At 33.0% G+C, this 144,179-nt stretch overlaps 10 protein-coding genes across 12 annotated transcripts; all 10 read right to left on the bottom strand.

Moving 5' to 3' along the window:
* Positions 1–33,006: 33,006 nt before the first annotated feature.
* On the bottom strand, positions 33,007–40,050 carry LOC134701312 (uncharacterized). Of its 2 annotated transcripts, none has more exons than XM_063562447.1 (2): positions 39,959–40,050; positions 33,007–34,545 (listed from the first exon to the last, which is right to left on the bottom strand). In XM_063562447.1, the coding sequence occupies exon 2, from the start codon at positions 33,843–33,845 to the stop codon at positions 33,153–33,155; it is 693 nt and encodes a 230-aa protein (XP_063418517.1). In that variant the 5' UTR covers positions 33,846–34,545; positions 39,959–40,050; the 3' UTR covers positions 33,007–33,152. The 2 variants fall into 2 exon arrangements, with proteins under 2 accessions (XP_063418517.1, XP_063418518.1); XM_063562448.1 differs by lacking the exon at positions 39,959–40,050 and adding an exon at positions 39,697–39,768.
* A 2,760-nt stretch (positions 40,051–42,810) lies between these two features.
* Positions 42,811–44,538, bottom strand: LOC134701263 (uncharacterized). Its single transcript, XM_063562390.1, has one exon. It carries the CDS (start codon positions 44,536–44,538, stop codon positions 42,811–42,813), a length of 1,728 nt encoding a protein of 575 aa, XP_063418460.1.
* Positions 44,539–53,457: 8,919 nt separating this feature from the next.
* LOC134701262 (E3 ubiquitin-protein ligase TRIM71-like) lies at positions 53,458–55,254 on the bottom strand. Its single transcript, XM_063562389.1, has one exon. The coding sequence runs from the start codon at positions 55,180–55,182 to the stop codon at positions 53,458–53,460; it is 1,725 nt and encodes a 574-aa protein (XP_063418459.1). The 5' UTR covers positions 55,183–55,254.
* Positions 55,255–59,843: 4,589 nt separating this feature from the next.
* On the bottom strand, positions 59,844–61,583 carry LOC134701261 (tripartite motif-containing protein 2-like). The gene has a single exon (XM_063562388.1). The coding sequence runs from the start codon at positions 61,581–61,583 to the stop codon at positions 59,844–59,846; it is 1,740 nt and encodes a 579-aa protein (XP_063418458.1).
* A 9,463-nt stretch (positions 61,584–71,046) lies between these two features.
* On the bottom strand, positions 71,047–73,683 carry LOC134701260 (uncharacterized). Its single transcript, XM_063562387.1, has one exon. The coding sequence runs from the start codon at positions 73,681–73,683 to the stop codon at positions 71,047–71,049; it is 2,637 nt and encodes an 878-aa protein (XP_063418457.1).
* Positions 73,684–73,837: 154 nt separating this feature from the next.
* On the bottom strand, positions 73,838–75,157 carry LOC134701259 (uncharacterized). The gene has a single exon (XM_063562386.1). It carries the CDS (start codon positions 75,155–75,157, stop codon positions 73,838–73,840), a length of 1,320 nt encoding a protein of 439 aa, XP_063418456.1.
* A 70-nt stretch (positions 75,158–75,227) lies between these two features.
* LOC134701300 (uncharacterized) lies at positions 75,228–78,241 on the bottom strand. 2 transcript variants are annotated; one of them, XM_063562435.1, is made up of 3 exons: positions 78,181–78,241; positions 76,841–77,107; positions 75,228–75,343 (listed from the first exon to the last, which is right to left on the bottom strand). In XM_063562435.1, the coding sequence occupies exons 1-3, from the start codon at positions 78,227–78,229 to the stop codon at positions 75,297–75,299; spliced, it is 363 nt and encodes a 120-aa protein (XP_063418505.1). In that variant the 5' UTR covers positions 78,230–78,241; the 3' UTR covers positions 75,228–75,296. The 2 variants fall into 2 exon arrangements, with proteins under 2 accessions (XP_063418505.1, XP_063418504.1); XM_063562434.1 differs by lacking the exon at positions 75,228–75,343 and having other exon boundaries at positions 76,682–77,107.
* A 5,068-nt stretch (positions 78,242–83,309) lies between these two features.
* Positions 83,310–85,023, bottom strand: LOC134701257 (uncharacterized). Its single transcript, XM_063562385.1, has 2 exons — positions 84,795–85,023; positions 83,310–84,139 (listed from the first exon to the last, which is right to left on the bottom strand). The coding sequence occupies exons 1-2, from the start codon at positions 85,021–85,023 to the stop codon at positions 83,310–83,312; spliced, it is 1,059 nt and encodes a 352-aa protein (XP_063418455.1).
* Positions 85,024–107,438: 22,415 nt separating this feature from the next.
* LOC134701256 (uncharacterized) lies at positions 107,439–123,320 on the bottom strand. Its single transcript, XM_063562384.1, has 3 exons — positions 123,277–123,320; positions 122,223–122,417; positions 107,439–109,204 (listed from the first exon to the last, which is right to left on the bottom strand). Exons 1-3 carry the CDS (start codon positions 123,318–123,320, stop codon positions 107,470–107,472), a joined length of 1,974 nt encoding a protein of 657 aa, XP_063418454.1. The 3' UTR covers positions 107,439–107,469.
* Positions 123,321–128,334: 5,014 nt separating this feature from the next.
* On the bottom strand, positions 128,335–132,038 carry LOC134701255 (uncharacterized). Its single transcript, XM_063562383.1, has 2 exons — positions 131,986–132,038; positions 128,335–130,137 (listed from the first exon to the last, which is right to left on the bottom strand). Exon 2 carries the CDS (start codon positions 130,048–130,050, stop codon positions 128,335–128,337), a length of 1,716 nt encoding a protein of 571 aa, XP_063418453.1. The 5' UTR covers positions 130,051–130,137; positions 131,986–132,038.
* Positions 132,039–144,179: the final 12,141 nt, after the last annotated feature.

Here is a 144,179-nt window from a genome sequence, read left to right as displayed (position 1 = left end):
TTAATATAAGATCATGTCATCATAACTACTGTGCCGATTGGAATTGTCATTAACATATATATATATATATATATACAACTCGTCTAAACATCAACCCAACAATGTTAGATCTGTAAATTTGCTTTCGCAAATTTTGGTTCTTCCCTCGCCGGGATTCGAACCCATGCTACTGTGATATCGTGACACCAAATCGCCTGCACTGCAGCCGTCCCGCTAGACCACACGACCACCTGGGCTCTCAAAAAAAAAGAGCTTTCGGTGGCCATATGTTACCTTTCCACGTCAGTTTTAATCTAGCGGCGTACTACAGTACATGATATATAAGGCATGAAGATGTTATTGTTACAGATCAGCTAAATTATCTATAGTAAAGGATCCTACAAATTAATGTAAGATACAGTCACAGAAAATAATTATATTCATAAGTACGTCTGAGTCAGTGACAACCCTACAACAGATGTATCCATCGGATCGCCATCAATGATGGTGATACATGGCTGTGTACATAATGTATATACAACTCGTCTAAACATCAACCCAACAATGTTAGATCTGTAAATTTGCTTTCGCAAATTTTTGGTTCTTCCCTCGCCGGGATTCGAACCCATGCTACTGTGATATCGTGACACCAAATCGCCTGCACTGCAACCGTCCCGCTAGACCACACGACCACCTGGGCTCTAAAAAAAAGAGCTTTCGGTGGCCATATGTTACCTTTCCACGTCAGTTTTAATCTAGCGGCGTACTACAGTACATGATATATAAGGCATGAAGATGTTATTGTTACAGATCAGCTAAATTATCTATAGTAAAGGATTCTACAAATTAATGTAAGATACAGTCACAGAAAATAATTATATTCATAAGTACGTCTGAGTCAGTGACAACCCTACAACAGATGTATCCATCGGATCGCCATCAATGATGGTGATACATGGCTGTGTACATAATGTATATACAACTCGTCTAAACATCAACCCAACAATGTTAGATCTGTAAATTTGCTTTCGCAAATTTTTGGTTCTTCCCTCGCCGGGATTCGAACCCATGCTACTGTGATATCGTGACACCAAATCGCCTGCACTGCAGCCGTCCCGCTAGACCACACGACCACCTGGGCTCTAAAAAAAAAAGAGCTTTCGGTGGCCATATGTTACCTTTCCACGTCAATTTTAATCTAGCGGCGTACTACAGTACATGATATATAAGGCATGAAGATGTTATTGTTACAGATCAGCTAAATTATCTATAGTAAAGGATCCTACAAATTAATGTAAGATACAGTCACAGAAAATAATTATATTCATAAGTACGTCTGAGTCAGTGAAAACCCTACAACAGATGTATCCATCGGATCGCCATCAATGATGGTGATACATGGCTGTGTACATAATGTATATACAACTCGTCTAAACATCAACCCAACAATGTTAGATCTGTAAATTTGCTTTCGCAAATTTTTGGTTCTTCCCTCGCCGGGATTCGAACCCATGCTACTGTGATATCGTGACACCAAATCGCCTGCACTGCAGCCGTCCCGCTAGACCACACGACCACCTGGGCTCTAAAAAAAAGAGCTTTCGGTGGCCATATGTTACCTTTCCACGTCGGTTTTAATCTAGCGGCGTACTACAGTACATGATATATAAGGCATGAAGATGTTATTGTTACAGATCAGCTAAATTATCTATAGTAAAGGATCCTACAAATTAATGTAAGATACAGTCACAGAAAATAATTATATTCATAAGTACGTCTGAGTCAGTGACAACCCTACAACAGATGTATCCATCGGATCGCCATCAATGATGGTGATACATGGCTGTGTACATAATGTATATACAACTCGTCTAAACATCAACCCAACAATGTTGGATCTGTAAATTTGCTTTCGCAAATTTTTGGTTCTTCCCTCGCCGGGATTCAAACCCATGCTACTGTGATATCCTGACACCAAATCGCCTGCACTGCAGCCGTCCCGCTTGACCACACGACCACCTGGGCTCTCAAATATATATATAAAAAAATGAGGGTACTTTTTATATGGCCTTCCAAATACCGTTTCGATCCCTAACATCACTGAAGAGACATTTATTGTCGAAATCCGGATATGGTGTACTAAAGAAATATTGACACCGAATGTTTGTGGCACAACATCCTGTCCACAAGTTAACAAATTTTTTTTTCTGTGACGTATTAAATTTATATTAAGATCCAGTTTGTTACATCTTGTGATCAATTTTATTTGGCAATCGTCAATGGCAGTCAGCAGAGTTAAAGAACATCAGTTGTTCGACCTGTTAGTCAAATGCGTTTTGTTTAAATATACTTTTTCATTCTTTTGGTCTTTTGGAAAATGTTGTTTGTTCTGTTTTTAGACCCTTCTACAACGAAATTTGTTTGACATGCACACGTATAAAAATTGCGGTTTTTATCCAACGCAGTCATAGGTTTGAACGTAGTTTTCAATTTAGACTCGTTTATATTTTTTGTTTGGGCATGTATCTTATTTTCCCTCCGGTTTATATGATCCGTTCTTCCTATATATTGACTCTTAAAATTCAAGAGTTAATCTAAAAACTCTACGGAAACACATTATCAACTCCATTAACAAGGTGATATACGGTCAGTGACTGTATATGACTTATGAATATACGGTCAATGCAATTTGACAGCTCAAATAGCACAGCTGCAGTATATATACATATATAAGTACGTCTGAGTCAGTGAGAACTCTACAACAGATTTATCCATCGGATCACCAGCAATGATGGTGATACATGGCTGTGTACATTATGTATATACAGCTCGTCTAAACATCAACACAACAATGTTAGATCTGTAAATGTGCTTTTGCTATTTTTCTCTCTCGGGGATATCCCATGCTACTGAGATATCGTGACACCGAATCGCCTGCACTGTAGCCGTCCTGCTAGACCACAGGACCACCTGGGCTTCACAAAAATAAAGCTTTTGGTGGCTGTGTGTTACCTTTCCTCGTCAGTTTAAATCTAGGGTCGTATTACAGCACATGATTATAAGTCATGGAGATGTTATTGTTACAGATAAGCTCAATTATCTATAGTAAAGGATCCTATACATTGAAGCAAGACTGTCTTGCATTAATTTTAATGTTAAAAGTGTTATTAATAATTATTACATACACGATAAAATTATGTTCACAGCAAATTAGAAAATCCTTCACATATGCCAAACATATCAGGTTGGGTTTTTCAACTTACATATGTGTTGTCAACAAATACCTGCACTGGAAAATAACCTTAAGTCAGGGGTAATCCATACTATATGTGTAATTCAGGTCTCAGAAAGGGTATATACTGTGACATTACCAGCTTAGGTTTTATATCCCCTTAACCTTCGTTTCAGGGGATATAAACTCTAAGCCGGGAATGTCACAGTATATACCCTGTCTGAGACCTGAATAACATATAATATATATAATGAATATGTACATCTGCACATGTGAAACAATGGAAGGATGAAATCGATTGAATGGAACTGTTAACTTTTTAACTTATTTTACTATTTTATTTAATGAATATATATCATGTATATACATGTATTAAAGTGCGAGGTTTGGCATGCAACAAAACCAGGTTCAACCCGCCATTTTTTTCCTTTAAAAATGTCCTGTACCAAGTCAGGAAGATGGCCATTGTTATATTGTTGTTCGTTTCTGTGTGTGTTACATTTTAACGTTGCGTTGTTTGTTTTCTCTTATTTTTGGGTGTAAAGTCACATTGGGATAAGACGTGTCTCGGTACTTGTCTATCCCAAATTCATGTATTTTGTTTTGATGTTATATTTTTTATTCTCATGGGACTTTGTCTGATGCTTGGTCCTTTTCTGTGTGTGTTACGTTTCGGTGTTGTGTCGTTGTTCTCCTCTTATATTTAATGCGTTTCCCTCAGTTGTAGTTTGTTATCCTGATTATGTTTTTTGTCCATGGATTTATGAGTTTTGAACAGCGGCATACTACTGTTGCCTAAACGACACTAAATGGTGACCACATTTGCTTAGACATTTATGATCAGTTAGATCAAATAGAATTAAAGTTTGATGTATGGTTATGAAATTGCCCTTGCAAAACCGAATATGAATCTGTGTTCTCACCAATATTTGTTGGATTTATAGACATTTTGTCTTCATCTGCTAAAACATTACTTGTGATATGTCTTTAAGACTCACCTTTCGAAATGGGAAATTCTGTTTGGCTTTTCATTTAAGATAAATTGCCCATATGCCTAAACAGTTATTGCTATTTGCAGATACAAAGGGTATATTCAAAATCAAATGCAGTGATAAAATGACAATGCAATGGCAAAAAAAAAAAGTAAGACGAGAAAAAGACAAATTACATCCCAAAACACAACACGTAAATACTAAATTCCAAGCAGTCACTACCCTACCAAAAATTGTGGATAAACTCCACAGCTCAGGAAGTAGAAACAGATAGAGTCAACTAGTGTTGCCTGTGTTGTTACCCCGAGTAAGTAACAAATTAGGCGATGATTCCCATTTGGTATTTATATGTCATTATTGAGGTATGAAGATCAGGTTGTAGGTACGACTGATTAGTAATTTGTTTATGCTGTCTCAGGGCAAAAAGGCTAAATGGTCATTTTTATAAATTTCCTGTTAACAAAACTTTGAATTTTTCGAAAAATACCAAGGATTTTCTTATCCCAGGAATAGATTACCTAAGTCGTTTTTGGCACATTGTTTGGAATTTTTAGGTCCTCATTGCTCTTCAACTTTGTACCTGTTTGACTTTATAAATAATTTGATCTGAGCGTCACTGATGAGTTTTATGTAGACGAAACGCGCGTCTGGCGTATTAGATTTTTAATCCTGGTACCTTGCAATTGGAAAAATAGTGAAAATATTGTGTTCTCATTTTTATACAGAAAATGATAATTGAGGTATGATGAAACGGACTATACTAGTCTAGTGATCATAGTGTACAATCTCAGGAATGGGATAACTATAAAACATGGTTTAATCCAAAATTTTTGTCTGAATGCATGTACCAAGTCAGTTGTAGGTTGTTTTGTACTTGTTCAATGGATTGGCTACTTTTGATTTTGTCAGTTTTTATTGGATTCCCATTTTTGAAATTACTTTAAAGTTTGATAAGTTTTTGATTTTTTTGTCGAAAGTGAAATAAAAAATCGCAAAATATCCAGATTATTTTACCGGTAGTAAATGACAAGTTTTCTTTTCAAGCCACGATAACTTATTTAACACATTTTAAAGAAACATCAAATATTCCAAAAAAAAATTATTTTTATGTTACTTCATAACATAAAAAGATAAATTGTGATATGTTGAATGTAAGTTGACCCTTTCAGTTTATTCCTTAATTCTTTGAATATATAATTGATTTAGGACAACATAACTTCTACAGGTTAATTGTACATGCATGTATCAAATAGAAAATAGAAAAGCCACTCTATCATAGTTTGCTACTGAAAGTAAGTTTTTTGTTTTATCAAAGTAAATGGCACATGGTTTTAAAATGCCATCTTTAGCTCCAATAATCTCTGCCTTCTTTCCGTCCGTTGATATAACTACGATGCTGTATGATTCAGAACCAGCAACGTAAATGTTTGAATGTGAGTCTAAAGTTATTCCGTGCGGTCCTCTGAGCAAAGAACTGGAATATATCTATTTCAACTGCCCACAGAAATTGTAACATACGACTGAATGATCACGCAAGTTAGAATAAAAAATGCAATCCTCATTGGAGGCAACGTGTCCTTTATTTGTGTCTTTAGGTGCATTCGGCAGTGTTTGAAGGTATGTCAAGTTTTGTTTTAAAAGCTTAAATATTTGAATGCCTTTCTGAAATGTACAACAGATTAATGACTCATCGTAATAGCTTAAACCAAAACCGAAGTCATCTAAATTAAAACATTGTCGAGTTTCCGTACTATTAATATCAATTAAGAAAATCTTGTGTGGATAATTTCCACCAGTTGATACAGCTTCTGTATTTGAATCGACCACTGCAAGGCCATATCCAATGCTGGACGGCGCATAGTTTATATGCCATTTGGAATGGAATTCACCATTCGATGCATATTTTATTATGCTATTTTTGTGTTCTTGTAGAAATATCATGTTTCCATCATCTGCAATTACACATCCAGCAAGGTTGTTGCCATCTATGTACATCTTACGTAGCAGTCTGGCATTTATGTTTTCGATCAGTTTCGATTTTAAGATTTGTGCTGATTTGTTACCTTTCCAGGTGAAACCAACATGTTTTTCACGATTGTCAATATCTAGCTCCCCAAATGTCTGTATTTCTTTGATCAAACCGTCTAGTTTATCATTTAACGTACATGTCAGCGTAAAGTTGTTAAAGCTCCCGTTATCATTTAATACTTGGACATTAGTTTCATTAGTTGAACCATTTGCTTGGAGTGTCTTTGTTCCCATGAAGATTTGCAAATTGGATGCAAACATTTTTACAGAATCAACATCTTCTTTAATTTCTTCTACTTTCTTTTTTTCATCCTCTAATTTTGCAATCACTTTATTTATTTTCAGACAGTATTCATTCTCCATTGCAAATACCTTTTCTAGTAATTCATCTTATAAATTGTCTAAGCGTGTATTGATTTCATGACGTTTTTCCTTAATTTGCTCTGAAATCTTCTGCTTCTGTTCATGTAACTCGGTTAAATTTCGATTTCTGTCCTTTATAGCGGAACAAATATTAGTTTCCAGATCTTTGAGGTTTTGTTCAATGTTATCCAAAGCTACGGGTTGATATCCTGTAAAATATTGAAAACAACACGTTATTAATTTCTTGCGTCCGAAGCGCTTTTCTGGATTTACCTTCATCAGGAACGCTCAAAGCCAAACATTTGAAATCCGTAGAAGGTGTTAGAAAATCCTCAATGAAAATAGTTTCCTTACATTCCTTATGACTTGATATCAAACATCGTTTGCAGCAAAGTGAGTCATGTGATTTACAATAAACTTCGAGAAAGCAGTCATGCTCCTCACAGTTATGGCTAATATTCTTGATAAATGATGGTAATTTGTTATATTTGTCCATAGAGATTGTCTGATGTGATTTTGACGATTTCGATATTTTATGATGATGTCGACAGTCTCCACAAAGAGCCTCTTCATATTGCGGACAATATTCTGCCGCCAACTTATTTAGGTCCCTTGTTAGGCAAATGTTGCAGAATGATGCAATTTCATCTGTTGCCATATCTGAAAAGTGCGTGTCTTATATGAGTTCAAATACGGTGCCTTTAAATATACAGTTCTCCCAATCTACAATCCACACCTTGACCCTATGAAAAAAAAGGAATAAAGAAAATTCTGTTTGCTAAAACATGTAAAAAACTAAAATATATGTTTCGTGGTAAAGTAACGTAAACTGAAAAGCTCACTTTTATCTGAAATGCCAAAACAAGTCCCACTCATTCAAACTTATTTCAATTGATTGAGGAAAACCCCACCAAAAGTCCATACTATGAATTTAGGTTTTTAAAGATCAATTAGCCTAGCTAAGCGTAAATCAAACTGAGGAGTTCATGCAATGTTTTCAACTTTAACGCGATTTAAACATTAAAAAATGAAATAAAAGTAGTATGAAAGTTCGAAATTGAGCGAAATAGAATATTTTGGTTTCGAATGACAGGTCATTCATGCATAACAGGAACTTTTAACCCAATAACAAGCCTGGTCTTGCTCCTTTTATGGTATTTTCCTTTGGCATTTTTTTTATATAGAATTAATACGATCTGAACATGATGAAGACCTGTAAACTGATGTTGACTCAAATTGGACAGCTGATTTTGATTGGGTAATATTGAACAATAATTGAAAAGTGAGAAGATGAGACAATTGCAAACACTCTTTGAAATAATTTGATTTTTGTTGTTAAATGTAAAGTCTATTGCAGGTTAAAAAATAAATGAATAAAATGAATAAAGCTTTGTATATCTATCGAACGCATAGCCGTTACTATGAATATTTTATTATTCATTTCCTATGTTTGTACTTTGGGTATACACAAACTCATGAATAAGAAAGGGAAAAATTTGAATAATTGGTCTGAGAGAATTTTATTTTAACTTCTATCTAATTTGCTTTAAATGCTTTAATTTTTGAGACATCCCCTTGTACAGCCACATGATTATATAGGATTAAAAAGTTAGTTAAATACATTATGCAGGTGCAAACCTGAATGTCACGTCATCAAGTGAAATTGTCCACATTCAGTAAATTCTTCAAATGTTTTGCCTGCTGCATCGTGATCATATGAAAACTAAAATGATATTTTCTACTATACTGCCATTGCGTCAAACAATGAAAACTGTCAGTTGTAAGCTATTTCCTCCGAACATACACAATATATTTATCATTATGCGTAAAAAGAAAGCTGTCTGTGACGACACTTCAGTATAATTGTTTAGAACCAATATTTTTAAAAACTCGCTTACATGTATTTGTATACTTTATCTAAGTCATAAAACTGAACCTACTGTTCAGGAAATGAATTAAAAAGGGCAGTCCAATAACTTAAAATGTATTATGAAGTACATTACATTTTGTATGTGTATATAAGGACAGGAACAACGACCATATACCGTTCTGAATGTTTTGATATAATGATAAGGGATTATCAAGAAATGCCAGCTTTTATTATAGAACGTATCGCTATTAAGTTATATCTAAGAAAACTTTGTTAAACTTTGTATCAAGTTTAAAAAAAATATCTATGACCCGTGGTAGGAAAAGTATAGAAAATAAAAAAAAAGATTTTTGATAAAAAGTTCTAAAATGTCTGGTTTGAAGTGAGTAGAATATTTTGAAATACGTGTCTCTTAAATTTTTTTTATGCACAATACATTATTAAAATATGTTTATTCGATTACATTTGTTAACAATACTGTGACTTGAAAATACGTGAGAGAAATAATACAACAGATACTATTCAGTCTGCCTCATATCTTTACTAACATTTAGAAAGTGACAGGTAGGTTAAAAACAAAACCTTACGACGGAAGATTTCAGCTTCTCAATTGTGAACTTTCCTTTTCTATTTAGCAACTTTCCAGCAGTGCCTGTATACGAATTATATATCTCCCGGTAAATTTGATAATTAACGGCTTGCATTTCCTATCACGATTTCATTTGTTCCTGTGGACATTCTGATTCAGTGTCATAGAGATATACGCAATATCTTTGTATTGAATAGGTGTTGTTTATAAGGAGTCGTCCTATAAATTTGCATCCTTGACCGCATAAAAATATTAATAGTATTAGTATACTTTTGTTGTCCGTTAACTGTGTTAATCTACTGATAGTAACTGAAATATGAAATATTTGTGTAAATGTTTAAAGAACAAGTCCCTAATATTGAATTTAATCAATTATCAGGTTTATATTCTTATGTCATATAAGTCAAATACTGTTTTACGTTATTCGATGGATTAAGGTTAATATACGATATTTTCTTCATTTCTGGCAAGTATTTAAAATAGAAATATTTAGAATCTGACGTACTTAAAATTAAACAACACTGGTATGTAAAAATGTATTTTGAAAATGTCCTTTTCAATGTTTTTAAACTTAGTAATTCTTAATAAAGTTCTATTTTCAAAAAAGATCATTTGATTAAATGCGGATTGCAAGAAGTATACATTTTTCTAAAGTATTTTTTACTGAAAATTAAGTCCTAGGAAAGATATCCAATTAACATAAAGAGCAAACTTGGACATAAAACTGTTTTAATGACTGCCGACAAGTTTAGCGTTAATAAACAGGTCTGCTATACGGATTCAACCCGAAACCAGCTATGTACACAGAGTAAAGGGTAACCTGGAATGCTATGATTGAGTAACTATAAAAAAGAAGATGTGGTATGATTGCCAATAACACAACTCTCCACAAGAGACCAAATGACACAGAAAGTTAAAAACTATATGTCACCGTACGGTCTTCAACAATGAGCACAGCTCATACCGCAAAATCAGCTGTAAAGGGCACTGAAATGAAAAAATGCAAAATACTTCAAACGAGAAAACTAACGGCCTAATTTATGTACAAAAAAAAACACCGAAAAACTAACATGTGCCTAATCAACAAATGACAACCACTGAATTACAGGCTCCTGGGAACAGGCACATTTAAACAGAATGTGGCGAGGTTAAACATATTTTCGGGATCTCTACCCTCCTCCTGATCTTTGTCAGCCTTTTTTTTCTTCTAAAATTAGCCTTTGTTCTGGTATCCCAAACAGCTAATTTTGTAAAGGACCGCTTCGCATCAATGACTAACTAGTTTTTAATATCTTAAATTATAATTATAAGAAATACAGTGATTAATTCACTTGTATAGAAACACAAATATTTTGAGGTTTGCCCAAAAAAAATGGAAAATATACTGGTTTCACTGTTAACAGACAACAGCCTACGTAAATTGCCTAATACATAACAATATAAGTATGTTATGGAAATTGTAAATTCCTCTTTTTCTTCAACATCACGAGTCTTAAAAAAAAGACAAAATGATTAGTAACAAAAGTTGTTTTAGCCTGAATTTACCCTTGATTAACAATCATATAATTTGAAAATAAATATATGTTTTTGGAATCAGGAAACACATTTAGTTCATTATCGCACCAAGCTCTCTCATTATATTTTTACAGTGTCTTGAGTAGGGTGTTCTTGTACAAATCTTTAACATTTTTATAGAAATATCACGAGCTGTTACTCAAAATATGGGCAATTTTATGTTGAATGTGTCTTTGATTCTGTTTGGCAACTTCATATATACCAATTTTTTGTCCATGCTTTGACTGGTCCAAATTACAAGATTCATATAATTTGTTAAGTAAATTAAAATGTTGGGTTTTTTTTGAAAAAAATGATTTAAAAAAAACAGAATTGTATTGAATGATAATGAGACAACTCTCCACTAGAGACAAAATGACATGGGAGAATATTAACCAGTTAAGATATAAACTAAATTAAATTAAAAAATCATACTCTCCATATTCAGTACCCGTTTAGTTTTATACATTGACAATTTCGTTTAAGTTGAGTAATTTGTTTAAAAAACGTTTCCACTGGACGAAATGACTGTCTTATTGATGAAAACCCTCATATCTTATTATAATTAACAGAAAAAGAAAAACATTAACGTTTAATCATGAACTACGAAATGCAAAATCATCCCATGTCCCAATTCAACTTGATCGTTATCTGGAAATATCGAAGAAAGGGCCTTCTGAACAGAAGAAAATCATCGGTTTATTAAACATAATATTACGTCAGGGTCAAGTGCACACTATCTGACTGATATATGCCTTGTGATGAATCTTTGTTCGAACTTTATAATACCTTTGATTAAAATGGATTTATATGTGTGATAAAAACTACACAATTATCAAGTGGGCATTAAATACTCATATCTTCAAAATTGGGTAAATAGTTAATTTAGTTAAGGAATGACTGTAATAATTTTTCTGTTTATGACGAAATAACATTAGAAATGTGGTGCACACTGAACAACGCGCGTAGCGGGTTATTTATCATTGTGCACCACATTTTTTATGTTATTTCGAATAGACAGAAAAAATATTACAGTCATTTCTTATAATTTAATTCTAAATTCCATTTGAAACCGTAGAAAACCATGAACAAATGTTGATGACGTCACGGTCACATGACTAAATTAGGTATATGAGTTAATAAGAAAATAACGCCAGCCAATCAGAAGGCGCGTTTCATTCAAAATTAAATCATATATAACATTGATTTTATTTTACCGACAGACACTTTTACAAGATTATACAGGTTTACACATCACCTTTGAATAATTATGCAAGTAGACAAAATTAGTATCTCGTAAAAAAGGAGTAGGTCCGGTAAGAGCACTTTTTGGCCTCAAAATATAACAATTTTACAAAATTGTTAAAATGTTAACTTTTAGTTATTTATTGAACAGTAGAGTGCTTCTGCTTCATAAATATGGGCTATATTTGACTATACAATGAACATATATCGGGTACTGGCACCTTAAAGTCATGCTAAATTACTGAATTCTTCAAAATTCTAGCATTTTAGTTAAATTTTAGACAGTTTTCGTGTAAAACGAAAGTGGCCGCATTCATGTTCATCCTTAATATTGAAATGGAAGTTGTATTTTATGATAATACATAACATATATAAAGGTTGAGGATGAACACGGATGCGGCCACTTTTATTTTTGACAAAAACCATCCGAAAAGTGACATTTTTCGGCATATTTTATTCATTTTTCATATTTGAGCTTGAATCAGATCGTTTTTAATGACTAAATCAGTTCAAATCTTCCACATTAACTAATTGATTCAAATGAAATAGACACTTAAGTGTTTGAAAAGTGCTCGAAATCTTTTGTTAGATGAACCTGAAATTTTAGGCCACAATCGGTCCTTACCGGACCTACTCCTTTGTACAAACAAAGTGAGCTGTACAACAATTTCCCCTCTGTATATCGTATTGAAATGAACACTGAAAACATGAGGTCTTTAGTCTTAAGACTACAGCGTAAGTGTACTGTTATAATTAATATATATTTTCTATCCAATTTCCATTTAATAAAGCATGTTTAGTTATGACCTCCTAATTTGCACACGCTATATAATATTATATACCGAAGGAAGCTTTCTTGCTTACTTGTATCCGTATATGTAATTCAAGCTATACCATTGGACTAACTATCATTGGAAATTAAGGAATCTCATTGATAAAGTACCCTTCAATTTGCATATATGTAAATGAGGCAAAGAACAACGGTCATATGCAATTCTATAAGCAAACACATATCAAGTTGGATTATCAAGGAAATCTACCTTTCGAAATAGCACTTTTTAGTATTTAGTCAAATCCGGTAATAAATAGTCACTTTGACAACTTCTAGCCTGTGCTATGTGTATTTCTTTTGAATTTTCCTCTGAGTTAAGTATTTTTGATATTTTACTTTTAAAAATGGTTTAAAAATATTTCGCTCTGAAAATTATATTTATGCACATAACTTAATTCAATTTTTTCGTTCGACGACTTTTGTTAACAATATAGCATTAGCTTATCCGTATTTCTAATTGACTGTTTTTCAACAATAAAAAAATAAATAAAAAGGATTTATGCATATTCTTTAATTGATTTATGTAAAAACTGGACTTAAACTTAAGTTAACTTTGCATAAATTGAAAAAAATAACGTTGTCAGTTATATCAATGAACTCCAAAATAGCGTGTCATCGAATGCTAGTTATTTCGTTTCTATACTGTTTTCTGATAGTCAAACAAGTAACATATGTTTCGAGTAGAAGAATATCTATTGAACATGTTGTATCAATATGTGTTATATAACGTCAAATAGGGATGCAGTTCCCTTATAGTTTGTTACTAGAAGTATGTTTTTGGTTTTATGAAAATAAATGGCGCGAGGATTTGAAATTCCGTCACTAGCTCCAATTAGTTCTTTCGCCTGTTTACCATCTTTCGATATCACTACAATATTGTTTGATTCAGACCCAGCAACATAAATATTTGAATAAGAATCCATAGTGATGCCATATGGTTTTCTTAGCATCAAATCGGAATATTTCCATTGTACCTGCCCACTTAAGTCGTAGCTTACGACGGAATTATCATTACAGTTGGAATGTAAAACACTATTTTCATTTGAAGTAGCGTAGTGTTTTCTTAACATTATGGGTACATTTGGCAGTATCCGGATGTTCGGTGCATTTTGATACGATCTGTCAAATACTATAATACCATTGCTAGATGTGCAACAAACAAATGATTCATTGTGATAGCTTAAGGATGTCTGCTGCTCTAATTTAAAATAACAAGGATTTCATGTGGTTGCTTAAAATGAAAACAACTTTGATATTTAAACAAAATAAAGTAATAAAATCATTAGTCTCGTGTGTAGTTTTCAAAATACGAGACATTTAGAAAATGGCGGGAAAAGGGTTTTCTTCAGACTTTACTATTTGTTAACATTGGAATTGTTTTTTACCCTTTAAACCAAGAAAAAATAACAAGGATTTCATGCCGCTGGATCACTAAATCTGAAATGATCTATTGAACAGATTTATGAAGACAAAAGTGGGGTGTCGTGTAAAAAAAAATTAATACATTTGGATGGATAAAACCTGAGAAAATCGAAAATATGACAAGAATTCAAAAACATGACCAGCAGACATCCTTAAACCGTAAGAGAAGTCATTTATATCGAATAATTGACGGATTTCTGCTCGATAAGTATCAATAAGATAAATCTTGTATGGTTTATTTCCACTACTTGATACAGCTACCGTATTTGAATCGACCATTGCAAGGTCATATCCAATGTTTGTCGTCACAGGATTAATACGTATTTCGGAATGGAATTCGCCGTTTGGGCAATATTTAAGCAGCTGATTCGTGCATTCTTTAACAAATATCATTTCTCCAGATTCTAACATTGTGCATCCTGTTAAACCATTGCGATTTATGTTAATCGTACGTACAAGCCTGACGCTCATATTTTCACTCGATGTCGCTCTAGAGATGGATTTAAACAATTGGGCCGATTTATCACCTTTCCAAGAAAAGGAAACATGCTTCTCGCTGTTGTTCACCTTTGCATCACCAAATGTCTTAATTTCTTTCATAAACCCCTTCAACTTTTCATCGAAAACACAATCCATTGTCACATTGTTAAAGCTTCCATTATTGTTCAACATTTGAATGTTGATTGCGTTGTTTGATACTTTTTCTTGCAAGTCCTTTGTTCCCATGAAGATTTGTAAATTGGATCCAAAGAGTTTGACAGAATCAACATCTTCTTTAATTTCGTCTACTTTCTTTTTTTCATTCTCTAATTTTGCAATTATTTCATCTATTTTCTGACAGTATTGTTCTCTATCTCTGATACTTCATCAAGTAATACTCCTTCTAAGTTATCCAAAACTGTATTTATTTCTTGACGCTTTTCTTTAATTTTTTCTACAATCACCCTCTTCTGTTCACGTAATTCTTTCATATTTCGATTTCGGTCCTTTATAGCAAAACTAATGTTATCATCTAGATCTTTTAGAACTTTTTCCACGTTAGCTAAAGCTGCTGATTGGCGTCCTAGTGATGGCCTAAGAAAATTTTCAATAAAAATAGTATCCTTGCATTCCTTATGTCCTGATATCAAGCACAGTTTGCAGCAAAGAGAGTCATGAGATTTGCAATAAAATTCAAGGAAGCAGTCGTGCTCCTCACAGGTATGCTTTATTTGCTTGATGAACGATGGTAATTTGTCATATTTGTCTATAGAGATGGTCTGGTGTGATTTTGACAATTTCGATATCATATGATGATTTCGACAATCTCCACAAAGGACCTCTTCACATTGTGGACAGAATTCCTCCGCCAACTTATTTAGGTCCCTGATTAGGCAAATATCACAGAATGTTGCTATTTCCTTAGTGGCCATATCTGAATTTGTTCTGTCGTATCTAAGGTCAAAGATTGTGTCTCATAATGTTCACCCCTTCCAATCTACCATCAACACTTTGATCCTATGAAAAAATATAAACACTGAAAATTCTGTTTATACAAAATACTAAAAAGCAAAAATAAATGTTTCTTGGTAAAGTAACGCAAACTGAAATGCCCATTCCTATTGTCGATGCCTATATATAGCTAACAAGTCCGACAGTCACTTGAACTTACTTTTAAACAAAATGAATTTAAAAAACCAATAAAAGTCCCACCTAAAAATGATTTATGGAAAAATCATATGATCTAAGAGTAAATTCAACTGAGAAGTGCATGCAATGTTTTATCTTTGACGATGTTTAAAAATAAAAAAGAAATAAAAGAAGCATCAGTGTTGGAAATTGAACAAAATGGAATACTTTAATTTCGCACGACAGGTCATGCATGCATAACAAAAACTGTTTACCGTATTGACAAGCCCGGTCTCGCTCCTTTTCATGGACATTTTCTTTCACCTTGATTTGCATTTTTTAAATGAATTGTTATGATTTGAAGACCTATTTTAAAACTGCAGTTGACTAAAATCGGACAGCTGGTTTTGATTGGGGAATATTGAGCAATAATTGAGAAGTGAGAAGTTCAGATAATTGCAAACACTGTGTGTAATTCGTTGATTTTTTTATAGTTTTATTCAAATATAAAAAAAAGATGTGGTATGCCAATAGGACAACTGTCCAGAAGAGACCAAAATGACACATACATTAACAACTAATGGTTACCGTACGGCCTTCAACAATGAGAAAAGCCTATACCGCATAGTCAGCTATAAAAGGTCCCGATATGACAATGTAAAATAATTCAAACAAGAAAACTAATGGCCTTATTTATGTAAAACAAAATGAACAAAAAATAAATATGTTACACATAAACAAACGACAACCACTGAATTACAGGCTCCTGACTTGGGACAGGCACATACATAAATAATGTTGCGGGGTTAAACATGTTAGCGGGATCCCAACCCCCCTAACATGGGACAGTGGTATAAAAGTCCAACATAAGAACGAACTATAAAAAGCAATTGAAAAAGGCTTAACTCATCAGATGGACAAACATACAAGTGGACGTGGCCGGGTACTTGTAAAAGTCTATTGCAGGTTAAAATTAAACGAATAAAGCTATGTATATGTATCGAAACGCATAGCCGTTTCCCGTGACGTTATCTCATTATGGATTCTCTATTACTCATTTAATACGTCAAGTTTTTACTTTATTGACGCTGACATTTGAAATACAAAGTCTTTGAAGCAGATACGTTTGAAATAACTTTATATAAAAGAGAGAAACTGATAAACTAATCAGACGTCTTTTTTAAACTTACATTTGATTTCTACACTTACATTTGAAATAGAATCAGACTTTGATACAGACTCAGGGTGTAATAGAGACACCTTTCAAATATGTTTGTAAGTACATGTTCTTTATTATTTCAAGTTATTTTCACTCATTCAGCAAGTACATTAAAAGTAGTTTATTTGCTGGCCCACTTTTCTAATTGTAAAACTGTATAGGAATAGTATATCTTCAGATGCTAGATAAATGTAGGCAGCTCTTAAGATATAGGGTTAAAAAGAGCAAACCCATTACACGAACAACTATATAAGCTGAAAGGCACACGCATATCCTAAATTGATACGCATATATTATCTAATTACCAGATAAATTGTTTCCGCGTTTATTTCTATAAAATCAACAGACCATGTGTAGTTTGACTTGCAGTATCATGTTCGCTTTGTTATCCGACCAAGGACATCATACTTTACGTGTTGATATCTTTTCGTTCAATTCTTAATCAATCTTATCAGTAATTGATGTGAACTTTGTCGTGTGTTTGTGTGGTTTATAAGTTTTCGTTGTTTCTCGTTTTTATATAGGCCGCCATGCTTAATGTACTGTTTGGTCTACGGGTGTGGTTTTGCGTGTACTCTTGTTATTCACGGCCGACACTCGGCTAACCGAGAGATAGGTCGGTTAATCTATATTGAGTATGCGGCTATATCGGCGGTGGGTCTGTTAATCGGGTTGGCTAAAGTCTGTTAATCAGGTGTTATCGTGAAAATCAGTGCAAGGTCAGCATGTTTCATTGTATAACTTTTTAATTATATTTATATCATAAAAACTATTCATGTCATGTCCAGTGGTGTAATTATTTTGTTTCTAGCTTCAATAAACGATCTATAAAATGAAAAGGCGAGTTACTCATCAGTAAATTTATAAACATTTTACACACACAAAATGTACACAAAAATGACAAGTTGGTTGAGTTTACTTGCATGTAATGTTTTGAACATCGAAAAAAGACTGGCAATATGTTTGTTTATCATATTAACATCAATATGTGAAAAATCTACACGAAAAACTGTATGTTGGTGACATAAATAAATTTTTGATAAAAATATGGTCTGTTAATGGGTCGGATGTATAAAACTCGGTCTGTTAATTGGTCTGTTAAGAGTTATAAATGACATTACTAGTATAATTTAATTGCTATATGGGGTGTTATCTGAGTAAAGAGATAGGCCCAAGATTAGTGGCTAGAATAAATGGAAACAACGCATGAACAATGAAACATAAGTAAAATCAAAGTAATATTAATTTCATCAAAGAATGGTCGCATATATCATGTGGATTCTGTTTCATTGATATGAATGGCATCAATTTGACATTTACATAGTAAACAAGTACATTAATCAGAGATAAACTTCCTAAGATTTTGATTTTTTTATTAAATGAACTGAATTTATGTTTATAATGCAAACAAATATAGACAAACCTGTCAACATCAACCTTTCTCTACACCACCTTGAAGGTCATTCGATAGAAAAACAAGCACGTTTGCGGACTGCGAGTCGTCTAAATGACTTACGATATCATAGGAATACATCATTACTCGAACAATAAAATTTATATTATGCATTTATTGTGATTTACAGGAATATTCAATTGTCTTTTTGTTACACATTAAATCAGCACCCAACACTTATATAAAAAAAACTTACTAATGTCTATTTCTTGTTTAGAACCCCGGTTTAGAACTTGGTACAGGCATTTCCTTAAGCGGCAGAAAATGAGAATGATGACTCGGTACAAAGGAAAATACATACCGGAAATAAACTCCTCATAGATACCAGGATTGAAATTTGATATTTGCGCCTTATATTTACACCAGACACGCGTTTCGTTTACGAAAAACTCATCAGTGACGCTCGAAAAAATGTTTAAAAGGCCAAAAACAAAATTGAAAAGCATTGAGGAAATACAACTAATATCGGCGTCACACATCAGCGCATAGCTCCGGCGTGTTAACAATCATTTACGCTGCCAATATGCTTTAAGGGCATACGATACAGTTTTGATCCTGTATTTACAAGTTCATGAAAATTTGCATATAGGCTAGTTTTTACCTGATTAAATCAAATATATAATAAAAAATATACCTTCATGTGCTACTTTTTGAGTAAAATGAGGTCGAAATTTTGTATATATGCTCAAAATTCAGATTTGTGGACGTAATTTCTTTTTCGAAAGAAAGACATAACTTTTTTGTTATAAAAGATAAACACAAATTGTTTTTTGTTAAATAATCGGTAATTTCTGTATTTTATACATATCTTAAAAAAATATACATTTTTTTATTCAGAAATAACTCATATTTATCAAATGTTCATGAATTGAGGAAAAAACGTCATTTTTTTACTGCGTGTTTATCAAAATTAAAAAAAATCCTCTATTTACAGTTTTATAAAATTTGGGTCACATAATCTCCCTGCAAAATGAAACAAAATGCCGTTTTGAAAAATAGGGGTACATGAACTCGTTTTCAAATTAAATCAGTTTGAATGATGAAAATCAGTCGAAAAATGCATCTTTGCCCGATATGTCACAGTTTGACGTCGCGAAAATAACAAATTACGTTAGCAACGTCATTACCTTCCCTGTAACTGTATCGTATGCCCTTAAGCGTGTATTGGACGTACTAGAAGCGTACCTAAGGCTAAGCGTGTATCCGGCGTTCAAGAAACGTATGTTGGCGTATGTTGTATTTTTGTTTATGCTGCATAAAAATTTCCTCAGGTTGTAGCGTTCATCAAGCGTATTTACTTTCCTTCAGTGGCTAGAGGTATAGGGGGAGGGTTGATATCTCATAAACATGTTTATCCCTTCCGCAATTCCAGGAGACTCTGCATGGCCTTTGTTAGTCTTATATGATTTTTAATTTTAGTTTTTTGTGTATAATTCAGAGTTTATTATGACGTCCATTATCACTGTACTAGTATGCATATATTTTAAGGGGCCAGCTGAAGGATGCCTACGGGTGCGGGAGTTTCTCTCTACATTGAAGACCCATTGGTGGCCTTTGTCTGTTGCCTGTTCTATGGTCGGGTTGTTGTCGCTTTGACACATTCCCCATTTCCTTTCTCAATTTTACCTTTGTATTTCGACGTACTTCAAACTTATGCAACGCACTTTGAACGATTGCTAAGCGTTCCTATGGCGTGCAACTAAAGTATACCGACTTTGTCAGTTTTCTCTGTACGTTTGGTGCACGCTGGTCTATCCGCCAATGTGTGACGCCGGCATAAGGTAATCTATCCCTGAGGTAGAAAAGCCGTAGTATTCCAAAGAAAACGCATGGAATTAACCAGCTGAATTGCAATCCATGACAGATTCATAGATGTTACAGACTTTGACAAGACAAACAAATAAGGCTGATTGATAACTTGGCGTAAATAATAAATTCATGCGAATTCGAGCGGCCAATCAGTCCATATAACGCTAATTTGAAGTGACACACCCTTTTAATGAAATGCAGAGAAAAAACATTAAAATGAAAGTGTTCTTTCTATAAGGATACTGTTGCACCGTATTGTAATTTTTTCGTCATAAGTACATCTCATTATTTTCAATGTGAAAATATAAACTCAAGGTAGTAAGACTAGTGTCGTGGCTAAACAACTCTTAACTGACATGATTTAAATTGTCCAACCCATTAACAGACTGAATTCCCCTAATATTCATTAAAATGTGGTATAACTCAACTTATATAACAATTATGAAATATTTATTAATGACAATTGATTTTTTAGAACCAAAGTACTACTTTGTGTCCTTTAAATCATATCTAAAAATGGTTTTTAGCCTTTTATCTAAAATATTGCTATGCGTACAAGCATAAAAACACACACTTGCGCGACGCCTTTTCGTTTTACTTAAAATTGCGCAGGCTATGCATTTGTTTTAATGGTGGAAAATGTCCTATGATAGATATCATTTTGTCAGATACTTTTCTTTTTTTGATGCGATTCTCATAATGTGCCAAAAAATCTGTATATTTAACAGAGTTTAACATTAAATTGTTAGTTTTACTCTTAACAGACGTATAACCAACCCGATTAACAGACCCACCGCCGATATAGCCGCATACTCAATATAGATTAACCGACCTATCTCTCGGTTAGCCGAGTGTCGGCCGTGTTATTGCTGGATTGAAGATTTCAAAAATTTAATTTAAGGTCGATCAATTGAAAAACAGACATGACCCATTATGAAATTCAGAATTTAGAATTTTACTTGCTCTTACCTGATTGTAACATCATACAAATTATAGTTGTTGTGTATCTTCATACATTTAAATTTTTCATCTAATCTTATTTATTTACCTGTAAGAATACACGTACACAAGTATGTTACATGTCAGTTCAAGTAGGACACATATAGATCTATCTGAATAACCTTCTCTCTATTGATTACGTAATTCAACAACGTTCATTTAAGTATCTTTTTGTGTGACCTATAAATGAAGGATATATTTTGATTTTTTTTCTTTAATCGACGTTTATCCTGGGCTGAATGTTTTGCCAAGTCGATAGCTTGTCGTGAAAATATGGCATGTTGTATGAAGACGGTCGCACATGTACTTTAAAACCTCCTCATGAATTTTAACGAATATACTACAAAGATTGTAATATGTGTATTTCATTTAATTTGTAACTCGACTTTGTTTTCTCTCAATCGATTTATGACTTTTGAACAGGGGTAAACTACTGTTGCCTTTGTTTATGTAGAATCAATTGCCCTAATCTCTTTTGAGTAATCAAATACAAATATAAACTACACATAATTGACATGTAAACAGTTTGTCTCCTTGATATATATATCCGTACAGTAGTACCCCAGTACACAACGTTTCGTCCCTTGTTTCACTTAAACTTAATATGACACAAATGCAAACTATACTTTTTAGATAGATAAGTCTTTTGTATTCAACATTAATTAAATACATAGAATGAAACAAGATGTTCGAGTGGTATAATAAGTCGAGCTACTGTATTTTTAGTCTGTAAACACTTGTGTCTATCGACTTCAATCTTTATTGACTGGCATCGTCAATTTTCTGACCATAGGTCGGTGGTTCACTCTAGGCAATTTGGCTCCTCCATCAATAAACACTACGAAAAGGACACTAGTGCTGACAGTGGCGTTATACGCAAGTCGACCAATCGAGATACTATATTTACTCTTCTTAAAATACTGTTACTGGTCATAATAGTATTTCTACGAGGGTTGTCCGTTAAGTTTGAGGACAATCTCAATTAGAGATTATTTACCCGTCCGAAATAAAGAAAACAGGTTGAAAACTAATTTCACGATTTCCTGATTGAGTGTAAATATTGTTTCAGTATCTGCTTAAATAATCGTATTTTCATTAATTTAAAAACCATTAGAAACTCTCACCCGGAGCACCCAAAAAATATTTCCGACGCTCCGACGTTCGACTACGTCAACATTTTAATTTTTCGGAACTTAGTTTCCTTTCAATGCAACACATCTTTTTAACCAGTCATCAACTATTTTCTCAAACTATTACTTTTTCATTATAAAGATTATGTACATTACTTCTTGTCTAAGTGTAGGTAAATTTTCGAACCTTTGTCCACGGAAAAAAAAATATCCGACAATACAGCAAAAACCAATGGCACTAAGTCGGGGCTTACGGAGGATTTTTTAAAGACATTAGAAGTACTAGTAAATCAATTTCTAGATTAAAGGAAGAGCAACCGCGAGGACCCTTTCAAGATATAAGAATCCAAGTAAATCAATTTCTAGATGATTTGTAAGGGAAGAGCAACCGCGAGGAAGTTTTTAACAAATTGATTTGACAATTCCATTCTTTTTGTTAAATGTTTTGCTGTAAGAAGTCACGGTACACATCTAGCACATACTCGATTCATATTTAAATAATTTGCTTAAATGTAGTCTTGAAAATCAAATTTGTCTGCAACTTCGCGAACTTTTCCTCATAGGTCACGGTTGTTGACGTTCAGAGCTTTATCTTTTACCGCATCTGATTCCATTAAAGATGGCCTACCTTCCCGCTCATTGTCCTCAAAATTGTCTCTTCCTTCCCAAAACCTTTTGTGCAATTTGAATATCAATGAACAGCTGTTTCTCAGACTGATTTAAGAATTTGTGTGTTTCTGTTGGCGTTTTTCCGATGTCTACATACAATTTTATAACCGCCTGCTTTTCCATCTTTTCCGTAAACTTTTTTTTCAGTGATGCCGATTCTTGATTCAATGTTTGAAATCGAGACTTCTTCACCATTTCGAAATTTTGACCAAACAAATGTAATAGGTTTAACGTCAAGATTATTGTCGACATCACAATGTAATTTCCAGTATTTTTTGGCGGATTTTTGAAACTTAAGATAACAAAATTGTGAAAACACTACCCTGCACGTATGTGACATGCTCCGGCTCCCGATTGATTATATCTATACGAAGTCACTGTTATTATCTCGCATTTAAAATGGGACAAATATTGATATAACCTAACTAGGATATAGTACAGGATTACAAATATACAAAACAAAAATTTCTGAAATGCTATTTTTTACACAGACTTCAGCTTGTCAACTTACTTTACATACAACCCTCGTATCTATAGATTATCGTCTATCATCTCAACGAAATCGATTTTCTTGCCCGTATGGCAAAAGTTAAAAATCAATCAAGTTGAGATGACCAATGATAATCTGTTTATCGCTATTTTATTTATGACAACTTTGTTAATTTCTTTGACATCAGGAACCTGAGCCCTTAGTTTTTAGCGATAAGTTTTCATTGAAATATATTTCTATTGTTTTGAAGAATTGATATGTGTGTAAGATGGCTCTCTAGTCGTCATCGAGGTCTGGAAATAGGATTTATTCTACATCAAATTTACTCGATTGTATTTAATTCTGAATTTAGTAACACAGATTTGATTCCATTTGTAAAAAGGTTTATTGTATGTTTTTGCTTTAAATAACACCATACACCGTGGCGCCATTATTATAGTTTGCTACTAGAAGCAAGTGTTTTGTTTTATGAAAGAACAAGGCACGAGGATTTGTAAGTTTGTCACTAGCTCCAATTAGCTCTTTTGTCTGTTTTCCATCTGGAGATATCACGACTACATTGTTCGAGTCAGAACCTGCAACATAAATATTCGAATTAGTATCTAATGTGATGCCGTACGGTTTTCTAAGCAATGTAGAATCGACATATTTCCATTGTACCTGCCCACTGAAATCGTAACATACAACAGAATCATCACGCCAATTGGTATGAAAAATGTAATTTGCATTTGAGGCAACGTAGGTATCATCCGCCGATTTGGGAGAATTTGGCAGTATCCGGACCCTAGAGTGCGACCTATCATATATTTTAATGCCATTGTGATACGTGCAACAAACAAATGAATCGTTGCTGTAGCTTAAACCGCAACACCAGTCCCCCAGATAAAAAACTTTACTCGTTTTTGCACTATTCATATCAATCAAGTGAATTTGTTGGGGGGGATTTCTACCACTTGATACAGCAACCGTATTAGAATCAATCACTGCAAGGTCATACCCAATGCCGCTCGTCGCTGGGTTTATACATGATTCTGAAATGAATTCACCATTAGGCGCATATTTCATTATACTATTGTTGTGTGCTTGTAGAAATAGCATGTTTCCATCTTCTAATATTGCACATCCAGAAATACCGTAATTGTTGCTATTTATGTTTATCCTTCGTCCTAACCTGACGTTTATGGTTTCAATAGATTTTGCTACTGACTTTGATTTAAAAATTTGTGCTGATTTGTCACCTTTCCATGAAAAAGAAACATGTTTTTCACTATTATCAATTTCTACATCACCAAATGTTTTAATATGTTTTATAACCCCCTCTAGCTTTTCATTAAAAGTGCATTTCATTGTCACGTTGTTTAAGCTCCCGTTGTCATATACTTGTTGGACGTTGATTTCATTGGTTGAAATTTTTTCTTGGAATGCCTTTGTTCCCATGAAGATTTGCAAATTGGATGCAAACATTTTGACAGATTCAACATCTTTTTGAATTCCGTCTACTTTTTCTTTTTGGTCCTCCAATTCCGAAATTATTTCTTCTATTTTCTCACAGTTTGTCTTCTCAACTGTAGATGCCTTTTCTTGTAATTCTTCTTCTAAATGGTCTAAAAATGCATTAATTTCGTTACGCTTGTCTTTGATATGTTCAGAAATAACCCGCTTTTGTTCACGTAATTCCGTTAAATTTCTTTTTCTATCCCTTATAGCAGAAAAAATGTTACTTTCCATATTTTTCAGAACTTTTTCAATATTAGCCAAAGCTACTGATTGGTATCCCTTTGAAGGCGAAAGAAAATCTTCTATAAAAATAATTTCCTTGCATTCTTTGTGAGCTGATATCGAACAAATTTTGCAACATAGTGAGTCATGAAATTTGCAATAAAATTCAAGGATACAGTCATGCTCCTCACAGTTATGGCTAATTTTCTTGATAAATGATGGTAATTTTTTAAAGTTTTCTATTGAGATTGATTTTGATAATTTTGATATTTTATGATTGTCTCTACAGTCGCCACAAAGAGCCTCTTCACACTGTGGACAGTATTCCTGCGCTGACTTGTTGAGTTGCTTGTTTTGGCAAAAGTCGCAGAATAATGCACTTTCTTTGGTTGCCATTTCAATTATAGCTCGTCTGAGTTGATGTTTGATCAGATTGCTTATTACTTGGACATATCAACCATATGACCTACAGAAAAAGTGTAAATGTAAAAAAGTATGCTGATGGAAGAGCAAAATTATCTTTTGTTAACCATTCGTTTGATGTGTTTGCGTTTTTCATTTTATTAGGGATTTTCCGTTGAATTTTTGAATCAGTGGTGTAGTATAATTTTGGCTCAAAACCTCAATACTTCGATCATGTCGATACTATATTCAGTCCGTTATCTTGCCGAAAAAGGGGGGGAAATTACAATCTTTTTTTTAAATAAAATAAAAATAATGACGCTGATATTTGGAGCATGTACTTTTCTCAAATAAACCAAAAATTAAAAGAGAGAAAACGATAATCTAGGTCAAAGTCTTTTTTAAGACTACGTATACACTTCTTTAAATTTTAATAATACTTATAACTTATGTAATGTGAACCTTTTTTAGAATTTATGTCAGTAAATATTCTTTAATATCTTAACTTATTTTCACTATTTCAATGTGAATACATAAATGATATTGTGCTTGATGTACCACTTTACTTTTTGTCCACTTGTTAAAGAATCGTTTGTACTCAGAAGCCAGGGAAAGTCGGCAGCTCTGAAGATATAGTGTCATAAAGAGCATACCCGTTTTTAATCGACTAGTTCGCATCGGCGAAAGACAACACTATGTACGCGTTTCGTCTAGATTTACACGCGTATATTATTTAATCACCAGATACATGTATTTCTACAACTACAAAGTCTTTATTGATGTGGACTTTGTATTTTAAACGCTATTGTAATTTGTGTAATGTTTGGTACATGGGTGTGATTTTGCGTGTACATTTCTGTTTTTGTTACCCGGAAAGTTTCGAACATCTGATTTGATGCAAAACATTTGAAAAGCCGATATGACCCAATATGGAATTTAGAACTATTGCTTTCATCGTTCCTACCTGATTGCAACATCGTACGAATTTTAGTTGGTGTTTATCTCCATACATTAACACTTTGCTATATATACTTATAGAGTTTACCTGTGATTGTACACATACACTAGTGTGTAAAAGATCAATACAACATTTACAAATAGGACACATAACGATATCAAAAGTATTTGAAATATTTAAATGTCCCTATATTGGGTCGTTACAATTCAATACAAACCACTACATCTCAATCATTCCCCATCGCAGTCAATTTTATTACATTTGAGCAAACAACGCAAACGAAAATTGTCGAAACCAATGAAATCTTCTAATATTTTGAAATATAAAAATGTGTTGATTCTTTTATCGATGTCCTTCCTTGCCTGGTGGCTGTTTATCTAGACAATTAACATTGTGTAAACACGGTCGTATTTCAATTCCTCTTCACGACAATTTACCATGCTAACTGTCAACTCCTTAATTAACGAATAAAACAATGTTTTTATTGTCTAATAAAGCAAAGCAATTACCTTTATTTTAATACAACGAGTATTGTTGCTTCATATTTTCAATAACATTACAGATTAAATCGTAGTGTATGACATATGTTTCATGCTCAGTTAAAAAAATTCATGGTATAAGTCTGTCCGCACTTAAATGTTTTGTTTTTTTAATTCTTTTTTTAAATCGATGCATCGATCATTGATCTCTTCAATTTTAAATACAACTAGCAGAAAAAGAATAGGAAAATCCTTGTATTCAAACTAATAAAAAAAAGAAGATTTGGTATGATTGCCAATGAGACAACTCTCAACGAGACACCAAACTGACACAGAAGTTTACAACTATACCGTGCGCCTTCACCAATGAGCAAAGCCCATACCGCATAGTCAGCTATACAATGCCCCCAAATAACAATGTAAAACAATTCAAACGATAAACCTAACGGTATAATTCATGTACAAAACGATGATCTAAAAACAAATATATTTCAAATAAACAAACGACAACCACTGCAATACAGGCTCCTGACTTTGGACAGGCACATACAAAGAGAATGTGGCGGGTTTAAAAATTGTTAGCGGGATCCCAATCCTCCCCTAACCTCGGACAATGGTGTAACAGTACATCATAATAACGAACTATAAAAATACTTCGAACTGAAACACAATACATAAATAGAAATGAAGAAAAAATAATAATGGAGAGCACAACACCTCTTTCGAATCTCTTAAACAAGGAAAGAGCCTGCCTTGGTAAATAATGAATATATATGTGATGGTATTTTATCAGATTTACATTCACAACTTAAAAAAAGTGTAATAGTATTTTTCAGTGTCTGCCTGACCCTTAGAAAGTTTAAAAACAAAAAACGATCCTTTGAAGGTCAGTTTGATGCCGATGTCACTAAGACTTATCTAACCTTCTTCCAATATCACCATATTGTTTTTATTTTAGGTCCAGAAACAGTAAATGGGCTATGTTATAAATTTTGTTAAATATTTTCATATTAGTTTGGCTCTTTGGATAATCGAAAAAAATAATCTATTGATCTCCATTATTTTCTGAAAAAAAATCACTGATTGAATTCTTTGAAAAAAGGTGAGAGGGTGATAGAGCAGATTGGTACCCCGAGAAAACATTGTCAACCGCGGTGAAGCCAAGGTTGACAATGCTTTTTCGAGGGGTACCAATCTGCTCTATCAACCTCTCAGTTAAGTATTATTTAATTTATTATACTGAATGTCCTATCATTATTGTCTATTACAGATTACCTTATTTTAAAAGTATTGTTATGAAGTCGAGTACATAACAACGTTACAGGTACTAGAAAAAAAACACAAGTCAAGCAAGGTGTTTTATTTCTTTTATTTTAACAGTCAAATGATAAAATCTGAGCCAAAACGTAGAACTTAAAGTATTGTATTTAATTACTTGATGTAAATTCATTCATTGTCCTTTAAATTATTGATTTTTGATTGGTCTTGACGAGAGGGGAACATTCCACAAAATTGTCACCCGCTCAGCCATGTGATAGAGTAAATTAACAGCCTCGTATTAGCCAATCAAAATATGGCATTTAAACGCGAAGTATAATAATAGATATTATTACTGGGGACGACAGTATTACTGTCCCTTAGTTATTTACTGATGATCTTGAGAATGCAATTACTTAATATGAAGTATAACGGTAGGCACTCAGTCAATCAAAATGATATCTAACCTCGACAATTTTATACTATACAAAATAATATAGATACCTTCCGTGAGCAAAGAGGATCTTTACTTGAACAATATATTAAGAAAAATAAAATCTGGTATTATTGCTAGTGAGACAACTCTTCACCAAAAACTACACGACGTAGAAATTAATTAACAAGTGTAAATCTGAACTACGTTAGATGTGTACATAACCCCCATCCTTCAATGATATCAAAGTCCATACTGCTTACTTATATCTTGACAACGAATACAAGACTGTTTATGATGTTTTTTTTATTATGAATCCATTGGATCTCCTAATCTATTAGTTAGTCCAGCAAACATAACATTTGTTACCTGCATTTGGTTTTGATCTAGCTTTCAATAACTGCACATATTAGTGTTTTTTATGTAAATAGTTTGTGTGTCTCGTACATACTTTTGAGTTATCAGTCAATTGCAAATGATTTTTACAGTTTGCTAGTATGTTGTGCTGTTACACCACAGTCCTATGTAAGACTAGGTTAGTTGCTTACAGACACGTTTAACTCCGCCACATTTGATATGTGCCAAGTCAGGAGCCTGTTCTTCACTTGTTTCGATGGTTTATGTCTGTCTTGTGTGGTTTTCCTTGATAATTTTGTTATAAATTGGGTCGTTGATATACTCAGGTTGATGTCGCAAAAATAACAAACCATACATATGATTTAAAGAATGAATTGTTTGTATTTTGTGCCAAGGGTCATCATGTATTATTCATGCAACAATTTTTCATTTCATGTATGTTTTTTTCTCCAAATATTGAACACTGACATGATTCATGTTTAGACTTAAAGGTGGAATGCATGTATTGCAATTTGTTTGTCTTGTATAAATGAATTAAAAAGAACTAATTCCTATAATATTTTCATAAACTAAATTTCACTTAATCTACACGTGCTCATCGGAATACTTTTGTTTTAAATAAGTTGGCGGATACACAATTGACCAGGGGTTGACACTACATTTTGTAGGCACTAGCCCGCAGGGCTAGTAAACATTATATTCAACTAGCCCTGTTCTGTGTCAGGTAGCCCGTTGACTATGTAGCCCTTATTTACAATCAAAGGTTGACCATTGCTCAAATAGGTTTAAGACGTTTTTTTCCGAAATCGATATACGTGTAAATTTGACAGATTACTCTCACAAACTTTAAACTGGTTGAAATCTGTTGTAAGTAATTCAGATTCATGAATGCTGGTGGTGTCGCGAAATATAAGTTCCTTCATAATTTTAGTTCCCAATGGTGAAAGTCTTCTGGAATAATATTTCCAATGGAATGAATTTAACAGTATATTTTCCTAACTGAATAAATAGACATAGAATATTTGTTCCAACAGAAACAAATGTAATGACACATGTTTCTAGCGGAACATCTGTTAAGTGGAACAAATATACGTTTACAATGCAACTGAATGATTTGTGTTCTGTAATCAATGTATGAAAGCCATGGAAAAGAATCTTGTTAAGCCTTACTCAATACAAACCAGACATTTATTGGATGTCTTGTCCCACGCGATATCGTTTGGCATACAATAGAAAAAAGGTTTTATTACACCATTTGATTTTAATTATTGATGATGAAATTAATGAAAGAAAAGTGCACTATTTTATTTGACGATACTAAGTAGATATGTCTATGTAATGTCACGTCTTGTGTGATTTTTGGGGTTTCTTTGGTACATATGACGTGGTTATGTACTTTTAAACATCCCGCCTTTATGTAATGGTTCTATAATAATTTAGAAAATATTTTGAACGACAAAATCATTGTGTATATCTACCTGTGTGACGATTACATTTTGACGTTAAATATTTGTTTGTTTTTGTTTTAAATGAGATTGTGACAAGGTGATTATTGTTGAACCCCTATTTTGACAATTTTATGTCTGTTTTGTTCACGCATTCGTGTAAATATAATGAAATTTGATGCGACTGTAATACAAGTGAGTTTAAATGCTATAAAACTAGGTTCAATCCACCATTTTCTACATCAGAAAATGTCTGTATCAAGTCGGGAATATGACAGTTATCGATTCGTTTGATGAGTTTGAGCTTTTGATTTTTGCCATTTTATTAGGACTTATATTCAGATATTGACTATGAGTAGATATAGGAAGATGTGGTGTGAGTGCCAATGAGACAACTCTCCATCCAAATAACAATTTAAAAATTAAACCATTATAGGTTAAAGTACGGCCTTCAACACGGAGCCTTGGCTCACACCGAACAACAAGCTATAAAGGGCCCCAAAATTACTAGTGTAAAACCATTCAAACGGGAAAACCAACGGTCTAATCTATATAAACAAAACGAGAAACGAGAAACACGTATATATTACATAAACAAACGACAACTACTGTACATCAGATTCCTGATATGAGTGTCTGTTTAAACAAAACTTTACGATAAAAGCGATAATTTCATCTTCCCAATAGTGAATTTTGTAGACCAATAGTTCCAAATAGTGAAAATGAAATCATCACTTTGTAAATTTTACAGACACCATCACGGGTGGGTAAACCGTTGTGGAATATCCGTTTCACAGATGATATCGGATATGTTCCTTATGTCGTCACTGCAATGCCTTTCCCTATTCACGAATTTGACCTACCGAATTAGACTATTTACCGGCTTCGTAATAACATGAGCAACGCGACATGCGCCGCGTCTTGAGCAGGATCGTCATATCCTTCCGGGGCAGCCGAGTTCACCCCAAGTGTTTGTGGGGTTCGTGTTGCTTTTGTACCACTATTTGTGACATTTGTACCTATGGTGTCTGGTTGTTTTGTTCACAATCCATTTGCAAGATAATATAATTTCATGCGGCTGGCTTACAAGTGAGAGGTTTAGCACTTTAAAACCAGTTTTAATTCACCATTTTCTACGATTGAAAATGTCTGTACCAAGTCAAAATGTGACAGTTGTTGTCAATTCGTTTGATGTGGTTTATCATTTGCTTTTTCCATTTAATTGGGGACTTTTCGTTTTGAATTTTCCCCGGAGTTCAGTATTTTTGTGATTTTACTTTTTTCACTTTATAGTGTTAGTGTATTCATTTGATATTAAGCATTAAACATATGCTAGTTTTCAATCAGCAAAATATTTACTGTATTAAACGCCAACGGAAAGGCAACTCCATCATAGCTAGCAACAAGAAGGACGTTTTTGGTTTTATGAAAAAAATACCGCACTTGGATTTAGAATTCCATTACTGGGTTCAATGAGCTGTTTGGCCCGTTTTCCATCTTTAGATATCACTGCGACATTATTTGAATCAGACCCAGGAACATAAATGTTGAAGTATGAATCTAAGGTGATGCCGTATTGTTTTTGGAGTAATAAATCAGGATATGTCAATTGTACTTCTCCACTGAAATCGTTACAAACTACAGAATAATCCCGAAAGTTGGAATAAAAAATGATGTTTTTATTTGATGTACCGTAGATTCGATCTACCGGTTTGGGTGCATTAGGCAATATCTGCATCCATATCGACGCCACAGTAGTTCAACCAATCAGGGAATGTTTATTTGGGGCATGTGACCTATTTTAACTGCAGGTTTTGCACATTTTAACGACATTATAGAAAAATGGAATGTTTTTAGTATATACAAAATAGAAAAACGATGAAGAATTTTTTGTTCGCGAAATTAAATATTTTTATGTATAGTATAATAACTACGTTAAAACGACGGTGTTCATTGGACTACTTTCGTTACCTGACCATACTTGACACTAACACTATCATTATACTTATATTTACACATGACTATTGACGAAACAGATATACCTGTAGATTTAAATAGATTTATTATGTATAAGGTGTAAGATAGTCCTCTAGTAGTCCCTTGTTAAAACCATTTAAGCCTGAAAATAGCCTGCTATAAGTTCGATAGAAAATTGACTCTAAGACTTTTATCTAATTCTGAATTTGGTAACAAAAATGTGATTCCAGTAGTGAAGGTTTATTGTATCTTACATCATACACGAAGGCGCCCTTGTTATAGTTTGCTACTAAAAGCAAGTGTTTTGTTTTATGAAAGAAAATGGCACGAGGATTTAAAATCCCGTCACTAGCTCCAACTAGCTCTTTTGCATGTTTTCCATCGGGTGATATCACAACTATATTGTTTGAATCAGAACCAGCTACGTAACTGTTCGAATTAGAATCTAATGTGATGCCGTATGGTTTTCTGAGCAACGAATCGGTATATTTCCACTTTTATCGTAACATATGACAGAATGATCATGACAGTTGGAATGAAATATGCCATTTTGGTTTGAGGCAACGTAAGTATGGTATCCATTTATGGGTGTATTGACTTTTTTCTGGACGTGAGTAAAATCTTGCTGCGACATGTCGAATACTATAATGCCTTTCCCAGAGTAGAATACATAAACGATCCATTGTGATAGCTTAAACCGTAACAGTAGTCGTCCAGATTAAACAAACGCCGTGTTTCTGCACCATTTATGTCAATTAAGTAAATCTTGTGTGGGGGATATCCACCACTTGATACAGCTATCGTATTGGAATTGACCACTGCAAGGTCATAACCACTCTGAAATCCTGCACCTTTGATATTTGAACTGGAATGGAATTCACCATTAGGTGCAAATCTAAGCAGAGTATTCTGCTGCAAATTTTGAAACAACATGTCTCCAGCTTCTGAAATGGCACATCCACTAATATTATGACCATCTATAATAATCTTATGTACTAGCTTGACGTTTATGTTAATAATCGAGTTGTCTCCCGTCATAGGTTTTAAAATTGGTGATGATTTGTCACCGTTCCATGAAAAAGAAGCATGCTTTTCACATTTGTTAACATATATATCACCAAATGTCTTTATTTCGCTTATTATTCTGTTTAGTTTTTCATTTAAAATACATACAATTTTTAAGTTTTCAAAGCTCCCATTGTCATACAAACCTTGGAGGTTACGTTCATTAGTAGATACATTTTCTTCGAATGTCTTTGTTCCCATGAATATTTGCAGATCGGATGCAAACATTTTCATAGATTCGACATCTTTTTTAATTTCGTCTACTTTCATCTTCCTCTCATTCAGTTTTTCTATTATTTCTTCTATTTTCAGACAGTATTCATTCTCCGTTGCAGATAATTTTTCTAGTATTGCGTCCTCTAATTTTTGAAAAATATTATTAATTTCTTTCCGCTTTTCTTTTATTCGTTCTATAATCACCTCCTTCTGTTCACGTAAATCAGCCAAATTTCGATGTCTGTCCTTTAAAGCGGTCGAAATATTGCCTTCCAGATCTTTAACAATTTTTACAATGTTATCCAAAGCTGCTGACTGATGTCTTGAAGAAGGTGTTAAAAAATCCTCTATGAAAATAATGTCCTTGCATTCCTTATGCCCTAATATCACGCAACGTTTACAACAAGGAAAGTTATGGGATTTACAAAAGAATTCAAGGACAAAGCCGTGCTCCTCACAGTTATGGTTAATTTTCTTGATAACTGATGGTAATTTGTTATATTTGTCTATAGAGATTGTCTGATGTGATTTTGATAATCTTTATATTTTATGGTTGTCTCTGCAGTCACCACAAAGAGCCTCTTCACATTGTGGACAGTATTCTTGCGCTGATTTATTAATGTCCTTGCATTGACAAATGACGCAAAATAATGCACATTCTTTGGTGGCCATTTCTATAATAGATTGTCTTAGTTGATTTTGAATAGAATCCCTTGTAAGTGCAACATTTGTTCATCTGCAATCCACTTTTAACCTGAAATAAAAATATGAATGAAAAAAAATATGCTATTTCGTTTTGTGTTAGCGAAATAAATGTTGAACTTTCCGTCAATAAAAGTCAATACATTTTTTCGTATAACTCTACTAGGTTTCCAACATTCCTTTACATTATCATGTTTACTTTAACAAGACAAAAATACGGATCCTGCACAGCAACGTTTACTCAAGTGGATTTCCCATAAATCTCACTTAAAAGTTAAGTGAAAAACTTAACCTGAAATTCACCTCAAATGAGTTTATAAATGAACAAATTTAGGTAAATTTCACTTGAACTTTAAAAATATTTGTGTCGTTCATCATTTTAATTGAATTTGACAAAATCTTGAGAGTTTACGTGAAAAAAAATCTTTCTTTTTTACGTGCATTTCTATGAATTCTATCGCAACATTTTCTACAATAGTAAACAAAAGTATCGGCTTTTGTTTTGATATTTACGAGAATGGTAATAACTATTGAATGACGATTTGCTATCAGCCATTGGTGCGGATCAATATACAAAAAAAGCTATACTTTTTTTATCCGTTAACCTTAAAAAAATAAGACACCAAAAATAAATGAAACTCAGTTGCACTTTTGTCATTACGCCGATGTTTGAAATATCAATGTTTAAGGAGAAAGAACTTTTGAATCCACTAAAAGTAAAATAGAGAAACCGATAAACTAACAGTCCAATTGCCTAACAACGATTCTGTTATGACACAGTTTAAAAAAAACATCACTTCCCTTTATGAATCCTTGACGGGTTCCATGCATGGCAAAATTGACTTTCGTCTACGTAAAAAAATATATGTTAAAATAAGAATATTTGCGTTTTAACAAATTTTAAGTGCTATAGTTCAGATATAAAAGGTATTCAAATTAATCACAATTTAAAAAAAAATGCAATTAAAAGATTTGAAAAACTTTAAATCTTAATTCGTTGGGCTAAAACAAACTCGATATTTCCGTTGTTTATGGCTATTAATGATCCTCCTGAGAAAAGCAACTTTAAAAAGTATCTCTAACTAGAAGGTCAACTACGAGAATTGGTGAACAGACATTCAAACATCTTTTCAAGAACTAATATCTGACTCGTACACTTACAGAGTTGCATTAAAACTAAAATCAAACTTAAGTTTAGGAAATACATGTAGGTGTACTTTTTGTTGGGTAATATATTTTAATATTCAAACTTATTTTCAATCATTCAATGTGAATACAACAATAATATATACTTTCAAAGCGATAAATGTAATTAAGTCAGAATTTTGACATACAAGAAGCATGTATATAAACATACATAATACATCAATTTAATAATACAGCATTATAAAAAAAAATCAATTGAAAATATTAAAAATGAAAGAGACCAACAATTTCCATCGCCCTTTCCATATTTTCCCTCATCTTTTCCCTTTTCTCGATTATTATGGAAGGGATATAAACCGATAATATTATTTTTTGTGAATAAACTTCCTTTATCGGTAATTCGTATATTTTCCATTTCATCTTACTGCCTAGTATTTTCTAGTATCAACGTACTGGCTATATCACTGAAAAAAATAGGCAATACATTGTGTGACGTCATAATAACCGATAAACAGAATAATAGGTAGTTTCGTTTTTGATACTGACTATATCATGTGGAATATCTTAAATCGCCCTTACGGGCTCGTCTAGATGTTCCACGTGATATAGTTAGTATCAAAAAAGGAACTACCTATTAATCTATATTTCATTAAAATATATCCTACATGTTGGCCCCTTTGAACAGTACCTCAACTTAAAAAAATAGAGAAAAAAGTAAGTACAGCTAGAGGTAATCAACATGTATTGCTATATAAAGCATAAGACACAGGGTATGCGTTTCATGATTTTTGCGTGCGAAAGGAATACTCATAGTTTCCGCTCATAGTCATTGTTTCCGTGAATACCTTTACATGTGTTTTGTGTTTCAAAATGGATAAAGTGATGAAAGTATATTCTTTATGCAAAAATAAATAAAGAGCTGTCGTTATTAGTGATTGTGTTGTTTCAAACTTTGGATAAGTATCAAATGTGTATTCAGAATCACTTCAGATACATTATTTCAGTGTGGCTTACAAAGAGGATATAATCAAAACAGCTAATAATGGCAAGTTTTATATATATTATATTTTAAAATGTAGTCCTCCCCTATTAGTTTCTTGTTACTTCTCAGGTTTTATTCTATACATGGTAAATTAGAAAAAAGAGAATAGCATATGAAGACAGGTTCTTGATGCACCATATCGAGTGCACCGAAGTTAATTTTATTTCAAATACTTAAATAATATGAACAAACGAAGAGATAACAATATGCAATCAAGACAAGACTAGACAAGACAAGACAAGTTTTATTAATACACTCAGGCACACATTGTGTGCAACAAGAGCAACATAATATATGTAGTATACAAAATAATAAATTGGTCTACAAATATGACAAATAAAAAATTACGCAACCGTTTTATCACTACGGATGAAAAAGAGGTTTTCAGTATTTGTGAAATAAGTTCAGGATAGTAATAGCGTAGAATAAAAATTTCAAGATAGAGTATTACTAGAGGTCATGCACTTCGCATTGATTTTACATTGGTCAAGCTTTTCGAATCAGGTTCGTTAGAATGAATTCTGTTCCGCTTTATAATTTTCCGTTGTGTTGGTATCGGATTATTCCATGGGTAAAATCACTGGGTCGGGTTATTAATGATAGGACTTTTATCACATAAACTATCTGCTTCAAGATTTTGAGTGTTTCTGTTCTGCGTTTCTTTGTTATCCGTGTGTTTAGGTTAGGCTCTCTGCCATCGTTTGGTTCGTATAATTTCCCTTCTATGAAAAGTTTGTCTCTTATCAATACAGCTTTCTTTCGGTCTTTCTTTGCCTGCTTGAGCACAGATTAAAGGTATTTCCTCTTCTTTTCAATTTTGTGCTCTGACAGAAATATTTGTCCCTGTTAATTTGTGACAGTTTCTCATAACTGAATGTTTATCTTTCAACGATACAAGTTTAGTCATTATTCTCTGAAGAATTTGTCTTTGTTTCCAAAACGATGTACAGAAACGAAATCGATATTTTTACCGATTCTAAGTTTTTTGTGGATAAAATCCCTTACAGTGATCTCTGTATCCTCATTTGCCTCCTGTTTTATTCCGGATATAATGATATTGTTAGTCATCGATCTCTATTGTAACTCTTCGACATCGCTATCAATATTTGTCAATCGCTCATTGACGCATTTTAAATCGAATGTGTTTTCTTCATCATTTTTTGCTTCTTCTAACAATGAAATATTAGACATATTTTCTATGCATCGATCTACAATTTTATGCACAACCGCATCCATATGTTCCCCTTTTTCTTCGATCATTTTATTCCGGTTCAACACAATTTCGCACTTCTGTTCTACGCATTCAATTCGAGTTATCATTAAATCTAATTTGTGATATCCTAGTAACTTCGCACTAAGGCTGTCCGCATTGTGTCTGGAGATCTACTACGACAGCAAGTACAGAGTTCAGTCTAGAGATAGTTTTGGTATCGACTTTTTTGTAGTCCGACATTATTATTTAAAATACATATACATAAAATTATTGTTTTCAACTGAACGCTGAAAGAACAATGGAGAAAAATCTATCGCCACTAACAACCCGACGACGTTAGCAACGGTAGCAACTCTCTCTGATAATGAACAAAATATTCTGAATACTCTTCGTTATTGTTGAGAAATCTGTGAAGTTGTTGACAAATTAATTTTACCGTTCAAATAAAATCCTTAAAATCTGTGACTCCAGTCCATTTGACAAGTTGATATGCTGGCCTAGATCTTGAAAATTAGAGTTTTTGCAGTTATATCTTTTGTTGGAATTATAAAGAGACTTTAATTGTTTACCCAAAACGGTACCACCTGAATACCCCTCCCCCTTTTTGTCTTCCTTTATTCTGCTTCCCATATTCATCGTCGTTCATAAGCGAAGTTCTAGATTCGCACTGTGTAGGGTAAAGTTTAGGTTGTTCGAGTCCCTTGTATTGTGGCATGATCGATCAAATTTTCGAAGCATTACTTAACTGTTTTTTTCATTTTAATTGTAGTTGAAAATAATATTATGAAGAATAAGAGCATCAGCAGAGGTCGACTCTGATTACCCAAAGACGGACGAGGATAAATCTCACTGTTGAAAAAATAAATTCCTAAAGGCAACAAAAACAAGACTGGCAACAAAAATAAGACTGGCAACAACAATAAGACTTACAACGAGCATAATTAACTAATTGAATTAGTGCGAAAAGAGACAACCCCTAAACATGAGAAAAAATGTCTGTGACATAAGTAATGGTAGTGTTAAAAATCCATTTGAAAGTGATTGTTTGCCTCAAGAAACCGTTTTGATGAGTGACAAAATTATTGTATTGGAAGTTGACTTTAAAAAAATGTTTTTCCTTTATTGACATTTGTTCTTTGGTTGTATTTTTCTTTACATGATGAAAACAATTAGGGTAATTAATAGTTTTTTTTATTTCAGTCATTGAACTATCATTTACCTGTAAGAATCAGTTATGCTACCTTTCGCTGTCCAATATTTTTAAGAAAGAAGAGGGATATTCTTAAAAATATTGGGCAGCTAAAGGTGACATAATGGTTTCTTACAGGTAAATGATAGTCCCATCACTGAAATAAAGAACAGGAAAAACAATAGAATGACGTCACAACAATGTTTGTATTAAACACGCACACAAAAATCTGTTAAACATAGGCATAGATACGTCCAGATACGTCAACGTATCAGATACGGAGACGATACGTCTTTAAATGTCCCGCTACTATTCAAAGTGGTTGTTTATAGCGGTATCCTCTAAACGATAATATATCGTATGAGTGTGACCTTTACCTAAGTACATAATATTCTTGAACAAAATGAAAAAAAAAAGAACGAAGGTAGTGCAGAAAATTAGATATTGTATCTTTTAAATTAATACGCTGTCTTAATCAGTCAACAACCGAATCATTAACGCCTACACGTATATATTTCTACAAAACACAAATACAAAAAATGTATAACTTACGTTCAGTAAAAATGTCCGCGTTATTGTCTTGCCAAGGAATTCATACCCTTATTATGCTTACCGTGAATCTCAGAGTTACTTAAGGTTCCAATATAAAACCACTCTTATAGTTCTTTACTGATATGAACTTTACATGATGAATGAACAGTGATTTCTTATTTTAAACACCTTCAAACTTTTGATCCTGTTTTGTTTGTGGGTGTGATTTTGCGTGTAATATTGTATTTGCTGGCAGGAAGGTTTTGAAAATACGATTTGATGTAAACTTTTGAAAAACAGATATGATTTATTATAGAACTGAGAAAAAAAAATTCCTTTCTTACCTTAATGTAACATCGTACATTTTTTAGTTGTTGTGCATCTTTATCATCTTCATACCTTTAAACTTCACTATCTATGCACACATGACATGCATGATGCTTATTGATTTTACCTATAAATTTACACTTACGCAGTGTGGAAAAGATCAGTAGGACAAATAAAGATAGTAAAATTATTTGTAGATATTCAACTGTCCCTCGATACCATGTCTACTCTCTACGTAATTCAATATAATTCAGTACAATCATTATATGAGGTGAACATCTCAATCATTTCCGTGACTGCTTATTTTAGTATATTTCGTGAAAAGATTAAAAAAAAATCGAAATCAAATTTAAAAACTTTGAAACATAGAATGTTTAATTTTTTAATCAATGTCATTCCTTGTCTGTTTATTCTACATAAACTCATGTTTTGTAAACACAGTCAGATTTCAAATCCTCCTCACAAATCTCAATTCATGAATATACGACAAAGACTGTTATATTTATTCCAGAGACCTCTGTACACAGAAGAAATACAAAGTTTCGATGATTTTTTGAACTGTATATTTATTTGTGCTTTGTTTTCTTTTTTCTTTCTAGTTTTTACTCACATAAATGAAAGAAACAATAGTTTTATTGTCAATTTTTAAAAGTAGAGCAAGTACAATCATACGAATACAACAAGACTTACTGATTCATGATACTTTAATAACATTACAGATTCGTTAGTACATGACATATATTGTTTGGTTATATATTATTCATGTTATTTTAAAAGTCGATTTTACGATTTTTTCAATTATTTATATTTATTTAAAACGTATACATATTTTTTCCATCCTTAACCTCTTCAATTTCCAATCCAACTTGCAGGAAGAGTTTTAGTATGTCTGTTGTATACATAACTTTAAAAAAATCGATACTTTGAAGATCAGTTCCCACTGATGACTTCTCTATTCTTGATACTAAAATACCATATAATTTATCTAAGAGAAGAAATTTTCATGTTTTTGAAATGACAATTATTATATAAAGCAATAGCTTTCATTCTCTTTTGAGTAAGACAATTAGAAAATAAACTGCCCATTTTGAAAATGCAAAAATGTGACGTAGAGATCGCTAGCAGAAATTAGAACGCACTTCATTTTTGCGTTTTTTACTGTGAACACACCGATTTGTTTTTGTCATGGATAGATATTCCGTATCCTTCATTTTGTTAAAAAGAAATGATAAAAAGCTATTTATGTTCTTTCGAGAAACATATTTTTATTTCTGAGATTAAACATACAGGAAAGTATTTCGATACGAACGTATAGTTCTTCTTTTATAGCAAATCTGAAATTATAAAAATATCTATTCAGACCTAACAAAACATTTAACTTTCTAGTTATTTTCATCAACACTATAATATATTAAGATTGTTTCAATCTACAACTAAGATATTAAGATTTTGTCAAACTTGATTTAAAAAAAAAGAAAAGCAACTCATCGATATTTAAGCGGTCGTACTTATTCTAACAGTAGTAGTGACCGATGACCTTGATAGACCTTGATATCATAATTTTATATAAAAAAGTCGACACCACACCGTATAAATAAATACGAAATTTCATATCCAGCATTTTGCTTGAATATTGTATATTGAAATTGTCTATCACTAAAGGTAATAAGTATACTGTTTCTGTCCAAAAACTGTGTCTTAAAAGAACGTTTTGTCAATCTACTGATAGTTATTGAGATATCAAATAATTATTTATCATTTAGTGTGCTTGTCCTAAATATTGAACCTCGTCATGGATTATCTTATATCATAATTTACACTTTTTACAATAGGAAAATTCAGATTTGGACATTTTGTAATTAAGCATTTTCGCAAATGTATTTAAACATTTTAAGCTTTATTTTCAAAAAAATGCTTCTGTTATTAAAATGTGTAGATGGAAAAATGTATTAATTTTGCATAATATAGTATGCGTGAAAAAATTGTCACTTAACGTTCAGTTCTAGCACCGAAAGAAGTTAACATATAAAGAGAATATTTTGATGCATCAAGTTAATAGACAGACATTCTGCTGAATATAACTTCGAAACAAGCTATAAACATTACTTGTTAATATTCTGATTTTGCTAATCATGTAATGATAATGGTATCTCTATTTATTTAACCGATTTTGTTTCGTTTGCCTGAATCAACAATGAACATATATGAAATGAAAATTTGAAAATATTGTCCGTCAGTTTGCTTGTTAAAGTACAAGTATTAAAAAGTTTTATTTAATGTGCGAACACAAAGGTTTGAAATGCAACCTTGAAGGTACAAGAAAACAGTTATTTCGTTGTAGACGATAATTTCAAATTTGCAAAATCGCACCTTCACATTATTAATAATATTTTTACAATATCGCTACTGTGGTGTACGACTTTTTGGACAAGTTCTATGAAACTAATTTAAAAACTTCATGATCTGTAACTATAAATATGGAAAACATTATATTGCAGGAGTTCTAACATTCTGTTTGAAGGCTTCAGACATACTAATTTTTAACATTTTTCGACTGAGCCACATCACTTCTTTACTTTAAAATTCATAACCTATTTCTTTTAATTAATAGTTATCAACGTACCAGGATTATAATTTAGAACGCCAGACGCGCGTTTCGTCTACATAGACTCATCAGTGACGCTCATTTCAAAATATTTATAAAACCATACAAGTACAAAGTTTATCCTTATATGTTATTTGAGAAAAAGAAGAAATGGTTTTTGAAAGGGGTAATGTAAATTAAATTTGTTGTTTGAAAAAGAGAGATCTTTATCACTATATGTTCAATTTATCAAGTTAAGGAATATGTACTCCTAGAAGGGCAGTTTTATGTAACATCATATAGGAATGCTACTTGCTTGTAGTTTGTTACAAGAAGTAAGTTTTTGTTTTTATCAAAATGAATGGCGCGTGGATTTGAAATACCGTCACTACCTCCAATAAGTTCTTTGGCCTGCTTTCCATCTTTGGATATCACTACGATATTGTTTGAATCAAAACCAGCAACATAAATGTTCGAATTTGAATCTAAGGTAATGCCGTATGGTGTTCGGAGTAATGAATTGGAATATTTCCATTGTACCTGTCCATTGTAATTGTAACATATGACAGAATTATCATGACAGTTGGAATGAAAAAGAAAATTTCCATTTGAAGTAACGTAGGTGTGTTTTAATAATCTGGGTGCAGTAGGTAGTATCTGTATTCTAGTAAACTTTTTTGGATTGTCAAATATTTGTATGCCTTGGTCATATGTGCAGCAAATAAGTGATCCATTGTGATAGCTTATACCATAACAGAAGTCCTCTAACTCAACATTTTGACGTATTTCTGCATTATTTATATCGATCAAATAAATCTTGTTTGGATTATGTCCACCAGTTGAAACAGCTATCGTATTGGAATCGACCACTGCAAGGTCATATCCAATGTCGGAAGGCGCAGTGTTGATATGCAACTTGGAATGAAATTCACCATTAGACGAATATTTCATCAGACTATTTTTGTGTGCAATAAGGAATAACATGTTTCCAGATTCTGACATGACGCATCCAGAAAGCTCATTACGACCAATGTAAATCTTACGCACAATTTTGACACTAATATTTTCAACCGATTTTGCTCCCGAGATAGGTTGATAAATTTGTGCTGATGTATCACCTTTCCATGAAAAAGAAACATGTTTTTCACTGCTGTGTACCTTCATATCACCAAATATATTTATCTCTTTTATAAACTGCTCTAGCTTTTCATTGAATGTACATTCGATTATCACATCGTTTAAGCTACCATCGTCATACAATTTGTGAACATTGAGTTCATTGGTTGAGACATTTTCCTCGAATGACTTTGATCCTATAAAGATTTGCAAATTTGTTGCATAGGATTTTACAGATTCGATGTCGTTTTTAATTTCGTCTACTTTCTGCTTTTCCTCATTTAATTTTGCAATTGCGTCCTCTATTTTTTGACTGTATTCTTTTTCAAGTGCAGATGCCTTTTCTAGTAAGGCCTCTTCAAAATTGTCTAACAGTGTATTAATTTCTTGACGCTTTTCCTTAATTAGTTTTGCAATCACCCGCTGCTGTTCGCGTAAATCAGTCAAATTTCGATTTCTGTCTTTTATAGCAGAAGAAATGTTACTGTCCAGATTTTTCAGAACTTTTTCAATGTTATCCAAAACTACTGTTGGTTGTCCTTTTGAAGGCGTAAGAAAATCTTCTATGAAAATAATTTCCTTGCATTCCTTGTGAGCTGATATCGAACATATTTTGCAACAAAGAGAGTCGTGAGATTTACAAAAGAATTCAAGGACGAAGTCATGTTCCTCACAGTTATGTTTTATTCTCTTGATGAAGGATGGTAATCTGTTATATTTGTCTACCGTGACTGTCTTATGCGATTTTGACGATCTCGATATTTTGTGATGGTCCCTACATTCACGACATAGAACCTCTTCACACTGTGGACAGTATTCTTCCGCTGTTTTATTGAGGTCTCTATTTAGGCAAACGTCACAGAATTGTGAACTTTCGTTGACGGACATATCTATCATAGCTAGATTGCTTTTATGGTTTTTAAAAATACTTGTTATAGTCAGCAATCCTCTTGTTCAACCTTAAGAAGAAAAATTAATATATTCAAATATGAATTTAAGAGCACTGATTTATGTTTTGGTTCCTTGAATGAAACTGAAGAGGCTGATCTGTAATAAAAAAAAGTTTTATATGAGCCTACTATGTGTCCAAAAATCTACTACCAGTACAAACATCGCACAAATTTCGGATTCTGATTTACATGGCAACGTTTGAGACGCACTACTTTGGGTTGATGCAGTTACCGCAACTTTTTTTGTGGTGAAGATATTTTAAATCGATAAATTAATGAATGTCTACATTTGAACACATTCTTAAACTTGTGAATAGGGAATAACAAATGCCTCTTGAAAATTGAGAAGGTTTGCTCTCACAGAAAAAGATCAAGTGACATCTTTAAGTTTAATTTCCCATGCCAACTTATATTGCGTGTGAAAACCGTTTTGCAAAATCTATGTATATTTCAATAAAACGCATGGAGGTGTTTTCATAAAGTCATCATGACATATAAACTAGATAACATAATTTTACTTTTTTACATAGATAGAAATTCGGCACCTAAATCATTGTTTTTTATTATTATTTTGAATATAAACGAAAATTATATCTGTTTGTTTTGGACTGAGTTTTTACTTTTACACCAAGTGGTCATTATATGTTCAAAATTTATTCACCTACACATTTTGTACAGTTGTGTTTCTTTGAGTGAACATTCTTAGTTCCTATTTTATTTTGTAATATTCTTTCATTTCTCACTGTAAAATGCATATTGTTTTATAAACAGAAATATAAATTCGGCTTTTTCGTCAACGTTTTGAAGCAGATACTGCAAGAAGTGGAAAGTAATACATATACAATTATGATTTAATCTGCACATTACATGTACTAGTATTACTTATTCGACGTGTTCTTGTTTCTATCTATATAGTATTTCACAAGAAAATCAAATATGTTTCATGCTGGCCCTATTTACCTTGTTTTCTACTTGTCATAGAACTACATAAACTAACTAACAATTATAAAGTAAAACGTATCTTTAAGACACCATGTTCTTACAAATATTAATATACCAGGGTACCTTGTTTGTGAAATCTGTTACAATAATGTAATGGTAACATCTTTAGACCATTAAATCAATCATCTTAGTAAAAACAAACGAAATACATAAACTAATTAAAAACCAATTGTTCAGAGATCAATTGAAGGTCTTTCCACCTCAATAAGGTGAATCACTTGTATGGTTGTGGAGAAATACTGATTTCAAATACATAAGGGGAGAAAACTGCTAAAAGGGTTAACCAAAACCCTTTGACTGAAATACGTTGAAGTTGCGCCTTATTGTAAACAGTTATTTGGCAAACACATCATATCATTAACTGTAACAGTTTCTTTTGAATAACGATAACAAAATTCAAAATTTATAACATGACCTTGACTTTTGACCTTGGCCTCAATTTCCTTCAAATGGACAAAGGACTACATATGAAAAGACTGTAGGCCTCTACGACTTATACCGTATGAATTTATCCAACATATCGCCTATCTTAAACTTTCAAAGCGAAATAACTCCCATAAGATGTTTTCCGATCACTCCAGTCTAAATTAACCAAATCATTCTTAAGAGTCGACAAACAATTTGGTGAAAACAGTTTGTTAAAATCTTTTACCGTTTTAGAGATATAGCGATAACTAGAAAAGGGGGACACGGGGGATAACTCCTACAAGAATAAGTGTTCGGTCACACAGGGTGAGTTTTGAAACCCCCATTACTGTACAACATCATTGGCCAAAATCAGAAGAAAAACAAAAGGTCTTTCCACGAAAAGACCTAATGAACAAGGAAAGGGCCAGCTGCGACATACAAATATTGTTGTAAAATGCATACCCACATTAAAGATCAAATCATTTATTACTATAAGTCACCAGATAAATTAAATTATATATTTTATCAATTTACACGTATAATCAACAACATATATAAATAATTAAAAACCAATTTTTCAGAGAACAATTGAAGGTCTTTCCACCTCGATAATAAGAATGAAATTTAAAGAACGATGTTAGAAAATGTCACTCCTTGTTGATGTTATTTGGTTCTTCAAATTGATATAAAAAATAAGACTAATAGGTATATACAGAAGACTTGAAATAATTTTTAGCAAAGGTCAAAATCTAGAATGTCAAATTAACCTTTGATCTTGACCTCAATTTCAAGGTCATAGGTCAGTGATCTCAATTCAAAAGACCCCAGGTCAATCATTTGTATGGTTGTGGAGAAATACAAAACACTTTGACTGAAATATATTAAAGTTGCGCCTTTTTGTAAACAGCAATTTGGAAAACAAATCATATCATTTACTGTAATAGTTTCTTTTGAATAACAATAACAAGCAAAATTCAAAATTTACAACATGACCTTGACCTTCGACCTTGATCTCAATTTCAAGGTCATAGTTCAGTGAACACAAAACTGAAGACCGGAAGTCAATCACTTGTATGGTTGTGGAGAAATACTGATTTGAAATACATAAGGGGAGAAAACTCCTATAAGAGTTAACCAGAACACTTTGACTGAAATAGGTTGAAGTTGCGCCTTATCACTCTAAGACATAAGCCCGAATTTCCAGCTACTTTGTAGCTGTGGTCTTATCAGACACCATGCTGATGCCAATTACCCCAGACCATGCATCATGCTGGGTTTGTTGATCTTAATCCCCTAAATAACTGGTCACATACATATTATATTACTTAATATATATCATTTTCAGTACAGTTACAAATGTGTGATTCCTAGTGAATATTGATATAGAAATTGAATAAAAAAATAAGTTTGATAATGCCAAAGTTATACATCAGAAGTTGAAATAAAAACACTATTACCGGTACAGTAATTATATTATAATTTATGTTAATATTTTAAAGTGATTAAGGTTTTATTGTAATTTATAGTATGTAATATGTTACTTGTTTGGCACAGTGGCAAATGTTACACACGTTTAAAAAAAGATGACATAAAACTGATGTTGTAAAACAATTATTGGTATGATAGAAAAGAAGAGAACACATTGATTAACACACTCTATTGTTTTGAAGAAAAAAGGGGGATTGTCATCTGGAGATTTAATTGTTTTTTTTTCGTTTTCTGGTAATCAAATTGATTTTTTTTAATAAAATTTGTAAGGGTTCCGCAGAACCCAGTGTCTCGCCTACTTTTGCTGTTAATCTGACACACACTCAACAAAAAAGATGAAAAAAAAATATTTCTCTTGATACTATCTTTTGATTGTCAAAAGCTTCTGTCCTGAAGTTTGTTAAAAATCCAGGCTAGTTTAAGAATCTAAAAAATGTTTTTTTTACTGTTAATTTTTAGCTGTATACAGTTAACTTAGATTTAAAAGCAAGTAGCAAATAAAAATTAGTTTGAGCATGTTTATTTTAATATAATATAGAAAAAAACGTGAATTTAATCGAAATTGATAAAAAAATTAAGAAAAATACCAGATTTAGATAAAAGGGGGAGGGCTTAAAAAGTTGTCTTTTAGCCAATATCTATTCATATAATTAGTACTATCATTTTATATTTTTACAAATAGTTTTTTTTGAAAGCGATTTTGAAAAAGTAATTTATTAGATTTTTAACTCTAGAAATATTTTATACAAATTTAACATGCAGTTTATTGTAAATATGTACATGTATGCTTTTAAAGTGTCTCATAAGTCAAATGTTTGGCTGGGCATTGATTGAATTTGAAAGATGTTACTTAATTTACCTGTATATATGTACTGTATCAATCGATGTGTGACACTCAAATAAAATATATATTTATTATTTATTTATTTTTGGCACAGACCAGATCATTTTTCAACGTTAGGCTAATCATTTATAGTATTTTTTTAATTTCCCCTGATTTCACATCAGTTTGAAAGAAATCAAAGTTATTTAGGTTAATAAAATATAGAATAAAAGTTAAGGAACAAAATTATTTCATATAAATGCAGGGAAAGTTGTCCATTACATCCGATAAACTAAACATGCATATTAATATTTTTAATGTATAAATATTTTTTTTTAGTATATATATTTTTTTTTTTTCAAATTTATTGTTCAGAAATACAATGAAGCTAGGAGAAAAGAAATAGACCGAGAAATATAAATTTATAGCTTATCGTTTTGTGATCAACATCTGGTTATAATTAGTGAACCTCTAAGAAAGTGTGTCCACATAATTTATATCTAATTGATTACTGATAACATGCTGAGATAAATTTATAGAAAAATAATTGGAAATCCGGGCTTATGTCTTAGAGTGTTATTATAAACAGTTATTTGGCAAACACATCATATCATTTACTGTCACAGTTTCTGTGGTATAACGATAACAAGCAAATTCAAAATTTAGAACATGACCTTGACCTTTGACCTTGACCTCAATTTCCTTCAAATGGACAAAGGACTTCATATCAAAAGACTGTAGGCCTCTACGACTTATAACGTATGAATTGATCCAACTAATCGTCTATCTTAAATTTTCAAAGGGAAATAACTCCCATAAGATGTCTTCCGATCACTGAAGTCAAAATAAACCAAATCATTGTCAAGAGTAGACGAACAATTTGGTGAAAACAGCTTGCAAAAGTCTTTTACGGTTTTAAAGATATAGTGATAACAAGAAAAAGGGGACGTGGGGAGATAACTCCTATAAGAATAGGTGTTCGGTCACACAGGGTGAGTTTTGAAACCCCCATTACTGTACAACATCACTGGCAAAAAAATCCATTCGATATGTTGTAAGACAAAAAAGCATATCAGACGGCAGAAGAAAAAAAAAAAAAAAATAATAATCAGAAGAAAAACAAAAGGTCTTTCCACGAAAAGTGGAAAGACCTAAATATAGAAATAATACACAAGTCTAATCTTAAAAATGTCATGATTAGCATACTCGTACGTGTGTACTTAATAAGTGTTTTCCATCATGTGACCTTTGATGGTCTACCTTCAAAAATTATGAATTGGATAAAGAATTGTCCCATTAGCACTCATACCACATCTTCTCATATCAATCAAATTGATGTGTGACCCGTATTTGTTGTCGTAAAATCGATTTATGACGATAAAACAGAAATTTATGACTGTTTTTTATTTACTAAGATGACATTTGCTTGATCAAGCACTAATGCGTCAGTTTTATTTTGAATGCCTTCAAAATATGTGTACTTGTTTAGTGTGTGAGTAGTTTTCTTTTTGTTGGCTGGTAAGTATGGAAAAATTTGACTTGATGCAAACCATTTAAAACACACAAATATAACATATTTTCAAATTAAGTACCATTATTTTCTCCTTTCTTACCTGATTGTTAAATCCTCGGACTTAAAGCTGTTTTGTAACTGCACAGATTAAATCCACACTATAGTTGATGACAGATTTTACCTGTGACAAGTATCACTGGTATAAGAGTGTTAACCGTAGCTTGAATTACGAATATCCCAATATGGCGACGGCAGATATAGGTAAAATCTTTACGGTCATTTTTCTTAAATGTAGCATGGTTTTGTCCATAGTTACTCAGCTGCAAGGTTTTGCTATACCATTACGTCATCCCGAATTTTTCAACGGTAATTTTCAAAGCGCTTGAACAATACCAGTGCACGGTTACGATTCAAATGTGATGTAATGGCATAGAAAATAAAATTGAGAAAGGAAATGGGGAATGTGTCAAAGCGACAACAACCCGACCATAGAGCAGACAACAGTCGAAGGCCAACAATGGGTCTTCAATGTAGCAAAAAACTCCTGTACCCGTAGGCGTCGTTCAGCTAAGTGACTATTGACAAAAACATGCTACATTGAAAAATGACTGTAAAGATTTAACCTATATTTGCCGTCGCCATATTGGGATAGTCGTAATACCAGTGAGTGTATAAACGAGTATTTAAAGTAGGTTTCAGTATTCAAATGATGAACTGTTTGAAAATTACGTCTGATAAAATATTGTGATCTCTGGAAATTGTAGTTAAAATTGAGACGGGCATTGCGCCTAACAGAACCTAACTATATATTTAGCTTTATAGTATATGTCTTTATTGTATTAAGGTACATGTCTGAATGTGTTCATATATGTATGCTATACCAGAAAACTCTAGAGAGATTTAGCACCTAAATTCTTTCAGTTCGTGAAATTAGAACATAAGATTCAAATCATATTTTTATGAAGCATATTTCAATTTTTTCATAGAAAACTTTGGAATGTTTTTCGAAATTAAGCTTCCAAATTCAAAAGAGTAAACTTGATATTGACGCATTTGATATGCTCTTGAGGTCCTCTCAGGTCAAATAGTGTTAATCGTTTTTCTGTATTTATTTTTCATAGGCATTGTCCGGGTTAAGGTTCTTTTTTAACAGAAATCCAAAATATCGCTTCAGTATACCAATTCTCTTTTTTTTCAAAGTCAATTTTTCAATGCCCGTCTAAGACGGGACGTATTATGGTTTACTGTTGTCTGTCCGTGCGTCGTCCCCACTTCGGACAAATACTAAAAAACGCTTCAACCAACTTTGATGAAACTTTGTTGCATTGTTTATATCTATTGACGTAAGCTCCCTTTCGTTTTTTTTTTTATAGATTTCAGATTTTTGTTTCCATATTATGAAGTTCGATCCTTAAAAAAAGGGAGATTTTCCATTTTTCGTACAATAACTCAAAAATGCTTCCATCAACTTTAATGAAACTTTGGTGAATTGTTTATATCTATTGACGTATATTTCCTTTAAATTTTTGATAAATTTCAGATTTTACGTTTCCGTGTTATGAATTTTTATGCTTAAAAAAGGGGGATTTTCCAGTTTTCGGAAAATCACTCATAAACATTTTCATAAAATTTTATGAAATTTTGGTAAATTGTTTGTATCTGTTGACTTAAGCTACCTTTCAAACATTTAAAGAAAATTAACAACTTAAGGTCATCGTATTGCCTTCAACAATGAGCTAAGCCCATATCGCACAGTGAGCTATAAAAGACCATGAAATTACAAAAGTAAAACAATTCAAATGAGAAAACTAAAAGCCTAATTAATATACAAAAAAACAAATCCATTAAAGCATAAAGACAAGCTTACAGGGCAACGGGCGTATTTTGTGCTTATAGCGCAGCTCTTTATTGAAATTACAGAAGTTTATGTCTTTTTGTTAATGCACGGCACTACAAACAGCTTAGAGTCTGAAAAGACCATATTTTGTGCTCAACCTGTAGAGTCGAGCACATATTTTACCTATTAAGACTCAACATAACCTCGACAGTACTTAACTCAATCTAATTAAAAAACAATCTCTCATCGCTCCCGTTTTCTGATATGTCGCGTAGGAGATCTAACGAAACTGCTTTGAGGTCACATATGAGTGAACGAGAAGTTATGAATTTATAATGATATGTAAATGACTTGACGACCTATCAATCAGCCACCAAAAAAGTTTATAAATTCTTTGAACTGACGATTTCTTCGTAAATAAAATGAGTTACATCACTGTAACATGTTTAACTCACGATAAACTTTCAAGATCGTCGAAGACTCATTTGCATCGGTCGAAAAAGACACACCTGCGAGGTCACTCACATGTGACCTCAAAGCGGTTTCGTTAGATCTCCCACGCGACATATCAGAAAACGGGAGCGATGAGAGATCGGTTTTTAATTAGATTGTACTTAACTGTACTTAACTATACTCGACTTTAATCTCGACTTTACTTAATAAGTCTGATTCAGTATTTGATAATGTTGGTATAGTCTGAAACAGTCTTGATAAATGATCAACTTGTCTTGACTAAATATCGACCTGTCTTGACTCAGTCTCGACCTGTCTTGACTCTGTCTCGACCTGTCTTGACTCTGTCTCGACCTTTCTCGACCAGTCTTGACCTTTTAAGTTTAGTTTAGACGACTTGATCGGGCCATCTACCTCAATTATATATTGATCTTAAAAATATTCCAGGTTATTTGGAAGTTTGATTCTTTGTACATCAACATTTTTACGAATTTATTTGTTTATGATCACTAGTCACCACATATCATTCCTGGGTATTTTGTTTTATTGATCGTTTAAAATTTATTAAGATTTAAACCAAATATTACTAATTAAGTAAAATTATCAAGATGTTTGATGCCATGATTAAAAACAAATTTTCTATGTTGAGAACACGTTAATTTTTCAACAAGCAAATGGCATTCCCATGAAAACGAACAGTTTTATCAGGCTGACTCGAGAAGTTTGTAATGAAGAATAAAAAAAATAAAAAGAAACTAGCATTATCCTATAACTTCACACATTCCCGTTAGTTAGATGCTGTCTTCCAACTAAATAATTGAACGTTTTTGAACTATATTGGACGCATCTGTGTTATTGAACATAACATAAAGGATACAATAAACCCAGAAAATTCTGGCCAATATCTTGACTTACATCTCGAAATAGAATTGGATGGTGAGAAAAGGTTTAGAAACACTCAGATTCTTTCCGCAGTTTAATTATGAACATTTCATTTCTATGTAGCAATATATCAGTAGTGACTGGGAAATTGAGTATATATAGTTATCTCATGTGACATGATATTCAAGACCTTTCATTTCCTATCATAATTTTCCTTGATATGGAAAGTCGGTTTACAAAAAACACCTTTAAACTAAGAGTTCATTAAATCATTCATTCGAGCATTGTGTTTGTCAGAATTTTACACCATGAAAGGACTGTTTATGAAAACTGGCGCTGTATTTGTCTTTTAAGACACAATTGCATTAATTACACAAATGCAGATGTTAGTAATCTGGTCGTTTTTCTAAATAAGTAACATGTGATTCTAGCAGTAAAAGATTTATTGTAGTTAGAAGTTTTATATAACGTCATACATGAAAGCAGCTCTGTTATAGTTTGAAACAAGAAGTACGTGTTTGGTTTTATGAAAGAAAATGGCTCGAGGACTTGTAATTCCGGCACTTGCTCCAATTAGCTCTTTCGCCTGTTTTCCATCTGGAGATATCACGACTACATTGTTCGAGTTAGAACAAGCAACATAAATATTCGAATTAGAATCTAATGTGATGCCGTACGGTTTCCTTAGTAACGTAGAATCGCAATATTTCCATTGCACCTGCCCACTAAAATCGTAGCATACGACAGAATCATCACGCCAATTGGTATGAAAAATACGATTTTCATTAGAGGTAACATAGGTATAATCCGCAATTCCAGGTGCATTAGGCAGTATCCGGACATTAGTCAAATTATCGTGCGACCTTTCAAATATTTTTATGCCATTCCTATGCGTGCAACAAATAAATGAATTGTTGTTGTAGCTTAAACCGCAACACCAGTCGCCAAGTTGAAAAACTTTACTTATTTTTGTACTATTCATATCAATCAAGTAAATCTGTTGAGGGGAGTTTCCACCACTTGATACAGCTACCGTATTAGAATTAATTACTGCAAGGTCATACCCAATGCCGTTTGCCTCCGGGTTAATACGTGATTCTGAAATGAATTCACCATTAGGCGCATACTTCATCATTCTGTTGCAATGTGCTTGTAGAAATAGCATGTTTCCAGCTTCTGATATGGCACATCCAGATATACCGTCATGATTTATATCAATCTTGCTTCCTAACCGGACGTATATATTTTCAATCGATTTTGCCACAGACATCGGTTTGGAATTTTGTGCTGATTTGTCACCTTTCCATGAAAAAGAAATATGTTTTTCACTATTATCAATTTCTACATCACCAAATGTTTTTATGTGTTTTATAAACCCCTCTAGCTTTTCACTAAAGGTGCATTTCATTGTGACGTTGTTTAAGCTCCCGTTGTCATAGACTTGTTGGACGTTGATTTCATTGGTTGAAATACTTTCTTGGAATGTCTTTGTTCCCATGAAGATTTGCAGATTAGAAGCAAACATTTTGACGGATTCAACCTCTTTTTGAATTTCGTCTACTTTTTCTTTTTCGTCCTCTAATTTCGTAATTATTTCTTCTATTTCCCGACAGTTTGTCTTTTCATGTATAGATACCTTTTGTAATAATTCTTCTTCTAAATTGTCTAAAAGGTTATTGATTTCTTTACGCTTTTCTTTAATTTGTTCTTCAATTACCCGCTTCTGTTCGCGTAATTCAGTCAAATTTCGATTTCTGTCCTTTATAGCGGAACAGATGTTACTTTGCAAATCTTGCAGAACTTTTTCAATATTATCTAAAGCTGCTGACTGGTGCCCAGGTAATGGCTTAAGAAAATCTTCAATGAAAATAGTTTCCTTGCATTCCTTGTGGCCTGATATCAAACAAACTTTACAACAAAAAGATTCATGAGATTTACAATAAAATTCAAGAAAGCAATCATGCTCCTTACAATTATGGGTAATTTGATTGATAAAGGATGGTAATTTTTTATAATTCTCTATAGGGATGGTTTGATGTGATTTTGTCGACTTCGATGTCTTATGGTGATGTTGACAATCTCCACAAAGAACCTCTTCACATTGTGGGCAGTATTCTTCCGCTAATTTATTAAGGTCCCTGCTTTGGCAAATGACGCAGAATGATGCACTTTCGTTGTTTGCCATTTCAATTATAGCTTGTCTTAGTTGATGTTAGACAAAATTTCTTATGATTTGGACATTTCTTCATCGGTAAACAACCTAATGACCTACAGAAAAAATGTAATTGTAAAAATCTATGCTGATGGAAGAGAAAAAATATCTGTTCGATGTCGATAAAATGAAGTTTGAATGGTCTGTACTCTATGAACAGTAAATACATCGTTATAATGACAAAACATAGTTATGGTGTTATTCTACTAGGTTTCTGTCAATCCATGACAATATTTTAACAAGACAAAATTATGGGTCCTACAAGGGTAAATTTTCATCTTTTGAATTTCAAATACCTCTCACGTAAAATTGAGTTGAAATATTTTACGCGAAGTATACCTAAAATGAGCTTACACGGAAGTCATGGATGCTAATTTCACGTGAAGTTAACAAAAAAAATATTGGTATTTTCAATAATATTTTGAATTGAACTTCAAAATTGAGATATGTTTGAATAGTTTCATTTTGAAAATTGAAAAAAAAAAACAATTAACTTTTTAGTAATTTTAAGTAGATTTTACGTGAAAAAAAAAGGATATAGAGGTTAAGCTAGCTATAAAACTAGGTTTAATCAACCATTCTCTACATAAGAAAATTACTGTACCAAGTCAGAAATGTGAAAGTTGTTATCCCTTTGATTGATGGTTTTGCCATTTGATTAGGAATTTTTTGTTTTGAATTTTCCTCAGAGTTTAATATTGTTGTGATTTTACTTTTTGAATGATGATTTGCTATCAGTGATTAAATTTCATCACAAAAAAAACTCAGTACATCCATTATGTCGATACCATATTTCAATGCATGCCAAAAAAGAATAGAAAAATGCAACCCGTTTCAATAAAAAAATTATGACGCTGATATTTGGAGAAGGCCCTTTTCTCGAATTAACCAAAATTAAAGCTAAAACATGTAAAAAGCTACAATATATGTTTCGTGGTAAAATAACGCGAACTGAAAACCTCATTTCTATCTGAAATGCCAAAACAAGTCCCACACTCCTTCAAACTTATTTTTAAGCGAAATGAATTGGTGAAAAACCGACTAAAAGTCCAAACCATGAATTGAGGTTTTGAGAAGATCAATTACCCTAGCTAAGAGTAAATCAAACTGAGAAGTGCATGTTTTTAACTTTAACGCGGTTTAAACATTAAAAATTCAAATAAAAGTAGCATCAAAGTTCAAAATTGAGCGAAATAGAATAGTTTGGTTTCGCATGACAGGTCATTCATGCATAACAGGAACTTTTTACTCAATAACAAGCCCGGTCTTGCTCCTTTTATGAAATTTTCCTTTCACCTTGATTTGCATTTTTTTAAATGAATTGATACGGTCTTAACATGATGAAGACCTGTAAACTGATGTTGACTCAAATTTGACAGCTGATTGTGATAGGGTAATATTGAACACTAATTGAGAAGTGAGAAGCTGAGACAATTGCAAACACTCTTTGAAATTCTTTGATTTTTGATGTTAAATGTAAAGTCTATTGCAGGTTAAAAATTAAATGAATAAAATGAATAAAACTAAATATATCTATCGAAACGCATAGCCGTTTTCCATGACGTTGTCTTATTGTGAATACTTTATTACTCATTACCTATGTTTACTTTGGGAGTACACAAACTCATGAATAATAAAGGGAGAAATTTGAATTAATGGTCTGAGAGAATTTTACTAAGATGCCAAAAACAAAATGATAGTATTGAGTTTTGCCTTTTCATTTACAAGCATTGTATTCTGAATGATGATTATCTATATAGCTATCAGCAGTTGTTGTGTTTCAAGTTTGTAAAAAGGAAAATCTGAAACTATTCGGGTGATATGTTTTTTCATATTTGAATCCGTAAACATGACATGACAACCAATGTCAAGGTTTTTTTTTTAATGACGATGACATTTCAAATACAAAAGCAGGTACTTTTGAAATAGTTCAAATGAAAGAAGTAAAATAAAAAGATAATCAAACGTCTTTTATTAAACTTATATTTGATTCTACACTTGCATTTGAACTAGAATCAGATTTTTATACAGACTCAGAGTGTAATAAAGACACCTTTTAAATATGTTTGTTAGTACATGCTTTTTTTCTTAATCACCAAGTACATTGGCAGTAGTTTATATACTCGCCCACTTTTTTTTATTGTCAAACTGTATAGGAATAGTATATACTCAGGTGCCAGGGAAATATAGGCAGCTCTTGAGATATAGGGTTGAAAAGAGCAAACCCCTTTACACGAACACTAATGTAAGCGGAAAGGCACACGTATATCCTAAATTGAAACGCATATATAATCTTATTACCAGATAAATTGTTTCCGCGGTTATTTCTATAAAAACAGACCATGTGTAGTTTGACTTGCAGTATCATGTTCGATTTGTTATCCGACCAAGGACATCATACACTTACGTGTTGATATCTTTTAGTTCCATTCAAAATCATTCTTATAATTAATTGATGTGAATTTTGTCGTTTGTTTGTGTTGTTTATAAGTTTTCTTTGTTTATCGTTTTTATATATTGGCCGCCATACTTTGTGTACTGTTTGGTCTACAGCTGTGGTTTTGCGTGTACTTTTGTTGTTGCTGGATTGAAGATTTCAAAAAGTTAATTTTAAGGGCGATCAATTGAAAAACAGATATGACGCCTTATGAAATTCAGAATTTAGAATTTTACTTGTTCCTACCTGATTGTAACATCATACCAATTGTAGTTGTTGTGTATCTTCATACATTTAAACTTTTCTATCTATACTGATTGATTTTACCTGTAAGAATACACGTACACAAGTGTGTTAAATATCAGATAAAGCAAGACACATATAGATATCAGAAATATCTGTATAACCTTCTCTCTATTGATTACGTAATTAACGCTCATTTAAGTACCTTTTTGTGTGACCGATAAATGAAGGATAGATTTTGATTTTTTTTCTTTAATCGACGTTTATCCTGGGCTGAAATTTTACCCAAGACGATAGTTTTACGTGAAAATAAGACATGTTGTATGATCACGGTCTCTCATGTACTTCAAACCCTCCTCACGAATTTTAACGAATATATTACAAAGACTGTAATATGTATATTTCATTTTGTAACTCGACTTTATTTTCTCTCAATCGATTTATGACTTTTGAACAGGGGGTAAACTACTGTTGCTTTTGTTTATGTAGAATCAATTGCCCCAATCTCTTTTGAGTAAACAGATACAAATATAAACTACACATAATTGACATGTAAACAGTTTGTCTCCTTAATATATATATCAGGACAGTAGTACCCCAGTACACAACGTTTGGTCCCTTATTTTACTTAAACTTAATATGACACAAATACAAACTATACTTTTTTAGAAAGATAAGTCTTTGGTATTCAACATTAATTAAATACATAGAATGTAAGAAGATGTTCGAGTGGTAGAATAAGTCGAACAAATAATGATGTTGATTTACAAAATATTTTGTAACAGTTGAGATTGAACTTAATAAAGAGAGGATACAAGGAGATTGAAATCGAAAATCACTGAGGCATTATCATGTAATATATCTGATTCAATAAGAAAAAAGGCCAAACAAAACACAAAGGAAATTCCTTTAGTATTGGCAACTAAATTTAATCCATGCATTCATAAATTAAAACAATGCATTAGTAATCATTGTGATCTACTAAAACAGGATGCAGTTTACAACGGAATATTTTCAAGCAAATCAATAATAGCTTATAAAAAGCATACAAATATTGCGTATCTATTGACAACGACAACATTGAAATAAAATGGTATAGGTAAATCCCTGATGATGGTGGGCCTACAATGCTTCAACCCTTTCATAAATAGTATACATTTATCATTAGCATATAATACAAAAACCGCCGAAACATTTTATTAATGTCGGATTGATTTAAAGCAATTGCAAGTCTAGTAATACTAGCATCGTGTGATCAATATGTTTTAATATAATTACAATAAAGTACAAATATATGAATACGGAGTCTTCCGAATAAGATTGTTAGCTATCAGAATTCGGATTGATGTTGGAATACGTGGATGTTAGGTGTCACTTTCATATAAAGTTAATATTTGAAATCTATTGTACATTTTGTAATTATATAATTCAGATTCATGTTTACTAATGGTGTCACGAAGTATAAGTTACATCATAATATTTGTTCCCAATAGAAAAAGTATACTGGAATAACATGTCCACTGGAATTAATTTTACAGTATATTTTTCTAACGGAATAAATGTTATTGAATATTTGTTCCAACAGAAACAAATGTTATAGCATATGTTTCTAGGGGAACATCTGCTAGCTGGAACAAACATACGTTTTAAGTGCGTCTGGATGATTTGGGTTCTGTAATAAATGTATGAAAGTATTGTAAAACATCTTTGTTTAGGCTAACCCAATACAAACCAGACAATTATTAGCAGATGTTTCCGAACACAATATCGTTTGGCTTACAATAGAGAAAAGGTTTTAATACACAACTTGATTTTAGTCATTGATGATGAAATTCATGAAAGAAAAGTGTACTGTTCCAATTGACGACAGCTATTTCCATTTACTTCCACTTCAGGTTTCGTTTATTCACTTGATATAAAGCATTAGACATATGCTTTATATGAAAGGTAGTTTTCAATCAGCAGAATGTTTACTGCATGAAACGTCAAACAGAAAGGCAACTCCATCATGATTAGCACAAAGAATTACGTTTTTGGTTTTATGGACAAATACGGCATGAGGTTTTGAAAGTCCGTCACTAGCTCCAATTAGTTCTTTGGCCTGCTTTCCGTCTGACGAAATCACTACGATATTGTTTGATTCAAAACCAGCAACATAAATGTTGGAATAGGAATCTACGGTAATACCGTATGGTTTTCTGAGCAACGAATCGCAATATGTCCATTTTACTTGTCCATTGTAATCATAACATACGACAGAATTATTACGACAGTTTGAATGAAAAATTGAATTTCCATTTGAGGTAATGTAGGTATAGCCGAATGATTTAGTTGCAGTAGGTAGTACCAGCATTCTAGTAAAATTTTTCTGATTTTCAAATATTTGTATGCCTTTGTCATAAGTGCAGCATATAAGTGATCCATTGTGATAGCATAAACCGTAACAGAAGGTCTCTAAATCAACATTTTGACGTATTTCTGCATTATTCATATCGATCAAATAAATTTGGTTTGGACTATTTCCACCAGTTGAAACAGCTATCGTATTGGAATCGACCACTGCAAGGTCATATCCAATGTTGGACGGCGCAGTGTTGATATGCAACTCGGACTGAAATTCACCATTAGATGAATATTTCATCAGACTGTTTTTGTGTGCAACAAGGAATAACATGTTTCCAGATTCTGACATGGCGCATCCAGTAATCCCATTACGACCAATGTTAATCTTACGCAAAATTTTGACACTTATATTTTCAACCGATTTTGCTCCCGAGATTGGTTTAAAGATTTGTGCTGATGTATAACTTTTCCATGGAAAAGAAACATGCTTCTCACTATTGTCCACCCTCATATCACCGAATGCATTTATCTCTTTTATAAACTGCTCTAGCTTTTCATTGAATGTACATTCCATTGTCACATTGTTTAAGCTGCCATCATCATACAATTTTTGAACGTTGAGTTCATTAGTTGAGACACTTTCCTCGAATGACTTTGATCCAATAAAGATTTGTAAATTTGATGCAAACGATTTTACAGATTCGACATCGTTTTTAATTTCATCTACTTTCTGTTTTCCCTCTATCAATTTTGCAATTACTTCCTCTGTCTTTTGACAGTATTCTGTCTCAAGTGCAGATGCCTTTTCTAGTAATGCCTTTTCAAAATTGTCTAACAGTTTATTAATTTCTTGACGCTTTTCTTTAATTTGTTCTGTGATCACCCGCTTCTGTTCTCGTAAATCGGTCAAATTTCGGTTTCTGTCTTTTATAGCAGAAGAAATGTTACTTTCCAGATTTTTCAGAACTTTTTCAATGTTATCCAAAGCTACTGATGGGTGTCCTTTTGAAGGCGTAAGAATATCTTCTATAAACATTATTTCCTTGCATGCTTTGTGAGCTGTTATCGAACATATTTTGCAACAAAGAGAGTCATGAGATTTGCAAAAGAATTCAAGGACGAAGTCATGTTCCTCACAGTTATGTTTTATTTTCTTGATGAAGGATGGTAATCTGTTATATTTTTCTACCGTGATTGTCTTATGCGATTTTGACGATCTCGATATTTTGTGATGGTCTCCACATTCCCGACATAGAACCTCTTCACACTGTTGACAGTATTCCTCCGCTGTTTTATTGAGGTCTCTGTTTAGACAAACGTCACAGAATTGTGGACTTTCGTTTGCGGCCATATCTATAATAGCTAGATTGCTTTTATGATGTAAAAAAGTCTTTTTGTCGTCAGCAATCCTCTTGTTCAACCTTAAGAAGAAAAATGAATAGATTCAAATATGAATTTAAGAGCACTAATTTATGTTTTGGTTCCTTGAATAAAATTGAAGTGGCTGATCTGTAATAAAAAAAAGTTTTATTTGAGCCAACTATGTGTCCAAAAATCTAGTACTAGTACAAAAATCGCACAAATTTCGGATTCTTATTTACATTGCAACGTTTGAGACTCACCACTTTGGGTTGATGCAATTACCGCAACTTTTTTTGTGGTTATGATATTTTAAATCGATAAATTAACGAATGTCTACATTTGAACACAATCTTAAACTTGTATATAAGGAATAACAAATGCCTCTTGAAAATTGTGAAGGTTTGCTCTCACAGAAAAAGATCAAGTGAAATCTTTAAGATTAATTTCCCATGCCAACTTATATTGCATGTGAAAACCGTTTTGCAAAATCTATGTATATTTCAATAAAACGCACGGAGGTGTTTTCATTACGTCATCACGACATATATACTAGATTACCTAACTTTACTTTTTTACATAAATAGAAATTCGGCACCTAAATACTTGTTTTTTATTATTATTTTGAATATATGTTCAATTTTTATCCACCTACACATTTTGTACAGTAGTGGTTCTTTGAGTGAACATTCTCAGTTCCTATTTTATTTTATAATATTCTTTGATTTCTCACTGTAAAATTCATATTGTTTTATAAACAGAAATATAAATTCGGCTTTTTCGTCAACGTTTTGAAGCAGATACTGCAAGAAGTGGAAAGTAATACATATACAATTATGATTTAATCTGCACATAACATGTACTAGTATTACTTATTCGACGTGTTCTTGTTTCTATCTATATAGTATTTCACAAGAAAATCAAATATGTTTCATGCTGACCCTATTTACCTTGTTTTCTACTTGTTATAGAACTACATAAATTAACTAACAATTATAAAGTAAAACTTTCAGACACCTTTTTCTTACATATATTAATAAACCAGGGTACCTTGTTTGTGAAAGCTGTAACAATAAGGTAAGTGTAACAGCTTTAGACTAATAAACCAATTATCATAGTACAAAAAGAGAATTACATAGACGAATGAACAAGGAAAGGGCCAGCAGCGACATACAAATATTGTTGTAAAATGCATACCATATCAAAGATCAAATAATCAAATTAAATTTATTACTACATGTATAAGTCACCGGATAAATTAAATTATATATTTTATCAATTTACACGTATAAATCAACAACATACACATATAAATAAATAAAGTAAAAATACACAAGTCTAATCCTAACAATGTCATGATAAGCATACTCGTACGTGTGTACTAAATAAGTGTTTTCCTTTTAATAAAATTGAGAATGGAAATGGGGAATGTGCCAAAGAGACAACAACCCGACCATAGAAAAAAACAACAGCAGAAGGTCACCAACAGGTCTTCAATGTAGCGAGAAATTCCCACACCCGGAGGCGTTCTTCAGCTGGCCCCTAAACAAATATATACTAGTTCAGTGATAATGAACGTATACTAATTTCCAAATTGGACATAAGAAACTAAAATTAAAATAATACAAGACTAACAAAGGCCAGAGGCTCCTGACTTGGGACAGGCGCAAAAATGCGGCGTGGTTAAATATGTTTATGAGATCTCAACCCTCCCCCTATACCTCTAGCCAATGTAGAAAAGTAAACGCATAACAATACGCACATTAAAATTCAGTTCAAGAGAAGTCCGAGTCTGATGTCAGAAGATGTAACCATAGAAAATAAACAAAATGACAATAATACATAAATAACAACAGACTACTAGCAGTTAACTGACATTCATCATGTGACCTATAATGGTTTACTTTTACAAATTATGAATTGGATATAGAATTGTCCCTTTGGCACTCATGCCACATCTTCTCATATCTATCAAATTGATGTGTGACCCGTATTTGTTTTCGTAAAATCGATTTATGACAATTAAACAGAGATTGATGACTGTTTTTTTATTTACTAACATTACATTTGCTTGAACAAGCTCTAATGCGTCGGTGTTATTTTGAATGCCTTCCAAATATGTGTATTTGTTTAGTGTGTGAGTAGTTTCCTTTTTGTTGGATGGTAGGTATGGAAAATTTGACTTGATGCAAACCATTTAAAAACACACAAATATAACATATTTTCAAATTAAGTACCATTATTTTCCCCTTTCTTACCTGATTGTTAAATCCTCGGACTTTAAGCTGTTGTGTAACTGCACAGATTAAATCCACACTATATTTGATGATTGATTTTACCTGTGACAAGTGTCACTGGTATTAAAGTGTTAACCGTAACTTGAATTACGACTATCCCAATATGGCGACGGCAGATATAGGTAAAATCTTTACGGTCATTTTTCACAAATGTTGCATGGTTTTGTCAATAGTTACTCAGCTGAAAAGTTTTTCTATACCATTACATCATATTTGAATCGTCACGGTGCACTGGAATTGTCTAAGCGCTTTGAAAATTGCCGTTGAAAAAATCGGGATGATAATCTTAACTCGGAAAAAAGAAAATCGTAATTATGGTATTTAAAATTGAGAAGATCATCGTAACTGGATGGTATTTTATTGATAGTGACACTAAAACTTATATCTGAAAGCATATGATGACAATATGGTGATGAATTAATCACGAAAATGTTCCAACATCTTATGACATTTTTTGTGCATATACCATTAATAGTTCTTATGAAAACAGTTACATACTAGCATATCATAAAATTGGAAGGGTGAACAAGATAAACAAGAAATTTTGGAATGGAGAAAATAGAAAGTATGTAAAACTCAGAAAACTCCAAGAACTAGGAGTTCACAAAATAATGAATGAGCAACGAGGCAATTTTAAAGGAAGTTATGATATATGACAATAATTGTAAGACTATACGCGCCATTTAGGTAAGGCTAATAAAACAGTTAACAATAGTAAATTATAATAGACTGGTAACTATCATAGATCCCCTACCATGCATACTGTTAAAAGAAACGTCCTAAATACATGAGTATTTGATAAAAACATTTAAATTTAATGTTTAAAATCATATCTCATATCAGTGTAAGACAACAAAAAATAAATTCACGGGGAAAATATAAACGGCTATTTTAAGGGCATACGATACAGTTTGTTCCCGTATTTACATTTTGATAAAAGTTTCATTATAGACTATTTTTTACCTGATTCAATTAAATATGTAATAAAATATATACCTTCATGTGCTACGTTTTGGGAAAATGAGATCGAAATTTTGTATATTTGCACAAAATTCGGATTTGTGGCCGTATTTTCCCTTTCGAAAGAAAGACATAACTTTTTTGTTTTAAAAGATAAACACAAATTGATTTCTTTAAATAATTTGTATTTAAAAAATTATACATTTTTGATTCAGAAATAACTCATATTTATCAAATGCTCATAGATATAGGGAAAAACCTAATTTTTTGCTGCATATTCATCAAATAAAAAAAAATGCACTATCTACGAGTTCATGAAAATTGGCACACATAATCTTCTCGCGTAATCAAACCAAATGACATTTTAAAAAAGAGAGGTCCATGAACTCTTTTTCAAGTTAAATAAGATTGAATGATAAAAATCAGTCGAAAACTGAATCTTTCCACGAAAAGTCATAGTTAGACGTAGCGAAAATAACAATTTACGTTAGAAACGTGATTACCTCCCTGTAACTGTATCGTATGACCTTAAATTGATGGAAACTTTTGTTCTGTAATGCAGAATTTGAGACTTAACATGATATTGGGTGCAAAACATATGGTATATTATAATGTTGTATATAGACTTTCATTTTGAGCAATGAACTGAGAGGATTGCACTTCTGGTAAATGGGAGATTGATAATCCCCCCTTTATAAAAAAAACCCACCTTAAACGCACATAAAACATTGAAACTTTAAAATATATATATATATATATATATAACTCGTCTAAACATCAACCCAACAATGTTAGATCTGTAAATTTGCTTTCGCAAATTTTTGGTTCTTCCCTCGCCGGGATTCGAACCCATGCTACTGTGCTATCGTGACACCAAATCGCCTACACTGCAGCCGTCCCGCTAGACCACACGACCACCTGGGCTCTCATAAAAGAGCTTTCGCTGGCCGTGTGTTACCTTTCTTCGTCAGTTTTAGTCTAGCGGCGTACTACAGTACATGATATATAAGGCATGAAGATGTTATTGTTACAGATCAGCTAAATTATCTATAGTAAAGGATCCTACAAATGAATGTAATATACAGTCACAGAAAATAATTATATTTATAAGTACGTCTGAGTCAGTGACAACTCTACAACAGATGTATCCATCGGATCGCCATCAATGATGGTGATACATGGCTGTGTACATAATGTATATACAACTCGTCTAAACATCAACCCAACAATGTTAGATCTGTAAGTTTGCTTTCGCAACTTTTTGTTTCTTCCCTCGCCGGGATTCGAACCCATGCTACTGTGATATCGTGACACCAAATCGCCTGCACTGCAGTCGTCCCGCTAGACCACACGACCACCTGGGCTCTCATAAAAGAGCTTCGCTGGCCGTGTGTTACCTTTCTTCGTCAGTTTTAATCTAGCGGCGTAATACAGTACATGATAGATAAGGCATGAAGATGTTATTGTTACAGATCAGCTAAATTATCTATAGTAAAGGATCCTACAAATTAATGTAATATACAGTCACAGAAAATAATTATATTTATAAGTACGTCTGAGTCAGTGACAACTCTACAACAGATGTATCCATCGGATCGCCATCAATGATGGTGATACATGGCTGTGTACATAATGTATATACAACTCGTCTAAACATCAACCCAACAATGTTAGATCTGTAAATTTGCTTTCGCAAATTTTTGGTTCTTCCCTCGCCGGGATTCGAACCCATGCTACTGTGCTATCGTGACACCAAATCGCCTGCACTGCAGACGTCCCGCTAGACGACACGACCACCTGGGCTCTCATAAAAGAGCTCTCGCTGGCCGTGTGTTACCTTTCTTCGTCAGTTTTAATCTAGCGGCGTACAACAGTACATGATATATAAGGCATGAAGATGTTATTGTTACAGATCAGCTAAATTATCTATAGTAAAGGATCCTACAAATTAATGTAATATACAGTCACAGAAAATAATAATATTTATAAGTACGTCTAAGTCAGTGACAACTCTACAACAGATGTATCCATCGGATCGCCATCAATGATGGTGATACATGGCTGTGTACATAATGTATATACAACTCGTCTAAACATCAACCCAACAATGTTAGATCTGTAAATTTGCTTTCGCAAATTTTTGGTTCTTCCCTCGCCGGGATTCGAACCCATGATACTGTGATATCGTGACACCAAATCGCCTGCACTGCAGTCGTCCAGCTAGACCACACGACCACCTGAGCTCTCATAAAAGAGCTCCCGCTGGTCGTGTGTTACCTTTCTTCGTCAGTTTTAATCTAGCGGCGTACTACAGTACATTATATATAAGGCATGAAGATGTTATTGTTACAGATCAGCTAAATTATCTATAGTAAAGGATCCTACAAATTAATGTAATATACAGTCACAGAAAATAATTATATTTATAAGTACGTCTGAGTCAGTGACAACTCTACAACAGATGTATCCATCGGATCGCCATCAATGATGGTGATACATGGCTGTGTACATAATGTATATACAACTCGTCTAAACATCAACCCAACAATGTTAGATCTGTAAATTTGCTTTCGCAAATTTTTGGTTCTTCCCTCGCCGGGATTCGAACCCATGCTACTGTGATATCGTGACACCAAATCGCCTGCACTGCAGCCGTCCCGCTAGACCACACGACCACCTGGGCTCTCATAAAAGAGCTTTTGCTGGCCGTGTTCTTCCATGAGAGCCCAGGTGGTCGTGTGGTCTAGCGGGACGGCTGCAGTGCAGGCGATTTGGTGTCACGATATCACAGTAGCATGGGTTCGAATCCCGGCGAGGGAAGAACCAAACATTTGCGAAAGCAAATTTACAGATCTAACATTGTTGGGTTGATGTTTAGACGAGTTGTATATACATTATGTACACAGCCATGTATCACCATCATTGATGGCGATCCGATGGATACATCTGTTGTAGAGTTGTCACTGACTCAGACGTACTTATAAATATAATTATTTTCTGTGACTGTATATTACATTAATTTGTAGGATCCTTTACTATAGATAATTTAGCTGATCTGTAACAATAACATCTTCATGCCTTATATATCATGTACTGTTGTACGCCGCTAGATTAAAACTGACGAAGAAAGGTAACACACGGCCAGCGCAAGCTCTTTTATGAGAGCCCAGGTGGTCGTGTCGTCTAGCGGGACGGCTGCAGTGCAGGCGATTTGGTGTCACGATATCACAGTAGCATGGGTTCGAATCCCGGCGAGGGAAGAACCAAAAATTTGCGAAAGCAAATTTACAGATCTAACATTGTTGGGTTGATGTTTAGACGAGTTGTATATACATTATGTACACAGCCCTGTATCACCATCATTGATGGCGATCTGATGGATACATCTGTTGTAGAGTTGTCACTGACTCAGACGTACTTATAAATATAATTATTTTCTGTGACTGTATATTACATTAATTTGTAGGATCCTTTACTATAGATAATTTAGCTGATCTGTAACAATAACATCTTCATGCCTTATATATCATGTACTGTAGTACGCCGCTAGATTAAAACTGACGAAGAAAGGTAACACACGGCCAGCGGGAGCTCTTTTATGAGAGCTCAGGTGGTCGTGTGGTCTAGCTGGATGACTGCAGTGCAGGCGATTTGGTGTCACGATATCACAGTAGCATGGGTTCGAATCCCGGCGAGGGAAGAACCAAAAATTTGCGAAAGCAAATTTACAGATCTAACATTGTTGGGTTGATGTTTAGACGAGTTGTATATACATTATGTACACAGCCATGTATCACCATCATTGATGGCGATCCGATGGATACATCTGTTGTAGAGTTGTCACTGACTCAGACGTACTTATAAATATAATTATTTTCTGTGACTGTATATTACATTAATTTGTAGGATCCTTTACTATAGATAATTTAGCTGATCTGTAACAATAACATCTTCATGCCTTATATATCATGTACTGTTGTACGCCGCTAGATTAAAACTGACGAAGAAAGGTAACACACGGCCAGCGAAAGCTCTTTTATGAGAGCCCAGGTGGTCGTGTCGTCTAGCGGGACGTCTGCAGTGCAGGCGATTTGGTGTCACGATAGCACAGTAGCATGGGTTCGAATCCCGGCGAGGGAAGAACCAAAAATTTGCGAAAGCAAATTTACAGATCTAACATTGTTGGGTTGATGTTTAGACGAGTTGTATATACATTATGTACACAGCCATGTATCACCATCATTGATGGCGATCCGATGGATACATCTGTTGTAGAGTTGTCACTGACTCAGACGTACTTATAAATATAATTATTTTCTGTGACTGTATATTACATTAATTTGTAGGATCCTTTACTATAGATAATTTAGCTGATCTGTAACAATAACATCTTCATGCCTTATATATCATGTACTGTAGTACGCCGCTAGATTAAAACTGACGAAGAAAGGTAACACACGGCCAGCGAGAGCTCTTTTATGAGAGCCCAGGTGGTCGTGTGGTCTAGCGGGACGACTGCAGTGCAGGCGATTTGGTGTCACGATATCACAGTAGCATGGGTTCGAATCCCGGCGAGGGAAGAAACAAAAATTTGCGAAAGCAAACTTACAGATCTAACATTGTTGGGTTGATGTTTAGACGAGTTGTATATACATTATGTACACAGCCATGTATCACCATCATTGATGGCGATCCGATGGATACATCTGTTGTAGAGTTGTCACTGACTCAGACGTACTTATAAATATAATTATTTTCTGTGACTGTATATTACATTAATTTGTAGGATCCTTTACTATAGATAATTTAGCTGATCTGTAACAATAACATCTTCATGCCTTATATATCATGTACTGTAGTACGCCGCTAGACTAAAACTGACGAAGAAAGGTAACACACGGCCAGCGAAAGCTCTTTTATGAGAGCCCAGGTGGTCGTGTGGTCTAGCGGGACGGCTGCAGTGTAGGCGATTTGGTGTCACGATAGCACAGTAGCATGGGTTCGAATCCCGGCGAGGGAAGAACCAAAAATTTGCGGAAGCAAATTTACAGATCTAACATTGTTGGGTTGATGTTTAGACGAGTTGTATATACATTATGTACACAGCCATGTATCACCATCATTGATGGCGATCCGATGGATACATCTGTTGTAGAGTTGTCACTGACTCAGACGTACTTATATATATATATATATATACTAGTAAAAACCCGTGATTGTGCAGTGTTATTGGCGATTGATTGTGTTAATTTGAATGAATATTTTGGATGTAGTGAAATTGATTGTTCTGAAAGAATTAAGTGTGTATATTCTCCAGGGTGTTTTAATGATTATACAATGCGCAATTTGAAATGTCTTGTCAATCCCGGAATATCAAATCTCTAAATCTGGAACTTGCTCTGAACTATTACTATTTTTATTTGATCAGATTGTTCCATACTGTGTATGACAAAAAAAAGTTATCTAATAACCCTGCAACCTACCCTACAGATCAAATGTGATAGTGCACAAACAGTTTAGATGTAAAAAAAGAAAAGTCTGTTGTATAAGATAGAATGGGAAGTGCGGAGTTGCAGATGTCATAAATAAGCACTGCCATAGACATCCAAGTGAGAAAAAAAAAGAAACCGTGGTGCACAACAACAAACACTACAGAGAGACAGTACATTAAATTTGTGTTAGAAATTTCACTTCAATACATAATCCTGCTAACTTGCATGTTTAACCCCGCCACATTATATTTATATGTGCCTGTCCCAAGTCAGGAGCCTGCAATTCAGTGGTTATCTTTTGTTGCTGTGTTATAATATATACATATTTGGTTTTCGTTCATTTTTTGTACGTGAATTAGGCCGTCAATTTTCTCGTTTGAATTGTTTTACATGTCATTTTGGGACCTTTAATAGCTTACAATGCGGTATGGGCTTTGCTTACTGTTGAAGGCCGTACGGTGACCTATAATTGTTAATTTCTGTGTAATTTGGTCTGTTGTGAAGAGTTGTCTCGTTGGCAAATACACCACATCTTCTTTATATATATATATATATATATATATATATATAAGAGTTGTTTAAACCTACAAATGGTACAGACGGACGGACGGATATGTAAAATATTATATATGGCCGGTTCACTGGTGGAGGTATAGAAAGATGGCAAATATATGTTACATTATTTAAACAAAGAATAGTCTGAAGTTTAATTTAAAACTTCCTTGTACACTATATTTTGTGTTGTGTATTTCTCATTGACGAAGAAATCTTTGTTAGGAAGTATTGTTAATGAACGAAAAGAGCGGACTCTAGATAGGGCTACATATAATTGTCCATGTGAGAAAACTGGCTCTGTGAGGTCTAAACCAATATGATCTAATGTTTGTCCCTGAGACTTATTAATTGTAATTCCAAAGGCTGGTCTAATAGGAAATTGTCGGCGTTTTAGGTCAAAGGGAAGTCCAGGATCTGATGGAATGATTGTAATCCTTGGTAAAAATACAGTATTGCCAGAATGTTGTCCAGTTAGAATTTTAGCCTCTATAATTCTGGTGCCTAAGTTAAGCACACATAGTCGTGTTCCATTAAGTAATCCCTCTGTAGGATTTAAATTGCGCAAAAGTATTATGGGCGCTTTTTTCTTTAAGTACAATTTGTGTGGAGGTGTTCCAGACGGTGTTAACGAATTCAGAAATTCAGTTGGATAATGACCTTGCTGGTCTTCATCTGCAACTGCATCAGCACTGAGATAAATTTTGGTGTTTGATGGTGTAGCAGGAAATTGATCCATGACTAAGGTGTTAATTTTGTCCACATTTTCATTTTTGGTAGTTAATATTGCTCTTCCCAAATAACTATTATCAGGATCTACCGTTTTCAAATTTGGATATACACTATCTATCAATTTTTGGAGTCCATTATTATTTGGCTCAATACATATATATCTTGGTAACTCAATGGTAGATTGTCCATCATCCAAAATTTGCTGTGTTCCATTGCCTATACGAAGAAGAAATTTTTCAAATGCTTCATCAGAAAATGAATTATTTGTGCGAACACGCATATTGATAGTTAAATGCAATGTTTGTATATTCTGCCATAAGAATGACCTCTTTAGGTTACTTTCGACAATGTCGGCTTGCCTCCCATGCCTTATAACCGGAAGAATCTGTCTAAAGTCACCGCCTAACATAACAATTTTGCCTCCAAATGGATCATTACATTCCATTATATCACAGAAAGTTCTGTGAACACACTCAATAACATGTTTATGGACCATTGGAGCCTCGTCCCAAATAATAATTGATGCGGTACGGATTGATTCTGCTAATATACTTTGCTTGCTTATATTACATGTACTTGTTTCTAGTATTGGGATAGGTATTTTAAATGTGGAATGAGCTGTCCTCCCTCCACTCAATAACTCGGCTGCAATGCCAGATGATGCCACAGCCAGGGCAACCCTATGTTCCGATCGGACACGTGCTAATAAAGTATTGTATAAAAAGGTCTTCCCTGATCCTCCAGGGCCATCAACAAAGAATATTTTTTGTTTAGTTTCAGTCTGGACAGCATCCAGGATTGCTTGAAAAACTTTACGTTGATCTGTGTTAAGCATCAACACATTCATGTCAGCTATTTGTTTTTGCTCAGCAGGGCAGAAGTTTGGTTCATATGTCATATCTGAAGGATTTTCCTCGGTTAGATGTGGCATTCCTGGGAAATCAAACAATGATTTTCCATGAATACGGAGTTGACTTTCTAAAACTGTAAGTAGTCGATTAGTTACAGAATCTTCATTGTTGTTCGCGCAGATATTTGTCATTTTATATTTAACATCGTCAGACATAGGACCTTTGAAATTCTCCCAAAGTACTATGTGATTTGAAGGCTCACAGAAAATTAAAATTGTAACAAAAAGTGACCTTATGTGTGCAGGAGATGCAGATAAAGTTGCTTCTTGTAGACATTCAATCCATTCTTGGTCGTCTTGTAAAAAGCCACGTTTGAGTGCTGCCTCTTTGAAAGAGTCACAAATAGTGCCATCATCTAAACTTCGCAGATCTTCAAACGATTTACACCCTGGTATGTGGTGTAAGAGAAGTCTTAGGTAAAAGCGTTCACCTTCAGATGGATTTGCTTGGTATACCCTACCAATCATATTTCCTGCTTTTCGAGGCTTCCATGTGGATGTAGATGGGTCCCAAGTATATTGTTCTGGGAAATGATGGTACAACACTGATCTTGCATTTGGGTCCTCTGCGTTTATGTTAAACCATGCAGTAAGTGTAGTGTTTTTTGCATGTTCTAAGGTGTGCACTGCATTTCCGACCTTATAAACAACATTTTCTTGGTGTGGAAGATGAACGGCTAAACGTTGAATAGCTGGTGACCTGTCATGTAATTCGTAATGAAACATACGCCAGCTTGCTTCAGATGCAGATATGTACCTAGCATCTACAAAGTTTGTTATTTCATTGATAATATTTTTGGAATCATTTTTTGTACAGACTTGTTCAGTTACTGCCATGACTCTATCAGGTCCCTTGTACACATATTTGTACAAATATTTTACTGATGTAATACTTGTACATATTTCAACGTTAATGTGAGCTACAAATTTTGCTAATAGGTATGGATTATATGGTACTACCCATCGATTGTCTACAATTGCTCCATTTTTTTCAATTGTTGTTCCATTATCCCTGCGTCTATAGTTAGGATAACCGTCAGTGGTTTGGAATGTTTTTTCATAAAACTGTTTTGGAAATTGTTTAGTACATTTTCCATTCTCAATACATGGTGAATGCTTGTTCGCTTCTCCACATGGTCCATGTATCATATGGGACACAACTAATTTGTGCAAGTCTGGTAACAATTTTGGATCAGGAATTTCAGCTGATACATATTCATCATATGCATCTGGTGTGAATGGTTTGCTGTCATGATGTAATATTATAAGAATGTGGGAATGGGGTAATCCACGTTTTTGAAATTCAACTATATATACATGTGCCAATGTTTTTTCCAAATATTTGTTGCTGGACAATATCATTAAGTAGGTTCTTTAACTTAAGATGGAAAACACGTGCTGTGAGATCTAGACGGTCTGCAGGTGTTTGATTACCCAAGAGAGCATTTTTAATTTCAGGCCAGTTAGGATTGCATGTGAAAGTTATGAAGACATCTGGTTTTCCAAACTTCCTTACAATAGACATAGCGTCTTGGTAAAACTGATGCATACAACGTGGACTGCCAGTAAATGAAGATGGCAGAATAATTTTTTTTCCAACAGTTGCACCGTCAACATCACCTGAGTTTATAGCATCACTGAGACCTTGGTAAAGTTCAGATCTTAATTCATGTTGATGATAAAGGCAATAGTTAAGTCTTTCTTGCTCAATTTTAGCAAACTGATCAACTATGTATTGATGAAATAGCCTTCCACTTTTCAATATAATATTAAAATCTGATCTTTGCATTAAGCGGTAAGAATAGAACTCCATTGCCGAAACTTTCCTTTTATTGTCATTGTGTTTGATATCAATATGCCAACCATCTTCACCGAAAGGAAACAATAGTACATAATGTAGAGAGTCATATTTTGAGTGTGTTTCATTGATATGAATTATGTTATGCCCTTCAGGGTGATTAGTGGATCTACAGTATAAAACAATATCACGTTTCGAAGGTTCTGTAGTGTTAGTTCCAGGGAGTATAACTGAAATTTCAGAAGAAGTTGGCAAATTGTAGCGTCTTGAGTCCTTTGTGGTATCAGACGTTAAAATTAATTGAAAATTTTCATTTGTTTTCATTACATCAGCGGCATGCTTAAAGGTATGAACAAATGGGTTGCATTCATGCATCACTGTTTGAAGATCAGTAAGGATATCTTCATCTAAGTCACTATTCCAAAGCAATCTGTTTGCTAACTCATTATCAGTGTCATAAATATAAATCTGAGCAAACTTTGGAGCTTTTCCTGGTTCTGGAAACAACTGACCAATTCTGTGGTATACTGAGCCACTAATGCGGAATGTGTAAGGACCTCTTGATTTAAGTATGTCTTCTTTTACACCCAAAGAAGAAAAAGCCAAGCTGGAATTAAATGCTCGTATATTTTGTCTAAAGTACTTGGCTCGAGTTGTATTTTCAGTTAGAAGTGTTTTTAGTGTTTCAGGTGGTGTGAGTAAAGCTGGAATAGTTATTTTTCCCTGAGAACAGCAAGTAGAAAATTTTGCATTCAAATTAAGAGAACCTTTGTGTATTTCATGTTTCCACATATGAGCTGAGCAGTGACTACAAACATTATCCATTTTGCCAATGTCATCGATTGATGGCAAGGTTAGTTTTCCACAGTATAGGTCATTTAAAGATACTGATGCTATTGATTTCTCTTTTTAGATGCAGGTTGTGTAGTCGTTGTTTGGGCTGAACGTTTATTACTCTTTTTTTTCAGCATGACCTGATGAGCTGCTGACTTAGGTTTTCTTGGCATTTTTCTAAAAAAAAAATGTAATAAAATAACATGTCAAAAAAATTATGTTTAGTGAAGAATTTTTAAAAAAGAAATTCATAAACTATTAGGGCTGTACAATGTCGTTCTAAGCATGTCTAAGTTTGTCAGAGTCCTGCAAGGAGACTTAAATAATATACATGTAAAGAAATGGAACAGTAGGTAATGGCAGGTAATCCTGTCCCCGTTCCCAATCTAACAATATGATTTGGTGTTGATATTACAAAAGAACGAATAGTAAGATACAGTTATTTGTGGTGTTGATGTTTACTAATAAAAAGTAATGTATTAAGTACAGAAATATTTGTTTTGCTATATAATACTGATCAGTAATGAGAACCTAAACTTAAACTTTACCAAAACTGGTGAAACATGGAAAAAATAAAAGTTGAACAATTGTTGTGTGAGTGTTCATTACTTTCCAAGATGAGGTAGTATTGGTATATGATGTACAGCATCCTTGGTATTAAATAACCATAAAATGATATTGACTCGTAGAAGAGTAAATGAAGGTCAAGGTGATCCAGTTGTTCATTAGGACTGTATTACTCTTTGAGATGTATTCACTGATGGAATATGTTTGACATGTGGATAGTATCCGAGATATAGACCTAAGCCAAAATCATTCAAGCATAAAATGTAAATCAAGGTTGCCAAATTTATTATTGGACCTGCATTAATCGATGAAATTTATCAATTAGGTATATTGATAAAGTTTTATTGATATACATGTATGAAGTATAGTTGTAGCTTAAACCTCAACTGAAAAACTGGACTAAAGTTACATAAAGTTTGAAATTTGAGTTGAGGTGACCTATTTGTTGTTTGTATACTCAGTCATTACTCTGTAAGATGCCCTTACTGATGAAGTTTTATTGATATATGATGTATAGTATTGTAGATATTGATCTGAACCTAAAACTAAAGCAAAGTGACTCAAGGATGAAATGTAGGTCAAGATGACCCAATTGTTATGTAGATATCTTTATGACTTTTGTAAAATGTTTACAAAATCTGTCATTTTATTTTTTTTCTTAAAGTGAAACACTAACAGTTGACTAAAAGTAAATTGCAAAAACTGTTTATTCATCATTTTAAAAAGTATAAATAGTATACCTTTCTTCATTTAGGTATTGTGTTATTTTGAAACACACAAAAATAAACAAAACAAAAACAGAATTGTATTATAAACATATAAAGAATACCTTTCTTAATTTAAGTATATTTTTTTTTAAACACTCACACACACTAAAATGTCAAAGTATCAAAGAAGAGTCAATAACAATATGAATATCATATATGAATATCATATTAATTCATTTTAATCGTGTTGTTCATTTATCTGAGGCTTTCTCTTTTTCCTTATCAGTTTCTTCCATTCTTATCTCTAAGTCTGAAAAATTGAGCTCGTCTACTTGTAATTTAAGTGCATCACATTGCTCTGTTTTTAACTTAAGTTCTTCAGTTAACTTGTCATTTTTACCTTTGCATTCATGCAATGTGGAAATCAGTTTAGAGGCTTCTGCTTTGCAGTTGCTGGTTAAATCTATAATCTTATTCAGATCTGATCTGATAATGCGCTGAATTTCTATGCTTTCCTCTCTTAGCTCTGCAGTTTTGTTTGTTGTCACCCACGCATCTATTGCAATTGCACTTTTGGTTGTGTTGTGCTTAAATTTGTTCATTAACAAAAGTATTTTTTGGAGCTGGCAATGTAATGGCAGATGGATATCAGTATGGTGTTGATTATCTATAAAATTGAAAAGAAATAAAAAATTTGATGTAAATAATTACATTGTTGATATATATATATTCAAGAGTCTATCCTAAATTGAGGTATATAATATGGCCTTCAAATTATATACCATTTATATTCCAAACATCACTGAAGAGACATTAACTGTAGAAATCCGGATATGGTGTACAAATTTTTGCACCTCATGTTTGCGGTATACCACCTTTTCCACAGGTTTATTGTTTTCTGTTTGGTAATTAAGTAATAGAAGACCCATGTTGTAACACCTAGTTATCCGTTTATTTGGCCATCATCGATGACAGTCAGCAGGGTTTAAGAACATCAGTTGTTCGACCTGCTAATCAAATGCGTTTTGTTAAAATATAAATTTTCACTTTTTTGGTCTTTTGGAAAATGTTGTTTTTGCTGTATTTAGACCCCTCTATCAAGAAATTTGTTTAGCATGCACTCGTATAAAAATTGCGGTTTTTATCCAACGTAATCAGAGGTTTGAACATTGTTTTCACTTGTTTGCATTGATGATATTTATATATTTATGTTATTTTAATTCAGGTTATAACAGTCATTGACAGTTTATAATTAGCATAATATTAAACCTACAGGAACATTGTTTGTTAATGAATGAAGGTTGCATGAACTATCATGTTGATGTCACATGTTCAGATAGAAACAATGAGTACTTTGCTCACCTGTAACAAAGTTTATAAATGTAAGCAGTGGGAGTAAATAATTTTCATACATTTGTAGTAATTATCCTTGTTTCTGGTAAAGCTTGTGCAATCAGAGATGTTTAGAAATCAAATGTATCGTTATGTAGACTTTAATTTACATGCACCAACCCAAATATCATTGCCTATGTTATATGTGTTATCAAACTGCTGTATGCACAAACTTGAGCAAATTTTGACATGTTTGTGAACTCTGGAAAAGCAAGTTAATCCCATTTTTGAGGAAAGTTGTAGCAAGAAATTGTGTGTGCTATTTTAATGACAACATTGACAAAGTGTTGTTGTTGTTAATTTGTAACTTTATGAAGATCATGATGATTTTAAAGAAATAAATGATACCTATTGAATATTCTGGTGTGTCCAGGAAATCATCATGGTGAGTTGCCATGTCAGATCTAATAAATCTGTATAATAAAATAAAATTCTGGTATTGAAATGTTTTCATAAATGACATGAATAACAGCATAAACAGTGTTGATGCAACTGAAATATAGGAAACATAACATTTTTGCAACTTGTAGTTAGATTTTGCGAGATGCATATACATGTTATATGAAAAGAAGATGTGGTATGATTGCTAATGAGACAACTATCCACAAAAGAGCAAAATGCCACAGACATAAACAACTATAGGTAGCCGTGCGGCCTTCAACAATGAGCAAAGCCCATACCCCATAGTCAGCTATAAAAGGGCCTGATAAGACAATGTAAAACAATTAAAAACAGAAAAATAACAGCCTTATTTATGTAAAAAAAATATCAGATTGAAGATAAAAAAATATTTTGGAGAACTGGCTGTAAACACAGACATGCATGTGGAGGTACTGAATGAATATTTAAACAGGATGTGAAGATAGATATGTCTCGCATGTATTTACAACAAAATGAATTCTCTACTAAGAAATCAGCAATCTGCAAGATTTTTAGTCCATGAAGTGTGACTGAGGGGTGTTACAGAGGGGATTAGGGATTTATAGATATACATGTACATCCATATCAAATGTTTATGGCCATGTACAAATGTATGAACAGTTCTTGTAAAAATTACGCACATTTAATTAGAAAACTGTGTGTGTAATATTTTCTAAGTGGCTGAAGCAAGTTCTTCTGAAAATCACCTAAATGACCTACATCATGTACATTTAATTAGAAAATTTAGTAATATTTTCAAAGTCACTGGAGCATGACCATGATGACTGAGGGAGTGCACTGATTTTTTTTATGTTAATCTATTGAAATGTACACCTGCATACCAATTATATAAATGATCTAAGTTGAACAGGGAGCTTATTCACAAAGCATCTGTTAGCTTAAGGACCCGTTAATATCTCTCTGAAATTTAAACCAATATAAATATCTGAAGCATTAATAAAATGAAATTTCCATACCAACGGGTTTGTTAATAGTGCACCTGTTAGCATAACGTTTACAGAATGGCTTTGTGAATAAGGTCCCAGTTTATTTTTAACTGTGTCTCATTTTTATGCTATGATACAAATTAAACCAATGAAAATATCTGAAGCATTAATAAAATGAAATTTATATACCAATGGGTTTGTTAATAGTGCACCTGTTAGCATAACGTTTACGGAATGGCTTTGTGAATAAGGTCCCAGTTCTTTTTGAACTGTTTCTCATTGCTATGCTATTATTGATAGAACTTCCGATTCCTGTGGGTGATTAATTTGCATACCAACAGGTGCACCTGTTAGCATAACGATTACGGAATGGACATAGTCGTTAACAGGTCTATAATAGTTTAATTTTTAAATTGTTATTTGGATGGAGAGTTGTCTCATTGGCACTCACACCACATCTTCCTATATCTGTTAGTTAACGGATGCTTTGTGAATAAGGTCCCAGTTCTTTTTGAACTGTGTCTCATTGCAATGCTATGATACAAAATCTCCTTATTTTTATATTATAAATTTATTTCAGATAAATTTAGTATAGATTTGTTATCCTTTAGGATTTTCCATTCAGCTCAAACGGTAGCGTGTGTTGGTTATAAGTGGAACCCTTATGCCGGGATACCCAAAATCGCCCAGTGTCAGTGTACCCACATTGCCCACCCCTTTTCATGTTGTTACTGTCAAGACAGTTACCCTAGGCTAGCAGTGCAAGTGTACCCACATCGCCCACCTTTTTATTTTGTTACTGTGAATGCAGTGTACTCAAATAGTTTTTTTCAGAGCGTAGAGAAGTGAGAAGGTCTATAATTTGATAGTCGACTTTATTATTTACAGAAAACTTCCGATTCCTGTGGGTTAACGTTGTGCACTGAAGTAAGCCAGAAGGTCTATAATTTGATAGTCGACTTTATTATTTACAGAAAACCTCCGATTCCTGTGGGTTAACGTTGTGCACTGAACTAAGCGAGAAGGTCTATAATTTGATAGTCGACTTTATTATTTACAGAAAACTTCTGATTCCTGTGGGTTAACGTTGTGCACTGAAGTCTCGATTTGGGTTCTCTCCATTGTGGCTTTAAATGAGTGAACGAATTTAAGCGGGTGTCTGTGTTGGTCATCAAGGCAACCCCACACTGTAAGCATTACTTTTCAGTTGAACTTTAACTGAGTTCGACCTAAAATAGTTTTTTCAGAATGTTCAACTTATACATGCAATATGAACGGAAGCTATATGTTACATATATATACTATTGGTATCGGTGTTATTATTCTGTTCAACTGAGTTCGACTTAAAATAGTTTTTTCAAAATGTTCAACTTACACATGCGATATGACCGGAAGCTTTATGTTACATATACTATTGGTATCGGTGTCGGACTCGACCCGGAACTTCTTAATTATTGGCAATATTAATTACGTGGAAAACAAAAGGGCCTGGAGTGGTGTAATTTCTAATCTACACCTTTGTACTATATTAGTTATATATAAAGTCGAATTCTTTGATTCGTCGTTTTAACGTGATAACGGCTGATAAATTGGACCTCGTAATTTTAGTATTATAGATATATATATATACTTTCAAAAATAATTGATTCGACAGCTACTTTCTTTTTCCTATCTTTAACAGGTACATGTATATATTAAAAGGTTATGAATATTGCTGTAAGTTATAAATCGAAGTATACAAGTAAATATTTCCATAGATATTAACCTGTAAGTTTCTTAATTTATTTTTATTTTGTGTTAATGTCATCATTTAACTGGCCTTTTGCATTTTAACAAACAAAATACCATTGAAATGCTTAAAGACACATATATTATTTTCAGTTACTATTATCTGATAAAGAAATAACGATTATCTTACAAGAAAAATGCCATAGATTTACGATTATCATCCCGAATTTGTCAACAGCAATTTAAAAGCGCTTGGACAATACCAGTGCACGGTTACGATTCAAATGTGACGTAATGGCATAGAAAATAAAATTGAGAAAGAATATGGGGAATGTGTCAAAGCGACTACAACCACACCATAGAGCAGACAACAGTCGAAGGCCAACAATGGGTTTTCAATGCTGCAAGAAACTCCCGCACCCGTAGGCTTCCTTCAGTTGGGTGACTGTTGACAAAAAACATGCTACATTTGAGAAAACTGACTGTAAAGATTAAACCTTTATCTACCGTCGCCATATTGGGATAGTCGTAATATCAGTGAGTGTGTAAACGAGTAATTTAAAGTAGGTTTCAGTATTGGAGTTAAAATTGAGACGGACATTGCGCCTAACAGAACCTAACTATATATTTAGCTTTATAGTATGTCTTTATTGTATAAAGGTACATATCTGGATGTGTTCATATATGTATGCTACATCAGAAAACTCTAGAGAGATTTAGCACTTTTAAAAATTCTTTCAGTTCGTTTGAATACAGTGAAATTAGAACATAATATTCAAAATCATATTTTTATGAAGCATATTTGAAATTTTTCATAGAAAACTTTGGAATGTTTTTTCGAAATTAAGCTTCCAAATTCCAAAGAGTAAACTTGATATTGACGCATTCGATATGCTCTAGAGGTCCTCTTAGGTCAAATACTGTCAGTCGTTTTTCTGTATTTATTTTTCATAGGCTTTGTTCGGGTTAATGGTTCTTTATAAACAGCAATCCAAAATATCGCCTCAGTATACCAATTCTTTTAACTTTTTTTCAAAATCAATTTTTATATCCCGTCTAACATGTTTTGTCTAAGACGGGACGTATTATGGTATACCGTTGTCTCTCCGTCCCTCGTCCACACTAAAGACAAATACTAAAAAACACTTCAACCAACTTTAATGAAACTTTGGTGAATTGTTTATATCTATTGACATATGCTCCCTTTCAATTTTTGATAAATTTCAGATTTTACGTTTCCGTGTTATGAATTGTTATGCTTCAAAAAGGGGGATTTTCCAGTTTTCGGACAATCACTCATAAACACTTTCACAAATTTTTTTGAAACTTTGGTAAATTGTTTATATCTGTTAACTTAAGCTACCTTCCAAAAATTAAAAGAAAATTTACAACTTAAGGTCACCATTTGGCCATCAACAATGAGCAAAGCCCATATCGCACAGTCAGCTATAAAATAACATGCAATTACAAATGTAAAACAATTTGAATGAGAAAACTAAAAGCCTAATTAATATACAAAAAACAAATCCATTAAAGCATAAAGACAAGCTTAAAGGGCACCGGGCGTATTATGCGCTTATAGCGCAGCTCTTTATTGAAATTGCAGTAGATTATGTCTTTTTGTTTATACACGGCACTACAAACAGCTAAAAGTCTGAAAAGACATATTTTTTGCTCAACCTGTAGAGTCGAGAACATATTTTACCTATTTAGACATAACATAACCTCGACAGTACTTAACTCAATCTAATTAAAAAACAATCTCTCATCGCTCCCGTTTTCTGATAATTCACGTGGGAAATCTAACGAAACAGCTTTGAGGTCACATGTGAGTGAACGAGAAGTTATGAATTTATAATGAAATGCAAATGAGTTGACGACCTATCAATAAGCCAATCAAAAAAGTTTAAGAATTCTTTGGGCTGAAGATTTCTTCGTAAATAAAAAGAGTTATACCCCTTTACCACGTTTACCTCACGATAAACTTTCAAGATCGTCGAAGACTCATTTTCATCGGTCGAATATTTCACTTCTATGTAGCAATATATCAGTGGCGACTGGGAAATTGAGTACATATAGTTATCTCATGTGACATGATATTCAAGACCTTTCATTTCCTATCATTATTATCCTTGATATGGAATGTCGGTTTACAAAAATACTTTTAAACTAAGAGTTCATGAAATCATTCATTCGAGCATTAATATTTGTGTTAGTCGGAATTTTACACCATGAAAGGACTGTTCATGAAAACTGGCGTTGTATTCGTCTTTTAAGACACCATTGCATTAACTACACAAATGCAGATGTTAGCAATCTGGTCATTTGTCAAAATAAGTAACATGTGATTCTAGCAGTAAAAGATTTATTGTAGTATAAGTTTTATATAACGTAATACATGAAAGCAGCTTTGTTATAGTTTGCAACTAAAAGCAAGTGTTTTGTTTTATGAAAGACCAAGGCACGAGGATTTGCAAGTCCGTCACTAGCCCCAATTAGCTCTTTTGCCTGTTTTCCATCTGGAGATATCACGACTACATTGTTAGAGTCAGAACCGGCCACATAAATATTCGAATGAGTATCTAATGTGATGCCGTACGGTTTTCTAAGCAATTTGGAATCGACATATGTCCATTGTACCCGCCCACTGAAATCGTAACATACAACAGAATCATCAGGCCAATTGGTATGAAAAATGGAATTTGCATTTGAGGCAACGTAAGTATCACCCGCCGATTTGGGAGAATTTGGCAGTATCCGGACGTTAGAGTTCGACCTGTCATATATTTTTATGCCATTATGATACGTGCAACAAATGAATGAATCGTTGTTGTAGCTTAAACCGCAACAACAGTCCCCCAGTTGAAAATCTTGACTCGTTTTTGTACTATCCATATCAATCAAGTAAATCTGTTGAGGATCGTTTCCACCACTTGATACAGCAACCGTATTAGAATCAATCACTGCAAGGTCATATCTAATGCCGCTCGTCGCTGGGTTGATACGTGATTCTGAAATTAATTCATCATTAGGCGCATATTTCATCATACTATTGTTGTGTTCTTGTAGAAATAGCATGTTTCCATCTTCTGATATGGCACATCCAGAAATACTTTCGCTATTAATGTTAATCCTACGTCCTAAACTGACTTTTATGGTTTCAATAGATTTTGCTACTGACTTTGGTTTAAAAATTTGTGCTGATATGTCACCTTTCCATTAAAAAGAAACATGTTTTCAATATTATCAATTTCTACATCACCAAATGTTTTTATGTGTTTTATAAACCCCTCTAGCTTTTCATTGAAAGTGCATTTCATTGTCACGTTGTTTAAGCTCCCGTTGTCATATACTTGTTGGACGTTGACTTCATTGGTTGAAATACTTTCTTGAAATGCCTTTGTTCCCATGAAGATTTGCAAATTGGATGCAAACATTTTAACAGATTCAACATCTTTTTGAATATCTTTTACTTTTTCTTTTTCGTTCTCCAATTTGATAATTATTTGCTCTACTTTCCCACAGTTTGTCCTATCAAGTGTAGATGCTTTTTGTTGTAATTGTTCTTCCAAATGGTCTAAAAGTGCATTAATTTCGTTACGCTTGTCTTTAATGTGTTCAGAAAAAACCCGCCTCTGTTCACGTAATTCCGTTAAATTTCTTTTTCTGTCCTTTATAGCAGAAGAAATGTTACTTTCGAAATTTTTCAGATTTTTTCAATGTTATCCAAAGCTACTGATGGATGTCCTTTTGAAGGCGGAAGAAAATCTTCTATAAAAATAATTTCCTTGCATTCTTTGTGAGCTGATATTGAACATATTTTGCAACAAAGAGAGTCATGGGATTTACAATAGAATTCAAGGATACAGCCGTGCTCTTGACAGTTATGACTAATTTGTTTGATGAATGATGGCAATTTGTTATATTTTTCTAAAGAGATGGTCTGATGTGATTTTGTTGATTTCGATATCTTATGATGTTCTGTACAGTCTCCACACAGAGCTTCTTCACACTGTGGACAAAATTCTTCAGCTAACTTGTTGAGGTCCCTACTTTGGCAAATGTCGCAAAATGGTGTATTGTCGTTGGTGGCCATTCCTATCAATAGTTTGTCTTAGTTGGGGTCCTATATTGTCACATTCGATATCGGAAATATATATTCTCTACACGTTGAATCTAGGAAAAAATATAAATATAGAAAAATATACTAATTAAAGAGCAAAAAAACTGATTCTTTTAGATGCTAAGAGAATCGAAAAACTGATCTTAAAAAAAATGTGTAGTGATTAACACTTTCTCCCTGTGAATCCATTTACAAAATTTAAAATTAGTAATACAGTTGGGTCCTTTTTTAAACTTGAGAGTAATTATAAAAATAAGATGCGGTATGATTGCAATTGAGACAATTTTAAACAACAGACCACACGATACAGACATTATCATCTATAGTTCACCGTACGACCTTCACAAATGAGCAAAACCGATACCGCATAGTCAGCTATTAAAGGCCTTGAAATGACGAATGTAAAAGTAAAACAATTCAAATGATAAAACTAAAGGCCTCATTTATAATTTACATAATGAAAAACGAGTAACGAATATGGTAAACAGCAACAAACAACAACCACCGAAGAACAGGTTTCGGACTTGGGACAAGAATAAACAGAAAAAAACCAGGATTAAACACTTTAACTAGCGTTCAACCCTCCCTCGGACAGTAGTAAAACATTACAACATAGGAAAAAAATATTCAAAATCAGAAGAAAAAGGCTCAACTAATCAAATAAATACAATTAAAAAATACATCTAACAAAAACACAAACATTTAGTAGACGTGGAAAGCACCTTGTATATTCATACAAAAAGACACTCACTTAGTACATTTCTGAAAGTACTCGCATTCACTGACAACTAGTTAGAAGACAATTACAACTATTAAAAAAATTATGCATCTTAGACAAAATTATCAATAAGTACAAATCCAAAATCCAATGAATTTAGTATAAAGACGTTATAAAAGTCAGAGAAAAAACAACACATTGTGTAATGTTAAGAAACATGCAGGTATCGACAGATTGAAGACCCATAAATAGATATAGGAAGATGTGGTGTGAGTTCCAAGAGACATATAACAATTTATAAAAGTAAACCAATATAAACCATGAATGTACAAATGTTTACAACAATATTGTTCAAATTTGGTTCTAATTCACCGATAACAAAATTAATAATTATACCAATACAAACACTTTTCAAAGATTTGATATCAGTGTTGCAAAGGGATCTAAGTGTAAATATTACTAATAAGTTTATCCGAAATTTTGCACCGAAATGTGTCTTTTTTAATATTTCAACGATATCATTAGTTTTCAAATGTACAAATTTAATGTGACACAGTTTCAATTTGCATGACGGAAAATGTATGAATTGCAAGAGACGCTCCTCCAGTCCATGATATTTTTTCAAATCTTGTCATTCCTGCGGGTTTTTTTCCTTTGATTTGCATAATGGCAAAACACTGTATTCAATAGTTTAAAAACATGACTTTTATGTATAGAACGTTTTCAAAACGATTTAGGTAGGTACGGGTGTATTTGACGTCATCTGTCAAGGATTTTGTATTGTTATACTTGTATACCTTTTAGATAAGAATGCCTTTAAACATTTAAAAAAGAATGCCTTTAAACATTTAAAAAAGAATGCCTTTAAACATTTAAAAAAGAATGCCTTTAAACATTAAATAAAAAATGCTTTAAACATTTAGACAAACTGCATAATTTCCTAATATTTGGAATAGTTATTCAAAATTTTTAAGTCTTTAATTAAACTACGTGTATCGAAATTTGGGAATCACAAGTTAACATTTCTATGACGACAGCAAAGTATTGTTATTCGTGTCAGTATTGTTTAAACGTCAAAGTGTATTAGCAGGCAAATGAATAGGATTACTCTCTTTTTCCCCGTTTATTTTAGTATACAGACATCTACGTCTTTAATAACGGTGCTGTTTCAAATGTTTATATGTCTACAGCATGTAAAACACATATAAACGTAATTATCTAATGTACGCATATGTTATCCGAACAATTTCACAAACGGCATACTCATAGTATCATTAGGTGTGTGTATTACCCAAGTAATCGTTAAATTTTCGTTTCAAAAATATTATAATGATGATGTACTGAGGTTTAACTTGTTTACCAAAAATATAACCTAAATAATATATATAAGTTTTTTAAACGCCATCAAACTGTGTGTACTTTTTCTTTAAATGTATAGTTATGTGTAGTATTCTTTTCCTGGTTGGTATATTTTTCGATAATCTGACATGTTGCACAAATGCAAATAAAACACAGATATCGACCCTTATTAAGTTAGGACCCAATATTGATACTACTTTTCTTACCTGCTTGTAACTTTGTCGGACTTTGAGCTTTGTGTACCTTCATATGTTAAGGCTACACTATCTACGATTTTTGATTTTACCTGTTGTGGTTACATATGCACATGTGTATAAACAATCAATACGAAGTAGGTCATATAGTTTTTGAAAAATATAATAGTTATTTGGTTTTCCCCCCTTTTTACATTTTATTAATACAATTTTCATCATCGTCTGTAGATAAGTTCTCATACATTCTTTTGAGGACATATTTGAGGGGTATTTGCGAAAAATATTTCTCCGTAACATGATATATCTGTTTTATTACACCGAATAGATTTTGATTGACACTGTCTGTACATATGAATGGTAATCGTAGAACGCGAGAATTATACATGTACGTTAGTGCTTTCTTTTTGTAACGTCATGGTATCTATATGTGAAAACGTCATTGTTATTCCATCATTAAATCATGTCTTTTTTCTCTCTGTATATGTATATGTCTCTTACAGTTTTCGGTTTAACATAATCAATAGAGTGTTTAACCATGTTGTCCTAATAATCAGAATAAGTGAGAAAGGTTCCGAATAATTTTGGCGGTAACAAGCTCGCGAGGGTAAAAAAGTAATATTCAAAATGACAAATACCATGGTATTAAAGGCAAATACACCGGCAGTGGTGAAAAAAAAGGCAAATTCTTTTGAAATGAGGAAAAAAGTTAGAATGTGAAAAAAAAACCACTGGTTCTCAACAAATCAAAATTCAGAAAATATGTAATTATATATATATATATATAATCAATTTGTTTGCATCTTCTATGAGATCAAATGAAAAGGAACCTTACAACATATCAATGTTTACAAATGGGGAAACATGCAATTTATTTGGTTAAAGATGGCTTACTTTTCGAGGTGCAAATAATTGACGGTACAATAATGACATGTGATTATGAAAATATTTTGCAGTTCCTTTTTATAAACTTTAATTAACATATTTACAAAACATCAAGTATCCCTATTTATTCATCATCAACTTTCAAACATAACATATAGAAAAATCAACTCAAAAATCGTAGATAATTTTCAATATAACTTAAAATAAACAAAAAGGAACAGACAGCCAAGTATACATTGCTATAAATGTACAGTTATATGAACGGATGGTCATGCATCCCATCTATACTGTTAACATATATTTTGACATTGCATAATGTCATGCAATTCTCAGACTAATTATTACGCAGTTTTAGTAAATCCTTCTAATATCTACCAATTAAAACCTTTGTCTTGGATAAAATTGAATTTATAAGTGGTAAATGGTTTTGAGCTAACTTTCAGTAACTGTATGTTTGTGTGTATATCTACTTATGTTAGTTGTTTTTGTACTACGCCTTCATGCCAATATTTTAGGTAAATCCAATTGCAACTGATATTCACAGCTTGCTTATGCATTGTGCTACTACACCACTGTCCTCGGTTAGATGAGGGGTGAGTGCTCACAGACCCTTTAAACTCGGCTAAATTCTTAATGTGCCTGATCCAAGTCAGGCGCTAGTAATTCAGTCATTTCGATAGTTTAAATGTCTGTCATGCTTGTTTTTTATAATTTTTTTTTGTTATAGATAAGAAACGTTACTTTACATGTTTGAAACGTTTTACATTGTTTGCATCTTGGTGCGTTTTGTAATCGCCTATACAATATTGGACTTTCTCTCATTTTTGAACGCCGTACAGAGAAATATATTTCTATTTATATAAAATCTAATAGATAGTTTTACGTTTTTTGCGTGCATACCACATCTCTTTACTTCGATGCGTAAACCGTGCAATAATTGTAAGCACGTGTACAAAATAAGTTTGAATTTCAAGTTAAATATAAAAAAAACACTTTTTAAGATGTCACTGACCAATTCGAATGACATTAGAAACACGTGAAAGCTCAAACCTACAGATAAAACTGGATAATAAAGACGATCTACATTTCAAAATATGACGTGGTTTACTACAGAAGTTGTTTTAACTGTCCCCGTTTGGTTATCATCAGTGTATCAGACATAATGCGACGTTGAGAACATGTTGCATGTAAAACAAGATGTACTTAAAAACTGCAAAGATCACTAAGAGTACATACAATCTATGACTCTTTCATCTGGAAATAGTATTAAAACATTGGACTTTTCTACACTTTACACAAGTATTTCCCGTTCCAAACTAAAAGACAAATTGAAAGAGTAGCCATTGCTTTGTTTCATAAAAAAGAATGGCAAACGTAGATGCAAGTATCTTTTCTTAGGGAAGGATGAATCGTACTGTGTCGTCTGATACGGCAGGTGTCCCCTCATCACCAGACATGGTTTTAGAGTTATGAGTTTGACTGTCCCTTTGGTATCTTTCGTCCCTCTTTTATAACCACTGGGTCGATGTCTCTGCTGGTGGACATTTTGTATGGAACGCCACGACTGCCTTATGTTAATAATCAGCATTATACGCAGTGTTCACAGCATTATATGAAGTGATCACAGCATTATATGTAGTGCTCACAACATTATATGAAGTGATCACAGCATTATATGCAGTGCTCACAGCATTATATGAAGTGATCACAGCATTATATGTAGTGCTCAAAACATTATATGAAGTGATCACAACATTATATGCAGTGCTCACAGCATTATATGCAGTGTTCACAACATTATATGAAGTGCTCACAACATTATATTAAGTGCTCACAACATTATATTAAGTGCTCACAACATTATAGTAAGTGTTCACAACATTATACGTTTTTTGTTGTATGATGAGATTGATGTATGATTAGATTTATGAATGATGAGATCATTCGGTAAACTTCGTTTTTTAGCGGAAATTACCGAAACCATAATTGGTAAATTACGGTAATGCCCAGCAAACCAATTTAAAAAGTTATTAAAATCATGTTATCATAAGGTAGCATACAATATTTAAAACTGATTGAAATAAGTAAGGAAAAGATGAAACTGAGAGGTGAATGATTGAAGTAGTTCTGTTCGTCGAAAAGACAATACATCCAAAGCAGAAGCACTTAACAACCAATTCCAGTCTGTTTTTACAGAGGAAAACATGGCTTCATTTCCAAACATGGGACCTAGCACCATCAATAAAATTAACGACATCAAAATTGAAGAAAAGGGAATAGCAAAGCTACTAAAACAACTAAATATTAATAAAGCTAGTGGTCCAGATAAAATATCTTGCAGAATATTAAAGGAAACAGCTGATGAAATATCACCTTATCTTAAACACATATTTGAAAGATCATTATGTCTAAAACAAGTCCCTCACGATTGGACTACTGCAAACATAACAGCACTTTTCAAGAAGGGAGATAGATCAAAACCAGTAAATTATAGACCGGTATCGCTTACATCAGTACCGTGTAAAGTTATGGAGCACATAATCTTTAAACAATTATGGAACACTTAGAATGTTATAAGATCCTTGCAGACTTCCAACATGGATTTCGTCAAAAGAGATCATGTGAAACACAGCTTATAATAACCGTTGAAGAAATAAGCAGGTATTTAGATTCCAAACAACAAACTGACTTATTGATACTTGACTTCAGTAAAGCCTTTGACACCGTACCCCACATCAGACTCCTCCATAAACTAGACCACTATGGAGTCAGAGGAGACATCCACGGGTGGCTGAAGTCTTGGTTAACAACTAGACAGCAGAAAGTACTAGTAGACGGCGATGAATCATCATCTGTAAATGTAAAATCTGGTGTACCACAAGGCACAGTGCTTGGGCCGTTAATGTTCCTCTTGTATATCAACGACATAGGTATTGACATTAAATCATCAATTAGATTATTTGCAGATGATAGCCTAATCTACGTAGCTGTACAATCAATGAGCCATTGTCTTCAACTCCAGCAGGACCTGACCACTGTGGTTAACTGGACTAAAAAATGGCAAATGATATTTAATCCAACGAAATGTTTTGTATTACGTATAACAACAGGACGACAACCAATAATCTACCCATATGAAATGGAGGGACACATCCTCGGAACAGTCAACCACAATCCGTACCTAGGAGTGGAGCTATCTAGCACGTTATCATGGAATGACCACATCAGAAATATCACTACAAAGGCAAATAAAACTTTAGGCTTTATACGGCGGAATCTTAGTAAATGCCCAATGAATATAAAGCGTCAGGCATACATAACCCTTGTACGACCAACACTAGGATATGCTAGCAGTGTCTGGGACCCGCATCTCCAAAAACACATACAACAGCTAGAAATGGTCCAAAGGAGAGCAGCCAGATTCATCAGGCATGAGTATTCTCGAGACCCGGGCATAGTAACATCTTTATTAGAGGACCTAAAACTGCCAAAATTACAGGAGAGACGAACAACATCACGTTTACTCCTGTTTCACAAAGTAATCCACCAACTTATTGCTATTCCGATTCCAGAATACTTGATGACACCAGCAAGAATGACGTCAGTTCCATCAACGACGATTTGTCAGATTAGGATCAAGTTCTGAACAAAGAAAACATAGCTTCTTTGTTAGAACCATCACCAACTGGAATGAACTACCGCCTAGCTTATTGGACATTGATGACTATGAGGCATTCAAAACCAACCTCATAGCACACAGATATCCGTAAATCAGCACACACATGTTTTTTATCTGCACTGGCACCTGTACATATGATTTTAAAAGAGCACATTTTGGATGACACAACTTTAATTTTAATACATTCGTGTGATGAGTCAACCGACTCTTTACGGATTACCCATGTAGATGTAGATGTAGATGTTAAATAATAAAAAGTTTATTTAATGAAATATCGTAGGAAAATTTGTATGATATATTCTCGAGTTCATTTCCTACTGAAGAAATTTAGCAAGGTGCCACTTTATAGTCCGTACTCAGTTTTAAAAAGCTTAATTACCTTTTAAATAAAACAGTCAGCTTTCTATAACACATAGGTGCCATATTACGCTAGCTGATATATGTCATGATAGAGTCATTTTTGGCATCGATTTTCAGAATTTGGCATTTTTACATGAATAAGTATCTAACAGATAAGGAAAATGCAGTTTAAAGCATTTCACTGTAGGTGTTAAACATAACTTTACATCAATTATTCCATTTTTTTACACGCTTTTTAGCACGGCAAGTACTAAGATTGTCTTCTAAATATGATCAGCAGTCTTATATAGAAATTTAAACTTTCATAGAAAAATTTACCCTTTCAAGACCCTATTTAACATTTTCATTTAAAGTTATCATCTCTTATGATAATTGAGTTTGTGGGGATGAATAAAACGTTTACTACGTTTGTTCGTCAGTTTGCACGGTACATACATGTATATATATAAAAGTGGTATGCTTGCCAATGAAACAACTTTCCACAAGAGACAAAATGACATCACAGAATTTTAAACAGCTAAACGGCCACAGTACGACCTTCAACAATGAGGAAAGCCCATACCGGATAGTCAGCTATAGAAGGCCCGAAATGATAAACGAAAAATATTCCTAATTTATGTACAAACAAACGATCGAAAAACTAACATGTATATAACACATTAATTAACAAACGACAACCACTGAAATAAAGGCTCCTCCTGACTTGGGACGGCCACATATATGCAAAATGTGGCGGGTTTTAACATGTTAGCGGGATGTTGGTATCCTCCCTCTAACCTGGGACAGTGGCGTAACAGAACAACATAAGAACGAATTATGAAAATCAGTTGTAAAAGGCTTGTTAGTTTTCTCGTTTGAATTGTTTTACATGGTCGTATCGGGGCCTTTTATAGCTGACTATGCGGTATGGGCTTTGCTCATTGTTGAAGGCCGTACAGTGACCTATAGTTGTTAATGTTTGTGTCATTTTGGTATTTTGTGGATAGTTATCTCATTGGCAATCATACCACATCTTCTTTTTTTATATTAATTCATTAGATGAGTACAAATATAAATACATATGATCTAACAAGAAAATAGAATGAACGTGCATGTGGGCGGGTACTTGTATATCCCAACAATAAAAAGACACTATAAGTACTGATCTGAGAGTATATATAACTAATATAGTACCATCCTGTTGATTAAAAATAACATCACTCCAGACCCTTTTGTTTTCCACATAATTAATATTGCCAATAATTAAGCAGTTCCGGGTCGAATCGATACCAATAATATATTCACCTGTTAACTATGACATTATCTGTACGTTCCGCATCTGACAGGATCTGAAATTCGGCAGTTTATTTATTTCAAAAAATATTCGTGTATTGAAAAATTTGTGTAAATTAATTAGAATTATCAATATAGAAGTATGTTCTCCAGGTTGATCAACAATCTGTCATTCTTGTTGCTCGTTTTTGTGCAAACTTGGCATGCGCAAAATCTGTATGTTATTGTATGTAAAAATATCTTTCTTTGTACCATTTACTTGGTTTTATAAGAAATAAAGAATCTTGAATCTTGACAGGAGTACCACGAAACGCTGTATTTAAGATTTTGCTATATACACGGGTCGTAATCACAGGGTTGCAGTGGCGGATCCAGAGGGGGGGTTCCGGGGGTGCGCACCCCCCCCCCTTTATTTTTGCCGATCAATGCATTTGTATCGGGACATATGTTTTGCACCCCCCTTTGCCCAGGGTTAGCACCCCCCCTTTCGAAAATTCCTGCATCCGCCCCTGGGTTGAAACTACTTAATTCAATCATTGTCACATTGTTCCCGATTGTAGTACTTTAATCAGTATGACTTTCTAAGATGACAATACGAATAATAAAAATCTGGACTTAAAATAAGGCGTATAGGTACAGCATGTACAGTTTTCAATTTGTTAGACGTAAAACAGCAAATCAAAGATTCAATTTTATTCATAACTCATAAAGGACAAAACCGTTGATTAAAAAATACTCCTTTCCAGAGACTTTTGTTTTCCAAACAAAATCAATAATACCAATATTAAATTGACAAGTTCCAGGTCGACGGGTTCAAACAGAAAGATGTTAAAAGCAGAGAAAACTTCATCTTATAATCGGCATGACTTTATCAGATGACAATACCAATACTAAAATAAGGCTTACGCATAGTTATATTCTTTAATTCAGTCACAGACCCGCGATATCACGGATGTGTTCTAGTAAATATATATGTATACATATTAAGTTGTGAATATGGTGAAACAAATCCTCAAAATAAGTTTAAAATGCCCTGGTGTGGAATAAACTTGGGTTAAATTGATCATACTTCTTAATTTACTTATTTCAATCCGTTTTAAATATTGTATACTGCCTTAATGATCACATATATAATAATAACTGTTTAAATTTGTTTGCTGGGCATTAATTTACCGTAATTTACCAATTATGGATTCGGTAATTTCCGCTAAAAAACGAAGTTTACCGAATGATCTCATCATTCATCAATCTCATCATACATCAATCTCATCATACAACAAAAAACGTATAATGTTGTGAACATTTAATATAAAGTTGTGAGCACTTAATATACTGTTGTGAGCACTTAATATAATGTTGTGAGCACTTAATATAATGTTGTGAGCACTTCATATAATGTTGTGAACACTGCATATAATGCTGTGAGCACTGCATATAATGCTGTGATCACTGCATATAATGTTGTGAGCACTACATATAATGCTGTGATCACTTCATATAATGCTGTGAACACTGCGTATAATGCTGATTATTAACATAAGGCAGTCGTGGCGTTCCATAATTTTGTCCCCGAAGACATTATCCGCCCAGTAGCAAAACTACAATTGCATGAATTTACGAAGATCTAACAGAAAACTGGCTCGGACGTCTCCCAGTATAAAAAGGTCCGAAACAGATGTCACCATGGACACGGTGTCGTCTGATACGGCAGGTGTCCCCTCATCACCAGACATGGTTTTAGATTTATGAGTTTGACTGTCCCTTTGGTATCTTTCGTCCCTCTTTTGTAAAGATCACTCTTATTAAAACAATAAATTCTCTGAAACTGACGTGATCAAGATGCTTGATTTCTTAATGGACAACGTGGAGAACGTGTTTTTCAACAGATTGTCGGAATTTTAAAGGGCACCAATTGTGCCCCTCTTCTTGTCGACTTTTTTCTTTATCATTAGGAGGCTTACTTCATACACGAACTTCTTAGGGGAAAAAAGAGAAGTAAGCAATATCCTCTAATTTTACGATCCGCTATATAGGTGATTATCTCTCACTAAATAATTGAAAATTTGGTGACTATATTGAACGAATTCATCACATTGAACTAGAGTTAAGGGATAATACAGATACAGTTAAGTCTGTCTCATATCTGGACTTATATCTAGAATTTGACAACGAGGGTAGGTTGAAAACAAAACTTTACGACAAAAGAGATGATTTCAGCTTTCCAATTGTGAACTTTACATTTCTATGTAGCAACATTCAAGAAGCGCCTGCATACGGAGTATTTATCTCCCAATTGAAACGATTTACCCGGGAGTGTATTGATTATCATGATTTCCTTGATAAAGGGTTGCTGCTCACAAGGAAGCTAATAAACTAGAGTTCCAAATGGTGAAGTTGAAATCATCCCTTCGTAAATTTTACGGACGTCATCACGAGTTGGTTGACCGTTATTGAATAACAGTTTCACATATGATATCGTATATGTTCTTTATGTCGTTACTACAATCCTCTTCCGGTTTCACGAATATGACCTACAGAATAAGACTATTTACTGGATTTGTAATAACATAAGAACCACGGATGCCACATGTGGAGCAGGAACTGCTCACCCTTCCGGAGCACTTGGGATCACCCCCAGTTTTTCATGGAGTTCGTGTTGCTTAGTCCTTAGTTTTCTTTATTGTGTCTTGTGTACTGATATTTGTCTGTTTGTCTTTTTCTTCTTTTATAAATGACTTTGTCAGTTTATTTTCGATTCATGAATTTGACTGTCCTTTTGGTATCTTTCGCCCCTCCTTTATTGATGCATCGAAAATGTATGAATAGCCCTAAGATCTAACACGTCTTTTTCCCAAATTTGATGTAAGTGTAAACTTGACAAAATACTCTCACTCCTTCATGGATGAATCGAAAATGTATATATAGATCTCAGATCTAAATGTCTAAGACGTTTTCCCCCCAAAATTATGTAAGTGTTAACTTGACAACATACTCTCACAAACTTTAGGTTTATTGAAATCTATCGAATGTTATTCAGAGTCGTGAATGCTGATGCAATTGAATGCCGTTCTTCTGTAATAAATGTATTACAAAATTGTAAAAGACTCTTTTTTAGGCTAACTCAGTACAAACCATACAGTCATATAACTTTATTGGTCTATATTTTCCGCATTCGATATCTTTTGGCTTAAAATAGAGATAAACTCATCATAGATGCCAGGATTAAATTTTGTATTTACGCCAGACGTGCGTTTCGTCTATGAAAGACTCATCAGTGACGCTCGAATCCAAAAAATTAAAAAGGCCAAATAAAGTTGAACAGCATTGGGGACCAAAATTACGAAACATTTTGCCAAATAGAACTAAGGTAGTCTATTCCTTAGGTAGAAAAGCCTTAGTATTTCAAAGATTCAAAATTTTGGTAAACAGTTAATTTATAAATATGACTCGTAGTCCCTTTAGACACTTGTCAAAAACATGAAGATAAACAAAGCCAGGTTATTAAATTTCACTTTCAGAAACATTGATGATGTTCTTTTCAGTAGCAATCCGAACTTTTCTGATTAGGTTCCAGTTATATATTCACAAGAACTAGAAATTAAAGAAAAAACAGTCATGGATCTCCGGCTCATTTTAAAGACTTATACCTCGAATTTGTCACACAAGTCAATTTGGTCACTTGTGGACAGTTGTCTCAGTGGCAATCATACCACATCTTCTTTTTTTATATCTCAGTACCAGAATCTATGACAAACGAGACGATATTAATTTTTCCTCACCTTATATTAAAAGGAGTATACCAACTTCAGCAGCATATGAGATATAAATTTCCCAACTTATTCGGTATTAAAGAGCATGCAGTAACTACACAGACTTTGTAAAAGTCACCAGTGTTTGAGCAAAAAATGAATGAATCAGTGGTATGTCAAAGAACGTCTCGTCCTTTTTCTATATAGGGTACCGAAACCTTGTTGATAAATATTCTGAATCAACTTTACAAATATACACGATAGTCTTGAAGCATAGATTCTGGGAACTAACGTTGTTTAATATCTTAATAACGAGTTATATTATATTTCACAAATAGCGTGTTTTTGGTGATATCCATTAAACGTGACTCTGTACTTATGTATCCCGTTATTGTTTCTATGATAATTGTTGTAATATTGTCTTGAATATTTGCTAATGTGCATGTGCTTATGCCTTTTTGTGTTTCTTTGATACACTTGACTTGGCTCTGAACTTATACATGTTATACATCCCGTCAATGTGAAATTGTTCAATGATATGTTTTTTGTATTCTTGTTTATCATTTTTGCTAATGTGCTTTGTCTATATTCCTTTTTGTGTTTCTTTGTTACAGATTTGTTTGGTTTGATAGTGATAAAAATTATAACCAATTTGACTGCTTTATCCGCATGTTTGACATTTTTACCTATAATGTCTGTTTGTATCGTTCACACATTGTTGTCAATGTAATATAATTCGATTCAACAGCAATACAAGTAAAAGTTTTAGCAAGCTATATAACCTGCTTTAATCCACCATTTTCTACATAGTCCGGAGCATGACAGTTGTTATCCATTCGTTGGATATGTTAAAGCTTAAGATTTTGCTATTTGATTAGGGTTTTTGGATTTTCCTCGAAGTTTAGTGTTTGCTGTTATTATTTTTTTTTTCTTACACACTTTTAATATTTTTTTTATTGTATAATCAATGAAAATAAAGTCCAATAGACAATAAATATGTCTTAGTCCAACCACATACATGTGGCAATTTTCAATCAGCAGAATGTTTACTGTATTAAACGTCAAACAGAAAGGCAACTGCATCATAGTTAGCAACAAGAAGTACGTTTTTGGTTTTTTGGAAATATACGGCACGAGGATTTAAAATTCCATAACTAGCTCCAATGAGCTGTTTGGCCTGTTTTCCATCTTTAGATATCACTACGACATTATTTGATTTAGATCCAGCTACATATATGTTGGAATATGAATCTAAAGTTATGCCGTATGGTTTTCTAAGCAATGAATCATAATATGTCCATTGTTTCTGTCCTTTATAATCGTAGCATACGCCAGTTGGAACGAAATATGCTCTTTTCATTTGTGGTAACGTATGTCTCATCTACGTTTCTGGGTGCAGAGGGTAATTATATTCGCATATTATTTTGATTTTCAGACGTGTCATATAGTTTAATGCCATTGTCATGTGTGCAACAAATAAATGATCCATTGTGACAACTTAAGCCATAACACCAGTCGTGGATGTCAATCATTTTGAGAATTTTGCATTATTCATATCAATAAAGTGAATTTTCGTAGGAAGATTTCCACCACTAGATACTTCAACCGTTTGAGAATCAACCACTGCCAGGTCATAACCAATGTTGTGTTGCCCATCGATAATACATGATTCAGAATGTAATTCACCGTTAGGAGAATATGTAAGCAGTTATTTATGTGGTCTTGTAGAAATAACATGTTTCCAGCTTCTGATATGGCACATCCAGTTAGAGAATTACGACCTACGTTAATCTTTTGTACTAGCTTGGTGTGTATTTATTCAATATACACTTTTAGTTAATTATTGAACAGTAGAATGCTTCTGCCACATTAATAGTGGCTGTTTAATACAAATAATACAATGCACATACATCGGGTACTAGCACCATAAAGTCATGCTAAATTAATGAAATCTTCACAATTCTAGCATTTTAGTTAAATTTTAGTCGGTTTTCGTGTAAAACGAAAGTGGCCGCATTCGTGTTCATCCTTAATATTGAAATGTAAGTTGTATTTTATGATAATACATAACATATATAAAGGTTGAGGATGAACACGGATGCGGCCACTTTCATTTTTGACAAAAACCATCTGAAAAGTTACATTTTCCCGCATATTTGGTAGATTTTTCATATTTGAGCCTGAATCTGATGGTTTTTAATGACTAAATCAGTTCAAATCTTTCACATCAACTAATTGATTCAAATGAAATAGACACTTAAGTGTTTAAAAAGTAGTCAAAATCTTTCGTCAGATGAACCTGAAATTTGAGGCCAAAATCGGTCCTTACCGGACCTACTCCTTTGCGCTGATTGATCACTTTTCCATAAAAATGGAACATGCTTTTGAGAAGAATCCACTTTCATATCCCCAAGCGTGTCATGATATTTGCAATGAAATTCAAGGAAACAGTTATGCTCCTCACAGTAATGCTTTATTTCCTTTATAAATGATGGTACTTTTTAAATATTTTTCTACCGTGATTGTCTGATGCGATTTTAACAGTTTCGATGCCTTATGATGAACTCTACATTCTCGACACAGAGCCTCTTCACACTGTGGACAATATTCCCACGCTGTCGTATTAAAGTGTCTGTTATGGCAAACATCACAGAGTAATACACCTTGGTCGGTGGCCATGTCTTTAGCTTGGTACCTTCATATATGTTAAATAAAGATTCTTAAATTTTTGACATTTCTTCATATTCAATCCATTTGTCTTATCTCAGGAAAAATATAAAAGAAAAAAATGTAAAGGCACTCATATCTGGTTGTATTCTTGTGTTTGTGTTTGAAATTTCATTCCTGAAAAACTCCAATTTCTCAAGGTAAAATGCATATGTTCTTGAAATTTGCAAGGTTTTATAAACTGTAAAAAGAAAGAAATATAGAAAAAGACTAGCAATTTTAAGGTCTAGCTAAACCTTTGAATATTGTCCTTCTTCAATTATGTAAAGTATTTGAAATAAGTTGATGTCATATTCATCATGTTCCAGATTTCAAGACTAATTGTTACCCGGAATTTTTTTTTGACTATACATTTTTAACAGAGGCGCTTTTTCTGGTTTTTTTTATTATTTTTGTTTTGTTCATGTTATTTCAACTTCATGTTTCTTCCTCGATGGGTTAATTCTCTTACGGTTACGACATTTCAAAAGCACTATAAAAAAAGAAGATGTGGTATGATTGCCAATGAGACAACTGTCCACAAGAGACCAAACTGACACAGACATTAACAACTATAGGTCATCGTACGGCCTTCAACCATGAGCAAAGCCAATACCGCATAGTCAGCTATAAAATGCCCCGATATGACAATGTAACACAATTCAAATTAGAAAACTAATATATATGCTGTCCTGTTTTCTAAATTTAAACTTTAATTGGAATATCATTAACGAAGGCATGTAAGAAGTCAGGGAATGGTCAGTAGCGCCTTAAATACATTGTGGTAAAAATTGAACCTTATCAAAGACCAAATTACCAACGTGAAACTTTTGAACGTATTATTAGAAGTCACCAGATGAATTAAACTATATTTTCTTCATTATACGAGGATATGAATCTTATACATGTAAAGATACATATTGTAAATACCACACGCAATTATTATTCTACCAATGACATGATCATCCTACTTGTAATTGAGTACTGCTAAAGTAATATGTAATTGAATAGCTCAAAATGATGTTTTACTCATGTTGAATTGGCTTCATAAAGCAACGATGTGATGGTGGGTTTCGAACGCCTTCTAAATGTGTGTAATGTGTAGTGTATGAGTAGTTCATGAGTTTTTATTGGCTGACATTTCGAAACTTTAACTTGATACGAAACATTTGGAAACAAACATATATGAAAAATGTTAAGTTAAGTACCATCTTCCCCTTTCTTATCTGAGTATAAAATCCTCGGACTTTACGCTGTTGTGTAACTTCATAGATGAAATCCACACTATCTACGATTATTGATTTTACCTGTTAAAAGTGTACAAACGAGTTATGTACATGTAACAAGGTTTGAATATCTGTTGTTTTATATCAAGAAATACAATTAATTACATTCATTAATAATTGAGGGGACTTTTCGGAATTTTTTATTTATTTGCGTAATTTTGATATATTTTGTGCGGACACAGTAAAAAGATATTTTTAAAATTGTCTATCTTTTGTGCTTTTTTTCAATTTCAGTTAAATTAAATGCTATCTCCAAAATTTGTTAGATGAGGAGACTTTTCAGAAATTTTCTTCAGTCAGTTTATTTGAAATTATCTGTGGAAACAAAAGAAAAGAATATGAAAAAAATGATGCTTTCTATACCTTGCCCTTTTCTTTCCAATAAATACCAACAGTGTTCCTTGTCTTGCCGATTGTTTGTTTATATCAGGCTGACTCCATACAGAAGTTTCTTATAAATAATTTTAAAAACTAGCATTATCCTTTAACTGTACACGTTTCTGTAATAAGATGATGTCCTCCCACTTAAAAAATCAAGGTTGTTGAACAATGTTCGACGCATCTATATTATTGAGCATTACACAATGGACCAAGTAAAATCGTCCCAATATCTTGACTTACCCTTTGAATGAGATGATTAGGGTAGGTTGAGAAAAATCTATGTGACAAAATATACTTTCAATATCATGATTTTAAATTTTCACTTCTATGTATCAACATTCCAGTAGCGACTTCAAACTGAGTATATATTAGGGATGTCAACTCGTTGAAGATTTACTAATCGATTACATAGTACTCGTTGGAATAACCGAGCGATACTCGAGTACTCGCTCGGTAAAACATTTAAAAAATGGAAACACAAAATAATAGGTCGTTGTCTAATGAACGTAAACCCCTTATTATTATTACCTAGGACTAGATAATAGTACTAGGAATGCTATTCTATAATTCATATCTCATTCACTACATATATTAATTATGTACTCTGGCAATGATCTCAACAAGAAAGTACTTTTATATCGATAAAAAAATATTACTCAAACAAAAAACATCATTATTTATGAAACCGTAAAAACAGTTAATGATCAACAAAACTAAAGGCTGCATGATGATTAGGACTTAATGATGCCTTTTTAAAATCATTATCTGATGGTCGACACAGAGTGCAACGAATTTGTTCTAGTTTAAAATATTATCTTGTAAAAATGTTCTAGAACAAGGCGACTTCTCAACTTGCTGATGAAAATATATGCCCTGAGTACAAAGGCAGGGAATTGACTAACACTAGCTAAAAGTGTAAGCCTTGGACAAGTGTTCTTGTTCATAAATATCACAAATCTGTTTTGATGAATTTTAAAGGACAGTATGAGTCGAATGTAATTTTAAGTTTTATTAATTTTGATCAATATTTGATTTCCTGAGAGGTGCTCTCAATAATTTTTGTTGCTGTTTTAACAGTAATAAACATGCAACCGATTAGTCGAGTATCATTTTGGAAATCGATTCTCGGTACTACCGAGTGATTCTCGGTTATTTGTTGACATCCCTCGTATATATACATGTTCTATTTGACATAATATTCAAGACAATTCATGATTTCCTTTTAAACCAAGATCTAGAGCTCAAGAGCTCAACCTTTGAGACTTTCACTTATGCCATCGACCGAAATAAACTTATTATTATTTTTTAAACAAAAACATGGGCAACACAACGGATGCCACGTGTAAATCATAATCTGTTTAACAATGCAGAGCACCTTGTACGGAACCCTGGTTTTGTTGCTCAGTCATCAGTATTCTATGTTGTATTCTTTATGTTGTTTGCATTTTGATCATTTTGAATTTTCCCCATTGAATTTATCTTAGTATAACTTATAAAAAGGCCTCTGAAGCTGAAGTTCATTGATAAACACTGTTATTATGTCGATCTGAAGGTCATTGAATTGTAATCGTTTTTCAGTTCATACTGATCCCTTATATCTCAAGGTTTTTGACATATTTCAATAACACAGTCGAACATCGTTTTGAAAATTTTTGTGTCCATGGCTATCACCTTAGCAAGTCGAAATCATTAACCTGTATTTGTTTATTATAACTAGTTAACAGTAATATTTTGATTCTATTTATAAAGTCAATATGTACATGCTATATGAGTGCGGATGTGTAATAGTTCATTCAAATGCTTTTTAATTTGCCTACTCGAATACTATAGCCTTTTTTGGTGTCGCATAATATGCTGACATTTTTTGGTCCACTGCTTTCTAATTGAAAAAAGAACACATCAGAGTAACGAGGATTGAAATGTTTCGTCATTCAAACACTCATTATTGACTCTAGAATAAAAAAGATTAAAAAGAACAAATCAGTACAAAGTTGAAAATATGAAAAATAGAAGACGTGGTATGATTATCAATTAAAAAACTTTCCAATAGAGACCAAGTGACATAGAATTAACAACAATGTTATCTTACGGAATTCAGGAAAGTCCAAACATCATACTGCATTGTCATCTGTAACAGAACCCACAATAAAAAATATTACAAAAAAATCAAACTAGCAAACGTACGGCCTTATTGAGCATTGAATACATACTATATTTCTTCAGTAATATGTCGTCATCATGAGGAATTATAGCATTGTGCAATCAATTTTAATAAATGCCAGATCAATTAAGGTACAAGCTATATAAACTCATAAAATAGAACGCCTTAGACATATGATCGTTTTAAAGAAGTAGACTGTTAACTGATTAAATGCATTATAAGTCAAATAGAAATGCAACTTTATCACAGTTCTACTAGAAGCAAGTTCCTAGTTTTATAATAAAAAAAAATCGCACGAGGATTTAGGAGTCCATCACTAGCTCCAATCAGTTCTTTAGCCTGCTTTCCGTCTGGTGAAATCACCCAATGTATGTACAAAAAAAAATAACGGAAAACAAACATGTACCTCATCAACAAACGACAACCACTGAATTACAGGCTCCTGACTTGGGACAGCCACATTCATGAAGAATGTGGCGAGTTTAAATATGTTTGCGGGATCCCTACCCCCCTTTTGACCTATGACAACCGTTTTTTTTTCTAAAATTAACCTTTGTTCTAGTATTCTACACAGCAAATTCTAAAAAGGACAGTTTCGCACCAATGACTCACTATTTTAAAATATCTGCAATTCTCATTATAAGAAATATAGTGCTTTTTTCACTTGTATAGGACCACAAATGTTTTGAGGTCTGCCCCATAAAAAAATGAAAAAGATACTGGTTTCACTGTTAACAGACAAACAGCCTACGTAAATTGCTTATTACATAACAATATAAGTTATGTTATAGAAATGGTAAATTCCTCTTTTTCTTTAACATAACGAGTCTTGAATAAACAAAATTAAAATGATTATTAACAAAAGTTTTGTTAGCCTTAATTAACACTTGATAAGCCACCATATAGTTTGAAAAATAAAAAAACAAAATTTTTTGAATCAGGTAACACATTTACTTCATTATCCCACCAAGCTCTCTGTCCTGAGTAGGGTGTTCTACTTTTAGTAAAACTCTTTATCAACTTTATAGAAGTATCACGAGCTGTTACTCAAAATATGGACAATTTTATGTTGAAGGTATCTTTATTCTAATTGACAGCTTCATACTATTTTCTTTACATGTTTCGACTGGTCCAAATCACTTCTTCACTCTAGTAAAGGACAGTTTTATACTTCACAAGATTCATATCCTTTCTTAAGTAAATTGGACGAAGAAGATGTTGTTTTTTTTTTTATTTTTTAAATCATTTAAAAAAACAAGATTGTATTGAATGATAATGAGACAACTCTCCACTAGAGACAAAATGACATGGAAGATTATTTATCAGTTTAGATATTAACTAAATTATATTTAAAAATCATACTCCTCATAATTCTGTATCCTTATTTATTCTATACATTGACAATTTCGATAAACAAAAAATGATTGAAGAGTAATTTGTTTCAAAAACGCATCAAGTATTTCCCACTGGACGAAATGGCTGTCTTATTGATTAATACCCTCATTTCTTATTATGATTTTATTTTAGCGACAGACACTTTTACAAGATTATACAGGTTTACACATCACCTTTAAATAATTATGCAAATAGACAAAATTAGTATCTCGTCAAAAAGTTGTACACACAAAGTGAACTGTACAACACTTTCCCTTCTGTATATTGTATTGAAATGAACACTAAAACATAAGACCTCTTAGTCTTTAGACGACAGCGTAAGTGTACTGTAATTATTAATATATTTTCGACCCAATTTCCATTGAACAAACCTGCCAATGTTAATCTATAACCTGCTAGTTTGCACACGTTATATAAAATTAAATACCAAAGGAAGCCTTCTTGCTTACTCGTATCCGTATATTTAATTCAAGCTATACTATTGAACTAACTATCATTGGAAATTAAGGAATGCCGTGGATAAAGTACCCTACAATTTGCATATATGTAAATGAGGCAAAGAACAACGGTCATATGCAATTCTTAAAGCAAACACATATCAAGTTGGATTATCATAAAAATCTACCTTTTGAAATAGCCCTTTTTAGTATTTAGTCAAATCCGGTAATAAACGGTCACTATGACAACTTCTAGTCTGTGCTTAGATATAGGAAGATGTGGTGTGAGTGCCAATGAGACAACTCTCCATCCAAACAACAATTTAAAAATTAAACCATTATAGGTTAAAGTACTACATGTATGTGTATTTCTTTTGAATTTTCCTCTGAGTTCAGTATATTTGTCATTTTACTTTTTACAATGGTTTAAAATTATTTCATCTTGAAATTTATATTGATGCGCATAACGTAATTCATTATTTTCGTTCGACTACTTTTGTTAAAAATATAGCATTTAACACGTTCACAGCTTATCAGTATTTACAATTGACTGCTTTTTAACAATCAATTACAAAATAAAATGGATTTAATGCATATTTTTTGTCGAGCCTGCAACTTTTGTTGCAGAAAGCTCGACATAGGGATAGTGATCCGGCGGCGGCGGGGACTACGGCGGCGGCTACGGCGGCGGCGGTGTTAGCTCACTTCTTAAAAGCTTTATATTTTAGAAGGTATAAGACCTGGATGCTTCATACTTTGTATATAGATGCGTCATGTTACGAACTTTCCGTCAGTCACATGTCCAATGTCATTGACCTCATTTTCATGGTTCAATGACTACTTGAAAAAAGAGTTAAGATTTTTTGTAATGTTAAATTCTCTCTTATTATAAGTAATTGGATAACTATATTTGGTATGTGCGTACCTTGCAAGGTCCTCATGTCTGTCAGACAGTTTTCACTTGACCTCGACCTCATTTCATGGATCAGTAAACAAGGTTAAGTTTTGGTGGTCAAGTCCATATCTCAGATACTATAAGCAATAGGTCTACTATATTCGGTGTATGGAAGGACTGTAAGGTGTACATGTCCATCTGGCAGGTGTCTTCTGACCTTGACCTCATTTTCATGGTTCAGTGGTTATAGTTAAGTTTTTGTGTTTTGGTCTGTTTATCTAATACTATATGCAATAGGTCTACTATAATTGGTGTATGGAATGATTGTAAGGTGAACATGTCTGGCTGACAGGTGTCATCTGACCTTGACCTCATTTTCATGGTTCAGTGGTCAAAGTTAAGTATTTGAGTTTTGGTCTATTTTTCTAATACTTTATGCATTAGGTCAACTATATTTGGTGTATGGAAATATTTTATGATCTAAATGTCGGTTACGCAGGTTTTATTTGACCTTGACCTCATTTCACGGTCCATTGCTAAGTTTTAAGTGTTTGTGTTTTGATCTGTTTTTCTTTATTTATAAGCAACAAATCAACTATATTTGTTGTATTGAAGAATTGTTAGCTGTACATGTCTGCCTGGCATGGTTCATCTGACCTTGACCTCATTTTCATGGTTTGATTGATCAATGTTTCATTTTCTTGGTTAATGTCGAGTTTTTGTGACAGTTGTAATAAATCTTTATATTTAGGTCTATCAAGATAGTATCAAGGATTAGTAAAGAAGGCGAGACATTTCAGTGTGTGCACTCTTGTTAATTGATATATGTGCAAACTAGACTTATACTAAAGTTAACTTCGTTTCTATACTGATTTCTGATAGTCAGACAAGTAACATATGTTTCGAGTAGAAGATTGTATATTGAACATGTTGTATCAATATGTGTCATATAACGTCAAATAGGGATGCAGTTCCCTTATAGTTTGTTACTAGAAGTATGTTTTTGGTTTTATGAAAATAAATGGCGCGAGGATTTGAAATTCCGTCACTAGCTCCAATTAGTTCTTTCGCCTGTTTTCCATCTTTCGATATCACAACAATATTGTTTGATTCAGACCCAGCAACATAAATATTTGAATAAGAATCCATAGTGATGCCATATGGTTTTCTTAGCATTGAATCGGAATATATCCATTGTACCTGCCCACTGAAGTCGTAGCTTACGACGGAATTATCTTTACAGTTGGAATGTAAAACACTATTTTCATTTGAAGTAACGTAGTGTTTTGTTAACTTTATGGGTACATTTGGCAGTATCCGGACGTTCGGTGGATTTTGATACGATCTGTCAAATATGATAATACCATTGCTAGATGTGCAACAAACAAATGATTCATTGTGATAGCTTAAACCGTAAGAGAAGTCATTTATATCGAATACTTGACGGATTTCTTCTCGATTAGTATCAATAAGATAAATCGTGTATGGTTTATTTCCACTACTTGATACAGCTACCGTATTTGAATCGACCATTGCAAGGTCATATCCGATCCTTTTCATCAGAGGATTGATACGTATTTCGGAATGGAATTCGCCGTTAGGACAATATTTAAGCAAGTGATTCATGTATTCTATTACAAATAATAGATCTCCAGATTCTGACATTGTGCATCCTGTAAGACCATCGCGATTTATGTTAATCGTACGTACAAGCCTGACGTTCATATTTTCAATTGATTTTGCTCTCGTGATAGATTTTAACAGTTGTGCTGATTTATCGCTTTTCCAAGAAAAGGAAACATGCTTCTCGCTGTTATTCAACTTTGTATCACCAAATGTCTTTATTTCTTTTAGGAACCCCTCTAACTTTTCATCGAAAACACAAACCATTGTAACATTGTTTAAGCTACCATTATCCTTCAACATTTGGATGTTAATTTCGTTGTTTGAAACTTTATCTTGGAATTCCTTTGTTCCAATGAAGATTTGTAAGTTGGATCCAAACATTTTGACAGAATCAACATCTTCTTTAATTTCGTCTACTTTCTTTTTTTCATCCTCTAATTTTGCAATGACTCCTTCTATTTTTCGACCGTATTCGTTTTCAATTGCAGATACCTGTTTCATTAATGCTTCTTCTAAATTATCTAAAACTGTATTGATTTCTTGACGCTTTTCTTTTATTTGTTCTGCAATCACCTGCTTCTGTTCGCGTAAATCAGTCAAATTTCGATTTCTGTCTTTAATAGCAGAAGAAATGTTACTTTCCAGATTTTTCAGAATTTTTTCAATGTTATCTAAAGCTGCTGACTGGTGTATTGAAGATGGTGCTAGAAAATCCTCAATGAAAATAGTCTCCTTGCATTCCTTATGACCTGATATCAAGCAAAGTTTACAGCAAGGAGAGTCATGAGATTTGCAATAAAATTCAAGGGAGCAGTCATGCTCCTCACAGGTGTGCTTTATTTGCTTGATGAACGATGGTAATTTGTTATATTTGTCTATAGAGATTGTCTGGTGTGATTTTGACGATTTCGATATCTTATGATGATTTCGACAATCTCCACAAAGAACCTCTTCACATTGTGGACAGAATTCCTCCGCCAACTTATTTAGGTCCCTGGTTAAGCAAATATCACAGAATGCTGCTATTTCCTTGGTGGCCATATCTGAATATGTTCTGTCGTATTTAAGGTCAAAGATGGTGCCTCATAATATTTACCCCTCCCAATCTACCACCAACACTTTGATCCTATGTAAAAATATAAAAACAGAAAATTCTGTTTACTAAAAAGCAAAGATATATGTTTCTTTGTAAAGCAACCCAAACTGAAATGCCCATTCCTATTGTGGACGCCTATATATAGCAAACAAGTCCGACAGTCACTTAAACTTACTTTTAAACAAAATTAATTTAAAAAACCAATAAAAGTCCCACCTAAAAATTGAGGTATTAAAAAAACAGATGACCTAAGAGTTAATTAAACTGAGAAGTGCATGGAATGTTTTACTTTTAAAATTTAAAAAGAAATAAAAATAGCATCAGTGTTGGAAATTGAACAAAATGGAACACTTTAGTTTCGCACGAAAGGTCATGCAAGCATAACAAAAACTGTTTACCGTATTGGCTAGCCCGGTCTCGCTCCTTTTCATGGAAATTTTCTTTCACCTTGATTTGCATTTTTTAAATGAATTGTTATGATTTGAAAACCTATTTTAATACTGATGTTGACTCAAATCGGACAGCTTATTTTGATTTGGGAATATTGAGCAATAATTGAAAAGTGAGAAGTTCAGATAATTGCAAACACTATGTGAAATTCTTCAATTTTTTTGTAGTTTCATTCAAGTATAAGAAAGATGATGGTATGTTTGCCGATGAGACAACTGTCCACAAGAGACCAAAATGACACAGACATTAACAACTATAGGTTACCGTACGGCCTTCAACAATGAGAAAAGCCTATACCGCATAGTCAGCTATAAAAGGCCCCGATATGACAATGTAAAACAATTCAAACAAGAAAACTAACGGCCTTATTTATGTAAAAAAGAAATTAACGAAAAATAAATATGTTACACATCAACAAACGACTACCACTGAATTACAGGCTCCTGACTTAGGACAGACACATACATAAATAATGTTGCGGGGTTAAACATGATAGCAGGATCCCAATCCCCCCTAACATGGGACAGTGGTATAAAGGTCCAACATAAGAACGAACTATAAAAATCAGTTGAAAAAGAACAAGTGGACATGGCCGGGTATTTGTAAAAGTATATTGCAGGCTAAAATTAAACGAATAAAGCTATGTATATGTATCGAAACGCATAGCCGTTTTCCGTGACGTTATCTTACTATGAATTCTTTATTACTAATGTAATACGTCAAGTTTTTACTTTATTGACGCTGACATTTGAAATACAAAGTCTTTGAAGCAGATACGTTTGAAATAACTTTATATAAAAGAGAGAAAATGATAAACTAATCAGACGTCTTTTTTTTAACAAACATTTGATTTCTTCACTTACATTTGAACTAGAATCAGACTTTGATACAGACTCAGGGTGTAATAGAGACACCTTTTAAATATGTTTGTAAGTAAATGTTCCTTATTATTTCAAGTTATTTTCACTCATTCAACAAGTACATTAAAAGTAGTTTAATTGTTGGCCCACTTTTCTAATTGTAAAACTTATAGGAAAAGTATATATTCAGGTGCTAGATAAAGGCAGCTCTTAATATATAGGGTTGAAAGAGCAAACCCCATTACACGAACAATTATAGAAGCGGAAAGGCACACGCATATCCTAAATGGATACGCACAAGATAATCTTATTACCAGATAAATTGTTCCCGCGTTTATTTCTATAAAATCAACAGACCATGTGTGGTTTGACTTGCGGTATCATGCATGCTTTGTTATCCGACCAAGGACATCATACTATTACGTGTTGATATCTTTTGGTTCAATTCTAAATCATTCTTATCATTAATTGATGTGAACTCTGTCGTTTGTTTGTGTGGTTTATAAGTTTTCTTCGTTTCTCGATTTTATATAAGTCGCCATACTTTGTGTATTGTTTGGTCTACGAGTGTGGTTTTGTGTGTACTCTTGTTATTGCTGGATTGAAGATTTCAAAAAATTAATTTAAGGGCGATTAATTGAAAAACAGATATGACCCATTATGAAATTCAGAATTTAGAATTTTACTTGTTCTTACCTGATTGTAACATCATACAAATTATAGTTGTTGTGGATCGTCATACATTTTAAACTTTTCTATCTACACTTATTGATTTTACCTGTAAGAATACACGTACACTAGTGTGTAAAATACCAGTTCAAGTAGGACACAATATAGATATCAAAAATATCTGGATAACCTTCTCTCTATTGATTACGTAATTCAACAACGTTCATTTAAGAACCTTTTTGTGTGACCTATAAATGAAGAATATATTTTAATTTTTTTTCTATAATCGACGTTTATCCTGGGCTATATATTTAACCAAGTCGATAGTTTGTCGTGAAAAAAAGACATGTTGTATGAAGACGGTCGCTCGAGTACTTTAAATCATCCTCATGAATTTTAACGAATATACTACAAAGATTGTAATATGTGTATTTCAATTCGTAACTCGACCTTGTTTTCTCTCAATCGATTTATGACTTTTGAACAGGGGTAAACTACTGTTGCCTTTGTTCATGTAGAATCAATTGTCCAAATCTCTTTTGAGTAAACAAATACAAAGATAAACTACACATAATTGACATGTAAACAGTTGGTCTCGTTAATATATATATTATATATATATACAACCCGTCTAAACATCAACCCAACAATGTTAGATCTGTAAATTTGCTTTCGCAAATTTTTGGTTCTTCCCTCGCCGGGATTCGAACCCATGCTACTGTGATATCGTGACACCAAATCGCCTGCACTGCAGCCGTCCCGCTAGACCACACGACCACCTTGGCTCTCAAAAAAAGAGCTTTTGGTTTGCATGTGTTACCTTTCCACGTCAGTTTTAATCTAGCGGCGTACTACAGTACATGATAAATAAGGCATGAAGACATTTTATATATATATATAAAAGTCTAAATTGAAAACTACGTTCAAACCTATGATTGCGTTGGATAAAAACCGCAATTTTTATACGTGTGCATGTCAATCAAATTTCGTTGTAGAAGGGTCTAAAAACAGCACAAACAACATTTTTCAAAAGACCAAAAAAGTGAAAAAGTATATTTAAACAAAACGCATTTGACCAATATATATCAGTACAGTAGTACCCCAGTACACAACGTTTGGTCCCTTGATTTACTAAAACGTACTATGACACAAATACAAACTATACTTTTTAGATAGATAAAACTTTGGTATTCAACATTAATTAAATACATAGAATGTAACAATGTTCGAGTATTATAATATTTCGAACTACTGTATTATTAGTCTGTACACCCTTACGTTTATCAACTTCAATCTTAATTGTCAATTTTCTGACCATAGGTCGTTGGTTCTCACTAGACCATTCGGCTCCTCCATCAATTAAAACTACGAAAAGGACACTAGTAGTGAAAGTGGCGTTATACGCAAGTCAACCAATCGAGATACTATATGTTCTATTCTTAAAACAGCATTACTAGTCATAATAGTTTTGCTATTTATATATTATCGTTTATCGTCTCAACGAGATTGATTTTCTCGCCTAAGCCGATACAACGAAAATTAGAAAGCAATAAAATTGAGACGACCAATGATAATCTGTTTATCGCTATTTTACTTATGACGACTTTGTTAATTTCATTGACATCGGGCAACTGCGCCTTTAATTTCTAGCGACAATTTTTCATAACATTGTGACGAGAAAGGAAGTTATCAGTCAGTAAGATCAAAGGAAAATTTCTTAAAATTGCTCTAATTGTAGTTTGTAACTGATGATTTTGAAAATGCATGAATTTTTTTTATTGGTACCTCTTGTCATATCGTAAAAAGCAAGTAGTCAGTCAATTAAAATGATACCGTACTTAATATTTAGTTTTATACCATTTAAGATTCAAACCATCTGTTATTTAACTCGAACGAAGATGAAAGCCATTTGAAAAATAGCTTTATAAATACGATGTGATATGATTGTCAACTCTTCACTAAACACCAATTGTCGAAAAGAATGTGCAACCAGTATAATCAGATATTGAAACATTTACCCCCATTTCCCTTCTATGAGTATTACTTATTGTCAATGGCGATATGCAAAAATTGGGTTTAATTATCAATTGTTTTTTTTAAATATGAAAGTTGTTGCCACTAGCTATATAGAGGCAAAGAAAAGAACGATCTTTCGTCAATTTTACGTTGTTTATATACATCATCCAACTAGAAAGTTTTCAATCTGACATGATTATTTACGAGTTTAGAAATGGTTTTGGATACTGACACCAAAAACATAAGCTGCTGTCATTGATATCTTTATGCTTAACTTACTTAACTGACATAATTTAATTTTTCAACAGTTATTTTTTTCACTTTACTTCTCCATCAATAAAGTCTTCTGTTTCTCTCTTTTTGTTACAAACGAACAAATATTTCAAACTGGTTTTTTTTCTATAAATTTGAAGAAACGTTTTTCAATATTCTACGTTTTCCATCTTGTTATTTTGTTACTGTAGTTACATATATCAGGGACGTTTACCTTGTCTTATTAAACATGTGCACATGTTTAATGACAGTATGTAGCCCTGTGATTGATATTCGGTTAATTTTGATTTTTAGTTGTTGCCTCATTGACATATAACATATCACCCTTTGTTAGTTTCATCGCAAAAAAAAACAACTTAGAACGACGAAGTACGGAATGAGGATAAATCACAATCATTCTATCAATTCATTTTAATTTAATTTTTCGTAAAATGTTGAGAAAAGGATATGATTATTTTATATTTCTAATAGCGTACTACGTCTTACTTTAATTTTTTTTTTAATTTACCCTCCCCCCCCCCTCCAAAAAAAAAAACAACAACAAAAACACCCGGAAAGCCAAAACTATTTCTATTATTTCTATTAAAGTTATGAATTTCAACCTACTGCCCGGGAAGTTATTGAGTTATAAACAAACATTTTTTCACTTAAAAAGTAGTACTATGCAACCTTGCATCTTTTTAATAAATACGTTATAATGACCGTGTTCATTGGACTACTTTTGTTACCAATAAAGTGACTTAACAATTATTCACTATAAAAGAGGTGGTTTTATCTATGATTCAGCATTGACGAAATAGTAAAAAAAATTAAAAAAAATAGATGTATTTTGTATTGAGGAATTGATATGTGTGTATGATGGCTCGCTAGTTGTCAATAAAGCCTGACAATAGGATTTATTCTATAAGCTCGATAAAATTACTCTTAGGCTTTTATTTAAATTTGAACTTGATTTCAAAGATGTGATTCCAATTGTAAAAGGTCTATTGTATGTTTATGCTTTAAATAACATCATACACCGAGGCGCCATTTTCATAGTTTGCTACTAGAAGTAAGTGTTTTGTTTTATAAAAGAACAAGGCACGAGGATTTGCAAGTCCGTCACTAGCTCCAATTAGCTCTTTTGCCTGTTATCATCTGGAGATATCACGACTACATTGTTCGAGTCAGAACCAGCAACATAAATATTCGAATTAGTATCTAATGTGATACCGTACGGTTTTCTAAGCAATGAAGAATCGACATATTTCCATTGTACCTGCCCACTGAAATCGTAACATACAACAGAATCATCATTCCAATTGGTATGAAAAATGTAATTTGCATTTGAGGCAACGTAAGTATCACCCGCCGATTTGGGAGAGTTTGGTAGTATCCGGACGTTAGAGTTCGACCTGTTATAAATTTTTATGCCATGATGATACGTGCAACAAATAAATGAATCGTTACTGTAGCTTAAACCGCAACAATAGTCCCCAAGTTGCAAAACTTGACTCGTGTTTGTACTATTCATATCAATCAAGTAAATCTGTAGAGGGAAATTTCCACCACTTGATACAGCTACAGTATTAGAATCAATCACTGCAAGGTCATACACAATGGGACTTGTCTTTGGGTTGATACGTGATTCTGATATGAATTTACCATTAGGCGCATATTTCATCAGTCTATTGCTGTGTGTCTGTAGAAATAGCATGTTTCCATCTTCTGATATGGCACATCCAGAAATAAATTCGCTATTATAGTAATCCTACGTCCTAACCTAACGTTTATGGTTTCAATAGATTTTGCTACTGACTTTGGTTTAAAAATTTGTGCTGATATGTCACCTTTCCATGAAAAAGAAACATGTTTTTCACCATTATCATTTTCTATCTTACCGAATGATTTTATTTGTTTCATAAACCCCTCTAGCTTTTCATTGAAAGTACATTTCATTGTCACGTTGTTTAAGCTACCGTTGTCATATACTTGTTGGACGTTGACTTCATTGGTTGAAATACTTTCTTGGAATGACTTTGTTCCCATGAAGATTTGCAAATCGGATGCAAACATTTTAACAGACTCAACATCTTTTTGAATATCATTTACTTTTTCTTTTTCGTTCTCCAATTTTGTAATTATTTGTTCTATTACCACAGTTTGTCTTCTCAAGTGTAGATGCATTTTGTTGTAATTGTTCTTCTAAATAGTCTAAAAGTGCATTAATTTCGTTACGCTTATCTTTGATGTGTTCAGAAATAACCCGCTTCTGTTCACGTAATTCCGTTAAATTTCTTTTACTGTCCTTTATAGCAGAAGAAATGTTACTTTCCAAATTTTTCAGAATTTTTTCAATGTTATCCAAAGCTACTGATGGGTGTCCTTTTGAAGGCGGAAGAAAATCTTCTATAAAATTAATTTCCTTGCATTCTTTGTGAGCCGATATTGAACAGATTTTGCAACAAAGGGAGTCATGGGATTTACAATAGAATTCAAGGATACAGCAGTGCTCTTGACAGTTATGGCTAATTTGCTTGATGAAGGATGGCAATTTGTTATATTTTTCTAAAGAGATGGTCTGATGTGATTTTGTTGATCTCGATATCTTATGATGTTCTGTACAGTCTCCACACAGAGCTTCTTCACACTGTGGACAGAATTTTCCCGCTAACTTGTTGAGGTCCCTCTGTTGGCAAATGTCGCAAAATGGTGTATTGTCGTTGGTGGTCATTCCTATCAATAGTTTGTCTTAGTTGGGTCCTATATTGTCACATACAATATCGGAAATATATATTCTCTACACGTTGAATCTAGGAAAAAATATAAATATAGAAAAATATACTAATTAAAGAGCAAAACAACTGATTCTTTTAGATGCTAAGAGAATCGAAAAACTGATCTAAAAAAAATGTGTAGTGATTAACACTTTCTGCCTGTAAAACCATTTACAAAATTTAAAATTAGTAATACAGTTGGGTCCTTTTTTAAACTTGAGAGTAAATATAAAAATAAGATGCGATATGATTGCAATTGAGACAATTTTAAACAACAGACCACACGACACAGACATTATCATCTATAATTCACCGTACGACCTTCACAAATGAGCAAAACTGATACATCATAGTCAGCTATTAAAGGCCTTGAAATGACAAATGTAAAAGTAAAACAATTCAAATGATAAAATTAACGGCTTTATTTACAGAATGAAAAACGAGTTAGGAATATGGTAAACAGCAACAAACAACAACCACCGAAGAACAGGTTTCTGACTTGGGACAAGAATAAACAGAAATAAACAGGATTAAACATTTTAACTAGCGTTCAACCCTCCCCTTACCTCGGACTGCAGTAAAACAATACAACATAGGAAAAACATATACAAAATCAGTTGAAAAAAGCTCAACTAATCAAATAAATACAATTAAAAAGTACATCTAACAAAAACACATACCTGTAGTAGACGTGGAAGGCACCTTGGATATTCTTACAACAAAAAGACACTCACTTAGTACATTTCTGAAAGCACTCGCATTTACTTCAACTAGTTAGAAGATAATTACAACTATTAAAAAAATTATGCATCTTAGACAAAATTATCAATAAGTACAAATCCAAAATTCAATGAATTTAGTATAAAGACGTTATAAAAGTCAGAGAAAAAACAACACATTGTGTAATGTCAAGATACATGCAGGTATCGACAGATTTAAGACCCATAAATAGATATAGGAAGATGTGGTGTGAGTTCCAAGAGACATATAACAATTTATAAAAGTAAACCAATATAAACCATGAATGTACAAATGTTTACAACAATATTGTTCAAATTTGGTTCTAATTCACCGATAACAAAATTAATAATTATACCAATACAAACACTTTTCAAAGATTTTATATCAGTGTTGCAAAGTGATCTAAGTGTAAATATTACTAATAAGTTTATCCGAAATTTTGCACCGAAATGTGTCTTTTTTAATATTTCAACGATATCATTAGTTTTCAAATGTACAAATTTAATGTGACACTGTTTCAATTTGCATGACGGAAAATGTATGAATTGCAAGAGACGCTCCTCCAGTCCATGATATTTTTTCAAATCTTGTCATTCCTGCGGGTTTTTTTTCCTTAATTTGATTTGCATAATGGCAAAACACTGTATTCAATAGTTTAAAAATATGACTTTTATGTATAGAACGTTTTCAAAACGATTTAGGTAGGTACGGGTGTATTTGACGTCATCTGTCAAGGATTTTGTATTGTTATACTTGTATACCTTTTAGATAAGAATGCCTTTAAAAATAAAAACAAGAATGCCTTTAAACATTTAAAAAAGAATGCCTTTAAACATTTAAAAAAGAATGCCTTTAAACATTTAAAAAAGAATGCCTTTAAACATTAAATAAAAAATGCTTTAAACATTTAGACAAACTTTTTTCAAAATGAACTGCATAATTTCCTAATATTTGGAATAGTTATTCAAAATTTTTAAGTCTTTAATTAAACTACGTGTATCGAAATTTGGGAATCACAAGTTAACATTTCTATGACGACAGCAAAGTATTGTTATTCGTGTCAGTATTGTTTAAACGTCAGAGTGTATTAGCAGGCAAATGAATAGAATTACTCTCCTTTTCCCCGTTTATTTTAGTATACAGACATCTATGTCTTTAATAACGGTGCTGTTTCAAATGTTTATATGTCTACAGCATGTAAAACACATATAAACGTAATTATCTAATGTACGCATATGTTATCCGAACAATTTCACAAACGGCATACTCATAGTATCATTAGGTGTGTGTATTACCCAAGTAATCGTTAAATTTTCGTTTCAAAAATAATCTAATGATGATGTACTGAGGTTTAACTTGTTTACCAAAAATATAACCTAAATAATATATATAAGTTTTTTAAACGCCATCAAACTGTTTGTACTTTTTCTTTAAATGTATAGTTATGTGTATTATTCTTTTCCTGGTTGGTATATTTTTCGATAATCTGACATGTTGCTCAAATGCAAATAAAACACAGATATCGACCCTTATTAAGTTAGGACCCAATATTGATACTACTTTTCTTACCTGCTTGTAACTTTGTCGGACTTTGAGCTTTGTGTACCTTCATATGTTAAGGCTACACTATCTACGATTTTTGATTTTACCTGTTGTGGTTACATATGCACATGTGTATAAACAATCAATACGAAGTAGGTCATATAGTTTTTGAAAAATATAATAGTTATTTGGTGTCCCCCCTTTTTACATTTTATTAATACAATTTTCATCATCGTCTGTAGATAAGTTCTCATACATTCTTTTGAGGACATATTTGAGGGGTATTTGCGAAAATATATTTCTCCGTAACATGATATATCTGTTTTATTACACCGAATAGATTTTGATTGACACTGTCTGTACATATGAATGGTAATCGTAGAACGCGAGAATTATACATGTACGTTAGTGCTTTCTTTTTGTAACGTCATGGTATCTATATGTGAAAACGTCATTGTTATTCCATCATTAAATCATGTCTTTTTTCTCTCTGTACTCTTACAGTTTTCGGTTTAACATAATCAATAGAGTGTTTAACCATGTTGTCCTAATAATCAGGATAAGTGAGAAAGGTTCCGAATAATTTTGGCGGTAACAAGCTCGCGAGGGTAAAAAAGTAATATTCAAAATGACAAATACCATGGTATTAAAGGCAAATACACCGGCAGTGGTGAAAAAAGGCAAATTCTTTTGAAATGAGGAAAAAAGTTAGAATGTGAAAAAAAACCACTGGTTCTCAACAAATCAAAATTCAGAAAATATGTAATTATATATATATATATAATCAATTTGTTTGCATCTTCTATGAGATCAAATGAAAAGGAACCTTACAACATATCAATGTTTACAAATGGGGAAACATGCAATTTATTTGGTTAAAGATGGCTTACTTTTCGAGGTGCAAATAATTGACGGTACAATAATGACATGTGATTATGAAAATATTTTGCAGTTCCTTTTTATAAACTTTAATTAACATATTTACAAAACATCAAGTATCCCTATTTATTCATCATCAACTATCAAACATAACATATAGAAAAATCAACTCAAAAATCGTAGATAATTTTCAATATAACTTAAAATAAACAAAAAGGAACAGACAGCCAAGTATACATTGCTATAAATGTACAGTTATATGAACGGATGGTCATGCATCCCATCTATACTGTTAACATATATTTTGACATTGCATAATGTCATGCAATTCTCAGACTAATTGTTACGCAGTTTTAGTAAATCCTTCTAATATCTACCAATTAAAACCTTTGTCTTGGATAAAATTGAATTTATAAGTGGTAAATAGTTTTGAGCTAACTTTCAGTAACTGTATGTTTGTGTCTATATCTACTTATGTTAGTTGTTTTTGTACTACGCCTTCATGCCAATATTTTAGGTAAATCCAATTGCAACTGATATTCACAGCTTGCTTATGCATTGTGCTACTACACCACTGTCCTAGGTTAGATGAGGGGTGAGTGCTCACAGAGCCTTTAAACTCGGCTAAATTCTTAATGTGCCTGATCCAAGTCAGGCGCTAGTAATTCAGTCATTTCGATAGTTTAAATGTCTGTCATGCTTGTTTTTTAGAATTTTTTTTTGTTATAGATAAGAAACGTTACTTTACATGTTTGAAACGTTTTACATTGTTTGCATCTTGGTGCGTTTTGTTATCGCCTATACAATATTTGACTTTCTCTCATTTTTAAACGCCGTACAGAGAAATATATTTCTAATTATATAAAATCTAATAGATAGTTTTACGTTTTTTGCCTGCATACCACATCTCTTTACTTCGATGCTTAAACCGTGCAATAATTGTAAGCACGTGTACAAAATAAGTTTGAATTTCAAGTTAAATATAAAAAAACACTTTTTAAGATGGCACTGACCAATTCGAATGACATTAGAAACACGTGAAAGCTCAAACCTACAGATAAAACTGGATAATAAAGACGATCTACATTTCAAAATATGACGTGGTTTACTACAGAAGTTGTTTTAACTGTCCCCGTTTGGTTATCATCAGTGTATCAGACATAATGCGACGTTGAGAACATGTTGCATGTAAAACAAGATGTACTTAAAAACTGCAAAGATCACTAAGAGTACATACAATCTATGACTCTTTCATCTGGAAATAGTATTAAAACATTGGACTTTTCTACACTTTACACAAGTATTTCCCGTTCCAAACTAAAAGACAAATTGAAAGAGTAGGCATTGCTTTGTTTCATAAAAAAGAATGGCAAACGTAGATGCAAGTATCTTTTCTTAGGGAAGGATGAATCGTACTGTGTCGTCTGATACGGTAGGTGTCCCCTCATCACCAGACATGGTTTTAGATTTATGAGTTTGACTGTCCCTTTGGTATCTTTCGTCCCTCTTTTATAACCACTGGGTCGATGTCTCTGCTGGTGGACATTTTGTATGGAACGCCACGACTGCCTTATGTTAATAATCAGCATTATACGCAGTGTTCACAGCATTATATGAAGTGATCACAGCATTATATGTAGTGCTCACAACATTATATGAAGTGATCACAGCATTATATGAAGTGATTACAGCATTATATGTAGTGCTCAAAACATTATATGAAGTGATCACAGCATTATATGCAGTGCTCACAGCATTATATGCAGTGTTCACAACATTATATGAAGTGCTCACAACATTATATTAAGTGCTCACAACATTATATTAAGTGCTCACAACATTATATTAAGTGTTCACAACATTATACGTTTTTTGTTGTATGATGAGATTGATGTATGATTAGATTTATGAATGATGAGATCATTCGGTAAACTTCGTTTTTTAGCGGAAATTACCGAATCCATAATTGGTAAATTACGGTAATGCCCAGCAAACCAATTTAAAAAGTTATTAAAATCATGTTATCATAAGGTAGCATACAATATTTAAAACTGATTGAAATAAGTAAGGAAAAGATGAAACTGAGAGGTGAATGATTGAGGTAGTTCTGTTCGTCGTAAGAAATACGAATGGCAAAATGTAAGTTAAGGAAGACAATACATCCAAAGCAGAACCACTTAACAACCAATTCCAGTCTGTTTTTACAGAGGAAGACATGGCTTCATTTCCAAACATGGGACCTAGCACCATCAATAAAATTAACGACATCAAAATTGAAGAAAAGGGAATAGCAAAGCTACTAAAACAACTAAATATTAATAAAGCTAGTGGTCCAGATAAAATATCTTGCAGAATATTAAAGGAAACAGCTGATGAAATATCACCTTATCTTAAACACATATTTGAAAGATCATTATGTCTAAAACAAGTCCCTCACGATTGGACTACTGCAAACATAACAGCACTTTTCAAGAAGGGAGATAGATCAAAACCAGTAAATTATAGACCGGTATCGCTTACATCAGTACCGTGTAAAGTTATGGAGCACATAATCTTTAAACAATTATGGAACACTTAGAATGTTATAAGATCCTTGCAGACTTCCAACATGGATTTCGTCAAAAGAGATCATGTGAAACACAGCTTATAATAACCGTTGAAGAAATAAGCAGGTATTTAGATTCCAAACAACAAACTGACTTATTGATACTTGACTTCAGTAAAGCCTTTGACACCATACCCCACATCAGACTCCTCCATAAACTAGACCACTATGGAGTCAGAGGAGACATCCACGGGTGGCTGAAGTCTTGGTTAACAACTAGACAGCAGAAAGTACTAGTAGACGGCGATGAATCATCATCTGTAAATGTAAAATCTGGTGTACCACAAGGCACAGTGCTTGGGCCGTTAATGTTCCTCTTGTATATCAACGACATAGGTATTGACATTAAATCATCAATTAGATTATTTGCAGATGATAGCCTAATCTACGTAGCTGTACAATCAATGAGCCATTGTCTTCAACTCCAGCAGGACCTGACCACTGTGGTTAACTGGACTAAAAAAGGGCAAATGATATTTAATCCAACGAAATGTTTTGTATTACGTATAACAACCGGACGACAACCAATAATCTACCCATATGAAATGGAGGGACACATCCTCGGAACAGTCAACCACAATCCGTACCTAGGAGTGGAGCTATCTAGCACGTTATCATGGAATGAACACATCAGAAATATCACTACAAAGTCAAATAAAACTTTAGGCTTTATACGGCGGAATCTTAGTAAATGCCCAATGAATATAAAGCGTCAGGCATACATAACCCTTGTACGACCAACACTAGAATATGCTAGCAGTGTCTGGGACCCGCATCTCCAAAAACACATACAACAGCTAGAAATGGTCCAAAGGAGAGCAGCCAGATTCATCAGGCATGAGTATTCTCGAGACCCGGGCATAGTAACATCTTTATTAGAGGACATAAAACTGCCACAATTACAGGAGAGACGAACAACATCACGTTTACTCCTGTTTCACAAAGTAATCCACCAACTTATTGCTATTCCGATTCCAGAATACTTGATGACACCAGCAAGAATGACGTCAGTTCCATCAACGACGATTTGTCAGATTAGGATCAAGTTCTGAACAAAGAAAACATAGCTTCTTTGTTAGAACCATCACCAACTGGAATGAACTACCGCCTAGCTTATTGGACATTGATGACTATGAGGCATTCAAAACCAACCTCATAGCACACAGATATCCGTAAATCAGCACACACATGTTTTGTGCCACTTTATAGTCCGTACTCAATTTTAAAAAGCTTAATTACCTTTTAAATAAAACAGTCAGCTTTCTATAACACATAGGTGCCATATTACGCTAGCTGATATATGTCATGATAGAGTCATTTTTGGCATCGATTTTCAGAATTTGGCATTTTTACATGAATAAGTATCTAACAGATAAGGAAAATGCAGTTTAAAGCATTTCACTGTAGGTGTTAAACATAACTTTACATCAATTATTCCATTTTTTACACGCTTTTTAGCACGGCAAGTACTAAGATTGTCTTCTAAATATGATCAGCAGTCTTATATAGAAATTTTAACTTTCATAGAAAAATTTACCCTTTCAAGACCCTGTTTAACATTTTCATTTAAAGTTATCATCTCTTATGATAATTGAGTTTGTGGGGATGAATAAAACGTTTACTACGTTTGTTCGTCAGTTTGCACGGTACATACATAGATATAGGAAGATGTGGTGTGAGTGCCATATATATAAAAGTGGTATGCTTGCCAATGAAACAACTTTCCACAAGAGACAAAATGACATCACAGAATTTTAAACAGCTAAACGGCCACAGTACGACCTTCAACAATGAGGAAAGCCCATATCGGATAGTCAGCTATAGAAGGCCCCGAAATGATAAACGAAAAATATTCCTAATTTATGTACAAACAAACGATCGAAAAACTAACATGTATATAACACATTAATTAACAAACGACAACCACTGAAATAAAGGCTCCTCCTGACTTGGGACGGCCACATATATGCAAAATGTGGCGGGTTTTAACATGTTAGCGGGATGTTGGTATCCTCCCTCTAACCTGGGACAGTGGCGTAACAGAACAACATAAGAACGAATTATGAAAATCAGTTGTAAAAGGCTTGTTAGTTTTCTCGTTTGAATTGTTTTACATGGTCGTATCGGGGCCTTTTATAGCTGACTATGCGGTATGGGCTTTGCTCATTGTTGAAGGTCGTACAGTGACCTATAGTTGTTAATGTTTGTGTCATTTTTGTATTTTGTGGATAGTTATCTCATTGGCAATCATACCACATCTTCTTTTTTTATATTAATTCATTAGATGGGTACAAATATAAATACATATGATCTAACAAGAAAATAGAATGAACGTGCATGTGGGCGGGTACTTGTATATCCCAACAATAAAAAGACACTATAAGTACTGATCTGAGAGTATATATAACTAATATAGTACCATGCTGTTGATTAAAAATAACATCACTCCAGACCCTTTTGTTTTCCACATAATTAATATCGCCAATAATTAAGAAGTTCCGGGTCGAATCGATACCAATAATATATTCACCTGTTAACTATTATTATTAAAAATATTCGTGTATTGAAAAATTTGTGTAAATTAATTAGAATTATCAATATAGAAGTATGTTCTCCAGGTTGATCAACAATCTGTCATTCTTGTTGCTCGTTTTTGTGCAAACTTGTCATGCGCAAAATCTGTATTTAATTATTGTATGTAAAAATATCTTTCTTTGTACCATTTACTTGGTTTTATAAGAAATAAAGAATCTTGAATCTTGACAGGAGTACCACGAAACGCTGTATTTAAGATTTTGCTATATACACGGGTCGTAATCACAGGGTTCAACCGTTTGAAACTACTTAAGTCAATCATTGTCACATTGTTCCCGATTGTAGTACTTTAATCAGTATGACTTTCTAAGATGACAATAAGAATAATAAAAATCTGGACTTAAAATAAGGCGTATAGGTACAGCATGTACAGTTTTCAATTTGTTAGACGTAAAACAGCGAATCAAAGATTCAATTTTATTCATAACTCATAAAGGACAAACCGTTGATTAAAAAATACTCCTTTCCAGAGACTTTTGTTTTCCAAACAAAATCAATAATACCAATATTGACAAGTTCCAGGTCGACGGGTTCAAACATAAAGATGTTAAAAGCAGAGAAAACTTCATCTTATAATCGGCATGACTTTATCAGATGACAATACCAATACTAAAATAAGGCTTACGCATAGTTATATTCTTTAATTCAGTCGCAGACCCGCGATATCACGGATGTGTTCTAGTAAATATATATGTATACATATTAAGTTGTGAATATGGTGAAACTAATCCTCAAAATAAGTTTAAAATGCCCTGGTGTGGAATAAACTTGTGTTAAATTGATCATACTTCTTAATTTACTTATTTCAATCCGTTTTAAATATTGTATACTGCCTTAATGATCACATATATAATAATAACTGTTTAAATTTGTTTGCTGGGCATTAATTTACCGTAATTTACCAATTATGGATTCGGTAATTTCCGCTAAAAAACGAAGTTTACCGAATGATCTCATCATTCATAAATCTCATCATACATCAATCTCATCATGCAACAAAAAACGTATAATGTTGTGAACATTTAATATAATGTTGTGAGCACTTAATATACTGTTGTGAGCACTTAATATAATGTTGTGAGCACATAATATAATGTTGTGAGCACTTCATATAATGTTGTGAACACTGCATATAATGCTGAGAGCACTGCATATAATGCTGTGATCACTTCATATAATGTTGTGAGCACTACATATAATGCTGTGATCACTTCATATAATGCTGTGAACACTGCGTATAATGCTGATTATTAACATAAGGCAGTCGTGGCGTTCCATAATTTTGTCCCCGAAGACATTATCCGCCCTATATGCTTCTATGTAGCAACATTCAAGAAGCGCCTGCTTACGGAGTATATATCTCCCAATTGAAACGATTTACCCGGGAGTGTATTGATTATCATGATTTCCTTGATAAAAGGTTGCTGCTCACAAGGAAGCTAATAAACTAGAGTTTCAAATGGTGAAGTTGAAATCATCCCTTCGTAAATTTTACGGACGTCATCACGAGTTGGTTGACCGTTATTGAATAACAGTTTCACAGATGATATCGTATATGTTCTTTATGTCGTTACTACAATCCTCTTCCGGTTTCACGAATATGACCTACAGAATAAGACTATCTACTGGATTTGTAATAACATAAGAACCACGACGGATGCCACATGTGGAGCAGGATCTGCTCACCCTTCCGGAGCACTTGGGATCACCCCCAGTTTTTCATGGAGTTCGTGTTGCTTAGTCCTTAGTTTTCTTTATTGTGTCTTGTGTACTGATATTTGTCTGTTTGTCTTTTTCTTCTTTTATAAATGACTTTGTCAGTTTATTTTCGATTCATGAATTTGACTGTCCTTTTGGTATCTTTCGCCCCTCCTTTATTGATGCATCGAAAATGTATGAATAGCCCTAAGATCTAACACGTCTTTTTCCCAAATTTGATGTAAGTGTAAACTTGACAAAATACTCTCACTCCTTCATGGATGAATCGAAAATGTATATATAGATCTCAGATCTAAATGTCTAAGACGTTTTCTCCCCAAAATTTATGTAAGTGTTAACTTGACAACATACTCACACAAACTTTAGGTTTATTGAAATCTATCGAATGTATTACAAAATTGTAAAAGACTCTTTTTTAGGCTAACTCAGTACAAACCATACAGTCATATAACTTTATTGGTAGATATTTTCCGCATTCGATATCTTTTGGCTTAAAATAGAGATAAACTAATCATAGATGCCAGGATTAAATTTTGTATTTACGCCAGACGTGCGTTTCGTCTATGAAAGACTCATCAGTGACGCTCGAATCCAAAAAAATTAAAAAAGCAAAATAAAGTTGAACAGCATTGGGGACCAAAATTCCTAAAAGTTTTGCCAAATACAACTAAGGTGATCTATTCCTGAGGTAGAAAATTCAGAAAATATTGATGATGTTCTTTTCAGTAGTAATCCGAACTTTTCTGATTAGGTTCCAGTAATAGTTTTCCCAGAACTAGAAATTAAAGAAACAACAGCTATAGATTCCTTTCTTTTAAGACTATACATCGAATTCGACACACAAAGTCATCTCAGTGCCATAATCTATGACAAATGAGACGATTCTAATTTTCCCTCACCTTATATTAAAAGGAGTATACCAATTTCACCTGCATATGAGATATACATTTCCCAACTTATTCGGTATTCAATAGCATGCAGTAACTACTCAGACTTTGTAAAAGTCACCAGTTTGTGAGCAAAAAATGAATGAGCCAGTGGTATGTCAAAGAACGTCTTGTCCTTTTTCTAAAAAGGGTACCGAAACCTTGTTGACAAATATTCTGAATCAACTTTACAAATATACACGATAGTCTTGAAGCATAGATTCTGGGAACTAACGTTGTTTATCTTCTTAATAACGTGTTATATTATTTTTCATAAATATCACTTTTACTGTTTAGTCTGTTTAGGTGATATCCATTAAACGTGACTCTGTACTTATGTATCCCGTTATTGTTTCTATGATAATTTTTATAATAGTGTCTTTTTTTTGCTTATGTACTTTGTATATATGCCTTTTTGTGTTTCTTTGATACATATGACGTGGCTCTGAACTTATACATCCCGCCAATGTGTTATTTTTCAATGATATGTTTTTTGTGTTCTTGTTTATCATTTTTGCTAATGTGCTTTGTCTATATTCCTTTCTGTGTTTCTTTGTTACAGATTTGTTTGGATTGATAGTGATTACGATTATAACCAATTTGACTGCTGTATCCGTATGTTTGACATTTTTACCTATTATGTCTGTTTGTTTTGTTCACACATTGTTGTCAATATAATAGAATTCGATGCAACTGCCATACAAGTAAGAGGTTTAACAAGCTATATAACCTGGTTTAATCCACCATTTTCTACATAAGAAAATGCCTGTGCCAAGTCAGAAATATGACAGTTGTTATCCATTCGTTGGATATGTTTAAGCTTAAGATTTTGCTATTTGATAAGGGACTTTCCGTTTTGAATTTTCCTCGACGTTCAGTATTTTTTGTGATTTTCTTTTTTCTTACACAATTAATATTTTTTTTTTATTGTATAATCAATGAAAATAAAGTTCAATAGACAACATATATGTCTTTATACAGCCACATCAGTTGTTTGTGCATTTGTTATTACACATTATACATATGGCAATTTTCAATCCGCAGAATGTTTACTGCATTAAACGTCAAACAGAAAGGCAACTCCATCATAGTTAGCAACAAGAAGTACGTTTTTGGTTTTATGGAAATATACGGCACGAGGATTAAAAATTCCATCACTAGCTCCAATGAGCTGTTTGGCCTTTTGTCCATCTTTGGATATCACAACGACATTATTTGATACAGACCCAACAACATATATGTTGGAATATGAATCTAAAGTTATGCCGTATGGTTTTCTAAGCAATGCATCAGAATATGTCCATTGTACCTGTCCATTGTAATTGTAACATACGACGGAATTAGTACGCCAGTTGGAATGAAATATGCTCTTTTCATTTGAGGTAACGTATGTCTCATCTACGTCTCTGGGTGCAGAGGGTAATATACGTATATTATTTTGTTTTTGAGACGTGTCATATAGTTTAATGCCATTGTCATGTGTGCAACAAATAAATGACCCATTGTGATAGCTTAAGCCATAGCACCAGTCTTGGCAGTTAATCGTTTTGTGCAATTTTGAATTACTCATATCAATAAAGTGAATTTTTGTAGGAGGATTTCCACCACTTGATACGGCCACCATTTCTGAATCCACCACTGCAAGATCATAACCCATACCGGGTTGCCCTTTCAAAATACATGATTCGGAATGTAATTCACCGTTAGGACAATATGTAAGCAGATTATTCTTGTGAGCTTGCAGAAATAACATGTTTCCAGCTTCTGATATGGCACATCCACTTAAAGTATTACGACCTATATTAATCTTTTGTACTAGCTTGACGCTTATTTCTTCAATCGATGTCGGCTCTGAAATAGATTTATAAATTTGCGCTGATTGATTACTTTTCCATGAAAATGAAACATGCTTTTCAGAAAAATCAACTTTCATATCTCCAAGTGTATTTATTTCTTTTATAACCGCTTCTAGCTTTTCATTGAACGTAAATTCGAACGTCACGTTGTTGAAGCTCCCAATATCATATAATTTCTGGACCTTATTTTCATTGGCCGAAACACTTACCAGGAATGCCTTTGTTCCCATGAAGATTTGCAGATTTGATGCAAACAGTTTTACAGATTCAACATCTTTTTGAATTTCGTCTACAATCTTTTTTTCCTCATTGAGTTTTGTAATCACTTCTTCTATTTTTTGACAGTTTACTTTTTCCATTGTAGATGCTTTTTCTAGAATCGCCTCTTCTAAACGGTCTAAAAGTAAATCAATTTGCTGACGTTTTTCTCTTATATTTTTTGAAATAACTTGCTTCTGTTCACGTAATTCTGTCAAGTTTCGATTTCTGTCCTTTAATGCGGTAGAAATGTTACTTTCGAGATCTTTCAGAACTTTTTCAACGTTATCTAAAGCTGCTGACCGATCTCTTGAAGATGGTGTAAGAAAATCCTCAATAAAAATAGTTTCCTTGCATTCTTTATGACCTGATATCAAACAAAGTTTACAACAAAGGACGTCATGAAATTTGCAATGAAATTCAAGAAAGCAGTCATGCTCCTCACAGTTATGCTTTATTTCCTGGATAAATAATGGTAATTTTCGATATTTTTCTACCGGGATGGTCTGATGCGATTTTAACAGTTTCGATGCTTTATGATGGTCTCTACATTCTCGACACAGAGCCTCTTCACATAGTGGACAATATTCTTCCGCTGACTTATTCATGTGTCTGTTTTTGCAAACATCGCAGAGTAATACACTTTCGTGGGTGGCCATATTCCTAAAAGCTTGATAGCCTTTTGTATGTCAAATAGATCGCCTTAAAATTCTGACATCTCTTCATATGCAATCCACTTTTTTAACCTTAGGAAAATAATGAATGAAGAAAATGTAAAAGCAACAATATTTAAATGTATCTTTGTCTTTCGTTTAGTGAAGTTTCAAATTTAAATCATTAAAACCTAAAATTTCTCAAGGTAAAAGGATCTTTTCTTGAGAGTTGTAAACGTTTTGTAACATGTTACATGAAAAAAGAAATAAAAAAAAACGGCTAGTAATTTTAAATTTTGCTTTTGTGAAAGTTAATGTTCTTTAATTTTTCAACTTCAAGTCACTAATACAACATGTTATTTTTTTTTATTTATTAATATTACTTTTACTTATGTATCTTGTCATACTTTGAATGACAAAACTATTTTATTTATCAATACTACTTTTTCTGTTAAGTCTGTTTTTTGTGATATACATTTGACGTGACTCTGTACTTATGTATCCCGTCATACTTTGAACCACACAATTATTTTATTTATAATTATTACTTTTACTGTTCAGTCTGTTTTTTGTTATATCTGCTATACGTGACCCTTTTTTTATGTATGCCGTCATACTTTGAACGACAAAATTATTTTATGTCTACCTGGGCGAATTTCAAACGTGCAATTTTACACCAGTACTGATCGAAAACCTTCCATCCTTTATGAGTAGATTTTACATAGAATCGTATAATATAAGCAAAATGAGGTTGTTAAATTTGATGTATGCCTTTTTGTGCTTCTTCGTTACATTTGTTGTTTTAATAGTGATTAAGATGATAACACAATGTTGACTGCTGTACCCCTATTTTTGACATTTTTACTTTTGTGTCTGTTTGTTTTGTTCACGCATCGTTGACAATGTAATGTAATTTGATGCGACTGTCATACAAGTGAGAGGTTTAGCTAGCTATAAAACCAGGTTCAATCCACCATTTTCTACATAAGAAAATGCCTGTACCAAGTCAGGAATATGACAGTTGTTATCCATTCGTTTGATGTGTTTGAACTTTTGATTTTGCCATTTGATTTGGGACTTTCCGTTTTGAATTTTCCTCGAAGTTCAGTATTTTTGTGTTTTTACTTTTTAATTCTCTTACGATAGCGACATTTCAAAAGCACTAGTTTATATGCTGTCCGTTATCTAGGTTTAAAGTTGAAATAGATTATCATGATCTGAGGCAAGTAAGGTGCCAGTGAAGGGCAAGTAGCGCCTTAAATATATTGTCGTAAAATGCAACCCCTTACCATTCCGGAGCAACTGAGATCACCCCCAAGTTTTTTGGTTGGGTTCGTGTTGCTAAGTCTTTAGTTTTCTATGTTGACCAATCATAAACCCGAAAATTTTGAAAATATTATTATTAGTCACTATATCAATTAAACTATATTTTCCTCAATATTCGATTGTATGCATCTTATACGTGTAAAGATACATATAGCAACAATACACGCAAGTCTTATCCTACAAATCACATGATCATCATACTCATAATTGTGTATTGGTTGAGTAATAGTTTATAAAATAGCAAAACAATATGCTTGTCTAGTGTGGAATTGGCCTGATATAACAATGATGCATTGCATGGTTATGTTTTGAACGCGTTCAATGTGTGTACTGTGTACTCTAAAGTGTGGTTTTGTCGGCATGTATATAGTTATCAAAGGTACCAGGATTATAATTTAGCACGCCAGACGCGCGTTTCGTCTACATAAGACTCATCAGTGACGCTCATATCAAAATATTTATAAAGCCAAACAAGCACAAACTTGAAGAGCATTGAGGCTCAAAAATTCCAAAAAGTTGTGTATGTTTCGAAAATTTGACCTTATGCAAAACATTTGAAAACATACATCTATGACATATCTTCCCATTAAGTAACATTATTTCCCCCTTTCTTACTTGATTATAAAATCCTCGGACTTTAAGCTGTTGTGTAACTGCACAAATTAAATCCACACTATTTAAGATTATTGATTTTACCTGTGACAAGTGTATAAATGTATAGTAGGACACATAGATAGTTATGGTTTACATATCTTGTTTTCTATATCAATAAATACAATTTATTACATTCATTAACTGAGGGGACTCTTTCGGAAATTTTTCTTTATTCTTTATTTTGATACCTTCTGTGTGGACACAGTATAAAAAAATATATATGGAATTGTCTATCTGTTTTGCTTTTTCAAATTGCGTTAAGGGTCATCTGAAGGAATTGAAAAATATAGCCGTTTTTACAACCCGCTAAATTTGTTAAATGAGAGGACTATTCAAATTTTTCTTCCGTCAGTTAATTTGAAATCTTCTGTGGAAACAAAAAAAAAAGAATAGGAAAATATGATTCTTTCTATAAAAAATAAGTGTCCCTCGTCCTGCTGCTTGTTTGTTCATATCATACTGATTTAAACAGTAGTTTCTTATGAAGAATAATATGAAATTAGTATTATCCCTTTACATCACATGTTCCGCTAATTAAATGATGTCATCCCACTAAAAAAAATCAAGGTTTTTGAACTATGTTGAACGAATCTATCTTATTGAGCATGAAAAAAGGATACAACAAAACCAATAAAATCTTCAAAATAGAAATGATAGATGATGAGGGAATGTTGAGAAAAATATTTATGACACAAAGATTCTGTAGGCAGACAATTATTAACATTTCACTTCTATTCAGCAACATTCCAGTAGCGATTTGGAAATTGAATGTATATAGATGTACCATTTGACACGATATTCAACATTTCAAGACGTTTTATTTCGTATCATAATTTCCTTGATAGGGGAAATGTCACTTTACAGGGAAGCTTTTAAACAAAGAGATTTAGTTGTGTTCATTCCTTTGAGTGATGCCTTCACTAGTTAGTTGGCCGATTATCATAGTTTTTTTAACATACTTATACGAACAACTAAACGGATGGCACGTGCAAATTAGAATCTGCTTACCCGTTCAGAGAATCTGAAACCGACCCCGGCTATTGAAAGAGTTGTGTTTCTCAGTGATTAAATTCTATTTTGTGTTTGGTAAACGTTATTTGTATTCTGTAAGTTTTGAATTTTTCCAATTGAATATATCTTAGTATAAGCTGAAGTTCTTTTATAACCAGTGTTGTCGAACCGAAGTTCATTGAATTGCAATCATTTTCAAGTTCATACTTATACCTTATTTCATTCTGTTTGTGAAATATTTCAATTGTTACCCTGGCTATGACATTAACAAGCCGAATCATTTACCTGATGTTGTTCATTATAATTAGTTGACAGTAATAGCTTAATTCTTTTTTAAAGTCAATATATACATGATATATGACAGCGGATGTGCTATTTAATAATAATGCTTTTTAATTTGACGACTCAAATCAATGGACATTTCGTTGTGTGTCAAATAATATGCTGATATATTTTGAGAATTTTGTAAACAATTGTCAAAGGTTGGATAAGTAAGATTTATTGTACGGGAGGATATTTTAAGAACTCGATAATTTGAAAAGAGGACATTTTTGGTCCAAATTGTTCTACATTGAAAATACAAACTCATAAAAGATACGAGGATTCAAATGTTTAGAAATTAAAAGACTCGTCATTGACGCTCGAATAAAAAGGTTAAAAAGAACAAAAACAATACGAAGTTGAAAATATAAAATAAGAAGATGTGATATGATTCCCAATTAAACAACTTTCAAAAGGGAGACAATGTGACACAGAAATTTACAACTATGTCATCGTACGGCATTCAGTTGAGAGCGAACCCCATACTGCATTATCATCTATAAAAGACCAGGAAATAAAATAAGTTACATGTCGACACCATGAGGAATAAGAGCATTGTTCAGTCAATTTTAATAAATGCAAGATCAATTTAGGTACAAAGAATATAAGTTCATTAGACATAAAGCCTTAGACATGCATATGATCGTTTTAAAGAAACATACTGTTTACTGATTTACTGTATTAACGTCGAATAGAAATGCAACTTTATCACAGCTACCAGAAGTAAGTTTTTAGTTTCATCAAAATGAATTGCACGAGGGTTTAGGATTCCATCACTTGTTCAAATCAACAATCAAGCCTGTTTTCCGTCTGATGATATCACTACAACATTATTTGATAGAAAACCTGCAACATAAATGTTCGAATAATAATCTATGGTGATGCCATATGGCTGTCTGAGTAAAGAATTACAATATGTCCATTGTATTTGTCCATTGAAATCGTAACATACCATAGTATTATCCCTGTAGTTTGAATAAACAGATTATTATCATTTGAAGTAACGTATGTGCATGTTGTATAGAGTGAATTGAGTAGCATCCGCCTGTTATTAATTTCTTTAGACAACGTGTCATATATTTCAATGCCGCCTGTGCAACAAATAACTGATACATTATGATAGCTTACGCCATAACACAAGCCGCTTATTTAAAAAGACTGGAAGCAATTTTGCAGTATCCATATCAATAAAGTGAATATGTTTCGGGAAATGGCTACCGCTCAATACAGCAGCAGTATGTGAATCATCCACTGCAATGTCAAATCCAATATAAGAACAGTCTCTATCAGGACTTATACTTGATTTGGAATGAAATTGTCCATCTGGACCATATTTGACCAGACTATTTTGGTATGCTTGTAGAAATATAGCATGTTTCCAGCTTCTGACATGGCACATCCAGTAATGCCATTGCAATCTACGTTTATCTTATGAACTAGTCTAACGCTCATGTTTGGAATCGATTTTCCATCTGCGAAAGATTTAAAAAGTTGAGCAGATTTATCAACTTTCCAAAGAAATAAAGTATGCCTTTTATAACTGGCAACTCTCACATCCCCAAAGGTCTATATCTCTTTTATGAACTGCGTCAGTTTTACATTGAACATACATGCCATATTTACATTGTTTTAGCCTCCGTTGTCATATAATTTTTGGACGATAATTTCATTTTTTTGAACGATGCAAACATTTGTAAAGATTTTCAATCATTTTGAATTTCTTACTTTCTTTTTTTGATCCTCTAATTTTGCAATAAAAGCTTTTATATTTCCTATTACAGTTGCTTTTTCTTGTAAGTTTTCTTCTTAGAGATCTAAAACACAAGTAACTTCATGGCGCTTACTTTTTATGTGTTTTTATTAATCATCACCTTCTGTTCACGTAATTCAGTCAAATTTCGATTTCTATCCGTTAGAGCGGAAAACAATGTTACTATCTAAATCTTTCAGAACTTTTGCAATGTTATCCAACGCTGCTGACTGATGTCCTGGAGATGGCGTAATGTAAGTAGCTTCCTTGAATTCCCTTTGACATGATACCAAACAAAGTTTGCAACAAAAAGAGTCATGGCATTTTCAAAGAAACTCAAGGACACAGTCGTGCTCGTCACAGTTATAGCTTATTTGCTTGATAAAGAAAGGTAATTTGTTCTATTTGTCTATAGAGATGGTCTGATCTGATTTTGACAATTTTGATATCTTATGGTGGTCCCGACAATCTCTGCAAAGAGCCTCTTCACATTGAGGACAATATTTTTCTGCAAACTTATCGATGTCTCTGTTTGGTTATACGTCGTAAAATAGTGCACTTTCATTGGCGGCCATATCGATAAACAGTTTTTCGCAATTGATATAAATATAAAATGGCTTACAACATCAACATTTCTTCATCTGCAATAACACTTCACACTAGAAAAAAAAATTATGAAGATAAAATCAATAATTAAAAAAAGCATACACAATTAAGTTCAATTTGCGTACATAATACAGAAAGTCTAGATATTATTGATGTATTAACCGGAAGGGAATTTTCTTCATCAAACAAAAATGATTTTGAATTAATTTTAACAGCACCCACACCTTATGTTTTATGTTGTTTTTAAAACAGATATAGCTTATTATAAATTACGATGTACCTTTGTTTGTTACTCTTCTTACCTTATTGTAACTTTGTTAGACTTTTCCTTCATGCGTTCAAAGTAAACCGTTAACTTATATTGTTATCAAAGGTACCAGGATTATTATTTAGTACGCCAGACGCGCGTTTCGTCTACACAAGACTCATCAGTGACGCTCATATCAAAATAATTATCAAGCCAAACAAGAAGAACATACCCCTTTTAATTATAATGATTTTACTTGTGGTTTCCTTTGTAAATGTATAATAGATCAATACAAACTAATATATATAGATATTAAAAAACATATTTGAAACATCCGTCTTACCTTAGCTGTCGATTTTATTCAAAACGATTCACTTCAACTATTCACTGAAGAGAAACAAATTCCCACCGTTCTTTAATTATCAATGGACGTCCGCAAAGCTTAAAATACAAAACAGATAACTGTGTATTATTTGAAGCTTATATATCTGCCTTATATGTTAACTTGCATTTAAAAAGTGACGTCAAACTTTACCACAAAAGAAAAGATTTCAGCTTCCAAGTTGAGAACTTTCCTCTTCTATATGCAGCGTCTGAATACAGAGTATATATTTCCCATCTTATATGATATTCCAGAGCTTGTATTTCCGGTCAAGATTTCCTTGATATCACAAGGAAGCTAGTTTACCAAGAGTTCAAAGTGGTGAAGTTGAAATCGTAAATTTAATCGACCCCATCAAGAGATGATTGACAGTTATTGATTATCTTTTTCACAGATGAAAAAGTCGTAACTACAATTATGTCCCCTTTTTTCTGAATGTGACCTACTGGAGAAGACTGATCACATGCTTTGCTTGTACTTACATGAGCAACAAGATGTGTGGCACCTGTGAAGTAACATCTGTTTACCATTCTGAAGCACATGAGATCACCCCAATATTTTGATGGGGTTATCGGGCTCAGTCTTGAGTTTCTATGCTGTTGCTTTTTAACTGTAGCTTTTCTGATGGTCTTTTTCATTTTAGCCATAGTATTATCAGATTATTTTAGACTAATGAGTTTTAATATCACTTTGGTATCTTTTGCATTTCATACAAATATAATGAGAGGAAGATTTTTTTATTTTAAAAGGTATCTGCAAGTAAAGTAGAGGTGTAATAAATCCAAATATTACCAGGAAAGTGGTTTGAAATACCTAATAAATACCAGATACACGTAGCAATCTTATATACTAACCATAACATCTTCATGCCTTATATATCATGTACTGTAGTACGCCGCTAGATTAAAACTGACGTGGAAAGGTAACACATGGCCAGCGAAACCTCTTTTTTTGAGAGCCCAGGTGGTCGTGTGGTCTAGCGGGACGGCTGCAGTGCAGGCGATTTGGTGTCACGATATCACAGTAGCATGGGTTCGAATCCCGGCGAGGGAAGAACCAAAAATTTGCGAAAGCAAATTTACAGGTCTAACATTGTTGGGTTGATGTTGAGACGAGTTGTATATACATTATGTACACAGCCATGTATCACCATCATTGATGGCGATCCGATGGATACATCTGTTGTAGGGTTGTCACTGACTCAGACGTACATGTACTTATGAATATAATTATTTTCTGTGACTGTATCTTACATTAATTTGTAGGATCCTTTACTATAGATAATTTAGCTGATCTGTAACAATTACATCTTCATGCCTTATATATCATGTACTGTAGTACGCCGCTAGATTAAAACAGACGTGGAAAGGTAACATATGGCCACCGAAAGCTCTTTTTTTGAGAGCCCAGGTGGTCGTGTGGTCTAGCGGGACGGCTGCAGTGCAGGCGATTTGGTGTCACGATATCACAGTAGCATGGGTTCGAATCCCGGCGAGGGAAGAACCAAAAATTTGCGAAAGCAAATTTACAGATCTAGCATTGTTGGGTTGATGTTTAGACGAGTTGTGTATATATATATATATATATATATATATATATATACACGAGTCTAAATTTAAAACTACGTTCAAACCTATGATTGCGTTGCATAAAAACCGCAATTTTTATACGTGTGCATGTCAAACAAATTTCGTTGTAGAAGGGTCTAAAAACAGCACAAACAACAATTTCCAAAGGACCAAAAAAGTGAAAAAGTATATTTAAACAAAACGCATTTGACTAACAGGTCGAACAACTGATGTTCTTTAACACTGCTGACTGCCATTGACGATTGTCAAATAAAATTGATCACAAGATGTAACAAAATGGATCTGAATATAAATTTAATACGTCATAGAAAATAAAAATGTTAACTTGTGGCTGCGATGTTGTGCCACAAACATTCGGTGTCAATATTTCTTTAGTACACCAGATCTAGATTTCGACAATATATGTCTCTTCAGTGATGTTAGGGATCGAAACGGTATTTGGAAGGCCATATAATTTACTCTCAATTTAAGATTGACTCTTGAATTTTAAGAGACAATATAGGATGAACGGATCATATAAACCGGAGGGAAAATATGATACATGCCCAAACAAAAAATATCAACGAGTCTAAATTGAAAACTACGTTCAAACCTATGATTGCGTTGCATAAAAACCGCAATTTTTATACGTGTGCATGTCAAACAAATTTCGTTGTAGAAGGGTCTAAACACAGCACAAACAACATTTTCCAAAGGACCAAAAAAGTGAAAAAGTATATTTAAACAAAACGCATTTAACTAACAGGTCGAACAACTGATGTTTTTTTTTTATCCCTGCTGACTGCCATTGACGATTGCCAAATAAAATTGATCACAAGATGTAACAAAATGAATCTGAATATAAATTAAATACGTCACAGAATTTTTTTTTTGTTAACTTGTGACTGCGATGTTGTGCCACAAATATTCGGTGTCAATATTCCTTTAGTACACCAGATCTAGATTTCGACAATATATGTCTCTTCAGTGATGTTAGGGATCGAAACGGTATTTGGAAGGCCATATAATTTACTCTCAATTTAAGATTGACTCTTGAATTTTAAGAGACAATATAGGATGAACGGATCATATAAACCTGAGGGAAAATATGATACATGCCCAAACAAAAAATATAAACGAGTCTAAATTGAAAACTACGTTCAAACCTATGATTGCGTTGCATAAAAACCGCAATTTTTATACGTGTGCATGTCAAACAAATTTCGTTGTAGAAGGGTCTAAAAACAGCACAAACAACATTTTCCAAAGGACCAAAAAAGTGAAAAAGTATATTTAAACAAAAAGCATTTGACTAACAGGTCGAACAACTGATGTTCTTTAACCATGCTGACTGCCATTGACGATTGCCATTGACGATTGCCAAATAAAATTGATCACAAGATGTAACAAAATGGATCTGAATATAAATTTAATACGTCACAGAAAAAAAATAATTGTTATCTTGTGGCTGCGATGTTGTGCCACAAACATTCGGTGTCAGTATTTCTTTAGTACACCAGATCTAGATTTCGACAATATATGTCTCTTCAGTGATGTTAGGGATCGAAACGGTATTTGGAAGGCCATATAATTTACTCTCAATTTAAGATTGACTCTTGAATTTTAAGAGACAATATAGGATGAACGGATCATATAAACCGGAGGGAAAATATGATACATGCCCAAACAAAAAATATAAACGAGTCTAAATTGAAAACTACGTTCAAACCTATGATTGCGTTGGATAAAAACCGCAATTTTTATACGTGTGCATGTCAAACAAATTTCGTTGTAGAAGGGTCTAAAAACAGCACAAACAACATTTTCCAAAGGACCAAAAAAGTGAAAAAGTATATTTAAACAAAACGCATTTGACTAACAGGTCGAACAACTGATGTTCTTTAACCCTGCTGACTGCCATTGACGATTGCCAAATAAAATTGATCACAAGAAGTAACAAAATGGATATGAATATAAATTTAATACGTTCCCGGAAATTTTTTTTTTGTTAACTTGTGGCTGCGATGTTGTGCCACAAACATTCGGTGTCAATATTTCTTTAGTACACCAGATCTAGATTTCGACAATATATGTCTCTTCAGTGATGTTAGGGATCGAAACGGTATTTGGAAGGCCATATAATTTACTCTCAATTTAAGATTGACTCTTGAATTTTAAGAGACAATATAGGATGAACGGATCATATAAACCGGAGGGAAAATATGATACATGCCCAAACAAAAAATATAAACGAGTCTAAATTGAAAACTACGTTCAATCCTATGATTGCGTTGGATAAAAACCGCAATTTTTATACGTGTGCATGTCAAACAAATTTCGTTGTAGAAGGGTCTAAAAACAGCACAAACACCATTTTCCAAAGGACCAAAAAAGTGAAAAAGTATATTTAAACAAAACGCATTTGACTAACAGGTCGAACAACTGATGTTCTAACCCTGCTGACTGCCATTGACGATTGCCAAATAAAATTGATCACAAGATGTAACAAAATGGATCTGAATATAAATTTAATACGTCACAGAAAAAAAAAATTGTTAACTTGTGGCTGCGATGTTGTGCCACAAACATTCGGTGTCAATATTTCTTAAGTACACCAGATCTAGATTTCGACAATATATGTCTCTTCAGTGATGTTAGGGATCGAAACGGTATTTGGAAGGCCGTATAATTTACTCTCAATTTAAGATTGACTCTTGAATTTTAAGAGACAATATAGGATGAACGGATCATATAAACCGGAGGGAAAATATGATACATGCCCAAACAAAAAATATAAACGAGTCTAAATTGAAAACTACGTTCAAACCTATGATTGCGTTGCATAAAAACCGCAATTTTTATACGTGTGCATGTCAAACAAATTTCGTTGTAGAAGGGTCTAAACACAGCACAAACAACATTTTCCAAAGGACCAAAAAAGTGAAAAAGTATATTTAAACAAAACACATTTGACTAACAGGTCGAACAACTGATGTTCTTAACCCTGCTGACTGTCATTGACGATTGCCAAATAAAATTGATCACAAGATGTAACAAAATGGATCTGAATATAAATTTAATACGTCACAGAAAGAAAAAAATTTGTTAACTTGTGGCTGCGATGTTGTGCCACAAACATTCGGTGTCAATATTTCTTTAGTACACCAGATCTAGATTTCGACAATATATGTCTCTTCAGTGATGTAAGGGATCGAAACGGTATTTGGAAGGCCATATAATTTACTCTCAATTTAAGATTGACTCTTGAATTTTAAGAGACAATATAGGATGAACGGATCATATAAACCGGAGGGAAAATATGATACATGCCCAAACAAAAAATATAAACGAGTCTAAATTGAAAACTACGTTCAAACCTATGATTGCGTTGCATAAAAACCGCAATTTTTATACGTGTGCATGTCAAACAAATTTCGTTGTAGAAGGGTCTAAACACAGCACAAACAACATTTTCCAAAGGACCAAAAAAGTGAAAAAGTATATTTAAACATATATATAAGGTAATGGTTTATGATAGCGAATTATACACCTATCGGCAAAAGTTCGAATTAAGTTGATATATATAAGCAAGTATGACAAATAGCAATGAGAAATACCTATACCATGTATTAAGTAGTCGGCTGTAAAAGGCTCTGTCATGACACATATGAAACAATTCATTAAAGAAAACTATTCGCATGTAACCAATAATTAAAATTCATTTATGTGTTTGCATACTTATTCTAAATAAGATGACACGTGAGTGTTGACAACGACTATAATGACACATTGGATGTTGATGCTAGAAAAGTAACCATCTAAGTCTTTGGAATTTACGTGTCAATATAAAGGAACCACAAACAACTGTTAAAAGAGTGGGGTGTTTTAGCTAGCTTTTTCTTAGGAAACACCTGTTCCAAATCAGGATATAATGATTGTTTTTACTCATTCAGTTGATTGATAACGTTTGGTTGTGTCAGTTTTTATGGACTTTTCCTTTTTGAATATATCTTGGAATTTTGATTTTGTTTTTACCTTTTTAAAACATTCGTCTAAAGGATAATAAAAAAAACCCCAAAGCATACATATTATCTTCATGATTTACTGGCTTGCATATTCTGCCCACGATAGCTTTGGTTTTGAAACTGGTGAAGATATTAAAAAACAATAGAAAAAAATAGAGGTTTCATCTTTTAATATAATATTCCTTAAAAGTTACATGTCTGCATAAATAATTAAAGGAAAAATCAAAAGAATCCAAATACATTTTTTATTTCTTGTATTTGCAATGCATGGCAGATAAATCATGATACATTAAATGTAATTTGACACGCTTTGAATATGTAATTGTTTTAAGAAGCAGAACAATTAAAGGTTCAATAATTAATTGTTCTATACACAAATGACTTGCCTGATTGCGTAACCTCAGATGGCTTCTTATTCGAGGATGACACAAAAATCTTCAGAATTATTGAAAGCAAATCAGATGAAATTATACTACAAAATGACCCAATAAGTCCCGAGAAATGAAGTGATACATGGCTGTTGAAGTTCCATCCAGAAAAATGCAAACACATACATATAAGTAGAGGGGTAAGAGATGACAAGACAAGTTATAAACTATTAGGTCATGATATTAGCAGATGCAAAGAAGAGAAAGATATTGGAGTAGTAATTGATGAAGATTTAACCTTTGAAAGACACATATGCGAAAAAGTGAACAAAGCTAACTCAATTTTTGCTGCAATAAGAAGGACATTAAAAACTTAAATGAAAAATATGTATACCACTATACAAAACGTTAGTGAGAACACACTTAGACTATGCTAGTTCAGTATAGGCACCTTTTAAAAAGAAATCCATTGACAAAATCAAAAACGTACAAAAAAGGGCAACACGCAAGATACCTGGATTCAATAAATTAAGCTATCCAGAAAGATTGCAAACACTTAAGCTACCAACATTATCATATAAAAGGGTCTGAGGGGACATGATTGAGACATACAAGAGACTTAACGGTAAATACGATCCAGAAACGAGTTCATTTCTTAAATTAATTTCAAACACCGAAAATAGGCATAGCACAAGAGTAAACAGTAATAAAATCAACGATTCAAAACAAGCTTGAGAAAAAACAGCTTTTCAGTAAGTATTGCCAAATTATGGAACAAGTTACCGGATAAAGTAACAAAAGCACCATCTATAAACGCATTTAAAAATAGATTAGATAAAAGCTTGGAATACAAAGAAATCTATTATTCTGATTATTAATCTGAAATAACCGGAAGCAGCAACAAAAATAATAGAGATAACAATCAATCATATGAGTCTGGTGAAGAGGAACCGTGAGGATCCTGTACCGGAAAACATCATTAAGTATCATTAAGAAAGTAAAAAATCAAACACGAAATAAAAAGGCCGCTTTGCTATAGTTTGCTACTAGAAGTAAGCTTTTGGTTTTTTGAAAGTCCGTCACAATCTCCAATGAGCTCTTTAGCCTGCTAACCGTCCGGTGATATCACAACGATATTGTTTGAATCAAAACCATAAATGTTAGAATAAGAATCTAAGGTAATGCCGCATGGTTTTCTGAGCAAAGAATCAGAATATGTCCATTGAACTTGACCATCGAAATCGTTACGAGAGAGTGCTTATGACAGTTGGAATGAAAAATAAAATGAACATTTGAGGTTACGTAGGTATTCATTGATTTTAGGGGTGCATTGTTCAGTGTATTTGTAATCGATACAAAACACCAGAAAAGCTCAAACAAATAACTTATATATTTTCGAAGGATGTATGTATAATTATATTTATTCTATTAGTAAGCTAGGGTATGTATCACATATTTATCATTGAGATTTAATTAAAGTCCGAAGACATAAATCAATTAAACAAAAAAAAAAAAACAGATTTGGGCTTATACAACTATTCTAAGACTGCTTACAAACTATAGGAATATTTTACTAGTATCTGCTGTTTGATTTGTACAAATAAACAATGTTTACTCAGCAAACTCTAGGCTTTAGTTTAAAAAAAAAGGAAGCGTAATTGTTGTACCATTGCTCTAAAACGACAAAATTTCGTTAAAAAGCAGGATACAATATACATCTATCTCAACTTTATCTCACCTGTTTGTCTGACATTTCGACAAAATAATCGAAAAAAGCCTGATTTTTATGTTTTCAAAAGCGCCTTCTAATGATAAGCATTTCTCTAAATATTTACATAAAACATCAACGGAATTTCACAAAGCTGTCAAAACTGAAA

Source organism: Mytilus trossulus, unplaced genomic scaffold (genome assembly GCF_036588685.1).
Source record: "Mytilus trossulus isolate FHL-02 unplaced genomic scaffold, PNRI_Mtr1.1.1.hap1 h1tg000234l__unscaffolded, whole genome shotgun sequence".
Lineage (NCBI taxonomy): Eukaryota > Metazoa > Mollusca > Bivalvia > Mytilida > Mytilidae > Mytilus > Mytilus trossulus.
The sequence above is the reverse complement of the archived record's forward strand: the minus strand, read 5'-3'. Positions and strand labels throughout refer to the sequence as shown.

Excerpts from the sequence above, each read along its gene's own strand:
- LOC134701260 (XM_063562387.1), bottom strand. The coding sequence starts at position 73,683 with ATGATACATGGACCATGTGGAGAAGCGAACAAGCATTCACCATGTATT.
- LOC134701255 (XM_063562383.1), bottom strand. The coding sequence starts at position 130,050 with ATGGCCACCCACGAAAGTGTATTACTCTGCGATGTTTGCAAAAACAGA.
- LOC134701262 (XM_063562389.1), bottom strand. The coding sequence starts at position 55,182 with ATGGCAAACAACGAAAGTGCATCATTCTGCGTCATTTGCCAAAGCAGG.
- LOC134701300 (XM_063562434.1), bottom strand. The coding sequence starts at position 78,229 with ATGGCAACTCACCATGATGATTTCCTGGACACACCAGAATATTCAATA. Across the intron at positions 77,108-78,180 it reads CACACCAGAATATTCAATAG|ATAATCAACACCATACTGAT; the intron begins GTATCATTTATT and ends TCAATTTTATAG.
- LOC134701261 (XM_063562388.1), bottom strand. The coding sequence starts at position 61,583 with ATGGCCGCAAACGAAAGTCCACAATTCTGTGACGTTTGTCTAAACAGA.
- LOC134701257 (XM_063562385.1), bottom strand. The coding sequence starts at position 85,023 with ATGGCCACCAACGACAATACACCATTTTGCGACATTTGCCAAAGTAGG. Across the intron at positions 84,140-84,794 it reads TAACTGTCAAGAGCACGGCT|GTGACATATCAGCACAAATT; the intron begins GTATCCTTGAAT and ends TTTAATGGAAAG.
- LOC134701263 (XM_063562390.1), bottom strand. The coding sequence starts at position 44,538 with ATGATAGATATGTCCGTCAACGAAAGTTCACAATTCTGTGACGTTTGC.
- LOC134701259 (XM_063562386.1), bottom strand. The coding sequence starts at position 75,157 with ATGGATAATGTTTGTAGTCACTGCTCAGCTCATATGTGGAAACATGAA.
- LOC134701312 (XM_063562447.1), bottom strand. The coding sequence starts at position 33,845 with ATGAAAGTAGACGAAATTAAAAAAGATGTCGAATCTATGAAAATGTTT.
- LOC134701256 (XM_063562384.1), bottom strand. The coding sequence starts at position 123,320 with ATGGCACCTATGTGTTATAGAAAGCTGACTGTTTTATTTAAAAG. Across the intron at positions 122,418-123,276 it reads CTGACTGTTTTATTTAAAAG|GCTATCATCTGCAAATAATC; the intron begins GTAATTAAGCTT and ends TACGTAGATTAG. Across the intron at positions 109,205-122,222 it reads GACTTCAGCCACCCGTGGAT|AACATATTCAGATATGGCCA; the intron begins GTCTCCTCTGAC and ends TAAATACGACAG.